Raw genomic sequence first — 144,179 nt, 5'->3', positions numbered from 1 at the left:
CCACAGTAACAAAATACCTAACAACAGCAGGTTGTGGAGGAAAGAGGTTCTTCTTTTAGAACTTTTTCTTCAGGCCATTGGAGCAGAAGAGAAATGGTATGGGCAAGAAACAGAGAGTCCAGAACAGAACCAGAAGGCAGGATAAGCAGGAAAGACCCACCCACTGTGAGTCTCCCAGGCCTGAAGGCTCCATAGGGTTCAAAACAACACCTAGAGCTGAGGTCAAGCGTGTCAAGCCTGTTGGTTCAAACTGTTACAACCCCCAAAGACATCTACTGTGATTACAGTTAGAAACTTCTTAAATTGTGGCTTACAACCCCATGTGGGGGTTCACATAACTGAATTGGGGGGACAAAAGCCTAGCATCAGCAAAAGGCATCTGAACCCAAGACCAAAAATTAATTCAAAAATCAAAAGTATAATGAGCCCAAGGTGTTTGTTTCTGCATCGCTTGCCTGTGTAGTGTCATGATGCATCACTGCAGCCTTGATTCTGAACATACAGCACACTGCACTGCTCATGTGGATGCACCAACATTGCCAGTCAAGGCTGCTTGAAACACATTTGGCTCTGATTAGAGACTACTGTACATTATGGATTGTGGTGCTTTAATATACATGGAGAGTTCTGCTGTTATGAAAACACGGGGTTTTAATTAATAAAACAGACACTGAATATCTTCCTAACACTTTTCTTCAGCCTGGAAGTATAATTAATTTGACCGTGTTATAAAATGTCATTTTATAACATTTCAAGAAGTGAAAAAGTTCAATAGTGTATTGTATTACAACAGGATTATTATTTCTTTTGTAATTGTATGTGTACATGTGCTGGTATGTGTACATGTTTATTCACAAGTGTGTGTATATGTGTGTGTATGTGAGTGTGTATGTTTGTGAATGTGTGTATGTGTGTAGAGGGCTATGTGCATGTAGACTATAAGTCAACATTGGATATTGCTTCTCAGAAACTATCTGCCTTGAGTTTTCAAGACAGGGTCCCCATAAGTATCTGAAGCTTACTAGTGAGCTGGGAGAGTTAGTGAGAGAACTGTAGCAATCTATCCCCCGCCTGGCCTGGAAGCACTCCATACTGTGCCATGCTCAGCACTTTTCCTGTGGGTGTCTGGTGAACTCGGGATTTCATGTTTTTATGGCAAACACTAAACAGACTGAGATATCACTCCGGTTCCTGAACTATTAGTTCTTATAGACACTCTGCAGTGTCCAGGTTCAGACATCCAGGCTCATTCACATCACACTGTAGGAAGAAGTCTGTCATTTAAAGAGCTTCACACGCACCACAGAAATAACATTGGACTGTGGCAGGGACGCTGTGGGTGGGATCTACATTTAGTTGGCAAGGATTTTCTTTCTTGGCTTTTTTTTTTACAATAGTATTATTGCATTAGGATAGTTTTAAAACTTGCTGTTTGAATTGCTGAGTTTCTACTTAAAAAATTAATTATTTTGGCATGAGATTAAGACAAAACTTTCAACAATTTAAAACTGGCCCTAAACTTACATCTGTTGTTTCATATTATGTACTTATTCAAAGAGATTTCTCAGTATTGACAGTTGCAAAATCAAAATATTGATCAACTTTGAAAAAGGCTGAAGATGATCTGTGTCCTGTAGTATCAAGTATCAGTCAAGATTTAATTCTTTATGTGGCTATAAATAAGCAATCTACCTCATTAGTACACAAGTTGACTTTCATCTTTAAAAGCATATAAAATTATGTGTATACCCCAAACTATTTATTATTATTATTATTATTATTATTATTATTCACAGTAGTGCTATTAGGGGGCTCATAAGCATCTGCATATGAAGATCAGAGGACAACTCTGAAGAGTCAGTTCTGGGAGTTGAATTCAGGTCATTAGACCTGTATGACAAATACTTGTAGGCATTAAAAAATCTTGTAGGCATTTAAAGTCCCCAAAGAGGGACTTTAAATATTTTTTATGATTTACTATCAGTTAAAATTTGGTTTATATAACTATTTTATATACTTATATGTAAACATACCTGTAAATATATAAATTTTGTATATGTAAAAAAGTTTCCCAGGCAAACACTCCAGAGAGTGTTCTAGCTGGAGTTTTCATTTCATTTTGCTCTGATTTTCAGTGCTGAGGCTGGAACCTGGGAACCCAGGTGTGCTAAGAAGTAATCTGTCCCTGAGCTACATGTCCAGCCCTCTACTGTGTGTCAATATAGACCACAGACATTATCTCTAGGGATAACATTTGAGAAATAATTTTAAAAAGGAATTAAAATTCTTCTTCTGAAAAGACACTTTGGGATTATTTTATAGTATATTTTATTTTAATTACAGAAATTGGTCTAGTTACTTTTCTATTGCTGTGAAGAGACAGCACAACCAAGAGAACTTAAAAAAGCAAGCACGTAACTGGGGACTTGCTTACAGTTTCAGAGGGTGACTGTATACCTATCATAGCAGGGAGCATGGCAGCGGGCAAGCACGAAGTCGCTGGAGCAGTATCAGAGCCTTTACATCTGATCCAGGAGCACATAGCAGAGAGAGATGGAGACCGGGCTTGGCATTTTCCTTTTAAAGCCTCCAAGCCCATCCCCACTAACACACTCCTCCCATAAGACCACATCTCCTAACCCATCGTAACCAATCCACCATCTGGGAACCAAGTATTGAAATCTACAAGGCCATGAGGGTCATTACCACTCAACTACCACGGAAAATCATCAAGTCTTTTTCTTACAAGATAAATATCCTGCTTGAGAATAGGCAAAGTCTGGATCAATTCCTTGGTTTTTCCTTTCTGGAAAAGGAGAGACAGTAGGCATAAGATGGTTGGGCAGATTGAGAGCACTTCCTGCCAAACCTGATGACCTGAGTTCAAGCTCTGGTGCCCACCCAGTGGAAGGAGAGAAATGACTCCACGTTGTCCTCCATCTCATAAAGAGTGCTAGTGTATAAGTGCATGTGCACATGTGTGTGTACACATACACACACATGCACAGACACTCACATACACACCCGCATACACACAGACACATATGGACACATACACACACACACACACACACACACACACACACACACACACACACACACAAGGTTTTTAAAAAGTTTAAAGCCTCCCCATTCCCACCGTGTCTTCACTGAGTATCGTGTTCCACAGAACTATAGAAAGCTTTTGCTTGTGGCTGAAGCTTGTCTCCCTTCAGTCTATGTGGCGAATAAACTTAGACATCAGACTCTTGATGTTTGGGGGTATCTATAAGAAACGATTTCATAGGAGGCTTCTTACTGTTGCTTAGAAACTAAAGGTACTGAGAAAAAGGAGTGTGGGGGAGGAGGGAGGGAGGGAGGGAGGGAGGAGGAAGAAAGGACAGGGAGAGGAAGGGATGGAGGGAGGAAGGGAGAGGGAGAGGAAGAGAAAGATAATACACATTCGTCAGCTTATACGTTCTGTGACAACTGCTCTGCTGCTCTTTAAAACCCTCTGGGCAAATCTAGAGTTATTTATGCTACTTGCACACACTTCCTGTGATGACACAACAATATTGTTACATACCCTTCTATAACTCCCTGTATGTTGAGTGAGATGCTATTTTGACATGCACACAGAAAAAGAGAGTGTTTTTACTTGAGAAAAATTGGAACACATCAGCTTTGTGCTACATGCCCCTAACTTTCATGAACTAGAATTGCCATTGGAAGCCACTGGGATTTAACCACACCAGTGTGGTTTCCCTTCGGTAGCTAAGATGCCTGGGACTGGGGAGTTGGTTTTACACTAATAGACTCCAGCTGAGTTAGGTGGGAGACTGTTCCGCAACAAAACCCAATGCAGAGACAAAACGTCAGTCTGTCCTCAAGAGTAGTTAGGGTATAGGTCAGTGAGTGTGGTAAAGCCACCCTTCCGTGAAAGATCTGGAAGAGAGACAAATGGTAATCTGCCCCAACTTGCTATTTTCTGCCTGGAGTGGCTATAGCCCAGAAGGCTCAGGTGACTGGCTGGAGCCACACTGTAGTTAGTGGCAGAACCAGGATGTGCCTGGGACCAGTGACTCATGTCAGACTTTCCTGGGCTCTGAATTTAGTAGAGGAAATGCTTTGTTTTCAAAGCTAAGTTCCTTTCCTTCAAAACTTCACTTCCTGCGTCTATAGGGAAAAATAACATTTTTTGGAGAACATGGTCAAAACAACAACAAAATGCGGTGATGTAAACACTGCATCACTGAAGGATTGACGATGGTCTCAGGACAGTAACAGGAACTGAGAAGGAGTAATTTTTAAATGTAGAAAACATTCCAGATGGATGTTAATGTTTGCATATACAGTACTATGCCTTCTCAAGTTCATGTCTAATAGCTATGCCCTCACCATCCTTGTCTCACTCCCTAGCCACTAGTCTCCAAGCCCACATCCCCATTCTCCTGTCAAATCATAGATGCAGGCATGTCAAAAGCATCATGCTCACAAAAATGTGCCACAATTTCAGTCCCCTGCCCCAACACACACATTACACATACAACTGTTGCTTTGTGTTTTCAAGGGATCAGGGGATTGCTTCAGCATTCAAAATAGCCAGATGTGCTTATCCCATACAAAAGCTGTGTCCGTGTCTGCATATGACCCTCCCGTATACCTATATCTTCTCAGTCATTGTGGACGACTCGTAATAACCAACACATTGCGAGTCTATGTAATTAATCCTACCTCATTGCGTAAGGGAAGGTCTGTACATGTTCAGCATCGACGCAGTGTCTGCCTGGGGAATATTTTCCATCCAAATTGGTGCAGACCCAGAGATGTGAAGGACCAGCTTTTCTCCGCTGTTCTTCATTGATTCATCCTACCCTACCCATTAAACATCACTCCAAGCATTATCTCCGGGGTCCATCCGTCCATGACCCACAGGCAGAATTTATGAATCCCTACTGCGTCGTTACTTTGTTGCACTCATGGTGACTTCCCCTATAGTACTTGGAGCCTTTGATTACTGTTATGTAATTACCAAAGCTCACCTTTTTGTATTTGATACAAGGACAGGTTCAAAGCCTGTCTGATAACAAACAAACAAACAAAACCCAAATACATAAAGCTTTAGCTTGGGACAGAACCATTATAGACAGAAATCCCTGTTAAACAAGCAGTACTTGCAAAGGACAAAAGTTCAATTTGAGGGCACTTGACATTTAAAAAGCATTTACTCTGTTCAACCCTGGAGAATGCAGGGCAGTCGAGGAGTCTAAAGGTAACCAAGGACACTGTCACCCTCAGGCATTTTAAACTGGAACTGAAACCCAGTCTGGGGACAATCTCAGGCTTTGTTCTTTCCAGATCTTTCATGTAGCAAAAAAAAAAAAAAAAAAAAGTGCCAGTCATACAAGCTGGGAGCAAAATGGTCTATCAAGGTGTAGGGGGACTGTGCCTGATGGAAGTTTGCTAGAATCCCACAGTGAACTGAAGGCTGACCCATTCCTTGGCTCCATTCGAAGGCATGCAAAATAATATTCCTTAGACATGATCGATCGATAAGAGGCTAAGTGGTTAAGTCCATAGACTCTGATCAAAGACTAACTTGGGTCCCAAGCCCAATACTGCCACCTGCTGATAGGTGACACTGTAAACTTCCATTTCTTCCTCTTACAACCTTCCTTCTCTTCCACCACAAGGAGGAAGAAATGAATGTTAAATGTTCTGCCTGTCACATAGAAATAACCAAATGTTGAAAGCTTGTGAGAGGGCTCTGGTGATGGTCATGGAACTAAATTTTCCTATTTCTAAGAAAGTTGCTGGGTTGACCAGTTATAGACAAATGTAGCATGCATGTGGCACACATACAACCAAGATTATTGAAATATGAAGAGAATCACCCAATTCTTACAAATTCTTACATTTGTCTCAAATAATGTAAACACTGTTTGGAAACCATTTGGCCACTGTCGTTATTGGAATATAAAACATTCCCTAGAGGCTCCTATGTTTGAACACTTGGTCCCTAACTGAGAAAGTCATGGAACCTTTAGGAAGTGGTGTTTTGGTGGAGAAAGTGTATCACTAGAGGCAGGTTTTGAGGTTAGATAGCCTGTCCTCACTTCCTGCCCATTCTCTCTCTCTCCCTCTCTCTCCCACCTCCTCCCCCTCTGCTTCCTGAGTATAGATGAAACTTAATCAGCCAGCTTCCTGAATTCCCTCTCTGCCTAACATTTCTGCTGCCATATCTTCCCCATCGTGATGGACTGTGCCCCTGGGGAACTGTGAGCCACAATAAATCCTTTCTTCCTTGAGTTGCTTTTGTCAGGGTATTTTATCTCATCAGCAGAAAGGAAAATAATACAGCCACCTAAGTGACAGACAATAATTTTCTTATTATATCCAGCATTTGCTGTATAAATGTTACCCCAGACCTCAAACTCATGTTACTTTTGGTGAAAGGCGCAAATCCAAAAATGCTCCACACAGTATGACCCCAACTGTGAAACCCTCTGGAAAATACACACGTATAAAAAAAGCAGAAAAAATGTCAGGGTCGCCAGGGGTTGGGAGGACAGAGGGATGAAGCTACGTACACAGCAGATTTCCAGTAACCCTACGCTGTCAGGCACTTCAAGACAACACACATTTCTCCAAGTCTATACAGTTACACCGTGGAGAATGGACTAAGGTGTGAAATCCGGAGCTCAGTTAACAATGATGTGCCAATACCTGACCCTTGTGTGGCTTTGCATTATTATACCAATAATATAAGAAAAGAGTTCTTTTGGGGTTGGCTTACAGTTTCATTTTTCTGTAACTTTGGGGTCCAAGGCAGGGCAGAATACCATGGTTGGGGGGTGCAGCAGAGCAGTCTGCTTTCCTCACAGCAGCTGGGTAGAAAAGAGAGAAGGAAGAAAACAGAAGAAGCGGTATCCATTGGTATCCATTTTAAGGCACCAGCTTCAGTTACTTAAAGGCCCCCAATTGTCTCTAGCCCTTAAAGGTCCCATAAAGCCCCAGCTGTAAAGGTAGTATTTTTTTTTTCAAACTGCTCCAAATCTAGTCAGATCGCAGAGCAAATAGATTGCTTGCTCTCTGTGGGGTAAAGAGTAGTAGAGTTCATAGCCTTCTTTAGTTGACAATAGTCTGAGAATGATGACTGTTTTAAAAGAGCAAAACTGCAGGACAGAGCATGAAGGTTGGTAGTAAAGCATTTGCCTAGCACATGCAAGGCCCTGAGCTGAGTCCTTAGCACTACACACACACAGACACGCACACATACACACACACACACACACACACACACACACACACACACACACACACACGAGAGAGACAGAGAGAGACAGAGAGAGACAGAGAGACAGAGAGAGAGACAGAGACAGAGACAGAGACACACAGAGACACACACACAGAGAATAAAGCCACAATTCTTAAGTCTAAATGATGAAGATTTCCCAAGATGCTTTATAAAAAAATCTAAAGGAACACCTCAAAGACTCTAATTATAACCCAGCACAGCGTAATATACAAATAAACATTGGTGGATGTGTTCAGAAAAGATAGACAGGCTGTATGGATAGCATTTAGAGGAATTCTAGAAAGTATAGCAACATGACATAGTGACTCCGACACAGGGATTCATTTCCGGAGGCCCTGCATTCCCTAGGACAGTGGGGCAGGAGCATGCGCTTTGTCCTCTGTGTGGTATGCCAGTCTCTACATGACAGTTTTACAAGGGCTTTGCAGACCTTAAATAGTAAGATTTGTCCCTGCAGATCCTGACACCAGTCATCGACAGTAGACTTGGTGCTGGGGCTCTCTGTTGAAGTGGAGAGATGGGAAAGCATGCACAGCCAACCACAGGGCCCTTTTCTGGAGTGTTCACTGCATAGCAGGGGTCAATCCCACTCACAAAAAGCTGCTCTAGAGTCAAGTGGAAGAAGCCCCCTTCTTGGCATGGACGTGGTAAGGAGCCAGCAAAAAGAACTTCATCCACTAAGTAAAAGGTTGATGCTTAGTGCATGAGTAACCTAGAAATGGTTTTTAATCATTCACAGTGTTTTAGACAGAACATTCTGTTGTGTTTTTACAATTAGCACAGCCTTTCTCCTCAGAGAACAAAAACAAACTTTAGTTAATGCTCCTAACCCAAATCACAATTTTGGTAATCGACACACTTCCCTTTCTCTTTGTACTATCCATTAGAAAGATAATTGGCTCTGAGCTATATCTCAGAGCAATCATCAGCAACAGCACCAAGATGTCTGTGTGTGCGTCAGGGGTGAGGGGTGTCAGGCTAAATGGCATTTGAAAGGACCTAGAAAGGGCTCTGCCTCTAGAGCACACTTACTTAAGGTCCACAAATCATTTCCATCTGAGGAAGGGTGGGGGTTGAGTATGACAGGAGGGGAGGGGGTCAGCCAGTAATCTGATCTCAAAGAAAATTGTCACAATTACCACCTGTGCTGGTGGTCTTGGCCCAAGTTCACACTGCCTGGGAAGAGAGACAGACTCTACCGCTCTCCTTCTGGTCCTTGGAGGTGCAGCTATTGTGGCTTCAGGGCTGTCTGCGGTAGCAAAGCATGAAGTCAAGCTCGCCACCCTTGTGGGAAGAGCGAGCACAGGACAGGAGGACCCCAAAGCTGCTCACCCAGGAGCCTCACACACTTCAAAGGCCAGGAGGGCAGGCGGAAGTCTGACACTAATGACGTATGCAGGCTCTACATACATCTCCCTGCCACTTAGTTCAACACGAAATACTCACGTAAAGGATTTTTACAGATGCCATTAAAGTTCAGGATCAATTCACCTTAAAACCAAAAAAATCACCGGTTTACGTGACTGAATTACCTGCATCTTTTGAATCTGGGTAAGAAATCCTTGATGAAGAGACTCAACGATAATGGCACCAGGAGAAAATCGGTCTAATCCTTAGATGGAGGGAAAGCTCAGGAGATGTCCTAGAGGGTGAAGAGGTTGCCATGAAAGCGTAAGGACTAGAGATCAAATCCCTAGAACACATGTAGTAAGCTGGATGGCATGGTGGCCAGATGATAATCTCAGCATATGAAAACAGAGGCTGGTACTCCTCAGAGCGAGCCAGCTGGTTAGGCAGAGTCTGGTGAGCTCCAGGTTCAGGGAGAGGCCCTGCCTCATTGTTCCAGGAGGAGTGTTACAGAAAAGCACGAGCTATTAGCCTCATGTCTTCACTCTTACTTGTACACAAATGCATGCACACATTACACTTGTGCATTTACACTTACACACATGTGAACACACACACACACACACACACACACACACGAGAGGGGGTTAAAAAAAGAGATGAGCAGTCGGTTTGAATCTGAAATGTCTCCTGAGGTTGGGGCTTTAAATGCTTGTTCCCGGCTGGTCATGCTCTTTGGGCAGACTGTGGAACCTACAGGAGGTAGGGGCTGGAGGGTACAAGTAGGTCACTAGGAGTGATCCTTGGAAGATGGTCCCTAGTCCCCAGTCACAAATACTCCATGATTCCTAGCATAGCTTGAAGTGAAGGACCTTTGCTATGTGCTCCCACAACCATGAATGTGCCTTCCCATGTGAGCCCCGGTAAGCTTTCCTCCTGGAAGATGTCAGGAATTCACCACAGTGTCACAAAGGGACTAGTAGAGGCACAGAGGAGCAACATGGCCAAAGACTGGTGGGGAAGTGGGTCCTGCAGTTCTACAACCTCAGGCACTACCCATAGTGGGCACGAGATGGAGAAAAACGCTTCTCCAGATCCTCCAGAGAACTCAGCTCAGTTCATATCTCAATTTCTGTTTTTACTCAAAGCAAAAGCCCAGCGCTGCCATGTTGCAGACTCTGTGAGCTGTGGAAATCCAGTCCTACACACGTGTCGCTTTGAGCTAGTAGGGCTGAGCCATCCATCACTCTGCAATAGATACTCATTAGTTGCTTTGTCTCCCTATACTATTAGCCCTCCTGACCTTCGGGTTCTAAATCCTCCACTTAGACCAACCAGTGTTGCAAAATATTTGAAAAAAAAAATATTTAGCTTTGACCGAAAGTGTGAGGACGGATCTCCATCATTCCTTAAGTAATCCAGTATAACAAGATTAATGCTCCTGCTATTACGGATTGTAAATCAGCTAGATATGATTTAAAGTTCAAAGAAAGCTCCGGGTGGGTTCTAGGCAAACATTACTTTACTTCACACACAGGACTTGGGCCTGTGTGGACTTTGATGTGCTTCTGGGATCCTGGAACCAGTGTCCTTTGGAGACCAGAGCCCATTGTGTTTCTCTCTCTCTCTCTCTCTCTCTCTCTCTCTCTCTCTCTCTGATTCTATTTTTGGTGTACATATGATAAAACGTAGCAAGTCATATAAGAATAGTTTTATTTCTTTAAGTCTAAAAGAAAAGGAGAATACTTAAGGTAAAATAATACTTACTTAACAAGCTTTTGTGATTAAGGCTTTGTGTCTTTAATAGCCAAACAGCTAGGTGTCTGCATATAATACAGATGGTGACTCTCAGAAACATGGGTAGCTCTCCACCATAGCTCGCAGCAGCCTCTGATTCTGAGGCAGAGGAGCAGGACCAGGGCCGGGGCCAGAGGGAGCCAGGTAAGGCATTCATAGAGTTGAAGGGAACATCCAAAATTTAATCACCAAAATAAATAATAGTATTTAATTACAGGGAAATGCACACAGTAGAATGTACTAAGTGCCCAGTTCAGGAGTGGTAAGTACTCTGCACTGTATTTAATTACAGGGAAATGCACACAGTAGAAGGTACTAAGTGCCCAGTTCAGGAGTGGTAAGTACTCTGCACTGTTGCACAGACACCACCTTTATCTCCTCAACCTCTGTGTGCATGAGGAGCAATCCAAGGTTCAAAGCAATATTGAACAGAACATATAAAGGTTTCCCATGCACCCCCTTCCTTGTATTTAGCCACGCCCCTTTCAGCACCCACTTTACAGTGCATTTGTTAAAACGGATGAGTCTGTGTAGACTTATCATCATCACCAAACTCACCAGAGTTTATCTAGGCATTCACTCTGGGTGCTGTAGGTGCCCAGGTTTAGACAGATGCATAATGGCATGTGTCTACCATGACACTACCACACTGAGTGACTTCACTCCGAGTAATTCCTTACGCCTCTCTGTCTCTGTCTCTCTCCCTCTCTCTGTCTCTCCCTCCCCCCTCTCTCCCTGTCTCTCTCTCTATCTCTCTGTCTCCGTCTCTGTCTCTGTTTCACTCTCTCTTTCTCTCTCTCTCTCCCTCTCCCTCTGTCTCTCTCTGTCTTTCTGTCTCTCTCTCTCTTTCTCCCTCTCCCTGTCCCTCTCTCTGTCTCTGTCTCTCTGTCTCTCTGTCTCTCTGTCTCTCTGTCTCTCTGTCTCTCTGTCTCTCTCTCTCTCTCTCCCTCCCCCCTCTCTCCTCTTTTCATTATTTCCTTCATTTTGTCCTTTGCAGGGTGACATTTTGTTGGAATTACATAGTGTGGCTATATTCAGACTGATTTCTTTCTCTTAGCAACATGCACACAAGCTCAGTGAGTGTAATAATTGGGAAATTTTAGATCGATTGATTGACTGATTGATTTAATGTATATGAGCACACTAGCACTCTCTTCAGACAACTAGAAGAGAGCATCAGAGCCCAGTACAGATGTTTGTGAGCTACCAGGTGGTTGCTGGGAATTGAACTGAGGACTCCTAGAAGAGCAGTCAGTGCTCTTAACCACTGAGCCATCTCTCCAGCCCCCAATAATTGTTAAGAATCAGAACAAATACAAACATATCTAAGAAAAATGACCAGAATGTACGTAAGTACTGGATCCCTGTGTGGCCATGCACCTTAATTCATTGTTTTCTCTGATAAAGTCACATGTCTGTCCTCTTATAAAATCGGGGCATCCTTTATTGGTCATTTGTTGCCAACATGTTTTTCTTATTTGAATCAGCTGTGACAGCCTGGGAATACTCTTTAGGCTGCATGAACACTGCCTGAGAGTGGGGTACATTCTTTCTGATTCCCACCCCTCCCCTGCTTGGACACTTCTGGGAAGTTCCTAGGTTGTGGGTGGTGTAGATTACAGCTGAGGAATTAGCTCAGATCATGCAAATAAATAAGAGGACTAGGGAATCAGCATGGGGCTTTGCCCTGCTTCCAGCACAAGCTCCCATCCCTGCTTCCAGAGCTTTCACTGGCATGATTTCAAATACCTTCGCCCTGGATCTCAGCAGTGGAGTGCCTGCAGAGATGAGAGAATGGCTTAGTGACTAGGGGGAAAGGCTGAGCCTGGCGCCTCCACCACCTGGCTCTTCTTTCTGGACTTCTCCCCACCCACAGGGTGCTGTGAGGCTGGGATCAAGTGGCCACAGGCACTGGCAGGTGCTTATTCCCTCCCATAACAAGGAAGGACTCAGATAGGTGACACCTCTAGGAAGGCAGCCAAGGAGCCTCTCCTCTGGGTGCTGGGTGGGCAGTTTGGGTCTCCCATCTCAAAGGAGCTGGTACACTTGAAACTGATTCAAGGAGGGACCTCAGCCCATCTCCCTTCGATGGAAGAAGATCTCTAAAGTCTTCTCTGACCATCAGGAAGTAATCCAGTCACTCTTTTAGAGTTGGTGACTGAAGGAAGAAATGTGTCAGGTCTCTCAATTGTGGAAAGAGAGGGAAAGCTAAGGAGTAAAGGTGATGCAGGACCAGAGAAAGGACAGAGGAACTTGAAAGCCACTTGTAGGCACTGAAGTCGGAAGCTTGGATGTGGCCCGACACTTGGCACTCCTAAGAGATAATAAAGCTTGCTCCCATTCTCTGGGGGAGAGAACGAAATGTCCTGAACAAGATCAAGCATAGATCTGTGAACGATGGTGATAGACAAACACTCCTCCTTTCCTGTGTTGGTCTTCCCACATTTATCCTGGATGGGCCAGTTTAAAGGAGAACGTCACTGATCCTCATCATTGGTCTCCTGGAGACTGCACAGCCGATAGAGCGGGGACTGGACTGTAAGGATCTTAGTGAGGTGATGGATGGGAATCATGTAACCCCCACCACTCACCAATGGTCTATGAGCCTAGGCTGACAGGGAACAGACTTTATGTCTGTTATGGACAGTGAATAACCCTTGAGCTTACTAACGAGAACCCTAGGTTCATCCATCCGAGATCCCCCCATAGTCATAACTAGAGATAGATAGAGCTGTCCAGGCATTTGTCTGGGACAACGCCCTTCACTGACTGACCGAGAACAGATGGGTTTCCCAGAGTAGGCCAGGGTGCAAGGGGTGGGGATCCCAGGGCCTACGTGCTCGATGAATAAAACCCAGTTGAACGGTGCATGCAGCAGTGTTTGAAGGCTTCCTTTTGAGAAACGGAAGATGTGGGGTTGTTGATAGGTCAGTTGTTTATGCCCAGGGCCTCACAGACTGTAAGCAAGTGCTGTACAACTGAGCAATATTCTCAGCCCTGGAATGTTTCCCATTATGGATTTTGAAGCTTTTGTGGGACACAATGAAAAGGAAAAGCTAGGCTTTGGGGTTTTTTTTCCTATAGATGGTTATTATGAAGACTCTTGGGGTCTAACTTCAGCTAGCTCCTCCTTCAAGGACAGTGAGAAACTACAGTTTCACACCCCATGGTGTTCTTTGGCTTTCTCCTGCATATGACCGAGGTCAGGAGGCATGAGAATGAAACCCTATCTCCTTTGAAGCAATGGAAATGCTGTCTGTGGGAGTCATCAGGAACCCTCATTTCCCACTCCAGTCCCCAAACTTTAAACCACGTTTTCTGACTGTCTGATTACAACCCAGAATGTGTCGAATGTCACAGTATTCATTCAGGGCACGGAGTGGGTACTCACTGGGATTCCTGAGTTTCTGCACTCAAGGCCTGGCTCCTGAGAAATCAGAGTGACGCTCCCTTCTTCTTGCCCAAGGGTTTGGATTGAGACTTGGGGATCCAAAGAGGTCTGCATGTAAACCCCACTGACAAGGGAAATTCAATACACCACATCCAGGCCTAAGAAATGCTATACATGTTGGTGTGTCCTACAATGAAAGTGACTCTGCTACCTCTGCTTAATTTACATATATACATTCATACACACCTACATACATACTTAGATAAACACATACATACACACCTATATACATACATACTTACATAAACACATACATACATATATAAATTCATACACACCTGCATACATACTTACATAAATACATACATACATACACACCTACATACATACATACTTACATAAATACATACATACATACACACCTACATACATACATACTTACATAAACACATACATACATATATACATACACACCTACATACATACACTTCCATGAACACATACATACACACACATACATACATACATACATACATACATACATACATACATACATACACACATACACACATACACACATACATATATACATACATACATGCTCACACATACATAAAGCAGGTATATAGCCTGGCTCTACACAATCTGTTTCACTAAGTAGAACGTCTCTGAAACCATCCATGGACTAGTTTATCAGTGTCACCAAGATGAGTTCCGTTCCTGACTGAACTTCCAGAGAAAGGAAGGGAAGCACAGCAGACCCGCAGGTGTCCTCTGTTTCCTCGAATTGCACAGAGTCCACACAAAAACAAACAGCACGAAACACGGACCCTCAGGAGTTGTTTGTCCCCACTTGTCATGGTCTCTGTGGCCCTTTTGCTATGTCTCTGCTGCATCCTAAGTCCTCAGTTGCAAGTTTCCCCTTTCCTTCGATTTTCTGTCCTTTTGAACTTAGGAAGTGTCAGTGGTTTGTCTTAAGTATCTTTGGGCAGGGACAAGACTTTTTTATTTTATTTTTTCTCTTTAGAGTCAGAGCAGGAAAGGGGCATTCAGCTTATCTTGCTCACTTCCTGAAATCCAAACAACTCTCAGAAAACTGCCTCACACCCTATCCATTCAAATACGTCTCTGCCCTTGGAAAGAGACGGAGCCATTTCAACTTGACAAAACTGTTTGGAACTGGTTTGAAAAGCTTCCACAGACTTAGAGGAATAACTTAGAAAGTCTGAGGCAAAATTGGTGTGGTTAGTTTTCTCCTGTGGAAACAATTTAGAAAAACCTTTTCTTTATTCAGAGAATGGGACTCCAATTGGCTGCCCTAAGCTCCCCAGTGGACTGATGGCAGATGTGTTCGAACTCTGCCCCAAAGTCTGTGTGCCCACAGAGCAGGGGACATCTGCTTATTCTCACAGCTCTCCTTGTCCTGGCTGGAAAAAAAATGTGTTTGAGATTTGTGTGTGATGGAAATGACAGGTTTTGAATAAATCTACTTGCCCTCAATCAGATCAAATGTATTTTAAAATCATTAAAGAACATTAGGATTCTCACTTATTAAAAAAAAAAAGGAAGAATTCTAATGCAAACCTTTCTGTCTTTAAAAAACAAAAAAGAAAAACAGTTACCAGGCAGATAAGTCGTTTGTACAAAATCAAGTACATTTCCAAACCCAGTGCACGTCTCCCACAATGATCTATGCCCCCTTCCACAGCTTTCTTCCTGCTTTTATGGGAGCACAGAGCTGTCAGGGCCCAGGTTCAGGAAGTAGCCATGAGCAACTTTTTCACTTGACCTGACTCTGAGATGTACCTGCACACTGGACGGTGTACCTAATGTGGTCTTGGGAACATGACTGTGGAGTGGGGTCATGTGAGTCTGTGCCTAACGTCTGGTTATTATGACTGCTGTGACGTCACTACGGTCATGCCAGAGGCCTGGCCATGGCTGCTTTGCGTAGTTGGTGCCATGCACGAGGAATCTGTTCATTGTTATCAACTGAGACAGTGGATGTATTCATCTGTCAGCCCCTCACTACTCATGTGGAGACCCTTGACCAACACTCATCGGAGGAGCCAGCCTTAGAGTATGGGAAACTTCCATTATCAAACCACTGGATTTGTAGCCATAATTCATTGTCAGAGTTAAAAATAAAACCCAGCCACCCAAAATCATGACATCTCATTCTTTTTACTAGAATATGATTATTTACTGTTTTTGAATAAATTCCAGTGGCATCTTACTTACTCGTTTGCTTTAGTAAAGACTCAATGTGAAAGCCATCAAGGCAATTCTTTTTAACCCTTTAAGCAACTTGTTTATTTATTTACTTACTTTTGCCTTAAGCCATGATGGGTTTTTTTATTAAAAAATAGATTTGTTTCTCATATAATATATCCTGATTATAGTTTTCCCTCACTGTACTCCTCTCAGTCCCTCCCCACATCCCCTCCTATCCAGATCCACTTCCTTTCTGTCTCTCATTAGAGGAAACAGGCTTCTAGAGGATAATAAAAAATATAGCAAAAAATATAGTACAATAAAACAAAAGCCATTATATCAGGGTTGGACAAGACAAAGAGAAGGAAAAGAACATAAGAATCAGAGACAGACTCGTTCACACACTCAGGAATCCCCCAAAACACCAAGCTAGAAGCCATAATATATCTGCCAAGGGCTTGGCACAGACCCATGTAGGCCCCGATCATGATGCCTCAGTCTCTGTGAGTTCCTACGAACTTTGTCCTTGCTGACTTAGAAGGCTTTGTTGTTTTGGTGTCCTCCACCTTCTCTGTGTCTTATAGCCCTTTTGCCTCCTCGCCCTCAGGGTTCCTTGAGCTGTGGAGAAGATTTGATGGAGACATCTCATTTACGGCTGTGTGTTCCAAGGACTTTCCTATCTTTACATCGTCCAGTAGTGGGGTCTCTGTATTTGTTCCCATCTGCAGAAGGTAACACATCCTAGAAGCAGGAGGAAGCTCCTCTGATGATGGTTGAGCAAATCACTAATCTTTGAGTGTAGCACAATGTCACTAGGAGCCATTTTATTGCTAGTTTTCTTAAGGACAGTAATATTAGGTTTTACCCTAAGTCCCTAGACTATTTAGTCTCAAGTTTTTGTTCCCCCAGGCAGTGTAGGGTATGGGTTTCATCTTATGGTGTGGGCTTTATGTCAAATCAAAGTCTGTTTGGTTACTTCCATAAGCCTTGTGTAATCATTGCCGTAGCATATCTTGTAGGTGGGACACCATTGTAGATCAAAGAATTTCTGGCTGCACTGGTGTTTACTTTTCCCCTTTGGTAGTCTGCAGAGGACCTTCCTATACCAAAAATGCTAGAATGCAGGGGTGAAGGCAGCAGCTCGACTTCTCCATGTTCAACTTCTTGTGTAGGTGTTGTCTTCAACCATAGGGACTTGGGGTCAGTTTGTGGAGAGTATCCTATAGTCTTGGCAAGAGCCTTGGGACCTCTTTGGCCATCAATCAGATGTAATCCAAACTTGATACTGGAAACTTCATTTGGTAGGAAGAAGAAGAGAAAGAAGAAGAGGAGGAGGAGGAAGAAGAGGAAGAAAAGCCATTTGGAACTCTGTCTCCCTCATTACTTGGCTATTTCATTTAGATAGCCTTTACATATATATGCATATTTTAGGAAATGTCTATTGTATTACATTTCCATACTACCTTTTAGATAATCTCTAATTTTAGTTGTCTCTCCGCATATTCCACCCCCCTCACCATTGATTCTCCCACACCAGGTCCCCTCCTTCCACTCATAACTACATATTCTATTTTTCTTTCCTAATAAGATATACCTGTAACCTACAGTACCTTATTCAGTACCTAACTGTGATTCTATGGATTGTAGCTTGTTATTCATTGATTTAATCCTTAGATAAGTTTAAATATACTGTATTTGTCTTTCTAGGTCTGGGATACCTCAGTCAAGATGGCTTTATTTTTAGTTCCATCCATTTGCCTGATGGCTCACTGATAAAGGCTCTCATCACAACTTATTATTTGTTTGTTTGTTTGTTTTGTTGGTGCTGGGAATTAAACTCAGTCTCGTCTAAGCACATGCTCTACCGTCAACATACAACAATGTTCAGCACATTTATTTTTTTACCTTAACCATTTGGGTCATATCTTCCCCCCTGAAATACATTGTAAAACCTTCGATTCTCTTAGAAACTAAAGTTTTTAAATGGTGATACAAATTCAAAACATCTGGACAGAGTGATAAATGTCTATAATCCCAGACAGTGGGAAGGCTAAAGTAGGGAGATAAAAATAATTCCAGGCCATAGAAGCTTCATTTCTACTGGCTAATTGACATAGTTCTGGAAAGTACTATGAATGCTATCATAGATGAGTGAACAGCAGTCTGACCCAGCTACAGACAATGTGAACTACAGAAATGATTGTCCTGGCAAGATACGCTCACCGGTGCAACAGTGACACAAATGTGGTTAGAGTAACCAGACTCTTTCTGATTGGTCTTAAGGTCTGCTTTGCAAGATGTAACTCATACCTAGCACTGTTATGGAGGCTAAGAACCTGCGGCTAGACAGTAGTATAGGAGAATCAACTACTATCATTTTGCTACTGGTTATAATAGTAAACTGACTCGTAATGACCTATTGTTACATTCACAGAGTATTATAACTCATCTTCAGAGAAGCTTCTTCATGCAGTAAATGGCAATGAATATGGAGATACACAATTAATTAACATAGAAAGAGTAAGAGGTGGCAGAGTGTTCAACCCAAATTGGAATATCTATATCACACTCCTCTTCCCATGAATCAGAAGTCGTCAAAGAAGAGAAACTGGGAAGATTGTTCGAGCCAGAGGCAGTGGATGACTATAACAAATCTGTTTTCTGAACTTGGAAATTGCACATACGAACTCACTGCAGTTTCAACAACATGAGCAAGACCTACACTAGTTCAAGCCAGGCAAAATCCCAGCATGGAGGAGAGTCAGAATCCCAGCAAGGAGGAGAGGGAGCCCCGGAGTCACACCCTAGCTGAGGGGCTGTTAGCAATTGATATCTGTTGATAGAAGGAGAGTCATGTACTCTAAGGTGTGACTCCTGGGTAGGTCAACCACGCTCCGGGGTAGAGATCACAGCCAGGAGTGTCTGGGCAGCACGAATGGACTCCATGTGTTTAAAAGAAAAAGGAAGACATAGAATTGAGTTGGTGGATTGGAAGTGGGTGTGGGAGAAGGTGGGAAGGGAATGAATGTGAGTAAAATGTACTCATGAACTTTTCAAGTAATTAATTAAAATATTTTTAAAGAAACATTATAAATTACAAAACAAATTAAAGACTCTCAGGTAAGGCTGGGGTATACAGTGAGTTCAAGGTCAACTTAGAAAACTTAGTGAGATCCTGCCCCAAAATAAAAATATTCTCTCTATTCCCTGTTTCCTGAAGTGCTACATGGGCGGCCAATAGCTAACTTTCAAGTCTGGCTATATAAAACTCTCTGTAAAAGAACTGGAAGAGCTTGAAGGGGCTCGAGACCCCATATGTACAACAATGCCAAGCAACCAGAGCTTCCAGGGACTAAGCCACTACCTAAAGACTATACATGGACTGACCCTGGACTCTGACCTCATAGGTAGCAATGAATATCCTAGTAAGAGCACCAGTGGAAGGGGAAGCCCTGGGTCCTGCTAAGACTGAACCCCCAGTGAACTAGACTGTTGGGGGGAGGGGGACAATGGGGGGAGGGTGGGGAAGGGAACACCGATAAGAAAGGGGAGGGGGGAGGGGGATGTTTGCCCGGAAACTGGGAAAGGGAATAACACTCGAAATGTATATAAGAAATACTCAAGTTAATAAAAAAAAAAAATAAAACTCTCTGTAAGCACACTTATAAACTCTCTGTGAACGCACTCCACGGTGTGCATCACGGGAACTGAGGAATAGGCTGCTTTCTTGCAGGATCTTTGCCTTACATCGCAGTGACTGACAGAACCTGACCTGTAAATAAAGGATGACTCTCTTTCTTATTTATCTTGGTTGCCTTAAACTTCCCTTGACATCAAAAGGCAGAGCGCAATAATAACATCTGCTAGCTTAGTCCCCACTGTGAAAGCAAAGGAGAAAATTCAATTAAGGAGACAGAAAATTTAAGCAAAACTCCCTGTTAGGTTACTATCATTTCCTGCCATCAAAATAAAAGACAGATTCTTTCTGTATTTACTCTTCGTTTGTCTTGCTCGTGAAGTTATTATTTCCCTCTATATATCAGGCAGAGAACTCTGGCCAGAACCTAAACCTTTAGATCAACTAGAAGGCAGGCACTGTTGGAGAAGACACCAGGTCTCTCTCTCTCTCTCTCTCTCTCTCTCTCTCTCTCTCTCTCTCTCTCTCTCTCTCTCTCTCTCTCTCTTCTCTCTCTCCATGTCCTAGACAGAGGAAAACTTCCTGGGAACATCTACCACCAGCATTGTATTTTGGAGTTTCCATTAAGTCATTGGTTCTGCTGTGGGTGATTGACAATGTCTGTAGACATATGTGATTTCACACACACACACACACACACACACACACACACACACACACACACACACACACAAGATGCACACTCCCCCATCTATTGAGTAGAGACCATGATGCTGCAAATATCCTACAGTGCATAGGTCAACCTTTTCACAAACCTCCTCTGTTTCCAACTGCCAGGACTGTCCAATGGTAGGATTGCAGAGAACATTGGGAAAAAAGAAATGGAGGTACAGGTAGGTACTGGAGAGAGAGCAAGGGACCAGTCCCTACGAGTGAAAACAGAGATGCGGAAAGGTTCATGAAGTGTCCATGGGTGGCAAGAGTTCCTGAAATGGATTCAGGGGCCCAGAGAGCTATTGTTTATTTGAGTTTGAGCGTACAACATGTGAATGAGGCCGTAGGAAATTGTGGCTACAATGGTAAGCTGACTGAAGCACTTGGGGGTATGTTTTTGTGTCTCCTCTAAGTGTGTGACCAGCTTTCTTCCCCCCTAACAAGGAGCTGAGGGGATGAACTAGTCATAGATCCTTGAAAGAATGTCCAGCTTTGGTTCATGGTTTTGAAACTGCAAAGTCTATTGACCCTACTCCTGCTGCTTTTGGAATTGTGGGAAGTCAGCACACCAGAGTGGGGGAAGAATGGTTAAAGAATAAAAACATAGAAAGGAAGGCATTAGATCCAGTCGTCCCCTTCGGGAGCAAACTCCCAGTAACCTGGGTGCTCTTTTAAAGGCTCCACCACCTTCCAGTAAACACAGGACAGATCCCAGCCTTTAATACATGGGCCCCTGGGAGGATTCCATGTCTAAACTGGGGCAGATTTGTCTCTGACTGGAAAGCAGTTCTCTTTCCTCCTCCTCTAGTTCCTCTCCTCTTTCTTCCCTCCCTCTCCTCTTTTCTTCCTTCTTCTCCCCTCTATTTCTGTCCATTAGCTAGAGGCAGATATCTTCAGTTCTCTATTGAGTCTGTTCCTCTAAAAAGCCCTAATAGAGTCTGTTAGAAAACAACATTGAAGATGATCTATTTTGCTAACATCAATGAATTTCATAAGCAGCACTTAGCATATTCATATGATAGAATTCAGAATAGTCATCTGTATGAATAATTAAGATTGAATTATGAATGAATGAATGAGTAACAAATGAATACATTAAGTTTGTGATTTCCCACTTGAACAGTTCTTGCCAATGAAATGCTGACTACACAATAGTCCTAAATGATTCGTTCAACAAGATTCCCATTATGCAAATATTTAAAAAGAAGAAACATTCCTAAGCTTCAACTATGGAAAATATAAGTTGAGAAGAAAATACAACATCATGTGCTGGAAGGATGCATATCGAACGAAGGAGGGGTTGTGGTCTACTAGGAAGTGTTTAAATAAATGGGACTAAGAAGGGATCCAAGGCATCCAGGATATCAGAAAAGCTTAGTTTTGTTGTGACAAATGTCTGTGACATATGACATGATGGTAACATTTGTTCTTCCCAAGTAGTGTTTGTGTTGAGTAATGCCTCTCCCCTCCCAAAACCTTAGTCTGTGAATAAGGCATTGTTTGGAAGCAGAGTCTGCAGATCTGACTACAGTGCATACTAAGTCCACACTGACGAGCTTTTCCAGTGTAGAATTCAGTTCTGATTCTAAAAGTCCAGAACTAGTACCCCAAATCATACTGATACACCCCAGAGAAAATGCAGACCCCACTTAAAGTATGTACTGGAGTCTGGGTGGTCCAACAGCCCCCACTGACTGCTGCCCTCTAAACTTCTCTTGGTGACCTTGGAGGGCATGTATTCCAGATGTCAAGGCTACAGGTAGATCACAGTTGACCTAGAGAGAGTAGTCTGACCTGGCCATTAATGAGCAAGAAGTACACTTTTAATTTTTAATTTATTTATTTTGACAGTCTCCCGAAGCCTAGATTGGCCTTGAACTTGTTACACACGTAGTTGATGCTGAACTGATCCTTCTGCCTCCACCATGTCCGATTGCAGGAAGAGTAGGTGTGTATCTCCACGCACAGCAAGGACCCCTTTATTGTGTAGGTGATGTGTTTGCTCGGCAGTGAACCCTCTCCCTGACACATTCAATGCCTAGAAATAACTATCTCATCTTTAATCTACCAACCTCCCTGGATATCAACAATTTTCAGATCTTGCAACCCAAAATTCTTCTTCTCTTATCAGGGCTCTGTCAGTTCTGTTCAGGATTATTAAGTCATTAGTCAATGTGCATTAAAATCAAATCACAACCTCTTCCACTGGGACCTCACAAATATTCCATAGCCAAGTAATAGTTCATGTCTCTCCTCTGACTCAGAAAAGGAAATCGTAACACAACACATTTTGCTCAATAGTAAAAACAAAGCCATGTTCGCCGAGGCTCTGGGTGCCAAGTATTGTAAACTCACTCAGCTCTGCCTTCAGCTGCCTGTGGGGTTGTTTACTGACATTTCAGAAAGGAGAAGGGACCTTCAGCATGGCTGCGGGTGTGGAGTTGTTTGTTTCTTGTAACTGATGAAACTTTACCTAGACTTTTTTCTTCTTATATTTGTGTCTTTCTGTCTTTCTTTCTGCCTGCCTGCCTGTCCTTCTGCCCATCCATCCATCCATCCATCCATCCATCCATCCATCCATCCATCTATTTATTTTTGGGGCTGTCTTTGAACTCACAATCTTCTGCCCTAGTCTCCCAAATACTGGAATAACCAGAAGGTGCACACTCATTCTTCATCCCTGAATGCGCACAGAGGATGGCATTTAGGTCGAGTTGTTACTTTATTTTACCGAATCTATGAAGCATTTTTTTTTTAATGAGAGGAAACCATGAAAATAAGAGGGGAGGAACCCAAGGTTCCAAATCTGAAGTCTGACTTCAGATTCCAAAACTATGCCATCAGCTGTGGCCTGCATGAGTCACAGAGCTATCGGGGACCTCAGTTTCTACATCTACAGAATGGGTGCAATAGTACTTATCTCCTCGGATTATCTGAAATGTGTACTCAATGATTTATGTTCCAGACATCTAGACGCAGGCTCAGAAAGTGGTGAAGGTTTTCAACCAACTGCTTTTAAACACTCCCAAGTCATCAGAGAGACTCACTTTCCACACACTTGCTCCTCTCAGGGTAGACAACCCCAGGAAAGTTTGGTGCTACTCTCTAATGCTCTGACATGGGTTGAAAGGGCGTCAGGGAGGCTATGGGCATGGGCGGAGAATGTTCTTGCCACACATCCAGGTTTTAGTATGTGCACCAACCTGAGTCACAAGTGCATACCCCCGCACAGCACTCCAGGCCATCTTCCCCTGCCAATGCCACCCACCGAGGCCCGAGCCAGGTGGCTGTGACTCAAACCTGTCTTCGTTTTGACTTGGCACCACAGAGCTTTTGAATGGAGTCCACGAATGCATGAGACAAAAATAGGCTAGGTAGCCCTCACCAGGCCTTCATTGTTGAGGGATGACGGTTAGCTGGTGGTTACACAACCGAAACCTGGGCCCACCATGGAAACGCCAGCTCAACCATACACAAGGCCGAGCTCTCTGCCCACGGCACACTCCTTTGTTCTCCTTTTTCTCCACCACCCCCCACCTTCCATTCTTCCGAATCCAATTGTTAGAAAGTTGACAGGTGAGCTGGTGACAAATCTCCTTGGAAAGCTTTCCTGTCTTCAGATTAAAGTCCTAAGAAGAATGGGGCGCCTCAGTGAGGTGTCGTCTATATCCAGATCCCAGTGTGGGGGGAGGGGTACGGACATCACACCATTCTACACCCTCCGGCTAATCTTATTTCTCTGGGGCCTCAGTTGTCCTTTCTGTCATCGCACTGCAGGAACCCACTAATTGTTTTTATTGTGCCATCACCTCTTCCTGGTGACTTTTCCCCATCGCCTCTTACAATTTTGTAGTAGAGAGAGATTCCTTTCAATACACTGGCCTTGTTTTTAAATGTTAAAATGCTGGTCTTGTTTAAGTCAGAACATATTTTACATGGCTCACAACAATGTCTTTTTTAATAGCCATAATTTGCCCCTTGCTCTAATCCAATTTTCAGGCTGCCTGCTGGTGCTGGGAGACAGAGGCCTGAAGCATCCTTTGAGGCTTCTTATTCTGACTGGGCTCTAGATGTCCTTCTGGGCTGTGACTTCTCCCTCTTCCCTCTGCTTCATGAGACAGAAGAGGAAGAACAAGAACAGGATAGAACTCGGATCCCCTCAGTGCCCCAGTCCTCAGTCTTTAACCCGTTTCAGCCAGGCCACCTGTCACTCTTGGGCAAGGACAGCAAGAAGTGCACAGAGGCCCCCGTGCTACACATTCGCTCGGCTGGCAGGAACTGTGGAATGAAGGTGGACGTACTCCATGTGTCTCGCCCCTGGCTGCTCATCCGCCCTGCCTTGCTCACAAAGTCGGCAAAGCAATGGCCAGAGACTAATACTTTGGAGCCAGTGGCAGTATACATCCCAGTTCCTATGTTTATATCCTTGGCTACATAGCCTTGAACATCTGACCTACAGTTGTTTTCATCTTGAAAACAATGAAGCTAGTACCCACCTTGGTGGAGGGCCGTCAGAACTGCCCGAGCTTAAATAACGCGGCCTGGTTGTAGAGCTAGGAGGCTTGGGTCAAATAGCTCTGGAGGATCCCTGATCTTTTTGGTCCTGCAGAGCAACCTGCCAGTTCCAGTCTCTTGTTATCTGTTGACTCTAACCTCTCTGCCAGTTTGATCAGGCTTTCCTTTTTATTAGCCCATCAACATAGGCATCTCTGATTTGCACCACTAATGACTAGTGCCCCAGTCCTCAGTCTATAATCCCTTGCATTTATCCTTAAAAAGACTCACTGGTACGCACACCACCCCAGTCTCTCAGCCTTCTTTAGTCTTGCTGTTGTAGGGCTCCCCGAGTTCAATTACATTCTTCCTTAAACCAGGAGGAACACAATAGTTTGAAGCCAGGAGCAGGGCTGGACCGAATGCCAGGGCTGATTCTGGCCCAGAATGTCTTGGCTCCCAGGGAATGCATAGATTGTTAAAGTTCAAAGTCGGTCTTTCCTCTTACGAAAATACATTCGTGCAAGCGCCCCACTGAACATAGTTATTTTTCTTGCTTGATGAGGGAGCCTCCGCACTCTGGCCAGGTCCTGTGCCTCCATTTTCCCCCCTTATACCCATTTGAGCACACCCATCAATCCACCACCCTATCCTTTGAGGAGTTTGTACCTCTTACTTGTGTTTGCTTCTGCGAGGCTCTCTGAAACAACTGGGCACAGGGAGGGGAGAAGGAATCTGCTGAGGAATAGCTCTTTCTAAATCAAAAAAATAATAACACAGAATACTATAAGCGCTAGAGGCTGAACAGAGCTTGTGAGCCCCATCGGGTGGGGCGCAGCGTCCTAGTGAATGACAATATTGCCCTCTCGTGGTCAACTTGAGGAAGACACCCATAGGTTGCAGGCTGCACCAGGGAGGGTCTCTGTAACTAAATTTTCCCACTAATCCCAAAGAAACCATAATTGAACAATGTAAGGAATTCCCCATTAAGCTCTGAGTTTACAAAGACTCAGAGGAGAAAAACGCGTGTAAAAATTCAATTGTTTTAGAATGTGAGCATTTCCTTTCCTTCTATTTTATTTTAGTTTTGCGCTAGACAGAAATGCCACATTCCATTATTGTATGTTTTCATGTTTAGTTTTCACATTTCTACTCTATCTATAAACTTATAATTTAGGTTCTCTATGAACCAGAAGACTGGCTTCGGCACTTTCCCCTGGGCCCAGTGAGAACAGTCCCCGGTAGGCGAATGTGTAAGTGTGAGGAAGCCTCTTTTCCCAGGCTGTCCCTTCAAAGTTTCAATAGCTCAGTGTAGATTTTTCCAGACTAGGGTGGGAGGAAACCTGCAGTGTGCTGGAGAGCTGGGTGGAGGACTAGAGTCCAGAACACCATATTCCTCTTGATATTTTTTCACTCCAGGCAGTATAATCTTAGATACTTAACTCTCTGTTTCTTCCTAAACTAACAGATTTCTGCTTCTCGTGCTACCACAGTTTTGTGTGGGAAAAAAAGGGCAGATTTTTTTTAAAGAATGCTTATAGTTTCTTTCAAAGGAACAGCTTTGTGAAACTCAACTTCTGCAAAGCAGAAAAAAAAATACCGTATGTCAGATATGGTCAGCGGCAAGGGCCTTTCACACCAGCAATCTGGACCTGAACGTCTGAGGATCCAGAGTTCAAGACAACAGCTACATACAGAGTTCAAGGCCAGCCTGGACTCACACAAGGCCTGTCTCAACATAAAACAAAAAACCAGCAAATCTTCATCATGGCTGTGCATTTTCTTGTGTGCGTGATCAGTAGACGATTTGGTCTTGACAACAAGGGATATTTCATTGTTAGCTAACTTTTCAAGATTTGTTTGTATTTTATGGGCACAAGGGTTTTGTCTACGTGTATAACTACATACCACATGTGTTAGCCAGGGAGACAAGGAGTTACAACAACTGAGAGTCACCATGTGGATGCTGGGGACTGAACAGGGCTTTCTGCAAGAGGAGCAAGCTCTCTTAACTACTGAGCCATCCCCTGAGACTCAGACAAGTCATGTTTTGGAATGAAATAATAAATAATACAATTCAGAAAAGGGAAATCTAAAGGATTTCCAAAGGCACTTTCTCATTGCGGTACCTCAGAACAGAACGCAATGCCGTGGTGGACGCAGTTAGTCATGATCTCCGGACAGCTAGGAATGTGTGTGAATGACACACCATGCTTGCTCTGCAATCGCAGCCCCTCCCCACCATGGACCTGGCAAGTAATGGCCCAGAGTAGGGCTCCCTCGGGTGAGGTGGGGGTGTGCCTGGTTCCTCTACCATGGAAACCAGTGTCCACTGCTTTTACAGGCATCTTCTTTTTGTAGTGGTAGCAAAATATACCTAATATAAAGTTGCCAGCCCATTTTTAGAGGCAGTCACCGTCCAGAACATTCCCACTGATGTGCAACCATCGTTGCTATGCAGCCCCTGGAAACAGCACCTAGCATTCTGCATTCTATCCTCGTGAATCTGACCACTCTGACGTGGGATCCTAACACTTACCCTTTTGTGACTGGTGTAATCTGGGTAGCATTAAGTCATCAGCTTCATCCAGATAGCATGTGTCACAGTTTCTTTCCTCCTTGAGACTGAATCATACCCCTGCACAGATGCGTCCTTGCTCACCCACTTGCCTGTCCATAGACACTGATCACTCTCCCTCCTTGAGCTATGGGAATGAGTGTAGACATGTGTTCAAGACCCTACATTCAATTCTGTATCGATTTAGTAGACTCGCCATGCTGTTTCTCATGGCAAACTCTGACAAAGCTCAGAGCTCTGTGTTCTCCTGCCCTTGACCAAACGGGATTTTCTGTTTCTTGGTCACCTTGAGGTGGCTTGGGTGCCTGCTTCTGATTGATGCGACACTCTTCCTGGGAGCTTTACACAAAGGCACTTTCTCATTGCGGTACCTCAGAACAGAGCGCAATGCCGTGGTGGACGCAGTTAGTCATGATCTTCGGAAAGCCAGTTCACGATGAGACACAGGACTACCTATTCTTTTAGCTTCCCTCTACTGCTACACCCCAGTCCTCGCCACCTAAAAGTAGGCTGGGAGCAGAACACTCAGACTTTGGGGAACCTCAGAGTCCTTGTGACCTAGTGTCTGGGTGGCATCTGGAGGGTGAACAGCAGCCAAGCTGGACCACACAACCCCAACATTGTAAAGCCACCCTCCTTGTGGCTAGAGCTGCCCATGGTCTGGTAGCCGTCCTGATTGGGTGGGGCACCACGCCGATGTCCAACCACACAGTGGTTTCCATGGAGCCTGGGAAAAGTGAGAAACCATGGATTATGAGGGAACAAGACCCAAAAGGACAAAAATGACTGAGTGGGAAGCCACCGTAGCCCTGGCCAGGTCTGGGAAGGAGACGGGATGGGAAGTCATCTAAATATAGCCTGTTTACGGCCAATGATGGGCTCTCACAGACACTGTTTGTGTGTGAGTGGGTGACTGCAACTCCAGCAAATGACTAAACCAGCATTTTATCACCGGATCTTACTTGCATCTGAAGTGCTTTTATTGTACGCACCAGAAAATGAAAACCCCAGACTACGACTGTGGCTGGAAGATGGGCAGACATTCCCATGGGAGCTTGCCATCTATGCTTGTTGGGTGTTTGAATATTTAAAGCAAAGTAGCTCTGAAGTAACCACTTGTCTTTCACATCCTCATATTCATCTTACTTCCGGTTTCTGGCTGAAACGTTCCACATCCACTCTTCCTTTATCTAACAAGTTGTAAGTATCAGAATACATATTAGCATTTCAGACACTGGGGGACTGGGGGGAGGGGCAGTCATGCTTGCCATTTTACTTGGGACAATGGAGCTATCCAAATGCCTGAGCTCTTGGCAGAAACCCACCTTGTCATCTTACTCATCGATGGGGGCGTTTCCTCAGATTCTGTGGCCTGTCTCCATCGGTTGTCTTCAGCCTTGGTGACATGGGAAAAATGGCCTGAGCAGATTCTCAAAGCTGCATGCATTCCAGGCTGCACCCTACATGGCTCAGCTCTGAGCTGCTGGGGTGGTATGCTAAACCTAGCTTGTCCAGTCTCAACTGTAATGTGGGTAGAGAGCTGCAGTCCCAGCAATGGTACAAAAGAACTCAGGGGCTGCTCCAACTGAGCATCCTAGTAGCAAAAGTTCACCTTAGTTACTTTTTTCAACTGACACATAACTACACAAATACAGGATCTGGTATGATGTGGTATTTCTAGTTCTTTCCTTGACCCAGGGCACCTCACATAACAGTTAAACTCTTCCTGCTTTACTACTGAGCTATATCCTTTTTGTACTTTTTGTTTTATTATTGTTGTTAAATGGGTCACATTAAGTTTCTTAGGCTGGCCTTGAACTCATTTAAATCCCAGACATACCTTCAAGTTGTCACCTTCCTGCCTCATCAGCCTCCCGGTCAGCTGGTATTACAAGCCTGTGGCACTGAGTTGAGCCAAAGTGGTGTCTCAATGCATGTAAGTATAGAATACAAGGTGTCATGGTCAGATCAAGAGAATGGCAATCCTGGTGTCTTAGGGTTTTACTGCTGTGAACAGACACCATGACCAAGGCAAGTCTTATAAGGACAACACTTAACTGGAGCTGGCTTACAGGTTTGGAGGTTCAGTCCATTATCATCAAGCAGTATCCAGGCAGGCATGGTGCAGGAGGAGCTAAGAGTTCTACATCTTCATCTGAAGGCTGCTAGCAGAATACTGGGTTCCAGGCAGCTAGAATGGGGGTCTTAAGCCCAAGCCTACAATGACACACCTACTCCAACAAGGCCACACCTAATAGTGCCACTCCCTGGGCCCAGCATATACAAACCATCACACCTGGTAACTCAGATTCTGGCTACTATTTCTTGTTGTAACAGGTACTTAAAAGATGACAGAGACCCTGGAGAGATAGGCCTGGGCTCGAGAGAGCTGGCTGCTCTTCCAGAAGTTCAATTCCCAGCACCTGCATGGCAGCTCACAACTGTCTTTGAGTCCAGTTCCAGGGGATCCCATGCCCTCCTCTGTTCCACATGATCCTGTGAACATATGGGGCACATAAGCTCACACACGCTGCCATATAAATATAAAAATAAAGATCAATAAATATTTTTTAAAATGAAAGCCTTCAAAAAGGAGGAGGAAGAGCTTTGGCTGTGGCCTTGGCGGTGAGTGCAGGTCTCTGGATTAGACAGATCATTTTGTGTAGCTCTGAAGAGAAGCACAAAACCAGTTAACACAGATGTCAAGGCCCAAACAGAGCAGAGTCCTGTGCATGCCTCCTCACTCAAAGGCTTATTTCCCAGACACAGTACCCTCTTCAAAAATGGGGCTTGAAGGCAGGTAACCTCCTCAAAGAGGAAAGGACCAATACTACCAAAGAGATGCCTTTTCTTGAATCTTCTCACTGACCTCCTCCTCGCAATCAACACATGTGGTGGTTTGAATGTACTGGGCTTAGGGAATGGCACTATTAGGAGGTATGGAGGAGGTATAGCCTTGTTAGAGAAAGTGTATCACTGAGGAGGCAGGGCTTTGAGATCATATATATGTGTAAGTCTGGCCAGTGTGATCCAGAGTGTTTTTTTTTTCCTGGAAGCCTTTGGATCAAGATGTAGAACTCTCAGATCCTCTCTCACCATGCCTGCCAGGATGTTGCCATGTTCCTGCCTTGATGATAATATACGGAACCTCTGAACGTATAAGCCAACCTCACAGCAATGGAAACCTAGCTAAGACTATACACACACATCTCACCCCCTAGCCCCCACCTCCCGATATCTCTTTCTCTCTCTCTCTCTCTCTCTCTCTCTCTCTCTCTCTCTCTCTCTCTCTCTCTCTCTCACACACACACACACACACACACACACACACACACACACACGGTGCCTTTGCACACATACATGCTCTATGTGCTCATGCACATGAATGCATACACAGCATGTACCTATGGAGGTATTCATTGTGTGTGTGTGCACATGTGAGTGTGCTCATTCATTTAAGTGCATACACATAGAAGTGTGACTAGGATAGAAGCCATTCTCTTCTATCAGACCATTGTTTGAATCACCATCTCCGTTAAAGTCCCAGAAAGTGATGTTTCCCTTTACCATTTGAAAACCTTTTCCCCTAAGACTAGTCAGTCTTCAGGTCCTCTCTTCTAGACTTTTCCCTCTAACTTTTGAGTGTTTCCTTGAAAAAAAATAGAAATAGACAAAATTGCAAAATTGACAAACCTAGATGATAGCAATTCAGAAAGATGGAATTCTTTCCAACATAGTTCTCGTCCCTCATGGGAATTGTACCAGCCTATCTCCTGTTTGTTTCCTGGAGAGCTCAAGAGCTTCTGTATTTGGTTTCATTCCATTACATCGAACTGTCACACGTGCATTCCAACCTTATTCTCACCTCCTGCAGGATTCTGGATCCCTTTTCACATCTCTTCTTTTTTTTTTTTTATTAACTTGAGTATTTCTTTTTTTTTTTTATTAACTTGAGTATTTCTTATATACATTTCGAGTGTTATTCCCTTTCCCGGTTTCCGGGCAAACATCCCCCTCCCTCCTCCCCTTCCTTATGGGTGTTCCCCTCCCAACCCTCCCCCCATTGCTGCCCTCCCCCCAACAATCTAGTTCACTGGGGGTTCAGTCTTAGCAGGACCCAGGGCTTCCCCTTCCACTGGTGCTCTTACTAGGATATTCATTGCTACCTATGGGGTCAGAGTCCAGGGTCAGTCCATGTATAGTCTTTAGGTAGTGGCTTAGTCCCTGGAAGCTCTGGTTGCTTGACATTGTTGTAATTTTGGGGTCTCGAGCCCCTTCAAGCTCTTCCAGTTCTTTCTCTGATTCCTTCAACGGGGGTCCTATTCTCAGTTCAGTGGTTTGCTGCTGGCATTCGCCTCTGTATTTGCTGTATTCTGGCTGTGTCTCTCAGGAGCGATCTACATCTGGCTCCTGTCGGTCTGCACTTCTTTGCTTCATCCATCTTGTCTAATTGGGTGGCTGTATATGTATGGGCCACATGTGGGGCAGGCTCTGAATGGGTGTTCCTTCAGTCTCTGTTTTAATCTTTGCCTCTCCCTTCCCTGCCAAGGGTATTCTTTTTCCTCATTTAAAGAAGGAGTGAAGCATTCACATTTTGATCATCCGTCTTGAGTTTCGTTTGTTCTAGGGATCTAGGGTAATTCAAGCATTTGGGCTAATAGCCACTTATCAATGAGTGCATACCATGTATGTCTTTCTGTGATTGGGTTAGCTCACTCAGGATGATATTTTCCAGTTCCAACCATTTGCCTACGAATTTCATAAACTCGTTGTTTTTGATAGCTGAGTAATATTCCATTGTGTAGATGTACCACATTTTCTGTATCCATTCCTCTGTTGAAGGGCATCTGGGTTGTTTCCAGTTTCTGGCTATTATAAAGAAGGCTGCGATGAACATAGTGGAGCACGTGTCTCTTTTATATGTTGAGGCATCTTTTGGGTATATGCCCAAGAGAGGTATAGCTGGATCCTCAGGCAGTTCAATGTCCAATTTTCTGAGGAACCTCCAGACTGATTTCCAGAATGGTTTTACCAGTCTGCATTCCCACCAACAATGGAGGAGTGTTCCTCTTTCTCCACATCCTCGCCAGCATCTGCTGTCACCTGAGTTTTTGATCTTAGCCATTCTCACTGGTGTGAGGTGAAATCTCAGGGTTGTTTTGATTTGCATTTCCCTTATGACTAAAGATGTTGAACATTTCTTTAGGTGTTTCTCAGCCATTCAGCATTCCTCAGCTGTGAATTCTTTGTTTAGCTCTGAACCCCATTTTTAATAGGGTTATTTGTTTCCCTGCGGTCTAACTTCTTGAGTTCTTTGTATATTTTGGATATAAGGCCTCTATCTGTTGTAGGATTGGTAAAGATCTTTTCCCAATCTGTTGGTTGCCGTTTTGTCCTAACCACAGTGTCCTTTGCCTTACAGAAGCTTTGCAGTTTTATGAGATCCCATTTGTTGATTCTTGATCTTAAAGCGTAAGCCATTGGTGTTTTGTTTAGGAAATTTTTTCCAGTGCCCATGTGTTCCAGATGCTTCCCTAGTTTTTCTTCTATTAGTTTGAGTGTGTCTGGTTTGATGTGGAGGTCCTTGATCCACTTGGACTTAAGTTTTGTACAGGGTGATAAGCATGGATCGATCTGCATTCTTCTACATGTTGACCTCCAGTTGAACCAGCACCATTTGCTGAAAATGCTATCTTTTTTCCATTGGATGGTTTTAGCTCCTTTGTCAAAAATCAAGTGACCATAGGTGTGTGGGTTCATTTCTGGGTCTTCAATTCTATTCCATTGGTCTATCTGTCTGTCTCTGTACCAATACCATGCAGTTTTTATCACTATTGCTCTGTAATACTGCTTGAGTTCAGGGATAGTGATTCCCCCTGAAGTCCTTTTATTGTTGAGGATAGCTTTAGCTATCCTGGGTGTTTTGTTATTCCAGATGAATTTGCAAATTGTTCTGTCTAACTCTTTGAAGAATTGGATTGGTATTTTGATGGGGATTGCATTGAATCTGTAGATTGCTTTTGGTAAAATGGCCATTTTTACTATATTAATCCTGCCAATCCATGAGCATGGGAGATCTTTCCATCTTCTGAGGTCTTCTTCAATTTCTTTCCTCAGTGTCTTGAAGTTCTTATTGTACAGATCTTTTACTTGCTTGGTTAAAGTCACACCGAGGTACTTTATATTATTTGGGTCTATTATGAAGGGTGTCGTTTCCCTAATTTCTTTCTTGGCTTGTTTCTCTTTTGTATAGAGGAAGGCAACTGATTTATTTGAGTTAATTTTATACCCGGCCACTTTGCTGAAGTTGTTTATCAGCTTTAGTAGTTCTCTGGTGGAACTTTTGGGATCACTTAAATATACTATCATGTCATCTGCAAATAGTGATATTTTGACCTCTTCTTTTCCGATCTGTATCCCCTTGATCTCCTTTTGTTGTCTGATTGCTCTGGCTAGAACTTCAAGAACTATATTGAATAAGTAGGGAGAGAGTGGGCAGCCTTGTCTAGTCCCTGATTTTAGTGGGATTGCTTCAAGTTTCTCTCCATTTAGTTTAATGTTAGCAACTGGTTTGCTGTATATGGCTTTTACTATGTTTAGGTATGGGCCTTGAATTCCTATTCTTTCCAGGACTTTTATCACGAAGGGGTGTTGAATTTTGTCAAATGCTTTCTCAGCATCTAATGAAATGATCATGTGGTTCTGTTCTTTCAGTTTGTTTATATAATGGATCACGTTGATGGTTTTCCGTATATTAAACCATCCCTGCATGCCTGGGATGAAGCCTACTTGATCATGGTGGATGATTGTTTTGATGTGCTCTTGGATTCGGTTTGCCAGAATTTTATTGAGTATTTTTGCGTCGATATTCATAAGGGAAATTGGTCTGAAGTTCTCTTTCTTTGTTGTGTCTTTGTGTGGTTTAGGTATAAGAGTAATTGTGGCTTTGTAGAAGGTAATCGGTAGTGATCCATCTGTTTCAATTTTGTGGAATAGTTTGGATAATATTGGTATGAGGTCTTCTATGAAGGTTTGATAGAATTCTGCACTAAACCTGTCTGGACCTGGGCTCTTTTTGGTTGGGAGACCTTTAATGACTGCTTCTATTTCCTTAGGAGTTATGGGGTTGTTTAACTGGTTTATCTGTTCCTGATTTAACTTCGGTACCTGGTATCTGTCTAGGAAATTGTCCATTTCCTGAAGATTTTCAAGTTTTGTTGAATACAGGTTTTTATAGTAAGATCTGATGATTTTTTGAATTTCCTCTGAATCTGTAGTTATGTCTCCCTTTTCATTTCTGATTTTGTTAATTTGGACGCACTCTCTGTGTCCTCTCGTTAGTCTGGCTAAGGGTTTATCTATCTTGTTGATTTTCTCAAAGAACCAACTTTTGGTTCTGTTGATTCTTTCTATGGTCCTTTTTGTTTCTACTTGGTTGATTTCAGCTCTGAGTTTGATTATTTCCTGCCTTCTACTCCTCCTGGGTGTATTTGCTTCTTTTTGTTCTAGAGCTTTTAGGTGTGCTGTCAAGCTGCTGACATATGCTCTTTCCTGTTTCTTTCTGCAGGCACTCAGCGCTATGAGTTTTCCTCTTAGCACAGCTTTCATTGTGTCCCATAAGTTTGGGTATGTTGTACCTTCATTTTCATTAAATTCTAAAAAGTTTTTCATTTCTTTCTTTATTTCTTCCTTGACCAGGTTATCGTTGAGTAGAGCATTGTTCAATTTCCACGTATATGTGGGCATTCTTCCCTTATTGTTATTGAAGACCAGTTTTAGGCCGTGGTGGTCCGATAGCACGCATGGGATTATTTCTATCTTTCTGTACCTGTTGAGGCCCGTTTTTTGACCAATTATATGGTCAATTTTGGAGAAAGTACCATGAGGTGCTGAGAAGAAGGTATATCCTTTTGCTTTAGGATAGAATGTTCTATAAATATCCGTTAAGTCCATTTGGCTCATGACTTCTCTTAGTCTGTCTACATCACTGTTTAATTTCTGTTTCCATGATCTGTCCATTGACGAGAGTGGGGTCTGGGAGCAGAGAGCTGCTGCGGGCCAGGATCCGCGGGTGTGGGACTTCCGGTAAACACAGGCCGTGCCCGGTCCTAGAGGAGTTCTGCCTCTGTGTGTCCCGATTTCACCAGGCAGCTTTCTTGCTACAGACAAGTTGGTCTTACCTGTGGTCCCGAGGCTCAAGTTTGCTCTAGGGGTGCTGCCCACGGGCTCTCTGCGGCGGCAGCAACCAGGAAGACCTGTACCGCCCCTTCCAGGAGCTTCAGTGCACCAGGGTTCCAGATGGCCTTTGGTGTTTTCCTCTGGCGTCCGAGATGTATGTACAGAGAGCAGTCTCTTCTGGTTTCCCAGGCTTGTCTGCCTCTCTGAAGGTTTAGCTCTCCCTCCCACGGGATTTGGTTGCAGAGAACTGTTTATCCGGTCTGTTTCCTTCAGGTTCCGGCGGTGTCTCAGGCAGGGGTCCTGCCGCTCCTGGGCCCTCCCTCACGGGACTTCACATCTCTTCTTACGGGTCTGGGTAGACAGACCTTTACACCCACGGGAGTCTAAGAACAGCCTGACTGGGCAGAAGGAATCTGGGGTCTCAATGGATTGGCAAGGGAGAGTCAAACAACATGGGGCCCTTTCATGTGGTCCCAGGTTCAGGTCAACAAATGAGAGGCTTCCTTCCTACAAATCACAAATGGACCACATCAGTGGAGGGGAATTTTTCACAGCAAAGTAACAGTCAGGCTTGCTAATTAAGCATGTGACAACACCATTGGTTGAGTCTGGTAGAAACAGCTGAGGCCTTAGCAGATTAGAAAGGCATGCCACCAACCTGTCTCAATCCGAGGTCACAGATAGTGTCTATCTCTCAGGCCCTTTAAGAACTTGGGAACAATGTGTTGTCTTAACCCCAGTTCTGCACAAAGCAGTGTGGTTCTGTCCTTTAACCCTACTAAAGAGCTCAGATTCTTATCTGCAAGCGAGGGAATAGTTAGAGCCACCCCAGGGGTGGATGAACTTCATAAGGGTATTTTAGGATATTGCTTAGCAGCAATTTTAGCTGAATAATAAGCATATGTAAAGCCTCTCGGTGCATCAGAGAAAAGTATATGTGAAGCACATGGAGACAACACTGCCTCCCATCACGTAGCTGTGACTTTGAGGGGCTATGGGGGGACTCATAGACTACTGACAGAAAAGCGAATTGGTACAAACACTTTGGAAGAACTCATGGCAGTATGGCCAAAGCACTGACATAAGACACATAGTCCACACACATCTAAGTGATTTCCCAGAAGAAGTGGATTGCATGTCCACACAGACTCAAGTGCCACTGTTCGTGGCCCTATCAGACAGATAACTAGAAATGACTCAGTTGAGCCATTGACCAAAAAACGAATAGGAAATGTAATGAGCAGGGTAAGAATTGAGCACTGCTGAGCAATAAGAGGGCACAGGACGTGCAGAGCTCACTCTGACAGGGTGAGGAAAATCTCGTGAAATAACACCCATTGATGATGCCTTCATGGGAAAGTCTAGGGAAGGCAAAACTTTAGTGGCTCAAGCTCGTCACTGGTTTCTAGAGGCTGACAGATGATCAGGAGAGAGGATCTCCTTCAAAGGGACTTTAGGAAGTTTTAGAGTCACATAAGCATCCCATGTCTTGGATGTGTAGGTGCTTGTGTGAAATTATCAACCTCCATCACACTGTTCCTATGGTATGTGACAAGCACAGAGTGTGTGTGCTACAAATCTCTGGACTTCAGTACATGAAAATAATGACTCAATAAAGCCAGAACAAATACTTCTCCCCATCCAAACTCTTTTTAACATCATCACAGTAGGATTTTTCCTGGTCGCCCAAGTCACAGTCTCTCTTTCCAGAAGAGCCAAACTGTACAATAGTGAACCCCCTCTTTGGGACCTAGCTCAGGAAACGAGGATACAAGGGTGCTTATAAACACTGCTCTCAGGGATCCCTGGCCACCAACTTGGTTAACTGCAGCCTTGAACTAGAGCGTGAATCCTGAATACTGAGATTCCCAAGAAGGTCTTAGATCCTGGGACTCCCGTGTCAGGGAAAACACAGGATCGTTCATCCTAGGAATCCATTAAAAATAAATACCTGTGTGGGTTGTTAGCCAGAGAACTGTGTACCTTTTCTTCTCTGTGTGCACGGCCGAGGATGAGCTGAAACAACCCTACCAGCTGGTCATTTGTACAGCAGTCCCAGCTTCAAGGCCATCAAGTTGACATCTGTTCGAGTTTGAACTGTTCTGGAAGCAGAGTCTGGAGCGTGCATCCGATGCAGGTGGTTTACTGGGGAAGGAATTCCAGAAACAAGGTGGGGCCCTGAGACAGGAGATTGACTGATAGCAAAAGTCAGCAGAGACTGTGGCTGGACTACAGTGGCAACTAGGCTGGCCCTCAAGTGACCTGTGGGGCTCTGGTGCCTGGGGCTCTCCACGGAGATCTCTTGCCTGGCGTGGGTTTGGGCAAGGGGGAGAGAACTCAGGCAGGGAAGGGGGATGGCTTCCACCGCCTCTGCGGCACGTTCTGCTCCTTTCCGCCACTGCCACTTCAGTTGCTCAGGCCGGGCTGAGCCAGCAGAGACTGACTAGCGGGCAAGGGATGCAGGGGAGCTTCTGGCAGCAATTTCAGGAGAGCAGATCTCTTCCCCACGTGGCAGTGTGACAGCTCTTATGACAGAAGCTCTCAGACAATGGGATAATTCCTGCACACCTTTGATTCTGAACATGACCCTTAAATACAGTTTTGGGATGGGTCAGTGTCTGACAGCAGGGACTTCCTATTAGTTTGGCCTGAGAATTTGGGAAGACCTCATCTACATATTCGGGGGCATGGTCCTGTCTCTATGACTGATCTGTCTGAGCCTACCTGACCTGAGGTCACCTCCTCACCTGTGGAGGAGTGGCTCGCTCTAGGTGAGTGGGCTGCCTCAAACCTCTCTACAGGAGTTTGTGGGGGACTTCAGCTAGTGAGGCCTTGATCTGGGAGGCTGGGAATGCACCTGCCATCCCTATTAGGGTTTCAGGGGATCCGACCTGTCTCAATCAGGAACCAGGGTACCTTTCACAGCTCACTACCCCACAACCTTCTAAGGAATGGTGAAGAACACACCTCAGAAACTGTGTCCACTCATGGAATGGACGCCTGAAATAATCATCTTGTGAAGAAAACAGGTGCAGTGTGGCTCGAAGTTTTGGAATGTCAGTTTATGGACAGTTGGCCAGTTGTTCTTGCACAGAGGGAGCAGACAGCAACCATCTCACCTCATTGCAGAAGGGAAGAGAAGTGAAATGAAAAAGAAAGGGGTTGGGTCTGAGCAAACCCTTCAAGGGCACACTTGCAGTGATCAGAAGGCTCTGGAACCCGAGTTCAATTCCCAGCACTCATGTGGCAGGTCCAACTCTCTGCAATTCCAAAATCTGACACATTCACCCAGGCATACATGCGGGCAAAACACCAGTACACTATTTAAAAAAAATGATTAAAGTTCTATCCCCTCATAATGATACCACTCTGAGAGCCCAGCCTCTAACATAGGCCTTTGTGAGTCACTTCAGATCCAAACTGCAGCAATGCTTTTCTCCTAAAAGTCAAGGATTTCGGCATTTCCCATTGGGTCCTAACCCCCATTAATGAAGGGTTCCTACTACTGGGCTATGTGTGCTGGAAAAGGGTACTAGCTAAAATTTAGAAAAAGTCCTGAGACCGAAGAGAGACAGCTAGGGCACCACCTGAGCATGTTAAAAGCTTCTTTCTTCAACTACACAGAAGCCAGGTGGATGGAAAGGTGGGCCATTTCACAGCCTCAGAACCCAGAGTAAGGCAGCCATCAGTGGCAAACTTTCTGACTAAAGATACACTAATACTGGGGGCTGGAGAGATAGCTCAGAGGTTAAGAGCACTGACGGCTCTTCCAGAGGTTCTGAGTTCAATTCCCAGGAACCACATGGTGGCTCACAACCATCTGTAACGAATTTTGGTGTATCTGAAGACAACTGCAGTACACTCATATACATTGAATAAATAAAATATTATTTAAAAAAATACACAAGTATGGGGCTTGAGAGATGGCTCAGTGGTTAAGAACACTGACTGTTCTTTCAGAGGACCTTAGTTCAATTCCCAGCCCCCACATAGTGAGTCACAACCATCTATAGCTCCAGTTCCTGGGAATTGAACATCCTCTTCTGGCCTCTGGTGGCACTTGCACTCACACAGATAAGCACATACACATAAATAAATGATAAAATAAATCTTTTTATAAGTACACAAATATATCAGCCCTAGAGAAGCTACAGGGCAAGACAGTTCATCTTGAGCTACTTTTGAAGCCCCTTCACCACTGCTAGGTGTTGCGCCCAACCTCGACCGGCAAGGAAGACACGACCAGCGAAGATCTTCTTCAAGCAGTTTTACTCAGGAACCTTGATACAATCTTCTGACCCCGGGAAATCCCTGCACCACACTTAAATAGCTAGCACCAGCCAATCCTAGCAAGCCACGTGGGGACAGCGGATAGGTTGTACTTTGTGGAAGCGACCAGGCCAAGCAGGAACAGCCAAATAAGGACTTGCTTTTCTCAATGACTTGTTTTTCTCAATGAGCAGATGGCAGAAACCGGACTTGTTTTTCTTAATGAGGGGAAGGCGGAAACCGGTGCCTTCCCGGGCCCGGGACCTCGCAGCTCTCTACAGCTAGGAGGCAGTAAGATGAGCCTGAAGACTTCCAGGGGTGGCCAGTGGTCCATGGGCTTTGTGACGTTGATCCAGCATCTAGGTTCCTCAACTCTAGGATGAAAGGAGGTATTACCATATGCCTCTCAGCCTGAGGCTCAGACCAAGTCTTGTCCCAAATGAGCAAGCAAGCACAGTTTAGGGACTTAACTTCAACCATGTCTAGCTCCTCCAGAGCACACTTCCTGCCCCTGTGCTGGCACCTGCAATGAAGGCGTCAGGTCTAAGTGGAAGATGAACTGCATTAGGGACAATCCACCACTGTCGTCTTTCCCTGGAGTTGGTCACAGTACACTGGCTCTAACCAGAGCTCCAAGGGTGACAAGACCGTTGCCAAGAGGCCTGAGGGGGAGTCTGTACTCTGTAAATTTTGAGCAAGGAGGGTTCAGCCTATGTCTACCATGTTTGAAAATATCAGCTGAGTGTGCCCTAATGCTCAGGGGAGGTTGCTCCAGCTGGAGTTGGGAGTCAAGGTCTCATTCTTGGAGACGCTTACATCTGGGGGCATACCCTTGCCAACTGGTCCCAGCCGAGGAGACGCAAAACCCAGGCAAGTTCTGGAGATGTGGTAACAAGGCAAAAGGGAGATAGTTAAGCAGGCTCCTAATAGCAAACCCTTTTTCTCAATAGTGATGCTTGTCTGTCTCAAAACTTCCAGGACCTGATTGAGCAACTTGGGTTAAGTGCCTGGCCAGTGTATCGACATATTATTCAGTAAAAAGCTTGTGCTAATTTGAATGGCTGATGAACAGGACTAAAGCTTTTGACAAGGAGTCAAAGTATAGAAATAACAGAACAAATTTTTGTGGTGTGAGCCAACCTGGGAGCTCACTGGAGGAAGGGGCAGTGAGCAGAGTCCTGTGCCCCAGTTGTTTATCCATAACAACCAGTGGCAATTGTTTGTTTGAGGTGGAGTTGCCAGTTGGAGCTAAATAAAAGGCTATCCAAAAATCAGTGAAGAAAAATCTATAGGACTAGGTGTTTATATGGGATTTTGAAAAGTAGCAACATACACTGTGCCCATGTGCAAGCTGTCTGCATCCTTAGGGACTGGCTAAGAAAGGTAACTCTGACTGAGCTTTATGAAAATGTGAAATAAGACTAAGCAGGATTCTAAATTACTGCTGTATTTAAGATGTGGCCCAGGGCTGGAGAGATGGCTCAATGGTAAAGAGCATAGCCTGCTCTTCCTGAGGTCCTGAGTTCAATTCCCAGCAACCACATGGTGGCTCACAGCCATCTGTAATGGGATCTGATACCTTCTTCTGGTGTATCCTAAGAGAGCAACAGTGTACTCACATAAAAAGATAAATCTTAAAAAGAATTAAAATTAAAAATGAAAAAAAAATCCAGAGGAAGGTCTTAGCAAGTAGACTTGCCTAAAAAATTAATTCTCTATCTAGAGATCACTATTTTTTAAGCATATCTTAAATTATTCTTTAAGAAAGAATGCTCAAATTTTAAAATTGACCACCAATTTAAGTGTGAGCAGACACTTAAAACATCACACGTGAAGGGGATTTGAACTTAACACCTACGGGGCACATCTGATTTCAAAGCACCTGACAACATGAGACTGAGGGCAACTTGTGGAGAGTCATTTTAAACATCCTTCAAGCAAAGAGTTGAGAAAGCACCCTGGCTACAGAGGATGACGGTTGAGCATCACAGCTACTCAAATGTGTAAGCTTCAAGCATGTTTCAAAGGGAGGGCCCTTCAGAAACTCCCTTTATGTGACCCATGGCTTCCAGTGGTTATTATTCGATCTATTCTGCAGTAAAGGAAGTTAAAAATAATGAGTAGTTGAGAACCAGTTTAAGAGTTCAGTTCTTTAGGTCAGGTTTATATTGATCAGACCCGGTTCTATTTTGCGTTAATTTCATTTTTTCTCTTGTAGTCTGTTAGAACGGATCATCTGCTCACAGCTCTGAGGATGTGTGTGCTTGCATGTGTTTGTTTTTAAAGTGGAAAAGCCTGTATGTCATATACATTTTGTTTGACTTTTATCTCCTAGCTGGCCCTGTACCGCCATATAGAGTAACTACCAGTAACAAATGAGAAAAGCTGGCCATTATGCTCTACAAATTACTACATACAGGATAAACACTGTCTGCTGCGAGCAGGTGGAAACCTCCATCCTCCAATATGAACATGGAGCCCTCTTCTCCTCTCCTGTAAGGAGCATTGTTTAGAGAATGGCAAGTCCAAACAGATCAGTTCAACAGGAACAAAACCTGGGAGGGAGGAATCTGATCATTATCTAATCTTTCCTTCCTTGTGCCATGACCAAGGCTTCGGTGGTGTCAAGAGCTTCAACCAAGCAATGTGTGATGCTCTGAGACACATGTGGGTGTTAGTCAAGTTTGCACAGCACACTCTGCAGTGAGAGACCATTAACTGAGTAGGCAGAAGGAAAATGAAAACAGTGACCCAAACTGGAACCTGACTGGTGTAAACTTGGCAGAGATGGGCTTGGCATGAATGTTTGTTTCACTACAGAAATTTGTGCACTGTTGCACAAGAGGCCAGGTGCTGAGTTAATGATTGAATGATAAGATTTTGGACAAATACGAAGGTTCGGACTGAAAGGATTTTTTAAAACAAGTTTTTGAAATGTATTCATAAAGGCAGACCATGTGCTATCTTTTGAAACCTTAGAGAAACATTTTTTGAAATATAAAGTTCAATTTTATTAAACATATGGGTAATCTCAAAATTATCCAGAATAGTAAAAGTAATTTGAAAATAATTAAAATTCAGAAAAACGTCAGGTGTGTATCCAAGTTCTGAGCAACTCGAATATGATGTAAAATGGCTGAGGAAATTTACAATGAACAGGTGTGTAAAATAATTGAAGGGGAAAAGTTCAGACATTAATTAGCAAGAATTATGAATATCTTTGTTGGCTTGTTTTTCTCTCAAATTGACATATTTAAGCGAATGTATAACAAAATATTTAAATTATGAACACAGTCCCTAATTCTTACTCATGGAAAGTAAACTTTTTTGTTTATACTTTTGCCATCAGTCACTGGATGAAACAAAGAAAGGAAACAAAATGGGGGTCTAAAGCAAAAGAAAATATGATTTTAGGGATCCCGGCCCGCAGCAGCTCTCTGCTCCCAGACCCGGTGAGAGAGAGACCCAACCGCCTGGTCAGGTGGGCACTCCTGAGGCTGCAGAGCGGAAGAGACCACCAACACTGCTCACCCCTGCCCACATCCCTGGCCCAAGAGGAAACTGTATAAGGCCTCTGAGTTCCCGTGGGGGAGGGCCCAGGAGCGGCAGGACCCCTGCCACAGACACCGCCGGACCCTGAAGGAAACAGACCGGATAAACAGTTCTCTGCACCCAAATCCCGTGGGAGGGAGAGCTAAACCTTCAGAGAGGCAGACAGGCCTGGGAAACCAGAAGAGACTGCTCCCTGCACACACATCTCGGACGCCAGAGGAAAAAGCCAAAGACCATCTGGAACCCTGGTGCACTGAAGCTCCCGGAAGGGGCGGCACAGGTCTTCCTGGTTGCTGCCGCTGCAGAGAGCCCCTGGACAGCACCCCACGAGCAAACCTGAGCCTCGGGACCACAGGTAAGACCAAATTTTCTACTGCAAGAAAGCTGCCTGGTGAACTCAAGACACAGGCCCACAGGAACAGCTGAAGACCTGTAGAGAGGAAAAACTACACGCCCGAAAGCAGAACACTCTGTCCCCATAACTGACTGAAAGAGAGGAAAACAGGTCTACAGCACTCCTGACACACAGGCTTATAGGACAGTCTAGCCACTGTCAGAAATAGCAGAACAAAGTAACACTAGACATAATCTGATGGCGAGAGGCAAGCGCAGGAACCCAAGCAACAGAAACCAAGACTACATGCCATCATCGGAGCCCAATTCTCCCACCAAAACAAACATGGAATATCCAAACACACCAGAAAAGCAAGATCTAGTTTCAAAATCATATTTGATCATGATGCTGGAGGACTTCAGGAAAGACCTGAACACACTTAGGGAAGCACAGGAAAACATTAATAAACAAGTAAAAGCCTACAGAGAGGAATCGCAAAAATCCCTGAAAGAATTCCAGGAAAACACAATCAAACAGTTGAAGGAATTAAAAATGGAAATAGAAGCAATCAAGAAAGAACACATGGAAACAACCCTGGATATAGAAAACCAAAAGAAGAGACAAGGAGCTGTAGATACAAGCTTCACCAACAGAATACAAGAGATGGAAGAGAGAATCTCAGGAGCAGAAGATTCCATAGAAATCATTGACTCAACTGTCAAAGATAATGTAAAGCGGAAAAAGCTACTGGTCCAAAACATACAGGAAATCCAGGACTCAATGAGAAGATCAAACCTAAGGATAATAGGTATAGAAGAGAGTGAAGACTCCCAGCTCAAAGGACCAGTAAATATCTTCAACAAAATCATAGAAGAAAACTTCCCTAACCTAAAAAAAGAGATACCCATAGACATACAGGAAGCCTACAGAACTCCAAATAGATTGGACCAGAAAAGAAACACCTCCCGTCACATAATTGTCAAAACACCAAACGCACAAAATAAAGAAAGAATATTAAAAGCAGTAAGGGAAAAAGGTCAAGTAACATATAAAGGGAGACCTATCAGAATCACACCAGACTTCTCGCCAGAAACTATGAAGGCCAGAAGATCCTGGACTGATGTTATACAGACCCTAAGAGAACACAAATGCCAGCCCAGATTACTGTATCCAGCAAAACTCTCAATTAACATTGATGGAGAAACCAAGATATTCCATGACAAAACCAAATTTACACAATATCTTTCCACAAATCCAGCACTACAAAGGATAATAAATGGTAAAGCCCAACATAAGGAGGCAAGCTATACCCTAGAAGAAGCAAGAAACTAATCGTCTTGGCAACAAAACAAAGAGAATGAAAGCACACAAACATAACCTCACATCAAATATGAATATAACGGGAAGCAATAATCACTATCCCTTAATATCTCTCAATATCAATGGCCTCAACTCCCCAATAAAAAGACATAGATTAACAAACTGGATACGCAACGAGGACCCTGCATTCTGCTGCCTACAGGAAACACACCTCAGAGACAAAGACAGACACTACCTCAGAGTGAAAGGCTGGAAAACAACTTTCCAAGCAAATGGTCAGAAGAAGCAAGCTGGAGTAGCCATTCTAATATCAAATAAAATCAATTTCCAACTAAAAGTCATCAAAAAAGATAAGGAAGGACACTTCATATTCATCAAAGGAAAAATCAACCAAGATGAACTCTCAATCCTAAATATCTATGCCCCAAATACAAGGGCACCTACTTATGTAAAAGAAACCTTACTAAAGCTCAAAACACACATTGCACCTCACACAATAATAGTGGGAGATTTCAACACCCCACTCTCATCAATGGACAGATCATGGAAACAGAAATTAAACAGTGATGTAGACAGACTAAGAGAAGTCATGAGCCAAATGGACTTAACGGATATTTATAGAACATTCTATCCTAAAGCAAAAGGATATACCTTCTTCTCAGCTCCTCATGGTACTTTCTCCAAAATTGACCATATAATTGGTCAAAAAACGGGCCTCAACAGGTACAGAAAGATAGAAATAATCCCATGCGTGCTATCGGACCACCACGGCCTAAAACTGGTCTTCAATAACAATAAGGGAAGAATGCCCACATATACGTGGAAATTGAACAATGCTCTACTCAATGATAACCTGGTCAAGGAAGAAATAAAGAAAGAAATTAAAGACTTTTTAGAATTTAATGAAAATGAAGGTACAACATACCCAAACTTATGGGACACAATGAAAGCTGTGCTAAGAGGAAAACTCATAGCGCTGAGTGCCTGCAGAAAGAAACAGGAAAGAGCATATGTCAGCAGCTTGACAGCACACCTAAAAGCTCTAGAACAAAAAGAAGCAAATACACCCAGGAGGAGTAGAAGGCAGGAAATAATCAAACTCAGAGCTGAAATCAACCAAGTAGAAACAAAAAGGACCATAGAAAGAATCAACAGAACCAAAAGTTGGTTCTTTGAGAAAATCAACAAGATAGATAAACCCTTAGCCAGACTAACGAGAGGACACAGAGAGTGTGTCCAAATTAACAAAATCAGAAATGAAAAGGGAGACATAACTACAGATTCGGAGGAAATTCAAAAAATCATCAGATCTTACTATAAAAACCTATATTCAACAAAATTTGAAAATCTTCAGGAAATGGACAATTTCCTAGACAGATACCAGGTATCGAAGTTAAATCAGGAACAGATAAACCAGTTAAACAACCCCATAACTCCTAAGGAAATAGAAGCAGTCATTAAAGGTCTCCCAACCAAAAAGAGCCCAGGTCCAGACGGGTTTAGTGCAGAATTCTATCAAACCTTCATAGAAGACCTCATACCAATATTATCCAAACTATTCCACAAAATTGAAACAGATGGAGCCCTACCGAATTCCTTCTATGAAGCCACAATTACTCTTATACCTAAACCACACAAAGACACAACAAAGAAAGAGAACTTCAGACCAATTTCCCTTATGAATATCGACGCAAAAATACTCAATAAAATTCTGGCAAACCGAATTCAAGAGCACATCAAAACAATCATCCACCATGATCAAGTAGGCTTCATCCCAGGCATGCAGGGATGGTTTAATATACGGAAAACCATCAACGTGGTCCATTATATAAACAAACTGGAAGAACAGAACCACATGATCATTTCATTAGATGCTGAGAAAGCATTTGACAAAATTCAACACCCCTTCATGATAAAAGTCCTGGAAAGAATAGGAATTCAAGGCCCATACCTAAACATAGTAAAAGCCATATACAGCAAACCAGTTGCTAACATTAAACTAAATGGAGAGAAACTTGAAGCAATCCCACTAAAATCAGGGACTAGACAAGGCTGCCCACTCTCTCCCTACTTATTCAATATAGTTCTTGAAGTTCTAGCCAGAGCAATCAGACAACAAAAGGAGATCAAAGGGATACAGATCGGAAAAGAAGAGGTCAAAATATCACTATTTGCAGATGACATGATAGTATATTTAAGTGATCCCAAAAGTTCCACCAGAGAACTACTAAAGCTGATAAACAACTTCAGCAAAGTGGCTGGGTATAAAATTAACTCAAATAAATCAGTTGCCTTCCTCTATACAAAAGAGAAACAAGCCGAGAAAGAAATTAGGGAAACGACACCCTTCATAATAGACCCAAATAATATAAAGTACCTCGGTGTGACTTTAACCAAGCAAGTAAAAGATCTGTACAATAAGAACTTCAAGACACTGAGGAAAGAAATTGAAGAAGACCTCAGAAGATGGAAAGATCTCCCATGCTCATGGATTGGCAGGATTAATATGGTAAAAATGGCCATTTTACCAAAAGCAATCTACAGATTCAATGCAATCCCCATCAAAATACCAATCCAATTCTTCAAAGAGTTAGACAGAACAATTTGCAAATTCATCTGGAATAACAAAAAACCCAGGATAGCTAAAGCTATCCTCAACAATAAAAGGACTTCAGGGGGAATCACTATCCCTGAACTCAAGCAGTATTACAGAGCAATAGTGATAAAAACTGCATGGTATTGGTACAGAGACAGACAGATAGACCAATGGAATAGAATTGAAGACCCAGAAATGAACCCACACACCTATGGTCACTTGATTTTTGACAAAGGAGCCAAAACCATCCAATGGAAAAAAGATAGCATTTTCAGCAAATGGTGCTGGTTCAACTGGAGGGCAACATGTAGAAGAATGCAGATCGATCCATGCTTGTCACCCTGTACAAAGCTTAAGTCCAAGTGGATCAAGGACCTCCACATCAAACCAGACACACTCAAACTAATAGAAGAAAAACTAGGGAAGCATCTGGAACACATGGGCACTGGAAAAAATTTCCTGAACAAAACACCAATGACTTATGCTCTAAGATCAAGAATCGACAAATGGGATCTCATAAAACTGCAAAGCTTCTGTAAGGCAAAGCACACTGTGGTTAGGACAAAACGGCAACCAACAGATTGGGAAAAGATCTTTACCAATCCTACAACAGATAGAGGCCTTATTTCCAAAATATACAAAGAACTCAAGAAGTTAGACCGCAGGGAAACAAATAACCCTATTAAAAAATGGGGTTCAGAGCTAAACAAAGAATTCACAGCTGAGGAATGCCGAATGGCTGAGAAACACCTAAAGAAATGTTCAACATCTTTAGTCATAAGGGAAATGCAAATCAAAACAACCCTGAGATTTCACCTCACACCAGTGCGATTGGCTAAGATCAAAAACTCAGGTGACAGCAGATGCTGGCGAGGATGTGGAGAAAGAGGAACACTCCTCCATTTTTGGTGGGATTGCAGACTGGTAAAACCATTCTGGAAATCAGTCTGGAGGTTCCTCAGAAAATTGGACCTTGAACTGCCTGATGATCCAGCTATACCTCTCTTGGGCATATACCCAAAAGATGCCTCAACATATAGAGACACGTGCTCCACTATGTTCATCGCAGCCTTATTTATAATAGCCAGAAGCTGGAAAGAACCCAGATGCCCTTCAACAGAGGAATGGATACAGAAAATGTGGTACATCTACACAATGGAATATTACTCAGCTATCAAAAACAACGAGTTTATGAAATTCGTAGGCAAATGGTTGGAACTGGAAAATATCATCCTGAGTGAGCTAACCCAATCACAGAAAGACATACATGGTATGCACTCATTGATAAGTGGCTATTAGCCCAAATGCTTGAATTACCCTAGATCCCTAGAACAAACGAAACTCAAGACGGATGATCAAAATGTGAATGCTTCACTCCTTCTTTAAATGAGGAAAAAGAATACCCTTGGCAGGGAAGGGAGAGGCAAAGATTAAAACAGAGACTGAAGGAACACCCATTCAGAGCCTGCCCCACATGTGGCCCATACATATACAGCCACCCAATTAGACAAGATGGATGAAGCAAAGAAGTGCAGACCGACAGGAGCCGGATGTAGATCGCTCCTGAGAGACACAGCCAGAATACAGCAAATATAGAGGCGAATGCCAGCAGCAAACCACTGAACTGAGAATAGGTCCCCTATTGAAGGAATCAGAGAAAGAACTGGAAGAGCTTGAAGGGGCTCGAGACCCCAAAAGTACAACAATGCCAAGCAACCAGAGCTTCCAGGGACTAAGCCACTACCTAAAGACTATACATGGACTGACCCTGGACTCTGACCCCATAGGTAGCAATGAATATCCTAGTAAGAGCACCAGTGGAAGGGGAAGCCCTGGGTCCTGCTAAGACTGAACCCACAGTGAACTAGTCTATGGGGGGAGGGCGGCAATGGGGGGAGGGTTGGGAGGGGAACACCCATAAGGAAGGGGAGGGGGGAGGGGGATGTTTGCCCGGAAACCGGGAAAGGGAATAACACTCGAAATGTATATAAGAAATACTCAAGTTAATAAAAAAAAAAAAAAGACAAAAAAAAAAGAAAATATGATTTTAGATAATTTTGAAAATTTATCCAGTAAGCCTTACAGTAGTGTCAAATTGTCCTTCATCAAAATCCAGGCAAATAAGAACACACATCCTGAGAGATTTTCTCTGCTGAGAACTGGAGAAAAGGGTCAATAGTGCCAAAAGTCAGCCCCTGATTCCTGTATGCAAAGGTTTTAAGTATTGTGGAGAACTAAAAAGAAGGAAAAATCAATAGCTAGAAAGCAATATAATGACTACACAGGGAGGATGTGACACCATGTCTGTGCCAAGTTGGGACAGGACGGTGGATTTACATGTTTGCGGGTAGACAATACTAGTTTTATTTTCTTTTAAAAAGTTCATAAAGATTATTTAAAGAAAGAAAAGATATATAAAACTTTAGAATTACAAAGAAGCCCACTGCACTAGTGTTGATGGCACAGTACTTCACTTAAGGTGCTGTGCTCAGTAGACCACTGTGCTTAGAGAAGTGAGTACTGTGCACAGCTGAGTACTCTGCATGTTAAGTACTCAGTGACAAATCTCAGAAAGGCCTTGGTACCACAGCCATGTAAAGAAGCTGAAAAGACTTTGGGGAGAGTATTTAGAGTTGGAAGAACCCAAAAGAGCATCTCATGAAATCCTCAAAATGTTTAAGAAGGCTGTGAGTTGAGTATGTTAAGGATGGTGAAGAAAATCCCCTTTGAAACTGGAGACAGAAGATCTTTGCTGTGTTCTGGTAGAAAGATCATCAAGTCTCTTCAGTAATGGGGGGCAGGATGACTATTGAACTATATGATCTAGCTGAGATTCCCAGAAAACACAGAACATTTCCTGATTTCTTCTTGCCTCTTATTAAATGAGGGGAGTGGGTATTTAAGAATTCAACTTTTGAAGGCCTCAAATGATACTAACACCCAGAGAAAGGCACTTCCTTAAGATTTAAAATACTGACATGGAGGATTACTGCATAAGATGACAGGCAAGAAATCTCACCACTGAAACTCAGTAAAAGAGAATAGTAAAGATAGTACGGTCTTATGGTCCTATGCAAGGGACAAGGTCTGTAAACCAATTTATTAAGCTGGAGGGAGATCTCTACAGGAAGCAGGCGATAAAGCTGAGATTGGAGCCCAGGTAGACAGCCTCTCCACACCTGCCTGTGGCTTGCAGAATAAAGTGCAATACCTAAGTGGTAGAAATTACAAGAAAGGGTTGCTTTTCATCTCCACTAGATATGCGGGACTAGGAAAGTTGCAGTGTAGGAGCCCAGGCATTAGTCAGAAAAAGACTTGTGATCTCCATTTCTCCACAGGTCAGAACCCCAAGAACACTGAGGTTGCAGAGGTTAGCGGTTCCCACTCTACCATACCATACCATGAGGAACGTAGGAGAAGCAGAAAGATCTAAGAACTTCACCTTCAACACACAATGCAGCTGGGCCAACAATTCCTCCCATACATGCTCTTTATCTTTGGATTTTCTACAGTTTGATTTCTACTCTGGCATAAGTCTTTTGCTTTTGTTTGGACACTGTTCATTTAGGTTTTAGGCCTTTTCCTGAGTGTTAGGATCATTTGAGGCCTTCAAAAGTTGAATTCTTAAATACCCGCCCCTCCTCATTTAATAAGAGGCAAGAAGAAATCAGGAAATGTTCTCTGTGTTTTCTGGGACTCTCAGCTAGATCATATAGTTTAATAGTCGTCCTGCCCCCCATTACTGAAGAGACTAGATGATCTTTCTACCAGAACACAGCGAAGATCTTCTGTCTCCAGTTTCAAAGGAGATTTTCTTCACCATCCTTAACATACTCAACTCACAGCCTTCTTAAACATTTTGAGGATTTCACGAGATGCTCTTTTGGGTTCTTCTAACTCTAAATACTCTCCCCAAAGTCTTTTCAGCTTTTTTACATGACTGTGGTACCAAGGCTTTTTTTGAGATTTGTCACTGAGTACTTAACATGCAGAGTACTCAGCTGTGCATAGTACTCACTTCTCTGAGCACAGTGTTCTACCGAGCACATCACCTTAAGTGAAGTACTGCGCTTCGCACACGTTTTAGGGCCGTTGTTTGAATCTCTATCCAACTTACCATAAGGCACTCTTTTATACACTTAGGCCTCGCCACATATTTTTTCTGATTTTTTTCTTCTTTCATTTGTATCCCATACTCCACCTGTTACCTCTTAATTACAGCCTTCCATCACTTTAACACGTTCTAAAATCTGTGGACCCTAATAGTGTTTTACATCACCCCCCTAGCTACTTTGCCCACCTTGCATTTTTTTCAAAGCCAATCTAATAATCCTTATCTTTAGGCATACTACCTGCCTCTCAGTCCTAATTTTATTAACTAAAACAAGGCTATACTCCAAACAACTCTTGGTTGTTTACACTGCAATGGTTACTGAAGACGAAGGGTCCATCATTGTCAATTGATTAGTAAAAAAGATTGCATGGTGGTAACATCAAGCAGCCATGGTTGCACTCCCAATTTATATCCTACTCAGGGGATAATATGCAGTTTACAGCAGATACTCAAGGCTTCTAATGTAGACAATTACTTTCTAAACTACAACCAATGCTATCACATCCAAGTTCTACTTGAGTATAACAAACACTTCAATTGAAGGAATAGTTTTAATTATTATTATTATTATTATTATTATTATTATTATTATTATTATTATTATTTGTCCCTAGGTGAAAGGATAGTTTTAAAAATTAATCAAGCAAAGAAGTAATACCAGGTGTGTAAATCCCAATGCAGTAACATAAGAAACACATACAGGAGGAAGAAAAAGAAAAGGAAGAGGAGGAGGAACCCAATTCCTCCAAAAAAATTATTAGCCCTACAACAATGACAACTAGTGAGTGAGTTAGATGAAATCCAAGATAATTCAAAATAATGATTATAAGTATGTTCAAAGACACAAACAGCTGATGAAATAAAAAATATGATGGATAATAGGAACTAGGCATTCAACAAAGGCAGAAATGCTAAAGGCAAACCATTCTAAAATGTGGAAAGTAAAAACATAGTCAAATATACTCTATACAGAGTCTAAGGCAATAGAGTGGATCAAGAAGGGGCAATATATCTGAGCTTGAAGACAAGTTAGAGGAACCTGGACAAACCGACAAGGACAGAGATAAACTAAAGAAGGTAGCAGTGTGAATTCATACACAACACTCTGATATGACTGGATTTATACATTATGTGGATAGAAGAAGAAAGTATAGGAAATATTTTTTAAAAAATCATCACTGAAAAATTTCCAGAGTTAAGATACAAGATGTCAATCTAGTAGGAGATATTTGGTACACTAAATTGTCAAAACCAGGAGGAGGAAAAAAACCTCCCTTGTCATATTACAATTAAATTACTAAATTTACAAAATAGAGGAAGTATATTGGAAGTAGCAAAAGAGAAACACTATGTCATAATAAAGGCAGGCCCATCACAACAATGATCATATTGTTCAACTGAATATTAAAGTTCAATGAACTTGGAATGGCATATATCAAGTTCTGAAAGATTTCAACTGTTAACGCAGAATATATTATACCCAGCAAAGATATCTGTCATAATTGAAAGAATAAAAAAAAACTTTTAATGATAAAAACAAACTAAAGGAATTTATGAGTACTAGCCCAGCTCTGCAGAAGATACTTGCAGGACTGAAGAGAAAAATAATCCATCCATGAGGACACAGGAAAGAATAAACCATGTTAGAATAATACTTAGCAAGAGAAGAAGAGAGAAAGGAAGGAAGGAAGGAAGGGAGAAAGAAGGAAAGGAAGGAAGGAAGGAGAGGAAGGGAGGAAGGAAAGAAAGAAAGAAAGAAAAGAAAGAGAGAAAAACAGATGGACAGAAAGAAAGAAAGGGAAAGAAAGGAACTTTGAGCAAAGATCAAATCCAGGTACTCAGAAACCAGGAATTTAAAACTCTTTCCTAGACCTCAGAAATGCCAAGGACAATGAATCAGAGACCCATTCTAATAAAAGGCTGACCAAAAAGTCTGGAAGGACTTTTAGGCACTGTCTTTATCTAATGGGATCAGTTTCAAAGTTCATATGAAATCTATAAAATTTTTAGAAAATCCATACTGTCGGAAGCATCATCAGCTTGGACTAAAATAGCGGAATAGAATTCAAAAGCAATAAGACCTCTGTACTCTCACAGTGCAGAGGAATGGCAATAGTCTGAGAGACATGCATGGTTGTGCATGCATGCTTGCTTTCCTGGGTGAATGAGAATGATTCAGAGAATGAATCCAAAGCCTAGAAGGCATTGCCAAGATCTACAGCACTCAATTGGGGACTGAGTAACCTCGAAGCCAAAACAACTGCACAGCTGCTTGGACCAGTGAATCACCTGATTCCTTTCCTCCTCTGGCTGTCTTAACCTGTCCACCACTCTGCAACGGGTGTCGATGCTGGGGAGGCATGACTTTGAACTCGGAGAAACTATACTCTGAGAACTAACTCTAGTGAACATTCAAGGAGAAAAAGAGAGGAGCCCAGGAGCCCAGCAATGAAACAAGATCTCTTCAGAATGCTCAAGCTAGTGCTTCCCAATGACACAATTGAGGTGAAAAGATAAGAAGTGCGGATGTGGGGCTGGGATTTAGCTCAGTGGTAGAGCGCTTACCTAGGAAGCGCAAGGCCCTGGGTTCGGTCCCCAGCTCCGAAAAAAAAAAGAACCAAAAAAAAAAAAAAAAAAAAAAAAAAGAAGTGCGGATGTGGCAAAGGGAGGCAGATCATGACTTACAGAGGTAACTTTGCCATTGCTACTTCAACTTGTCACAGAAATTTTAGGAAATTATTCTAAAAGGAAATGAGAGTTAAGAAGGCCGTTCTGCTGGGAGGGCAAAGAGCCCAGTGTGCTTGGGAGTAATCTTTTCCACTTTGTGTCCGCTCTGGGTCATTCCTCATTGGACTTGAGAGAACAAAGTTCTGGTTTAACAGTCCAGTTCCCAGAAGGGATTCCGGGATGCTATGCTGGGCTAGTGGGTGGGCACTTGGAGACATGTGCATTTTAGAGCAGAGGTTGCCTTCAGGAGAACACAGAAAGAAGGTGAGTCACCTCCTAGGGACTTGTGTGTACCTCAACCAACTCAATGAGAAGCTAAAGGGAGATGCTAAAATCACTTTTTTCCAGGAAGAATTATGTGAGATTTTTGTGACCAAGCAGAATGATTTTATCTGTGATTTCTTATAAAAGACCCATACAGAAGTGAGATAAGATCCAGACAGTACTGATTTAAGAGTATATCCCAGAAGCTGGGAGGGCACATTTAAAAATTAGAATCCCTGTCTTCTTTCCCTATATTTATTTGTTCAAGACCAGAAGCTTTTAATTAGCATAAATGATATGAGTTATTTCTACTTGGTAACACGAGTAGTGTCTAAATTATGGGGACTGGCTAGAAAAGCAGCACATACATTGGCACCTTTGCATGAAGAATGAGAATATAATACAGTAAGAATATAATTCATGGTCTTTCTGCTCAACTCCTAGGCTCATGTTCTCATCATCTTGCCTTCTAAGCAGCTGGGATTACAGGCATGTGCCATGCTACTCCATAGCAATCTACTGTTATGTATAAAGAACTCGAAGACCCAGGAGCCTCTGATCTTTAGAGTGGCTCTCAGACCTTCTGATTCCATTGACTATTGTCCAGCCATTAATTAAGGACGCTGTCACCTGATCCAGCTAGACAGTTGAACCAAGGGCCAATCATCTTTGCAAATTCTCCCTCGAGGCAGATACTGTTATATCCATGTTGAGTGAACCTTCCACACAGGACACTTACAAAGGCTCTAAGAACTTAGAGAGTGAGGCCTTTTCTAGACTAACATAGCAGTTTGTCTGTCTGTAAGTGTGCTTGCTATTCACCATCTGCCCGTGCCTCACAATTCAGCCTATGCCTTGTTCTTGTATGGAATTCCACCTAGAAGACAGGTTGTCCGGATCAGGGTGGGATCTATTCATTACCTTCACTGGCTTCTAACTATTGGAAGCTGTTAGTTGGCTCCAGAAAAGATTGCAATGGTTGTAATGTCTTCACTTCCCTGAGTTTTATCTGAGCACAGGAAATGAAGCTAGTGCTGCATGGTGACTGTTCTCAGCTCTTCCGCCCAACTGTGCTCATCACATCAGTGGTCCGGGACTCCTGGAAGATTTCAGCACTGCCTCCTTGGCAGCTCTCCTCTGCTGAAGGGATGCTTGCTGGCAGCACCATTGGCTGATGCAACTCAGGGTTGGAAAGGTTCAGAAGAGCTGCAGGGAGATGATTTACAGTGCTGTCCCACACAGAAGGCCACCCTCCCTGACATGTTGGTTCCTAAACTTGTGTAAGAATATTTTGAAAGTTTCCAGAAATAATGGTGAGTGTTGAGAGACCCATGAGCCAGCTAAACACAAAGGCCACTCTTGTATGAGACTGTATTTATACCTAGTGATGTTCAGAGAAAATTGAAAATAAGTTCTTGAAGAAACCTGAATTAGGAAGTGTGGAAAGGAGTTTCGTGCAGGAAGATCCCACAGAACCATCTTCTTAGGAGCATCATGAGGCTAGAATGGTGATGCACTTTCCTGGTAGGAGCTGGGAAGGGAAGTAGGAAGGGTCTGGTGGCCTCCTTCTGTAGTATATTGAGGGAGACAAACATGTCTACTCCAGTTCATCCCTGGGAGAGGGACAAAAAAGGACAGGAGAGAATTTGACTGCCCCTCAACCCCAAGTGGCAGGTCCTTGAGATTTCGCACTAAGAACTTGTTTCTGATGAAGAGTGGGCCCACTGATAAGGTTGGTGAGTGAATTTGGCCTCCTCCTTGTGAGGAACGAGTCAGATGACTCACCTAAAGGATTAGGCCTGAGAGACTAGGTTCAAGAGGATGTGAGATTACTGTAGTGAAAATACACAAAACTCTACCTCCACTTGTGATAAACAGACCAGAAAATGCATGTCCCTAGGTACGGACTTTGCAGCTCAAGAGCACATTGCTACAGGCCCCAACCAGTTCTGACGTTACCCGAGCTGTGCTTACACATTTGGGAGCTGAACACTCATATCTTTAGAGTAGACACTCAAGCCTGAAAGGCATCACCTATGGCAGGGCAGCCACTCCGTGCTGAGGTTCCATGCTGGGGAGTTGTCCTTGGCCGACAGTAGGGGTCATGAAGCTGTGTTAAAGAGATTAGAAAGCTCTACTCCACTCTCTGACCCTAGACAATTTGCATATCCATAGATGAGTTATTCGATATTTTTGCATCAATGGGAAACAGAGCTGAACTCCTGCATGGGACCAACCATATCTTCAAGTGGAACAGCGACTTTTCTCCTGTGGAATTGTCTGCTAGACTCATAGATAGTTCTAGAACCCTCATAAACATGAAATTCCTTTAAGGTACCTTGGAGATCTTAGTGCCATGTATCATCAGATGGTCAAAAAGAAGGGTATCTGTGTTGTGTCAGCCAAGGCTTCTTTATTGAATAATTTAAATCATTAACAAAGATAAATAAGAACAAAGAAAATAAGATAGTTCTTAAACATAATACACATATATGATTTACACTGCACTTTCATAAGGCAAAAAAGTACATCCAAATGTTCCTATTACATTCAGAAATAAAAATGTACACAACAATCACTACACAATCCAATTTTTATTCTGATCTGCATGAATGAACCTCTTCAGAAGGACACACTGACATCTGTCAGCTAGGGTGACGGCAAAATTCACACATGTCCAACTTCTCCACACAGAGGTTAGGGATCTGCTCTTCTTTTGAACGTACTTAAGCCTTCCATATATAAAGATCACTTATGGAAACACACCTCACCAGAATGGGGCAAGAAGATATGTACAGCACTTCTAGTCTGAGAAACTGCAGACTTCAGGTTGCACAAGGACATGGTGTGAACCTTGAACCATGTACCACCCATCGACTTTCTTGTGTCACTGAAGGCACTCAGCCATTTGGAAAGGACAATTTTATCTTAAAAAGGTCACAGAGGCGTTGATGTGCATCTCAGTGGTAGAGCATGTTCTTAGTGTGTGCAAGGTCCTGGGGTCCATTCCCAGCATGAAAGGAAAGAAGGAAGGAAGGAAAAGAGAAAGGAAGGAAAGAAGGGAGGAAGAAAAGAAGGAAGGAAAAAGGGAGACAGGCTGACTGGCTCTTAGAGGAATATCATAATGAGGAAGATGGACTAAATTCTAACTTAAGAAAAAGAAATAAGTGAAGAAAAATTTAAAAGCAAACACATTGTCTGAGCTCTGGAGATGCTGAACAGTGAGCTTCAGCCAGCGTGGCCCACAGGGATGGCAGATCTGAGCCTACCCACCACAGCCCACAGGCCCTGCCTTTCCTTATTTATACTTTTACAAATAAATTTTCCAAGCGAGCTGGCCTGGAGCCCAAACTAAACAAGAAAATGTATGCACATTGATCGCACCCCTTGTCCAGGCAAGGGGGTGACAGGGAGCAGTCAGAGGAGAAGGAATGAATTAAGAGCGTAACCCTCATTTCCTTAGTATAAAATCCATATTTTGATTCCAAAACAAGAAAATTGACTATGCTAATTTCCATAACTATTCACATGTTCTTCAAAACACTAAAGTACACATGCCTATTTACATTTTAAAGAAAGAAAATAAATTAATATCAGTTGAGCAAAAAGCCGCCAAAAAATAAACTTGTGGGTCTCAACACATGTGTTACCTAATTTAACCTGCAAAGCTTTGCCCTAAGCTATCTTAGAGAATAATTTATTCCAATTTTTTTTAATGGAGCAAAGGAGAATGTGAGCTCTTTCTTCCATGTTCTTAGCTATCAACTGTTCCTGGGTAAGTGTTGGTGTCTTCCAAATTCTGAACATGGACACCCTTCCTTCGCAGCTGTCTTCAGGCTATTTCTTTCTGAACAGCACATGTGCTGTGTGCTCTGTTTCTTAACTAAAGAAAGCAGCAGCTCCAGGCAGCTTTGGTGGAACTAAGAGAAGCCTCCTGTCCATGAAGAGGTGGAGGAGAAAGCAGCATCCCAAATCCTGATGACCTCTTGGAAAAGTGGATGACGGGAGCCACAGCTTAGCCACAGTCACGGAACTGGCTTCCAGTTTGATTCCCCAGCTCTGCAAAGCCCCTTTCCCATCAGAGCTGACATTCAACAACAGAGTTGGCATCCTAGGCTCTTACTGGAGCAGCCTCATGTGGGTGTGGAGCGAGGGGACAGGCAAAGGCACAATGATCATCTCCTGCACTATTGTAACTCAGCCTGTAATCATCAACTTGGCGACTGAACTCACCTTGGCTTGCCTATAAAATGCTTTTGCTGGAGCGGGGTACCCACCTTCCTACTCACAGGCGCAAGCTTAACTGCCCATTGGAAGATCCACTCTCAAAGCAGTCTCCTTTCTAAACCTCAAAAAACACAAACTAAAGCAATCACACCCACTAATTGTGGGGTCATTGTGGAAATTCAGGTGGCCAAAAAATCATGCCTGTATGTGACCTAAGCTGTTCTTTCCACATGAGGCAGGTCCAGGTGTATGGCAATGTGAGTTAGATTAAAAGTTGCATGTCTTGCTGAAGATCTCTTCCCCAGGCTCGGGGAGAGTCCATGCCCAGAAATGAAAATGCCCTTCTATGTGGGGTTTTCAACCAGACCCTTGTGTCCCATTTAGCATTTGAGAGAGTGCCAGCCTGCTGTGGCTAGGGAGGATTAATGCGTGTACTGGCTTGCATTTTTTTCCCCATGCTCACTCAGTGAACAGCATCCGCTAAGCCTAGCACAGTAATAGAACATTGAAGTCAGAGCTTCTCCACCTGTCCCAGCTTTTGTGTGTGTGTGTGTGTGTGTATGTGTGTGTGTGTGTTCTTTTTTTTTAAAGGAGGAGGAGGAAGAGGAGGAGGAAAGAAGAAGAGGAGGAAGAGGAGAGGAAGAGGAGGAGGAGGAAGAAGAAAGAAAGAAAGAAAGAAAGAAAGAAAGAAAGAAAGAAAGAAAGAAAGAAAGAAGAAAGCATTATAATTTTAAAAGGGATATTAAAAACCAATCTTGGATGAATTCATGGGCTAAAGGAAAGGAAACCATGTGTCTGTGTCACAGCCTAAGAACACTGGCTGGAACAAGCAGATTTTCACAGACAGCACAACAATGGAAGTGGATATTGGCCTTTGCTAAGTGGCACCTACTTCCCCTTTATTTCAGGGTCAGATATGAAGAGGCTATGAAGAGGTGTTGGTTATTGGTGGGCATGTTATGGCCATAAGGGTTTGGCCAACAGTCAAGAGCCTCAAGTTGACCCTCAGCGACAGGGCCACTAGGTTATTCTTACCACTGCAATTGTGACATCAATTTATGGCTAAAACTGGGGGCATTGTCTGACTGAACTAAACTCAATGGCCGTTTGGAAATGAGAGACTGAATATCAGTGGAATTTCAGGGAGCTTTGCAAAGTCTTGTCTTCGTACAGAAGTGTTTTTCTTGTTTTGCTTTCTGTAGCCCCAAATGATCCTGTCCCCTAAATGCCACCTGATAACAACTGATAGCAAATAGCCCATGAGCTAGGAAATAAGACATTTGCAACCAATGATAGGCAAGGTATTGTGTGCCTCTAATCCCAGCACTCTGGAACAGGTATAAAAGTATTTCTATGAGTTTGAGGCTAGCATGATCTATATAGCAAGTTTCAGGCCAGCCAAGCTACATAATGAGACCCTGTGTCAAAAAGAAAAATGTTTATAATCAGAAATCAGTTTTGCCTTATCCTTATAACCATTGACCCCTATGAGAATTTGCATAGTTTTGAGTTTGTGTAGCTACAATTAATGATCTTGTAAGTGTTTCAGTTTACCCAGAGGCTGGAGCCACTTTCTAAACACTGACCAGGACATCAAGTATTGTATTTCCCCTGGATACGCAGACCCAGCTCCTACTGGTGACACCTAGGTCTTGAGGAAAACTCTTATGGCTGTCTTTTGAAGGTTGTAATTTTAAAGACTAACTTCAAATATACATCCCCCCAAACCATCATGATTAATGGGGATGAACTTGTACATAAGACCAGAGCAGGGGGCACTCTGTAAAATGGTGGGGCATGAATCTGAACATGGAGTCAGCTACTGGGTGGAAACTGTTGTACTTGAGAGGGAGTTCAGAATACATGGAAGATACCATGTGTCATAGCTGATCTTGCCTTAGAAGTCTTATGTTCCAGCAAGCTAATAATCCATTGAATTCACTCCAATTCAAACCACATAGAAATGTAAATCAAAGGGTCCAAATCTTAGAAATTTCCTGGTGATACAATTGCCCCCTTGAGAAGCACAGTGCAATGACTAGAAGCCTTTCTCTCTCCTCAAATGCATTCTCCACATCTGTACATCTCAAGCATTGCTCTGGTTGTCCAAGAAACAGCATAACATACCCGCTGCCCCACTAACATCCCAAACTAAAAACAAACATTGAAACACAAGAAGCCAAGAAGGCAGAGAAACATCTTCCCCTCTGTACACTAAGTGGGATGTGGGCATCTGCCTGAGCCCCTAGGGAGCGGCCCTGGGTCACCCACTGAGCACAGCAAAGCCTCTCCAAGTTCAAGTTCAAGGCTGCCCATGTTAGGGCTGCCAGTCATCACAGGGGTCAAGGCACCAGAACTGCTGATTTTTCCAAAAGCCTTCTCAAAGCAGCAGCAACCGCAGCAGTTTTCCTGCAAAGCAAACAAAATACCAGTCTTGTTAATTCAGCAGGACTTTAAAATTGTAATTAGCTGGTTGTGCCCCTTAGGAAAACCACAGAGGACTTTTCATAATGTATGTGTGTATGTGTGCGAGACAGAAAGAGACCGTTTGACAGATCCCACTGCACACCAGGGCTGTTTTTTTTTTTAAGTCCCTGTGAGTATTTTAACATTATTTGCAACGCTGAAGGACAAGGCCCTCTTTGTTTCATCTGAAGCACAGCCACTCCTGTGCTGTTGTCATCAGTCCACGGTCAACTCCATTTCAGCATCAAAGTGAGCATTTGGGTTAGGCAGGGAATTTGGTCACCTATCATATAAGGGTTGGGGGTGGGTGTTCCACTGACCCTCCCACAGAGGCCAGAAGCCACAGAAACCAAATTCTGTATATAAAGTGGCCTCCAAAAATTGTGTAAAACCTACATACAAATCCCTACATGTTTAAAATCATCTCTAGGTAGCCCACAGTGCTAGCAATGCAATGGCACATGAATAATCGTACCCGGTGGTTTACGGAGCAGTGGTAAGGAAAGAGTGGGTATATTCAGCACAGACACAGTTCTTCTCTGCAGATATTTTCTCTCTATACTTGAATGGATCCAAAGATAAAAGCCACACAAAAGAATGAGCTGCTATATGCCCACCTCTGACAGAGGCTTGTTGTACACTGCCGCTGCCTGGCCTTACCACCAAGCAACGTCTCCATTTTTATGCCTCATAGATGAGAAAAGACACAAGGTTGGGTATGATTAACAGAAAGCCACCAGGCTTGGTTTAAAGGTGTTTTATTGGGGCATCAAGAAACCTCTAATGGATCGAAGGAGACCTAGGTGTTTCAATTTACATTACAATTGTGCCTTGTTCATAGGACTTACATCTCTTTCTTTTCCAAAAGAATAATCTTTAACCACCAGGTCTTTTAAAATAAATATTTAATTTAAATATTAGCTTCACCTATAACATCTTGCCAGAAACCACATTCATCTTCTCAAGTGGGTTGGCTCAGTGGTGATACCTACCTCCACATACACACTCCTCCTGTTTCTTATGGTGTAGAGAACTGAACTTAGGGCTTTGCATATTCTAGGTAAGCACCAAGCCAATGAGCCATAGCCTCAGCTCGCTTTTATAGTTTTACACTTTGGGACAGGCTTTAATAAGACACCTGGCCTGACCTTGAACTCATTCTACAGACTAAACTGGTCTGGAGTTTGCCCTCTGAGTCAATACTTTAAATTTAATTTTTTAATTTAAAAATAAGAGTTCTTGGATATAGATGTCTCCTGAGAGATACAGCCAGAGCATGTCAAATACAGAGGCAAATGCTAGCAGCAAACCATTGAACTGAGAAAGAGACCTCCACTGGAGGAATTAGAGAAAGGATTGAAAGAGCTTGAAGGGGCTTGAGACCCCATATGAACAACAATACCAACCAACCAGAGCTCCCAGGGACTAAACTACCCAAAGACTGACCGTGGGCTCCAACTGCATAAGTAGCAGAGGATGGCTTTCTTGGGCACCAATGGAAGGAGAAGCCCTTGGTCCTGCCAAGATTAGACCCCCCAGTGTAGGGGAATGTTAGGGAGGGGGGAGTAGAAAAGGGGAGTGGATGGGAAGGGGAACACTCTTATAGAAGAAGGGGAGGGGGATGGGATAGGGGACTTATGTCTGGAAAACCGGGAAAGGGACTACTAACATTTGAAATGTAAATTTAAAAAATCCAAAAAAAAAAAAGGAAAAAAATAGGGGTTCCATAATGTACCCCATGCTCATCAAGCATGAGGCTGGGTTCTACCCCTAGAGCTGAGAATAAAGAGAAAGCAGTTGAATAATGAAGCACATAGATTGTGTAGATTGGCAGATCTGAAACCATTCCGCTTAAACAGCAAGGAGACTCACAGGTCAGGAGAGACTAAAGAAACCCAGGGAAGGGAAGCAGGCAGCCCACAAGACCATCAGGAGGCAAACCTGCCTGATCTCAGTAATTCCAACAGAGAGTGCATGGTGTGACCAGCTCAGTGCTTCCGCTGCTGTCTTCCATCACCCTGGGTTCAAAGTGACAGCTTTGGCATGGAAGGATTTTACCTCCTCCCACCACCATTTCCTCTTCATTCTTTCCCCACAGACCCTGGCAACAGGCCCGCCTTGGAATGCAGCCTCCTGTCACCCAGTACGTTTATTCCCACCAGGCCTCAAAAGTGACTCCAGGACTCTCTGTGGGAAGGTGGTTTGTGGCAAACCCAGGGGGTTTGTGGTGGCTGGGGACAACGCTGCTTCTAAAGGAAAGGTTGGGAGAGAGCAGAGATGAGGACTAGCACTGCCTGGTTGCTCTGAGGCCCTGACTGTTCACAGCTCCTAGTACAAGCCATGGCTAAAGGCTGTCACGTAGGCCTGGGGCTCCTATGGACTTTAAAGTGATACCTTCCTCTGCTTCCTCGCACTTTATTGCCCTACAATTTTTGACAAACAAGAATGTCCTGTATACACAAATCCCAAACCTTCTTGACTGGCCATAGATCCTTACATAAATGACAGCAGGCACTTAAATAACCCTGACACAGAAGGCTATGTGCTTTCCAAACCCTGGTTTGAGCCTTTGACTCTGATATAAGAATATATTCCCTCCCCATCACATTCTCCAAAAGATTCAAGACCATTTAAAAGAATATATCCTGGCAGACAGATAGGCAGAGAACCTGGGCCCAGAAAAATACAGATCAGAATAAAAGATTAAAACCAGTTAGAGTTGGAGTTACGTTACAGCTCAGTGTTAGAGCACTTGCTTAGCATACACATGGCTCTGGATTTGTCCCAGGCACAACAAGATTGGGGGGGGGGGTGCCCATTGCAAACATATAAGCCCTGTGCAGTTGAGATTAGGGTAGCATCTCCTCTCTCAAATGCTGAATTTTGGGATTTTTAAGTCTCTCTTGGTTGGTGTCCTGTTCTTTTAAGTATTCTCTAGAATTTGCCTTGAATTCACTAGTGGTACAAAAGAAAGCATACATAAAACTATCCCCTAACAATTCAACCAAACTGAGCATGGGGCAGAGTTTGTGTGTAGTGTCTATGTGTGCAGTGCCAATGTGTACAGTGGTAATTGGTGCAGTGATGATGTATGCAGTGATGATGTGAGCATGATGTGTGAGCATGATGTGTGTGCAGTGATGATGTGAGCAGTGATGATGTGTGCAGTGATGATGTGAGCAGCGATGTGTGTGCAGTGATGATGTGAGCAGTGATGTGTGAGCAGTGATGATGTGTGCAGTGATGATGTGTGCAGTGATGATGTGTGTGCAGTGATGATGTGTGCAGTGATGATGTGTGTGCAGTGATGATGTGTGCAGTGATGATGTGAGCAGTGATGATGTGTGCAGTGATGATGTGAGCATGATGTGTGAGCATGATGTGTGTGCAGGGATGATGTGAGCAGTGATGTGTGAGCAGTGATGATGTGTGCAGTGATGATGTGAGCAGCGATGATGTGAGCAGCGATGATGTGAGCAGTGATGATGTGAGCAGTGATGTGTGAGCAGTGATGATGTGTGCAGTGATGATGTGTGCAGTGATGATGTGTGCAGTGATGATGTGTGTGCAGTGATGATGTGTGAGCAGTGATGATGTGTGCAGTGATGATGTGAGCAGTGATGATGTGAGCAGTGATGATGTGAGCAGCGATGTGTGTGCAGTGATGTGAGCAGTGATGTGTGTGCAGTGATGATGTGTGCAGTGATGATGTGTGCAGTGATGATGTGAGCAGTGATGTGTGTGCAGTGATGATGTGTGCAGTGATATGTGTGCAGTGATGATGTGAGCAGTGATGATGTGAGCAGTGATGATGTGAGCAGTGATGATGTGTGCAGTGATGATGTGTGCAGTGATGATGTGAGCAGCGATGTGTGTGCAGTGATGATGTGAGCAGTGATGTGTATGCAGTGATGTGTGTGCAATGATGATGTTTCATTCTTGAGGTCAGAGAGCAAAGCCAAGGTGAAAGGCAGATGCTGTGTGGGGGAATGCAGCCTTTAGTTTCTGAAACAGCAGGGTATCTCATGCCACTGTTTTCAGACTAAGCGTACTTAGCCTCAGGTGAGCTATTTTGTTTTCCCAGGCATCACTCACTGCCTCTGATGTTACACAACTGTAAGGGTGACCTGAGATCATTTCTGTGCAAAGTCTGGATCCCACTCTGTTAGGAAGTCTCAGGGCTCTGCCTGTGTTATCTCAGAAGGGCCACTCTGCAAACTGTGGCATAGAACTATCTACAATCCACACAATAGGGAACTGCACTTCCTCCACTGGGACATGGTAAAGCTGAATTGAAGCAAACACAATAATCTGATTGGAGCCTGCCAGCTCAAACACTCCGTTTCCTTCAATGTCCGCACAAGAAATACCCAATTTCTCTTTTACTCCATTCGCTCAAGCGATCCACAGACATCACTCAGGAAACAGTTTCAAGTCCAGAAAAGCACATTGGAACCCGATTTTCCTGGGGTGCAATCTCAGTTATCCCCAAACAAATGCAGTCTTATTTGTTCACAGAGGAGGAGGTGGGGGAGACTTGAGACTGACCTGTTGAATAGGCTCCTTCCATGAATTATTTGGTCGTCAGGTTCAGAACACCAGAGTTGGAGTTCTTCTAAGGAAACAGGAGACATTGGGGAATAAGGATTAGAACATCTTTCATCAGTTTCTCACTTACAATAGGAAAGCATGTGAAGAACTGATAATTTTCCACTGGGTTCATGGTGCTTGTCCAGAGACATCCAAGAGGATAAAATTGCCAGCACCTTTCTGCTAGGAGCACCTGTCTTCATCTACTGTAACATCCTAATGTCACTTCCCTTCCTTCTACTGAAGCCAGGGTCCACCCACCTGTCCCCTTATTGCATTTAATTTGCAAGTGTATGTTTGCTCAAAGTCCACTTTGGCAAAGCAAAAGAGCCAGCACTCATGTCACTGGGGCTGTGACAACTAAAGAGCACAGCTACTTTTGGGTAATATCATGGTAGCAGATTGGAAAATTTAAGACAAGGCCTCAGATGGAGACTCTACAGCCATTGTAAAGGAGGTGGTGTTGAACATTAGCCTCAGTCAACAGGATGCAGAGTGATAAGGAGTGATGAGGACAAGACTGGCATGTAGGGTGTATTAGTACCACTGTGACTGTTTGGTGTGGACAGTGGGAGATGTGAAAACTTTCTGATTACAGATTGTCATGAGACAGTTTGGATCTTAACTACCCCTCCCTCAGGCCCATGTGCTAAACAAAGGCTTAGCCTGCAGCCTGTGGTATGTTACTGGAAGGTGGTAGAACCTCTAAAAAGGGAGGCACATCTCCACTGCGAGACACGACCTTGAGGGGATTATAGAACCCTAACCTGTTCTTTCTGTCTTTCTCTTCCTGGCCACAAAGTCAACTCTCTTGTTCTATATCTCCATGGGTCCAATAGTAATGAGATTATAGTTGTGATGCAAATATTAAAAAAAAAACCTATCACAAGAACTTCTCATATATTTGTTATTGTACTGGAAAGATGACTGATACAGAAGTTGGAAATAAGGAAATCCTTCAGTGAAGTGTGAGTGGCCTATGGTGTTTTACCATACACTAGGAGAAGAGCAGGATCTTTAGTATATCTGAGAACAAGAAGAAAGGGAGAAGGAAGATTTGTTCCAGTAGAAAAGAAGCCACATTATCCTTAGGTACACTTCTTTCTCCTGGCTCCAGAGCTCTAAGGAGTTTCGTAGGAGGTGCCTAGTGAGTCCTGATAGTTGAGAGGGATGTTTCTGATGGGGATGTGTGGCATATGGTTGGGGACATAAGACAGAGCAGAATTACTGTGTGTCATTAGAGCCTAAGCCAGATGGCAGAGAACTTGTAGGCCTCAATTTCTCAGGGAGAAAAACATGCTTCTTAAAAGGAGACAGCATATTCGACTGATCAAAAGCTAGCTAAGACCATACATATACAGCCATCCAATTAGACAAGATGGATGAAGCAAAGAAGTGCAGGCCGACAGGAGCCGGATATAGATCCCTCCTGAGAGACACAGCCAGAATACAGCAAATACAGAGGCGAATGCCAGCAGCAAACCACTGAACTGTGAATGGGACCCCCGTTGAAGGAATCAGAGAAAGAACTCGAAGAGCTTGAAGGAGCTCGAGACCCCTTATGAACAACAATGCCAAGCAACCAGAGCTTCCAGGGACTAAGCCACTACCTAAAGACTATACATGGACTGACCCTGGACTCTGACCCCATAGGTAGCAATGAATATCCTAGTAAGAGCACCAGTGGAAGGGGAAGCCCTGGGTCCTGCTAAGACTGAACCCCCAGTGAATGTGATTGTTGGGGGGAGGGCGGCAATGGGGGGAGGATGGGGAGGGGAACACCCATAAAGAAGGGGAGGGGGAGGGATTAGGGGGATGTTGACCCGGAAACCGGGAAAGGGAATAACACTCGAAATGTAAATGAGAAACACTCAAGTTAATTAAAAAAAAAAAGCTAGCTAAGAGCTTTTGAGCGTAAAACAATTACAAGGGATAACAAGAAAGTACAAAATACCTTAAAATAAATGGTTCAAATGGTAGTTTTGATCAGAATTAAAATTAGATTTTAATACAAATGTAAATTTTTATTTTTATTTTTGAGAACATATAAAAACCAGGTTATTTCAAAAGTAAATCTGTGAAAGTTTAGTCTCCACAGGTTTGGTATCCCTAATTCAAAACCCTGAAATTTGAAATGCTTCAACAACTACAACTTTCTGAGTTCCAACAGCATGGTTCATAAGTAGAAAAGCTCACGTCTGACCTTGTATGCCGCATAATGACCAAAATGGAGGTACACTGAAAACACTGCACACTCTTTCCTGAAGATATAGGTGTAAGGTGTGTATGAGACAAGAGATCCCATGCCAAGATGGGGTCCCTTTCTTAAGGTATCTTATTACGTGTATGTAAATGTTCCAAACTCTGAAGAGATCCAAGATCTGAAACTCTTCTGGCCTCAAGCATTGTAGATAAGAGAGGTTCAGGGTTGGGGATTTAGCTCAGCGGTAGAGCACTTGCCTAGCAAGCACAAGGCCCTGGGTTCGGTCCCCAGCTCCGAAAAAAAAAAAAAAAAGAGAGAGGTTCAACCTGTATTTCTTTGAAAAATAAAATGTACTGGTTGGATCTAGGAACCCAGGAACACTGAATTTCTATAGTACTAGAGTGGGTCTAGAAACATGTTTCAATCCCTTACCCTCCCATCAAAAGAGTGGTAATGCTCTGCCAAGACTCCGACACTTCCCTGCCCCTCCTCAGTGTACTGAATGACAAAAAAGGGACAGTGCTAACGCCAGAGTTCGAGGCCAGCATGAGGGTTACACGTGTTCATCTTTGTGAAGCTGTTAGATTCAGTGGCATGTACATATGACTTTAATAATTAGATATATGCATGGACATGTAAAAAAATTATTTTCCTGTAGCATCTATTTACCTCAGGTGTCACTAGCTGGGTGGCATAACACAAAGGTGATTTTGTAGTTGTCCCACGGTCTAAAATATTTCCAAGCACTTTTTAGCCTGTATAGTGTCATTAATTCCTTGCTGTGGTTTCTATATTGTCCTGACATGTCAATGTGTATTTAGAGTCCTGGTTAAAAATACATTGGTGGAAAAATGGGCTCAAAATAGATTGGTTGCCCTAATAAGCAGTTTATGCAGTCTGGGTGAGGTACTGGCTAGGTAATAAGTCTATTTTTATTTGGCATCAGTACCAATTATCAAGGAAAGGTATATTCAGACACAAATAAAACTTAGTACTGATGCTGAATTTAGATGTAGATTTAATTTCAATAAATGTGGCTGTGGAAAAAGTGAGAGCCTGACACACAGTCCTTCCAAGGTTTGCTGGTCTGAGAGAAGTTCCTTTCCAAACCTCAGGGAGTGTGGACAATGAGGAGGAGAGCAGGAGGAAATGGAAGCGAAGAGAGTGTGTGCTATCCCAGGCATGGCAGCAGCCGCCCAATCAATGCACACACTGGAGACAATCTCACAAGCCAGAAGCCGGAAGGTGGAGCTTGCATACCACCTCCATGCTCATCTAGCCTAGTTCAGCAGCCCACACGTTGAACACAGTTACTCAATGCAGTTACTCAATGCAATGTCTGCTTTGGGGTTATCTCTATGATCCATGGTTATTGAGAAGAGAAAAGCATGTGAGACAGAGAAGCCCAGTGAGGAGGCAACTGAAGCAATTCAGAGAGCAGCTATCCCAGGCCAGGACAACATGGCATAAAGAGAGCCAGAGAGATTCCCAACGCAATTAGAACATACAAGGTACAGAACTTGAAGATTAGTCATTTATGAAATGGAGGATTGGGAGAGGAAGGAAATAGATGCTCATGAGCTGATGGTGCCTCACAATAGACTTTCTTTGCTGGAAGGATGGTTGAAAGTGATACAAGATGGAGGCTGGCTTCTGGCTAAGAGGACCCAAGTGGCAATATGTAGGATACAAGTAGACGTACGATTCTGAAGTTTAGATTCTGTCCCAAAAGGACAGATTAGGGAGTCGGAACACACAGACTAAGGTGATAGGAACAAACTTCCCCTGAAGAGATTAGCATAGTGTGCTCAATTACCCTCAAAAATACTTCAGTCTTTAGTCTCCAATAAAAATCTCTTTCACATATGCTCAAAACATAGGATCATACCAAGCTTAGTATTATAACTAAGATCTGGCGCCCAGAGGAGAATAAAGTATGCAAGGTAGACAGAGAATTTAGAATTGTAAATTTTTTTAGGGAGAGAGTTCTTCTAAATGTACATTAGCATATCTTCTCCAAACTGTGTTTATGTAGCCTAACTATATATCTGTATGCATGTGTGAGTTTGTGGTGTAATATATTTTGCAACCGATACAGCGATTTCATAATACTAAAGATAATCTATGAACCACATATAAAATACGATTAATATCTCAACAAAAAATACTCTGAGCAATATATTTCTAGCAGGAGATTTGAGGCTGTGAGCAAAGACATTAGGAGAAATCTCATTTAAGGCTGAGTTGACTGTTATATCTGATGAGACAGGCAAATGGGTAGCAAAGAGGAAACAGGAAACATGGTCACCTGTGCACTCAGCCTGGAGTGGAGCTTGTGGTCTGACAACCAGGGGTGCTTGAGAGCTTCGCTGGCACTTATTCTCCAACTAAAGGGAAATCAGAAGCATGTCAGAGGAACGCACCGAATGACGCTTGCGTCAGCAGTCTATCTCTGGCTCTCGTCACAGGTTTTGGTACAGTGGCTAACCCACATTCAAACTTGTCTTCTGGAATCGTGTGGTGTGAAAATGTCCAGAGGTGACTACCAGTTCTAACCACAGGAACAACACTGGTAATACAGGCGGGACTATAGTCAAATTCTTATTAACTTATTAACTGTTTTTTTTTTCAAATATAAGCAGCTATTCTGTGATATGATATCTGAGCTTCATAAATTGAATTCTTAACAGACCATTGAGAAATAAATGCACATTTCTTATTTTTTTTTCTTTTTTCTTTTTTTTGGAGCTGAGGACCGAACCCAGGGCCTTGCGCTCACTAGACAAGTGCTCTACCGCTGAGCTAAATCCCCTACCCCACATTTCTTATTTATAATAATAAAATGCTACAAGTAATTCTCAATGAATACAAAAGCAATTTAGGTGGAAAGTCATTTGTCTGCTAACTTTTGAATGAAGGAGTTTTGAAGAGTTTAGAGCAGTTACCATAATCATAATAGAACAGATTAGATCACTTTATAAAGAAACTACATTCTTTTGGAGATGAAAAAAAGGTTTACAAAATTTGAAAAAAAAATATAATGTTAAGAGTAATAAAAGTCCTAGTACATCCTAACTTTAGAACTTATAAACTTACTTGGTTGCTGATAAATACCACATTGTAACAATATGAAATATTCTTCTGCAAAAACAGCAAATAGTTGCAAGCAGTCATGAAGCCTCGATGTGGAGGACTGCTTCAATACAATCGCTTTATTAAATGCTGAATATTAAAGTATAAGTCTTCACTTGCAATAAAGTTATTGAGAAAAATCACCATTATAGGACCCTGAACATGCAGAAATTATTAAAACCTCCTCAGCCCCACCAACCCCACATGGTTTTATTTAGTATATCCTAAGGTTCTGCTGTTGAGTCCTTTGACCACTCCATGGGGATGGTGCTGAAAGATGATTATTCCTACCCTCTAATGAAAAATGTTTAAGATCTACTAAAAAGTTATTAAGATTGTACTTGTAACTGACTTCTAATAATATTTCGGGTTCATTTCTGTACCCCAGATATTTATTTGATGACAGTGATATTTGGCCTGAACCTCGACCAAGTGTTGACTTGAGAGCTAAGTCAGTCGTTCATCTGTCATCTGATATTCCTTGGATACTTAAGAGACCCCAGACTGTAGGAGTGGGCAGGACTCAGATGCCCCAGTCCAGAAAACTCACTTCTGGATCTGTTCTGCACTAGCCATTTGATTCCCTGGCTCTCAGCCTCTCTTTCTTTAATGAAAACCATGATGATTATCTCCACATTTAACAGGAGGAAGCAGAAGTTAAACATACACACATCACACACACAGTTCACAGTAAATACAGAGTTTTTCATCCTCCAAAGTTCAAAGAAGTTGGCTTTTTTCCATCTCTGTATTTATTGTCTAGGATCCACAAATGTAAAACAGTAACAACCTTGGCTGTTATTGTGCTTAGAGGTCAAGGACAAAGGAATTAAGTTTCTAAATTGCTTCTCCCTCAAGACTGATGTTTTTAGTAAGTTAAGTCTCCTCATCCTTTAGAACAGTGGTTCTAACCTGTGGTCATTACCCCTTTGGCAAACATCTATCTCCAAAAATATTTACATTATGATTCACAACAGTAGCCAAATTACAGTGACGAAATAGCAATGAAAATAATTTTATGGTTGTGGTCACCACAACAGGAGAACCTGTATTAAAGGGTTGGGGTCACTGCAAAATGAGGAATTATGTTAAAAAGTTGGGGTCACCACAACATAAAGGACTGTGTTAAAGGCTTAAAGTATTAGGAGGGGTGAGAACCACCACTGTAGAGGTTCAGATCTGGCCCCATTGTCCTATGAACTGCTTTGTGTCATTTATAACTTGCCAGACTGATGGTATCTGCTTTAATCTCAGCACCTGTGAGATAGAGGCAGGCAGATCTCTATAAGTTTGAGGCTACCTTGGTCTACAGACTGAGTTCCAGGCCAGCCCTGACATATTTCCCAGGGACAGATGGCCTGTTAAGTGCTTACATGAAAGAATGCCCCTGCTGGCATCATAACCCATTATCCAGGTTGGGCTCCTACTCTCCCTTACATCCTCCTCCCTCTTCCTTCACAATCATGTTTATTAATGGGCCCAAATGCTGCAGAAACAATGAAGCAACTGTTATTGACTTTGAAGATCTTAAATGTGATCTATTGTCATATACTTTAGATATAAAGCCATCTTAAGTGGCTTGACAGTGTTTATCCCACTCTATGACTCTAAAATCAAGTCCCTAGGTTTCAATATCATGCTTGTTCATCTGCTAAAATTTGAATTAATGTGGTTTTAGCATGAGAAAAGAATATAAGGTTGTATGACAGTCTAGAGTGTGAGCTTGAAGGAAGATCAACTTAAGTTTAGTGTCATTCCCGTCTGTTCCTAGCTATGTGATCATAGGCTAACTGCATACCATCTCATCATAAAGTAGTCACAACAGAAACTTCTCCCTCTGGGAGTTAAGGGCTATGATTAAAAGAAATAATGTCCGAAAGGCAGATGACACTGTCTGGCCCATAAATGTTTATAGACATGGATGGATCGAGGGCAGGTCACCCGAGGCCAACCAGAAGGACTTGATTGCAGGAACTTTATTACAGAAATCAGAAAGAGACAAGTTTTACAGCCCCATCCAGCCTTGTGACTGAAACAGTCCTGGGCTAGAGTAGATTGGGTCACAGAGTCAAGGCTCATTGAGTTCAGATCTACACATGCATTGTAGATGTCACTGAGGGAATGGAATCTAGTAGCTCCATGGTGCACGCTGCACTGAATCACCCCTTCTCCCACAACATGAGATGGACTTGCTTTACCTCTTCTCCTTAATCAGGAGCTTGGAGATGAACTCCTTGGCCTCCTCAGAGATATCTTGAAATTCTTCATCTTCTAAATCCCACCGGCATGCCAGGATGTTGGTCAGCGTCTCAGCATCATTATCGCCCAAAAAGGGGGACAAGCCACTGAGTCTACAAGGCACAGGGTTCATGGTCAGTATTTTTTAAACAGTCACGGATCCTCTATAGACGGGATGCTTGCTGGTTTTGCCACTTAAAAATTAAAGCAGGAAAATAGCCATAAATCGCAAGTACATAATCCATCATTGTAGCCAGGACCCTGCCTATGCATCCCATCCCAACCCCCAATCCAGCAACTGTGGCAAAGAAGGTTATAGTTATACTTGAATAAATCTCAAACAATAAAATAGAATTTCTTTTCATGCATTTTACAGCTGGGAAGACAAGGTACTGTCACATACCCAGAAAGCAAACCCCAGGTCATTACTGAGGTGCCACTAAGCAGATCAATGTCTCCTGATCCAAACAAATCAATACCTAAGGTTCTTTAAAAATCATGTTTAGAGCTCTTAGTGGTATCCTGGGAATCAAGGTGACCCATGGAAAAGACACACAGACACACAGACACACATGCGCGTGCGCACGCGCGCGCGCACACACACACACACACACACACACACACACACACATATATATATATATATATATATATATATATATATATAATACATATATCTTTTTCTCCCCCATAATACAGTGGGGAAAGGAATTCACTCATTTCAATTGTAAGATTCAACAGAACCTAAGCAACAGGAGATGGCATCGTGTTATTCTAGAAGACATAGGTGAAGGCTTTCATTTTAGTGAAACCTCCTGGACCATTCACAGATTAAGGACGAGTATGTGAGAGACTGGGAAGTTGCTTACAGCATGTATGTGATGACACCCACACTCCACATATCTGTAGCAAAGGAAACGAAATCATAGTTCACAACTTCAGGAGCAAGAAATTCTGGGGTTCCAAAGTTCACCTTCAGCTTCTCTCTGGGCTTGTATCTGAAATTGAGGGGACCAAGGTGAGGGTTGGGCGTGTCAATCAAAAATCAAAACTAATGAACAATGAAAACAGGCACCATTTATAAAATAAAATTAACTTCAGTTATACAGCAAACTAAAAAATAATAATAATAATAATAAAGGAAAGGAACTTTCACCAGAAATTGCATAATGCCAAAACCCAGCAAAACATTCTGGGGGGTGTTCAAAAGTAAAAATAAAACCTATTAAGCCTTAATATTCTGAAACAGCTGTGAGAAATCTACTCTTAGTAATTGGAACATCTAAATACAGACTGTGACAGATACCCTGACTCAGTACCTCATGTACATTTGGCCAGAATAATCCTTTCCAATCTGAAAAGATGCTGCCATAACTCACAGTTTCTGCTTTCTGGTCATTAACACACTGAACTGTTAAAATCCCATGTAAATTCTTTGTTCCCCTAAGAAACCAGACCTTCTCCCCACCCCCCATCTTTATTAAATTGGGTATTTCTTATTTACATTTCAAATGTTATTCCCTTTCCCGGTTTCCAGGCCAACATCCCCCTAACCCCTCCGCCTCCCCTTCTATGTGGGTGTTCCCCTCCCCATCCTTCCCCCATTACCGCCCTCCCCCCAACAATCCCGTTCACGGGGGTCCAGCCTTGGCAGGGTCAAGGTCTTCCCCTTTCCACTGGTGCCCCTACTAGGCTATTCATTGCTACCTATGAGGTTGGAGCCCAGGGTCTTTGGGTAGTGGTTTAGTCCTGGAAGCTCTGGTTGGTTGGCATTGTTGTTCATATGGGGTCTCAAGCCCCTTCAAGCTCTTTCAGTCCTTTCTCTAATTCCTTCAACGGGGGTCCCGTTCTCAGTTCAGTGGTTTGCTGCTGGCATTCGCCTCTGTATTTGCTGTATTCTGGCTGTGTCTCTCAAGAGAGATCTACATCCGAAACCAGACCTTCTTATAGTCTTGTTTAAACTACTAACATTTTTAAGTCTTTTCTTTATAAATGGAACAAATACAAAAATTTAGGTAAATACAAATTCTAGATTAATAAACTTCTAAGTTAATAAACTTACTGGACTAGGGTTTCATTTCTCATTTTTTATTAGATGCATTGTGGATATTTCTCAATGCTTGAATCTCAGATCTAACAAGGTTAGGGTAAATGTGATTTTCGTTTAAATTACTTCTAAATGAAGGCACGGGATCAGAGGCTTCTCAGTTATGTCTTCGCAAAGATGAGCGTGCATCCCATCCCCTGCCTCTATCCCTGTACGTACATCCAAACAGACATACCTTCTGGCCAATCCAAAATCAATAATTTTTATTTGCTTAGCATCCCGATTCACACACAGGATGTTCTCAGGCTGCCAGGAGAAAGAGACACATTAGCAATGAAAACAACCATCTTTCACTCAAATTGTCCTTGAACCACAACTAAAAATACAAGATGCTCAGGAAAAACATATCAGGCCTTTCACTCGGGGGCTGGTTTGTCTGTGTGGGTATTTTCTCCTTTAATTATGTGGTGGATGAGGTTGTGGGTAGCCTGCCAACCTTGCATTACCCTGCCTGTCCCTCTTCATGGTTTTACAGATTGCCATAATGCATGAGTTCAGGCAGGGGCCTTCTTGAGGAGAGAAAGAGAAGGAGGCTGCTCCAGCACTTTCCAAACAGGCTGGTGTAGGCCAGTTCAGAACTGACAGAACCCTCCTCCTGTTAAAGTATTAAGTATATTTCCTTCTTGAAGCAATATTTCCCTCAAGACTTACGAGTTCCAAGAGAAATGGCCTGATTCGGTTAAACCACCACACTGAATGTGCAATATAATGTGACCAGCTTTGACCTCCGGTTTTTCCCCTGTGCTTTGTCTATGGGAACGTCGCATGCTAAAGGAAGGCTTTTGTCTCCTGTACATTCTTCATCCTCCAAAATTCCAAGGTTTTGCTGAGCTCTGTCTCAGTGCTTAAAGTCCTTGACTAAGTGTCCCCTTGGAGTTAGATGCTAGTAAAACTTGGCCCTGCTAACCTGACAGGCTTGGGGGAGGGGACGAAAAATCAAGCAGTACTACTCAGTGTCCCTGGAATGTCCTGCAGATGTAGCTATATTTATTGGGATAGAAAACTTTAAGTCTGGGAAAAATAAGTAATTTCATTTAAAGCCAAGGTCATCCATAAAACAAGAAATAGCATTTTCAAAGAAGAGCCAAGAACTCTTAAATCCTAATTTCAGCTCCACTAAGAGCTGGGCATTAGCAAAGTTGCCAGGTGCCCAGGATTCCAGCCCCATCCCTTACGCGGACCACACCCACTTTCACATCCTGTCTGGTGGGAAGGAGGTCCAAGCAAGGCAGAAACCCAGACATGCTTTGTGAAGTGATGCAGTGTCTCCATATCAATATCTAATCACCCATTTGGTTGTGTGTAACGTCTTTAGAAGCCCTTTCCTAAAGTGCCTCTAAAGCAGATGCCGGAGAGTAAAAGCCACTTTACACATCAGTGGGCGCTGTGCTAGAGCAGTTGGCGTTGTGTTTAAATAAGGGACTGAGCAAGTAAAAAAAACGGTCTTATCACAGAATACCATCGCACCCTGAAGATTCTTTTGCAGCATTAAAAAAAAAAATCTTTGCGGGCACTTCAAAAGGATAATTTCTATGATACTAAAACTAAAGAATGTCCATTATCTATGCTCAGATAATATTTACAGAAAATAGGATTACAAAGGAAATTACTTTTAAGTCATCGCCCAGCCCCACCCTGTGATGATGCATACCCAATGTCTTCAGTCTTGTCTTCCAAAAAGCTCTCCAAGAAAAAAAAAAAAAAAAAAACAACAACCAGGTCCTTCCCAACCTATCTAGCTGTCCCCTTTATTATTATCTTTATATATAAACCATAACTAAAACTGCCCATTGCCAGTCTTCGATCAATGTTACAAAGCCACAGATGGAGTCACTTGACTTATGATAAGTCAGCTCCTGGCTCCAGCTGCCAATCAAATCCCTTTAGGGCTATCTGTAGAATATCCACAGTGAACAAAAGTGCTCCTTGAAAATGCACATTATAATAGTCACCGTGGCCAAGGACTTTGCTAATGATTCTTAACCTCTGACTTTGTCATTTTATGTACCACCGCCCCCTCCTATGCAAGTGAATGGGAAAGACAAGGCACATAAATCAAGACAGCAAGCGAAGCCAAGTTCTAGGAAGAGAGGCCCATGGAAACCTATTTAAGGAGGCCAGATTTATTCAGCTGTACCATCCCCGGAGACTTACAATACACGGTATGTTACACAGAATACAAATTTATCTCACTGTCCTGCTGTGCAAACAGGGGAATGAGAAAATGACCAAGCCACACAAGAAGATGCACTTTATGATCCTAACTCCAACAGACTGGATCAGGGTTATTAGGGCTTAGTCTTTTGTTGGCTTATCTAAAGCTGTTTATAGTCCAGTTCTGGAGACTTCGTAATGAGAGAGAGATAAAGAGTGGGAAGGAAGTGGACTGGCTTCCCTCGTGCTTTCTGACTTGTGAATGACTACCCTCTCTGCTTTTGCCATCGAAGCCCCACCTTCTACCAGCCTGCATTCCATTCTTCATGGCTTCTACTCAGTGTTCAGCAAACTCAGAGGAAAGCAAATCCCAAACCAGGGTTTCCTGGAAGAATTCAAGAGACTTCTGGGGATTTTTAAGATCTGGAAAGGGCAGATATGACTTGGGAATTGAAGACTAAAATCCTCCCATCATGAACTCTGATAGTAAGGAGAAGGCAGTATTGTGAGAATGGAGCTGGTTTTAATTCTATACTTTTAGGGAAATGGCCTCCTGTGTTGATTTAATATAGGTAATTATAAGAATCTCAACAAAAAACTCCAAAGACAGACACCCAAATAATAGTCCCTGGAGGTGGTTACAGAAGTTGAGAATGAGATAAAAATCCTGGCTATGCTAGGGGGTATAACATGAGTCTGTCCCAGCATCTGGGGGAGGCTGAACTGAGATGATAGCTTGAGACCAGAAGTTTATGGCTAGGCTAGGGGGAAAAGCAAGATAACTCAGAGAAAGAGACAGAGAGAGAGAGAGAGAGAGACAGAGACAGAGAGACAGAGACAGTGACAGGGAGAGACAGAGAGAGACAGAGACAGAGAGAGAGACAGAGAGAGAGAAGAGAGAGAGACAGAGAGAGAGAAGAGAGAGAGCATCCTGAGTCGTTATTCATTCCTGTAAACATGACCAGAGACAATACAACTTTTCAGAGCCAGTACATAATATTTCAAGGTCCCCCAAACAATGTGAGAGGGGCTAACAAGGCTTTGCATTTCACCAGGTGAAAGACATGCTCTACCTTGAGATCCAAGTGGAGGATGTACATCTGGTGCATGTACCTTATCCCCTCACAGATCTGCTTCACGAACAAGATGGTATCCAGCTCTGTCAAGTTGCAGTTTTCATCAATGATGCGGTCAAAAAGCTCCCCGCCTTCCACACTGCAGAGGGAAGAGTGAAATTCTTAGGCCTGACTCCCCAAACTCCACATGATTTTCTTGGTCTCAATTGCTACCTGAGTTCCTTTAACCTTCCCAGTGTGTGTGCGCATGGGCACGTGTGGACACACACACACACACACACACACACACACACACACACACACCCCTGAGGTTACTTCCTTCCCTTCTTTGCCACATGGGTTACATGAGTCCTGTGTTGGATACCTTCAGTACACCTTATATACATATGACCTCCAGTGTCACATAAGTCTTAAAGTCCCTGTCACTGGTGCCTGCAGCTTTAGGTGAGTCCATATCTATCACTTAACAGATATTGTGGATGAAGAGGACTCAAGGACACACTGAAGTGGGATTCCAGTGTTAACAGAAAGTGAAACATAGTCTTCAAGGTTTGAGTTCTTAGATTAAGTGTAATGGCAAAATGCTTTTATGTAGCAGATGCTGGATACTTAAGTTTTTCAAATGCCTTCTATACCATGGCAAATAAAACTCTGTTTTAAAATTTGAAATAAAAATGAACTGAGTTTTCATGTTTGCTCAGAATTAGGACTACTTGCATTTTGTGGTGGGTGTGCTGGTGGTCACTGGTAGGACTCAGAAACCAGGGCATCAGACATGCCAGGCAGGCACTCTACCTACCACCTGAGCTGGCTGAATCTTTACAAAAGTGGTTCTGAAATGGAGCTGCTTAGCCTAGCATCAGGGGCTTGGCATGTGCTTTGTGTTCACGAAGGCTTAACCACCTCTCAACCACAGCTTCATTTGGTAGGTTTCAGCTACTTATGGTTACCTGTGATTAGTGTAGTACAAGATATTCTGAAACAGAAACTGCACTCACACAACATATATCGTCATAATTTTTTGTTTTATGATGAGCTGCTAACTTACAAGCTAATCTTTACTATGGGTATTTAAGTACCTATAGGCTCAGTACCATTCCCAATCTCGGTTATCCATTAAAGGCTTTAGAACATGTTCTCGAGGATAAGGGAAATCACAGTTGAGGGAAACAAAGCTCACCAAACCACATTGCCCAGGATAAAGTCTGGCCTTGGTTTGTGACATAGCTTAGACACAGGCTGCATCTATTCTGTCTTGTTCTGTCTCATCAGTGAGTCACACTGGAGACTGCACTTAAAAGCAATTTCCTTTCTGACCCTGGCAAGATCCCATGTGTTCGGCAACTCAGATCCAGAGGTGTACTATCTATGGTTCTGGTTGAGTCATGAGTGCTGTGCAGAAGGTGTGAGGTGGATGGACAGGAGAGGACACCTACTACTCCATGACAAGGATGATGTCATGCTTGGACTCAAAGGCATCATAGAGCTGAATGAGGTTCACATGGTCCAACTGGTTCATGACACTAATCTCGTTCTTCACATCCTCCTGAGGAGAAGGAAACAGTCAATTAGTGTGATGGGGTGTGAACTGGTCCAGATCAGAGAGACTAATCTTCCACACCCTTTACCTTGTCCTTTGCACCTCTAATCTTAATGATTTTAGCAGCCAGCTTCAGGCCTGTTGCTTTCTCTTCACACTTATGAACCTGGCCAAAACGCCCCCTGCCAAACAAGAGACAGTTCAGTTAGGCACAGACTACAGTCTGCAGGGCCCTGAATCAGCCGGGTGGACAGTATGAGTTGCCTAGCATGTGTCTCTTGAGTGAGCAAGCCTACAAATACACCTAGCGTATCTAGAAAAGCACCAACCAATGAGAGTTCTATGGATCACTTATATCCCCCTCATAGATGAAGCATTAAGAATGTTGTTTCTAGGGCTCTGTATCTGTCCTGGGCATACAGGAAGACATGGCCCCAGAGTCTGTACTTTCGGCTGATTCATAGGCATACTAAAATTTGAAAACTACTAGTGCAGATAATAAACATTTTTCTGAATACATGTGAATGTAGAAAATTGGAATTTGTAAGCATATGAACAATACAGCCTGTGGGTAAGGGATATCAAAACCATGGTAGAAACTACGTTTAAATAAAATAAAAATCTACATATAGAATCATAAAATTAAAAGTACATATTGTAGTCAGTGAGTCCCCAGTGAAGACTTTTATGTTAGCTTAGATATCAACTTAATATTTATAATACAGCTGCTTCTATAAACATGGTTTAACTGTGTCCCCATAGGTTCAAGTGGTAGAAACTGGGTCCTTAGAACAGAGGTGTTGATAGTTGTGTTGAGACTTTAAGAGCTAGGACCAGTTGGTAAGTAACTGTGTCACTAGAGGTCTTTGGAATGGATTGATACAGTTCTTATTGTGCCCTAGTTAGTTCTCAAGAAAGAGTAGTTACACAGCAAACTCCAATTGCTCTATGGCTTCCAGTTCTATATGAGCCATTCTCTATCTCTGTCCCTGCTCTGTCTCTCTATCTCTCTCTCCCTCCCTCTCTCTCTTCCTTTGTCTTCTCCCTTCCTCTCTCTCTCTCTCTCTCTCTCTCTCTCTCTCTCTCTCTCTCTCTCTTTCTCTCTCTCTCTCCCTCTCTCTCTCTCTCTCCATGATTGACTATGATATTATGCAGGGCCTCTCATGTAGCCAAGTGATACTAGTAACATATTACAAATTCTCCAGAACTGTAGAATAACTAACCTTGTATCATCAAAAAGTACCCAGTCTCAGTATTTGATTATAAAAGAAAACAGAATACTATAGCTTCTCGCTTATGTAACTGTATTGAGAAGTGCATACACATGGGAAAATTGATTTGTTTCCCCTAATACTTATTTAATAAAGTAAGGTAGGACATAAGTCTTTGCTCTGTGCATGGTAGCTTTCATAACAAAAATGGAAAAGGAGTCTTCCATAACAACATAGTGAACCAGAAAAAGACCGTATCCCTGTCACCTACAGAGATCAGTGTGATCATGCTTGACATGTACAGGGTTAACAGTAGCTCCAAATCACTCTGCATTGCTATGCGTGTACATGAGTGGCTACTTTGATTCCAACACTCACTGTAGTGGCCCTCTGTGCTAGTACACATGAACATGGGCCCAAGTACTTCCCATGTAACCATGATTAAGGGAATGTCTTTTTTCCTCATTAGCATTAATATTGTAAGTGCCTGGTCAGCCATGATGTCCCTTCACTGTCTGATTCCAGTGATCTCTCCATGCTAAAGCTCTCACATGGTTTATTCTGGAAGGACATTGATACTGAACCTACCACATAGGATCCATGCCAGAACACTAGACTCAGGCTAGCTGAACACAGACATGAGGTATACACAAGTTAGCCTAAGGGAAGAAGGGTTTGCTTTGACTCCTGGGTTCAGAGGGTTCAGCCTGTGGTCACCCAGCTTTGGGCATGCGGCAGCACAGCACATCATGGCAGTAGAAGAGCTGTGGACTTCACGGCAGCCGGGAAGCAAAGGGTAGAAAAGAATGAGAAGCCAGAGTTTCCACTACTCCCTGCAAGGACATACTCCTAATTGCCTAATTTCATTCAGATTTGCCCCACCTCCTAAAGATGCCACCATCTCCCAATAATGCCACCTAGTAGCCTATAGTCTCTTATATACACTGGGAGAGATGTTTAACCCAAATGACATCATTGACATGTAAGTATCCTAACACCCCAGGGAAGAAGATGAACCCAGGAAAAGTGCTGAGAATCCGGTGGTATTTGACCTGTTTCAATATCTCCTCCACGTAAAAGATAAGCTATTGTGTAATGAACACTTTACTGCTAGCATATCTCCTACTAACACTTTACTACTAACTAATGACCTGTACTTGGTAGAAATAGCAATTAAACCCAAAACAGCAGGAATGGAAAACCAGCAAGAATGAAAGAAAGGTGAAATCCACGCCACTGAGAGTGCATTTCACCTAGGAGTTAAACCTGGCTTCAGACAGATACTGGACCTTCTAGTGACTCACACTGGGTTTTTTTTCTACTCTCAGACTTTATGACACAGCAAATAAAACAGTTGTTAAATGAGAAATATAGTCACCATGCCAACCTTATGGGACTGATGATATTTTTCAAAAAAGTTTTAAAATCCTTTTGAAATGTTTGTTCTTAGTGTTTGTAGTTCTCAAGTCAAGAGTAGCAAACATTTCTGCGTCTTGGGCTCTGCCTCGGGAAGGTTCCCTGCTTTCCCTGAGGGGCAGCTGTTCAAGCAGAGCTTCACTCACCCTCCTAGAATCTCGGATTTGCTCACAGAGTACAGACTGTCGACTGCAGCATGTTTGGCCATTACAATGCGATGATCAAATGGGGCAGCAGGAGCAGGGACATCATCTGTAAGATGAGAAGAGAGGGGTTGTCCATCAAGAAGTCTGACCTCCTTTCAGTACCAAGCAGCATGTCTAAGAGTAAAAATCTACTCATGTAAAACAGAAACACAATTGGCCACCTGTCTTATTCCTAATGACACTAGATATAAATTTCCATTTCATGTATGAATGGACTTGAACTCAAGAATATGTTATCTGATGTCTTTGACAAGAAATGTCATTCACAAACTCTTTATGGTCACTTTTAGACAATGCAAAACAGGAAGAAATCTGAAGTTCCAAGTCCAAGACAGTCATATTTCTGGGGCTGATGCTTATGCATATTTCCTAGTATGGATGAGATTCTTGGTCTGATCCCCAGAACCTCGATTATTTTTTTCTTGTATGCTTCCAAGCCTAGGACCATTTTTCATTTGACTATGAGAAATTAATTGATCCATCTTTTTGGGAAAGGACCCTGTATAATTCATATTTTAATTAAAGCATAGAGGAAAGGGGGAGAAACACGAATTATTTCCTTATGTTGCTGAAATATTTGATATTGTATATTACTCTTTTAAAACATGTTTTAGTCTTTATTTCAGCAGCATTTAAAGTGCAGAGTTGAATTTTCCCTGGCTGAATGGATATAAAACACCCAATAAAACTATGTAAGTCATATTCTACAGCTATCCAATTTCTCCCACTTTTCACCTTCTACCATATATATTTAAGTGATAGTCCACATTGACATGGATCCTAACATAAATAGCTACTTAATAATAGTGCTCAATAATAGTTCTACTAATTGTCTTCATATTTTCCCATGACCATTGCTGTTCATGAATTTGCTCATCCCCATTTAATTAGTAAGACAGCTACTACATACCTTCAGCAAGGGTATAAAGAGAGGAGAGTAGAAACTGTTATGTTCTTCATTTTACTAACTAATTCACTCATTCATTTAATTTTGTTTTTTGTTTTCTTTTAAGACAGGATTTCTCTGTGTAACCTTGGATATCCTTGAACTCAGAGATCCATCTCTGCCTCCTGAGTGCTAGAATTAAAGGCGCAGGCCACCACTGTCTGGCTCCAAACAGCTAAGCTCTTTAAATTTGGCATTTATCCAATACATATTCCCTGAGCACTTATCTTGTTCTAAGTATACTACTAAATAGTAATATTAATTATGTTTAATTAATTTAGCACTTTTATGTTCAGATAACCCAAATCTCTTGGAATCTAATTTGACGTAAACGTTTACTCTCATGCCGTAAACATACTTGGAAAAAATCATGAGAGAATCCTTCAGGAAGCATTCATTACTTCAGATTTTATTCAGTCTGGGATGATATCTCGGTGGGTAAGAGAGCTTTGTGTGCAAACCTAAGGCCTGAGTTTGGATCGCTAGGATCCAAGTAAAAAGTCTAGCAATGTGCCTGGACACCCAATATTATGGCCACAGGCCAAGCTTTGGTCTCAAAGGAATATGGTGGGATAGCTCAGGACACTTGACACCCTTCTCTGGCCTCTACACTGTATAGGTGCATACCCTCAGCACACATATTCATAGACATTATATATACATATATATATGTATATATATGTGTGTGTGTGTATTATATAATACATACCTAAGAGAATATAGATAGATAGATAGATAGATAGATAAGATAGATAATAAATAGATGATAGGCAGATAACAAATCAGTGACAGATATAAATGGATAGACAGACAGACAGACAGACAGATAGGGCTATTTCTCTTGCCTTTGCAAAGAGTGTTTAAGCTAAACATAAAAATGGCATTCATATGACATATGTCTCCTTAAAGCTGTTAGGATAAGAGAAGTTAAGTTGGATCCTTGCTGGGGATAGTTAGAAAGCTTTAAAAGTCCATAACAAAAGGCCATTTCCTACCCAGTTGGACCGCCAGGTCTTGCTCTCTAGAGGTGGTCATTCCATCCTGGAGTCTGTCGTCCAGGCTCCTGGCTTGTCTGTTTTCCTCTGTCCTGGGTATGGACTCTTCCCCTGCACCCACTACATCTATTCTGCTCTTTTTGTTGTCCTCACTCAGGAAGCACTCCTCTGCCACCCTGCGCTTACTGCTGCCCGTAGACTCTGTCTGTTCAGCATTCTGGAGAGTGGGTCCTGATGCTGAATTTCCAAGGATTCCTGGTGTGGAAATGGTCTTTATATTACTGATGGACCTGGAAAATAAAATACATTTGCAGTTTTCAAGGATTCAAGGGAAAATGTTCAGTTCATCAAAACTCTTTGGGAACTGATACTTTCTTATGACAGTGTCTGGGGAAGACAGTGTGCTCGGTGACACAGAGACAGCCAGTCCAGCCGTTGAAGGCATCAAATCTAAGTAGATTGCCAGACACAGAGAGTCCTCCAAAGACCTCACTGTGAGCCCTAAAGTTGTCATTTATGAAACCTAACTAATAGAAGAGAGAAATTATAGAAACGAAGCAATAATCTCTCTAAAGATTGACAGCCACTGAAGAGCCATTATTGGTGGAAGAATAGTCTTAATTAGCGTGTTTTGGCAGGTACAGGTCTTTCTAAGGACATCTTAATAGTGATGGACTTTAATAACAATCCTGATTAACATATTGCAAATTAGATTTGCTCAATATTAATTTCAAATGCTCTATACTAAAACTAAGTAATAATCGTGTCTTAAAGACATCAGAGCTGCTTAAATATTCTGTATTCCAAATACACAGTCATGCTTAGAGCAGCTAAGTTTAATTGGATACAAAAATCCCTGAGTTTGTACTTGATACTTCATAATTTTAATTTTAAGGAAGAAATTCAGTCAATTATCTATTTCCTACAATACTAGAGCCTATTGTCTATCTTAGGTAAGAAACCACCATTGCATAATAGATTAGGCCAAGTCTTTCAGGTTAGATTTTTAATTTACACTCAACATAATCATTACTTGATTCTTAGCCATAGAAAGAATATGCTTTTTAAAAAATGACAAAACTTTTTTACTTGGCCTTTAAAGAGTACTGATTGCTGGAAATATTAAAAATAGTGATCTTGGTGTTGATGTTAAGACTTAGAAACTAGGGGTTGGGGATTTAGCTCAGTGGTAGAGCATTTGCCTAGCAAGCGCAAGGCCCTGGGTTTGGTTCCCCAGCTTCGAAAAAAAAGAAAAGAAAAAAAAAAGACTTAGAAACTATCAGAGGGAGCTCATGGAGGGAGCTCATGGAGGAAGCCAGGCTTAGCTCTACCCCTAATAGAGAGAAGCAAGAAAAGAAGGAAGATAGGGGCTGAGAGATGGAGAGAGGGAGGAAGGAAGGAAGGAGAGGAAGGAAGGGAAGAGAGGAAGAAGGGGAGAAAGAAGAAGAGAAATGACTGAAAATATTGGCAAGAAGAAAGAGAAATAGAATAATAGCAAAATGTAGCCATGAAAACTCAATGTACAATAGAAGTGTGGGTTTTAAACATTGCCTTTAAAACAGTCTTCATTTTTCTTTCAGAATGGCCTCAAATATCACAACACAAAGAGCTGTAAGACACACCAATTGTAGACGTGTAATCCTGCAACAGTACCTTTCATGAGATTGGACACCATTCATGTCCTCAGTGTGCTGGCTTTCAGTCGAGTGTTTGTCCAGCACTGTTCCACTTGCAGCTGTTGAAGCTCTGTTCTCAGCTTCTATTTCTCTGGAATCTTCCTTAGAAGGAATCCCATTTTCCCCTCCATTGTTGTCTTCAGTGTCTTGTTTATAGCCCAGGCTGTTGCTTTCTTGTTTCTCCAGACTTTCCATGCATGACGCATCTTTTGTACCTGCATACTCTCTTAGCTCTGTGGAATTCCTCTGAACAAATTCTATCTTGTCTTGTCGTTCCACATGACATATGACGCAAGTCCTCTGCACTTCTGAGCCACTGGTCTTCTCTGCATTTTTCTTGTTGAGTTTGGTAATCTTTTCTTTCTCAGAAGAGAACTGGTCTTTCTGGTCATGTCTCTCTAGAAGCCACAGAACACAAAACATTTTAATGAAGAGCGTACATGGTGAATTTAATTTCGACTTTATTTAATGGCACCTCTCTTCTGGATCCTTTTTGACAGTAGATTTAGGCTTTTGGAAGCAAAGCAGAATGAAATATGCTCAGCTGACTGAGAACTGCATGTCAAGAGATTTTCTTATTTGTCAGAGGTATGGCCAAGCCCAATCAGATAAAGATATTAATAAAGCAGCACTCCTTTCTACAGGATTCAGGAATGTGTGATTTCACCCGACTAAGAGTAACAACAGAACTTTCTCCATAACTAGCAAATCTCCTAAGGTGTTACCTGTGAGGGCTGATGTCCTTCCTCCTCTGACAATTGTCCTTTCGTTTAGTGTGTGGTTGGACCATACATTTTCCTCAGCCTGTGGGTGCACAATCAAGCAATTGATTACCAACAGTGTACATACTGATTAGCTTCAGCACTATTAACATAGGTTATCCAATTCTTCATGTGAGAAGCATCATAACACAACAAAGGTTCAGCATTACACCTTGGCTCTCCCAACCAAGAGAAACCTGCCTTCCAGAAGTGAGGGCCAAATAAACCGACTTCAGACAATTGAAATTTAACTTCTTAATTATTTTTACAGTGCACAATACATTATTACTGACTATATTTACCTGATGTGCAAAAATATGTCAACTCTATTCTTGTCTTAAATGTCTTTAATTTAAAACAATATTAATAAATCAAAATATCTCCAAAGATTACTACATTTCCTCAGGAATAAGGGGAATTTTTTTCCAAGTTGAAACTAATATAATTCAAACATGGATGGCAAAAGTATCTAAGAAAAAGAAACTAATAGTCATGTAAAGTATAAAATAATCTGAATTAGTGGAACCCTGTCCAAGCAGCAATATCAATGAAAATGAGATCACTGTTTTCAAAGACACTCTGCAGCTCTGTCATGGTGTGGAGAAGGTAACCCAACATCATCACGTCATTATAGGGAATGGATGATGTGTTGGCCAACCTTGACCTCCACTTTAGTTGTCTATGTTTGGCTCACATATAAATGGAATAAAGACCAGAGACTATATGTGAGAGAGACTTCTAAACTACAAAGACATAAAGGCAGTGGGCTTCATAACAATAGGCTTCTCCTTCTCCTAGATGATGCCTTTCTCCCAAGCAACTAAATGTTCTCATAATCCCCAGGTTAGCTTAACAAACCCTTCCACATACCATGTGACAGGTGACATCAGCCTAATGTACACAAATTCTAAGCTATACATTACAAATTGACAAAACCCTATGATGCCACAGGAAATCAGTCCCTCCTCTTTGGAGCAAAAGATTACTTGCCCCAGGATTTCTGCAAATATGAAATGTCACAAAAGTGCAGAGTGTCGGGATTAAGACAAAGGCACCTCACAACACAGAAGCACATTTAGTACATTCATAGAAAGCCAAGGTTGGAGGTCAAAGCTATAGAAAGCCTCTCACTTTTAAGTGCAAACACAGAGAGAGCAGGAAAAAAAAGTAATTTCCTTGAGCGAAGCCAGTTGCTACTTTTGTATGTGGGCACAGAAGTTGGTACTTATACAATAGCAGTGTTCCTTGTAACACTTCACCAAACTGTTTTTGATAATCTATTTCCTACTAGATGGTGGGTTTATTATGACCATGGTGCTTAGACCAGAGACATCACTAAGTGGTGGTGATAGTGGCGGTGGTGGTGGTGGCGGCGGTGGTGGCAGTGGTGGCAGTGGTGATGGTGATGGTGGTGGTGGTGGTGGTGGTGGCAGTGGTGGCAGTGGTGGTGGTGATGGTGGTGGTGGTGGTGGCAGTGGTGGCAGTGGTGGTGGTGATGGTGGTGGTGGTGGTAGTGGTGGCAGTGGTGGCAGTGGTGGTGGTGGCAGTAGTGGTGGTGGTGGTGACAGTGAAATGATGTGGTCATGATGATGGAGACAATGGTGATGAAGAGGATAGTGATAGCTATCATACTGGGCACAGACAGTCTGTGAGAAATTCTTCAATGCACTTTCCATGGCTAACTCACTTGTGGTTCTCAGAAACTCTTTGAGAGAGACTATCAACCATATTTTTATAATGAAGTCAGGATTCTAATTTTTTCTCTGTTTGGTTTGTGCTCTAATGACAGCATATTCTGTACTGTTTTTCTGGTACTGAAAGGGATTTTGTGTAGCTAATACTGTCTGGGGTATCCTGCAGAGTAGGCCCATGGAGTAAAAAGAGTGTAACAGTCGGGGCCATAAAACAAAAGCATTAGCACAGTGAGGAAGATGTATGTGTTCCTTAGTTAAAAGATTAGAATTAACACAGAAGAGGAGAGAAAGAGATAATTTAACTTTAATTCTGAAGGTCAAATAGGGCAGCCTAACAAATTGTGTTGGTGGCATTTTATATTTGTCTCTTGGTAATTTTTCTTCTGAAATGCATATGTCTGGAGTGTTGGTAGGCAACATACTTTATGATTTAACCTCTGGCATAAATGCTACAGTAAGAGCAAAAGTGAGCTTAACGATGAAAACCTAGTGTATTTATTCTAACCCATCAAAATATGGGTAAGTAAGAGTTTGGCTACATAACTGTAAAGCCAGTCGGACCACAGGTATCACTTTTTGGTGGCAAAAGTGAGCCTTGGTCAGACAGTCTGGCCTAGCTAAGGGCAGAAACTGTCGGTGCTGAAGGCACAGGAGCCAGTCACCGAGCAGGACATACTGTAATTACGTGCCACACACGTTTTACCATTTAAATAATGCAAGGCCTCCATTCATTGCCACAGGCTGTTTATGGTTTCCTTTCCCTATGTAATACTGACATCTAGAGGAACTTCGAACTGAAGCATCTCTAATAAGCAGAAGTATCTCTTTTCCTCTCTGCACTTAGCAACCTTGTGGGCCTTCATTCCAAAGCCTTCTCATTTTGCATCTTTATTCCTCCACAGGAGGTCCTAAAATAGGACACAGGTCTACGGATACATTTTGTCATCCAGAAATGACATTTGTTTCTTAGGAATGTCCTAGTCAGGATAAGTGCTGTTAAACCAGACATTCCTAAAACCGTTCCCATCATCCCGCAAGGGAGGAAGCCTCTTCAGGATTCTGCTCCTCTGTTGGGTTCCCGAGAGGAACAAAAGAGCTCATTTCACTCAGCTTCATTTATTCATCATTTAAAAAAACATGTATGAATTTTCATATGGGCACCTTTGTCAGTTTCGACCAATTCCTTTTACAACAACTCTTTTTACATTTATATTTTACATATTTTATAACGTTTATTAACAGAATTGGGCAAACACTTATGAGTCACTATAGTAAATGTCTCTAAGAACAAGCATGCCCACCTTCATTATCAATGCTTATCACGCACGTCACACCATGTCGCCTCTACAGTGACATGGATGTCACTCGCCATAGGAGCCAACCGTGCACTTTGGTGGGCACCCAGTGCCTGGGCATGAGTTCCTTTTTGTCCTGTTCTTCAAACCTGCTTCAGGGCCACACCCAAACTCTCTCAGAAGTGAGGGATGACGTAAGGGAAGTTAACCCCCCAGGGCAACTTGTGCCTGCTCCTCCTTTCATTCCAGTCAATAAACACTATCCTTTTTCTTCTGTTAATTTATTTATTCACTTACTTCCCCATCTCTACTCCCCTCCTCCAGGTCTCCCTCCCCCCACAGTCCCTGCCCTGAACTCCCCTCCCTCTCTCCTCAAATCAATTCTAAAATGGCTTTAACCTTAACCATTACAGTAAAAGTGAAACTACACTAGACCTCCACAATATGGTGTTGGGCTACTGTCCTCCAATTGGGAACATTCCAATGGAATACTCTATTTTTGTTTCTCTAGCACCTGAAGAAGAGATTTTGGAGCTCTAAAAAATTGCCCAGGAAACCAAGGTGCAGTGAAGGAAGGAAGCACTTATGGGAATGGGTCTACCAGAGTGGGAGCGTGCTGCCATTAGACCGTGACATGGGAAAGCAAGGCTTCCCTGGGGACCATCTCGAAGCGTCCCTGACACTCATATCCACTGCTTTACTTCAGAACAAAATGTTACATGACAATTCTACCCCTGCATTTGGGGAGTATAGTTGCTTCAGAACAGAAATTTATAACACAACGCATGGACCATGACCAAGACTGGGCCTCGAATAGTGGCTTTGTATTTTGTTGCTATGGCAATACCATGGAGAGTACTTTGTGGTCATTTTAACCCAATGTCTAGTAATATAAGAACAAAATTATAACGATCTAAAATGACTTTGTTACATTTTAATTAGGCTCTTAATGGGAGAATTGAGAATCAATAATTCCTGAATATAAAGAGGTTTTTTTTTTTTTAGAAAAATAAAGGAACCTACATTTTTCTATTTGAGTATAAAAGATTGATCTTAACACTTTATGTCTATTATTTGTTTGCAGTGAGGGTTTCCCAGCAGAGTGTGGAGGTCGGAGGGCAGCTTGCTGGAGTTGATTCTCTCCTTCAACCACGTGGGCTCTGGAAACTGAGCACAGGAAACCATTCTTGTTAGAGAGTGCTGTTATCTGCTGAGCCATCTCGCCAGCCAGATGAAAGATTAATTTTAGAGATCATTTGTAAGCAAATCTATTTCTCTTGATCTGCAGATGCTCTCAAATTTCTGGTGCACAAAACAAAGAAAATGCCCTGTGTCTCTGTTCAGACGGGAGGACCTCTCTCTCACACAGCACAGCCCATGTTGTTGGCTCTGGCAACCGGCATGAGGTAAGCTAGGACTGGGTCTCACTGATGGAATCTAGGAGCGAAAGCGTTGGTCTTGACCTCAGAAGCAAGGGAGTGGCTCCTCCCTGAGCTGTGGATAACATCAAGCAGAATCAGTCACCTGAGTAAATAACTCCACCCGGAAAACGAAAGCTGGTGGATGTGTCCACAAAGCAGGGAACAGTGCTTCGTTCAGAACCATGAAAACCGGACTTCAGGGGTCTGACGTTAAGGCTGCCGGTTCAGCGAAGTCTAATTATACCATCTGTCAATGAAGATAGATTAAAATACAATGTGGACTGCTGTTTAAGTTCCAATTTTTGAAGAAAAAAAATTTCATTCTTCAGTCTTCTCCAGCAGAAAAAAACAGAGTAGCATAATATTGGTCCAACCATCTTCTTTGGCTGTTCCTTGCTGACAAAGGCCTTTTGTTTTCTTTCTTTCCTTTTCTTCTTGTCTTTTTTCTTTCATTGAAAGTTAAACTTAGGACCTCATGCATGCTAAACAAGCCCAGAGCCCAGAGCCCACATGGATAGGTTGTCTGGAGCAGTTTTGAAAGACCAGTGACTGGGGCTGGCCACAGAAGACAGAGCGTAGACCCCCCAGTATCTACTCTACCTTTACTGGGGTACAGGCTACAGTTACAGCTATAGCCCCTCACACTGTTATCCAGCCTAACTCTGGCAATTTTAGGGGGAAAAAAAGAAAACAGTTTAAAACAAGCAAACTAGCTTTTTCGATCGGCCATTCATTATGCGTGGAGCAACCACCATGATGCAGATTTTTGTGAAGACCCTTACGGGGAAGACCATCACGCTCGAGGGTGAACCCTCGGACACTACAGAACATGTAAAGGCCAAGAATCCAGAATAAGGAAGGAACTCCTCCTGGTGAGCAGAGGTTGGTCTTTGCTGGTAAGCAGCTGGAAGACAGCCGTACTTTGTCTGACTACAACATTCAAAAAGAGTGCACGCTCCATCTCGTGATGAGACGTGGTAGAGCTAAGAAAAGGAAGAAGTCGGGGCTGGGGATTTAGCTCAGTGGTAGAGCGCTTGCGTAGCAAGCGCAAGGCCCTGGGTTCGGTCCCCAGCTCCGAAAAAAAAAAAAAAAAAGAAAGAAAGAAAGAAAAGGAAGAAGTCTTACCCCACCCCCAAGAAGAGGAAGCATGGGAGGAAGAAGGTCAAGTTGGCTGTTCTGAAATACTATAAGGTGGATGAAAATGGCAAAATCAGCTGACTTCGTCGGAAATGTCATTCTGATGAATGTGGTACTTGAGTTTTCATAGGTAGCCGCTTTGACAGGCACTACTGTGGCAAGTGTTGTCTGACTTACTGTTCAACAAACCAGAAGACAAGTAGTTGTGTATGACTTAATAAAAAGAAGGAACTCTGAAAAAATAGAAAAGCAAACTATAAGTTTTTACCCTGATATTTAATCCCACTGGGTACTTATATGCATATCTTGTACCAGATTGATGGGCTGATCAATGATAAGATACATTATAAAAGATCCACATTTCTTTCTAAAATTGTTCTTATTTTTGCTTTATGTGTATGAATATTTTATCTGGGTATATGTGTGTGTACTACATGTGTGCCAGGAACCAAAGAAGGCCAGAAGTGGGTATTAGATCCTTGGGAACTGGAGTTATGTTGTTAAATCTCAGGTGGGTACTAGGAATTGAACCCAGGTCCTCTGGAAGAGAAGCCAGTTCTCTCACGCTCCCATCTATCCCTCACCTACTCACATTTCTTTCTACTTCCCCCCTCCCAAAAGAGAATTTAAGTGGAAACCTAAGGGCTCTTTGGAGAGTCAGTTGTGTTGGATGGTGTTTTGATGGGGCAGACATGTGAAGGAACATTTTCCTGAAGTGGACACAGGTGAAAGACTAAGTCAGGCTCATGAAGGAATGTTTCACTGAAGCAGACACAGGAGAGAGGATGCTCTGCTAAAGCAAGCACGTGAAAGGACATGTGAATTATTTGCTAAGGACACACATGTATCAGTCCACCTTACATTATTTGAGCTCCACTTGTTGGGACTCTGTGGAATCAGGCTGATTGAATGCATATACTGAGGCAAGGCCTGTCATGTTTGAAGGGCATGAATAGGACTTAAAGGAGTGACAGAGACAGAGCTTGGTTCCTGGTACAGCTTGCTGTGCAACACTTGTGGGTCTCTCGTCTTCACTGATCTTTGTTCCCTAAGAGAGGCATAGCCAAGAACTTCTCCTGGTGTCCCTCCTGCTCCTCCTCTTGGTCCCTCCTGCTGACTCCAGCCGAGGCTAAAGCCTGGCTGTCTCTGCTAGGTCCTGTCACCACTGTTGCTATCCCAACTCTACAGAATTAGACTGCTTTTGTACTCATAAAGTATTTGCCAGTGGATCAAGCTGCCACTGCCTGCTAACCTGTGAACTGAACTGCCGATTTCCAGACAACACAGATAGAAGTTGCTCCAAAGAACCTTTCTAAGCAGGTCCACTTCTCCCATGTCCTTTCTTTTCCATTACCTCTGGTTGGTTGTGGGCTACAAGGGAGGTTAAAGCATTTAAAAACCATCATTAAAAATAAAATTTTAAAAAATTAGTTACAGAGAAAACAGAGCCCTTTGCCTTGGTTGCTTTTCTCTCAGAAGATGACATTTCTGCATGCTACCCCACCTCCACATCTGCCTTCTTTTGCTCCAAAAAATCTTGGCTCTGAATGCCAGGTCCCTGTTCTTAACAGTTCTAATAAAAGTAGTAGTAAAGGAGGTGGGTCCCAGACCCTGAAGTCCTCTCATCCCCACTCACAGTGTGTGAATATAACATCCTGCAAACCCTGTAATCCACCAGTCTGTCCTTCCTCTTCCCCAAGCCCATTTTACTTATCAAGCGCTAATCCCTCACTCCCATCCAGGACAGAGTACCTAAAAGCTTCTTCCTGCCTCTTTCTCACCTTGACCCAGGTGTACAATACGTAAGTAGAAATCATCCAAAGCACTACCATGGGGACACCAAATCCCTTTTAAAAGTGGCCTATGGGGTACCCAAGGAGAATTGTAAAATAAAAAAAAGACAATATGGCTAACCATGCTTCTGGTCCTCTGTCTGAAGACCTTCTGGCTGCTCCTTAGTCACAGTATGATAAGTAGCCAGGGGTGAAGCTGATGGGGAGAAACGTCACCGGACAATCGGACCGGGCACAGATTTACAGATCTTTATATAAAGTAAGTCTGAAAAGCATAAGCCATGGTATCCTTTGATCTCCTTGGGATTCTGTGTCAGGACAACCCTTGAGCATGTCAAAACCACCACTGTCACTTCTAAGAAATTATGAACCTAGGCTGGTGCATGAGAAACCAAATTCAAAGGGAATCATCACTGCTTTGCACTCTTTTCCTTAAACCAAATCTTACATGTAAATGTTTTGGTACAGCACAAGACTAAATCGTGGAAGATTTGCACATGAAGTTTACAGTGTATTTTTATCACCCAATAAAGCTTTTGATTTCTTCCACTGCAGACAGTTTTAAGAGTGTTCATTTCACTTGGTGTTCTCAGTGTGCATTTTATTTTAGACTCAATTCTATCCTTCCACCTCCCGTCTCCCACCCGAAGCATTTGTCCTATCAACCCCCATTTCCCCCAGAGCAGCTCTCTGTGGTAGCATATGCTGGCAAAGCCTGGATAAGAACACAGTGTCTTTTAGTGGAGGGGATAGTAGGGACATCAGAGATTTAAACTTAGACTAACTGGGCAAAATGCTTAACCTCTTAATGGCTTGCCTTCTGCATGTTCCCCACAAAGCAGAATGGCTTTTTGAAGGCTACCATTTTAAAGCAATGAGAAGCTACAAAGCTCTTTAAACTGTTGCTAAACTTGGTATATGAAGTAAAAAGCCTAGATAAAAACTAATGGCCAGGGGTAAGGGGGACTGGGTAGCTGGTAAGTGGCTCTGCTGGTGACTTGAACTGAATCCCTGGAATCCACATAGTAGAAGGAGAGAACTGAATCATAGACCATATACTTCCATAGTCTGCACATGGCATTGAGTAAATAAATAAATAGTTTGAAAACCTAGTTGGTTCTAAATATACTAACTCTTTAGTTGTCTGCCCCCTTTTACGCATCATGGGTCTGTGGACCGGCAGCAATAGCATTACTTGAGGCTCTATTAGAAATGCATACAAGGGCTAGGAGAGCAGCTCAGAGGTACATCAGGTAATTGGCATGTGTGCCTCTGGGTCCTGTCACCAGCACAAGGAAGGAAGAAAGGAGGAAGGGAAGGATAGAGGGAGGGAGGGAGAGAGGAAGGAAGGAAGGAAGGAAGGAAGGAAGGAAGAACAAAGGAACAAAGCAAACAGAATAATAGCTCCCACTACCTAAAACCTGCATTTCAACCAGTCCTCTGATAATTTCTATGTACATTAAAATTTGAGAACATGGAACTAGAAAATCCATATAGTGAACTAGTGTGAAAAAATATGCAACTATTTGTGATGGCTTTATGGATCGTTTTTAATGCTGCCTTCATCTTTAAAGATCTCACCAGTTAATCTCTTACCTAGATAAACTCACAGAAGAAACAAGGAGACCGGTCCTGGGATCTCTACTGACACTAAAACCCACAGGTGTTCAAGTTTATTGCACCAAATGGTGTAGCCCTTACGTGGAAACTGTACATGTTCCATATGATTCCAATTATCTATAACTTCCTGATGCTGCTTAGTGCTATGTAATGTTGTGTGAATGAACGGCTGTTATACTCCACCACTTGGGAAATAATGACAGTGTCTGTACATGTTCAAAGCTGACAATTGTCTCCAAAATGTTCAACTAATGAAGCTACAGGTGCAGGAACCCTTGTATGTAGAAAATACGTCTGTACAAACTGATTGGCACCAACCAATACAGTTATAATGAAAACAAGCTCTTTAACTTGGATTCTCCTTATAAATGTGACTACTAGCATAAAGGGATAAAAAGGAAATTTATTTCACTCTATTCCTATGGGAAGATGATGATCAAAGTTTTACTGTTTTAATTCTGCAGAGGACTAGGTTTTAGTAAGCTATTTCTTTGTATGGTGACTAGAGCTAACTCTGGATCGAATATTTCAAAACTGTCAAAAGAATAGATTTTTTAACATTCCCCCATATACACAAAAAAAATGATAAGTTGGTGATACAGTAATGGAGATGCTTTACTGAATCTTCCTATATGAAGATAGATACATAGTATAGACACATAGATGTACATAATTTGTATCCTATAAAAACACATAGTTATTATGTCAAAAATTTTATTAAAAATCAATTAGTAAAAATTGCACACTATACAGAAATATATAACTTTTAATGTTCTGTATGTGTCTATTTTTATTTTTAAGCTTCTATTTATTTATTGGCTGCTGTGTTTGCTTCAGTTTTGAGAAAAAGCCATATAAACCAGGCTGACCTTGAACTCAGGATTGTCCTGTTTCCCTAGTGCTGAGATTACAAGAACACACCACCAGGTTTATCTGTGCTTGGTGTGTCTGAATCCTCAGATTATGGTGATCATAAATACATTATTGCATGCTTCATAATTTTGTCTGATTGGGGACATCAGAGAAATATTCAGCTGGTGCCCTGGTACCTTACTTGTTCTTCAATATTGAAATACCTCCATAGTGACTGCTAAATAGAGGTTGTTCTGAGACTTCCAGGAGCCTCCTTTCCTTGCTCAGACTTTTGTATTATCAGTAATCAGAGGATAAATATCAAGCATATCTGGGCCTCCAGAACTGTGCTATATAATGTGCTATGTTCTGACAGGTGAGTTCTGGTGAATCTCTGTAAAAAAAAAAAAAAGAGCACTGTCCAGTAAAGGCCAATAGAATTTGAAATAATCTGGCCATAACAATCAGCTGATGATCACGTGGTTTCAATAAAAAAAGGCAAGTGATTCTTAATAATCTCTGTGCTATTCCTGTAGGTTAACTGCAGTGGTAAAGTGGACAACTTTGAAAATCAAGAGTGTGATGGATGGTCAGTGAAGTAGAAGATACTACCAATACGTTTGTCAATATCAGAGATTGGGGCAATGGTTCTAAAAGTTATAAATCTCCTTCCTTCTGAGAATCTTAATCTGGCTTAGAGCCCAAGAACATCTCTCATAAATTCTCAAGTGATTCTGATGCAAGTGGTGCAAAAAACCATACTTTGAAAAAAGCATGTGGAGTTCCTATGCACTATTGAAGAGCTAACCATACTTTGAAAAAAGCATGTGGAGTTCCTATGCACTACTGAAGAGCTAACTTGGTAACGTGTTTTTTCGTAGATTCATTCTTGAAAATGCTTCACATGAATCTCACACATGCGCAACATCAGACCAGGTTGGCAGTGCTTGTTTGCATGCTTGATCCTGCCTAGACCTTTCAGCATCTCCAATATCTAATTTAGTGTTCAGCATGGGACAGAAAAGCATTAGTTGGTTCCTCATACATTAGTAAGTTGGTGGGGAAGATGAATTCCAAGCAGTGATCATATCGAACACCTGTATAAATTGTTTTTGTTTCTTGAAGCCTGCAATAGGATACACTTTACTATTCTCCTTCAGCTCCCAGGATCCTCCAGTGCTCAAAAGCACTTTCACGTAGAGAAAATTGCCAATCTGTACCTCCATGAAAAACTATAGTCTTCTCAACCAATGTCTTATTTCTAATGAAAATGAGAACACGAACTGCAGACGCTCATTTATTATTCATAATTCTGCACTGAACGCAGCTTCTCCAACATGTAACCCCTTCAGCACATTAGCACAGAGAGACATTTCATGAGTGCTTTTGGTGAGAAAGAAGAGGTTTCAATTAGCCATGGTTATTGCCGCTGTTCAGTTTACTATAATTATCGAATATTCTTTCCAGAAGGCAAGAGCAAAGACTAGCTATTTCCTTTGAAACAGCTGATGAAACTTCAGTATACATTACCTAGCCTAACACTGAATAGGTGTGAAGAGATTTTACTGTTAAAGTCCTTCACAGCCAGGTATGGTAGCTCTGTATCCACTGAGACTGTACCTACGAGACTGAGGCAGGATCACTTTTGCCCAACAGTTCAGGACTAGTCTAGCCTAGACAACCTAGCAAGACCTGCCTTGGGGAAAATATCATGGGTGTAATTCTACTGTTCCTTCTGTTTTATAAAATCACAGAATGGCCGAGAAATTACATGACACCATCAAGGAGCACACGCTGAAGCTTCTGATACAATAAAGCGCTCCTTGGGTGCTTTGCCATGGACCTTCAGAGGACTTCCCAGTGGAGGAGCTCCTAGTTAAGCATGTCTCTGTAGCTCGTGAAGTAAAAGTCTACTTATTTTCTTGGCGTCTGTAGTTCATGTCTGCTTCTTAGGAAGCAAGAGCTCCACTGGGGCTTAAGATCAGGTTCTCACTGCATCAGCGATGTCAACCAGAATCCTGCTGCAGACTCAGTCAACGAAGTTTCCCAAATGTCCTTATCTCTACATGAGGCTGGAGTACATGAACTCAACACTCCATCTGCTATAAATCCTAAGTTCTATGTTCAGAAGTAGATACCCTGTGTCAGGTGTCAGTGTGCATGTGAGGCTTAATCTATGTTCTGCTCAGATTCCTCTGTGGAGAAGTACATCATGACTTAACTCTGAAGTAACAGGTTTTATTTGAAGGAAAATAACATGCAAACAGAGACAAGGAGATTTTGATGGATAAGTGGTTGATGAAGAAGTTTAGAACCTTGTCCAAGGAGATAGCATCAAGGGTGTTGCCCATGCCTAGACTCAACAAAAAGTACTTTTTCTGTGTGTTATTTATACCTCTGAATAAAGCTTTTTAAATAGGCATAATTGCAGGCAAAATTAGGCCAGATAGTGTACTTGGGAGGAAGAGGCAGACAGATCTCTGTGAGTTCAAGGCTAACCTGGTCTACAGAGTAAGTTCCAGATAGCCAGGGCTATACAGAGAGACCCTGTCTTGAAAAAAAGAGAAAGAAAGAAAAGTAGATTAGTGACTGTGTTAGTAGGTTTTACATTGGTATAACCAATTCCTGAGATAATCAACTTATAAAGAAAAAAGGAATATCTGTTTTTGGAGGTTTCAGTCCAGGATAAGTTAGGCCCGTTCCTCTGGGCTGCCTGGTGACGCTCATAAACTAAACGCTATGTGGAAGAAAAAAGAAAGACCCAGCATCCCATAATGCCTCAATGCTGTTCTCTCAGTAATCTAAAAGCTACTTCCCAACTTCACCACGGTGGGGACCAAGCTTTTAACACATGGGTTTGGAGGTCTAGTTTAGCAATGTCTGTGGTATCTAAAAAGAATCCTTGGACTCAGCCTTTGCCTGTGCAGTGCTTAAAAACTATGAGTGCTACTTTCCTTCTTTGGCAGTGGGACGTCTCCGAATGGAACTCTCCAGAGGGGAAGAAAAGGCGTTCGAAGGCAGATTCGCTCTTCTTCCACTGTGCCGGAGAGCAGCAGTAAATTAATGTTTACAATGAGGTGACAGCTGGCCTCTGCAGCGCACCACAGTCACAGAAGTTCAGTTGCGGGTATCCCGAGAACAGAATTCAAGTCTGTTTCCAGTTAGCATCTCGTATAAAACCATGCTCCATCTGTGTTTTACCACATCCAGCTGTGCCTTCCCAACTGCTTGCCGAACTTTCGCTTCTTTGTGAAGACTGCCCTGCAGGGCTGCACAGACACAGTCCCCGGAAGCACATATTGTGAGTAAATACTGCAAAGACAACACGGGGCCATGTACGTGTGCTCTTTCCAAGTGACTGAAGCCTTGCATGGTCCACATTCACACCCTTAGATAGTTCATCAAGTCACAGAATGGAAATGCAAACTATGAAGTGAGAAACTGATTTAAAACACATGAGGAATTTTTTTCCAACTATTCTGATTCCACCTCATTATTTTTTGTGTATTAAAACTGAGGTGGCAGTCTAAATATACTTTAATTTCATATGTAATTTGATCGGTTCAGTTTATCATTTAATAATCGCCAATAAAATTGTTCCTTTTGATTTGATCCAGATCTATACTGATATGCCTCTCAAATTGATCTCATTATTGGTGGAGCAGAGGTGTGCAAATATGTGACTCACTGTGGCAACATCCATCAAAGTTGAGCATGGAAAGTGCTTGTTGTGCAATTACTTTGCTGGTGTTCATCCTTTATTCACTCGGTCTTGGCATGAAGTTATCCTGCCTAACAGACTTGTAGTGTGATATGAAAAGAAACCTGCCTGGGCTCCAGGAAGATGCCATAAACATGACAAGAATTCTATCATTTTATGAATTCTACTCTTAGTTTGTATCACCTGAAATTTTTCTCTACTGACAATATTATGACAATAAATGTCAAAGTCAAAGTTTCCCTTTTGAGTTAAAATGAAAAACAAATGAGGACTATATTCTTATGAAAATTAACATTATAAAAATGAGGATTCCAGCTGCCAAAAAGCCCACCTCTACCACAAATCCTAAAATCTATATTTTTTTCAAGTGATAAAATAATCAATTTTGGTTTATTACATAAAATGGGTATTTATTTTTAGTGAAATTGCATTCCATTTAAATGCATTATATTTTTATTAAAATATTGTTCAATATTTTAATACTGGTTCAACAAAATTCACATATGATCTTTTCCTTATAAAAAATAAAGTCAATTTATTAAAATTTAAAAATAAGAATTTTGATAGCAATAATCTCAACTTTATTTTGAGAGATACACTCTGTAAAGCATGTTTCACTCAAATAATAAACGATGTTAAAGAAAATTTCTCTGCTAAATTCACAAAAAATAATCAAAGAATCCTAGCTAAAAAAAATAATAATAAAAAACCTGGGCAAGCCAGCAATGAATCTGTAAACATATTTATACTTAAAAAAATATTGTAGGGGTTGGGGATTTAGCTCAGTGGTAAAGCGCTTGCCTAGCAAGTGTAAGGCCCTGGTTTCGGTCCCCAGCTCCGAAGGGGAAAAAAAAATATTGTAAACATCAATGGACCAGAAAGATGGCTCAGTGGGTAAAATTACTTGTCATGCAAACCTGAGGACATGATTTCAATCCCCTGAACCCATCATGGAAGGACAGAATGAACTCCTAAGAGTTGTCCTCTGACCTACACACACACACACACACACACACACACACACACACACACACAAAGAGAGACACACACACACACCTGGGACACATACAGACACACACAAATGCAGAGCACATTTAAATACACACACAGAGGTACACAGACACACTCATTCACACACAGACACTAATACACTCATACAAACATACACACTCACACATGCTCACACACACTCTCATACACACACACAGACTCACAAACGCACACACACATAATGAAAAAATAGATGTGTGCTCATGAGTAGTATGTCTTAATGAAAACCCCACTTTTAAAGAGAGTTACATGTGGTTTCATTCTTTTGCAATGGTTTTGTGAGTTAATTTTAGAATATTCAAGATTTGGTATTTGCATATCAGGGCTTAACATTGCAGGTTTGCCCCATAGAGAACTCTCCTTTGTCATCTTGACTGTGCGAGGGGAGAGAAATGACTTACCTGTTAACAAAACAGAAGAAATTATCCAACACCAAAAGCTCTACATTTGCCTTGCCACAAGCCTTCAGTGTCTTCTCTGACAGCTATGATAATCACCCAGTGCTTAGGGCTCCTGGAAGCTCTCAGCTACTGACAAGGGCTGCTGCTCTGGGTTAGTCAGGACTCTGTGCTAGCCCACTTCTCTTAGCCTATCACTTTGCACTCCGTGTTATCACCACAAGTTCTAGCTACCATAGAGGAAGTGCATACTTCCATGCAGAGTCTTTATATTACAGAAAGAGCTGAGCTCATCTTCTGAGATATATAAATTTCCTGAATGGCTCATATCCCTGACATCATGGGGTTTCATTCTAAATGAGCAACGCTGATATGGAATCTTTTAAAACAAAATCCAGAAAGTTTAACCTCCATTTACATGCCATAGACCTGTTAAAGTAGCTCTTCTCCTAGAAGATGCTTGGACCTGTTCACCATGGCTGCTGTGACCCGCCCCCTGCTTGTGATGCCTGTCATCTCTCCACACTGGCCCTCATAATGCCCTGACGGTCCTCTCCCTCAACAGTCTTCTTGGCCTCTATGAACACTGAGCACATTTATTCTCACTCCTCCTGGTAATCTCCTCCAGCCTTCAATTCTACACCACCAATCATTTCACAGTGTATCTCTATTCCTCTAAAACAATAATTACCAAGTCCTAACATTTGGTTATACTATAGAGAGAGAGAGAGAGAGAGAGAGAGAGAGAGAGAGAGAGAGAGAGAGGGAGAGAGGGAGAGAGAGAGTTATACATATGTGTGTGTACACCTGTATGTACATAGAGGTCAGGAGGTATTGGCTGTCCTGTTATTTCCACCTGATTTCTTTCACACAGGGTCTTTCAATGAACTTGGAGCTAGGCTGGTGACCAGCAGCCCCAGTAATGTTCCTTTCTCCACCTTGCACAACACTTATGTGTGACCACACTTAGCTTTTTACAGGAGTGCTGAAAATTTGAACTCAGGTGTTTATGCTTGCCCAGAAAGTACTTTCGCCTACTGAGTTATATCCCCAAACCCAAGGATTTTGAACTTTATATATCGAAAAGGAAAAAGTCATCTTACATCAACACCTTTACTCTAAATTGGCTTGTTGCTATAGTTTGGATGTGGAATGTTCCTCATAGGCCATGTACAAGTCTTTAACTTGGAACTGCTGGGAGGCAGTGGAAATTCTAAGGGCCAAGGCTTAGTGACGAATCTCAGGTCACTGGGAATATATCTTCAAAGGGATTATGGGATGTCAGCCCTTTCCTGTCTCCCTGTTTCCAGACTTTGTACGATAAACTTCATTCCACTACAGGCTCCTTGCCATGATATGTCGCCCTCACCCACATGATCCCCAAAGCAACATAGCTGCCTGACCATAGATTATAATCCCCCAAACTATGAGCTACATTAAGTCCCCCTTCATTTGTGACTCATTTGTGGAACTATGGAATTTGGAGCAGAAAGCCTGATCTGGGAAGACCTCTAAGAATCCAAGGTCAAGGCTACAGAGATGTCTGTCATGCACACCCAAACACTTGAGTTCAGATCTCCAGCAACCATATAAAGGCCAGACATAGTCGCACATTACCTGTGACCTCAGTCCTGGTGGGAACAGAGACAAGTAGATTGTTGGAAGTACGCTGGCCAACTGAATTGGTGAGATTCAGGTTAGTAAGAGGTCCTTCTTGAAAAATAAGGTAGAGGGTAATCCAGGAAAAAAAGTGATGCCATTGACCTCTATCCTTCACAAATTCTCTCTCTCTCTCTCTCTCTCTCTCTCTCTCTCTCTCTCTCTCTCTCTCTCTCCCTCCCTCCCCCCCCCCCTCTCTCTCTCTCCTTTTCTTTCAACTAATCTTTGGATATGTTATTAATCATAATTCCATGATCATGCGCTTCCATTTCCTGCTACCATTTCCTGTTACAATGTCTTATTCATCTCTGTTGCTTTTGGTGCAGTAAAGATTAAATCAAATGTGGACAAGCCTTTATCTTAGCCTTTATGTTACTTTGATACAGAAGGACAGCTGTTTAGGTGCCTTCCATGAGCTTTTCTCTAGACAGCTAACTTCATAACTGCACATGAACAAGTCTTGTTTGTTTGATTTGTTTGGTTTGTTTGGCATGACCCCAGCCAGTTCTGAGGCTGAGGTGGGTTTATTTTTTCCCCAGTCTTCTTTTACACCATTTTAATTACATGCAAGTACTAAGGTCAGTTCTAGGTTAAGGGAACAAGCGAGACAATAAACACAAATAGTCATGGAACAAGCAAAGCAATAAACAAAGTCCTGTGATCACTGTTTCCAGGGGCTTATCAGGATGACCAAGATATCTGAACCTACTTCCCTGTCCTGGCCCAAAGTCATATCCTTGCCTGAAGCCTACTTCTTTGTTCTAGCCCAAAGTCAGATTCCTGCCTGAGCTTACTTGAACAAGTTTTAATGGGCAGTACTAGTTGAGAATCTAGGAGGTATAAGAATGCTTTGAAAGTGATATTCAAAGCATTTAATGTTTAACATTATGTATTAACTGAAAAGAACTTTTAAGAATGGTGAAGTTGGTTTTAAAGGCAAAAAATTAAGGTATATAATTTTAAAGTAGGTTCTGAGATTCTCATTCCAAACAGCAACATACAGTAATAAATGTTTCCAAAATAACTAAAACTCTTTCTTCCAGCCATAGTATCTATTCATAGCAATGTAGCACTTAGGTTAAAATTTTAAAAAATGAAACACAAGTTATATGTTATTTAAGTAAATGTATATCAGAAGATAGAACAGAGTGGGCCATTTGAAATAGCTTTATCTTATCTTTTGTTTTAAATGCAGAAGAGACAGGCTATTGCTAGCTTATTTATTTAAAGCAACAATCACCACGTCTCCAGTGTTCTGTAAGCCAACGTCCTCAAGCCCTGCTCTTTGGTGTCCTATGACAACAGCTTCATCATGCCTTGGGGTTCATGTTCAGCAGAGGCCACCAGAGTTTATGGATGAGCTCTGTGGAGAATGGATGAGAATCTAAGCTGGTCCCCTTTAGTCTTTCAACAGCTTCACCAGCTGCATTAACAGGTATCCATGTACTCTCTTTGATAAGCAGGGCTAGTTAGCAAATTCTAGAAAGTTGAATGCATGTTAGAAAGCCTGCCCAGGCCTGTGTGCTAACTTCAGACCACTGCAATCCAAGCTGAAAGGCAATGGTAATGCAAAGGACATTGCCAGTGATAAAATCAGCACATGATCAGTGTGGTCTGACTACAGCAGTAACAGTGAATTCATTAATCTATGCCATTGTGTTGCAAGAGGTGATATTTAAATCACCATAGTCATGTGCAATAGTTTCTAAACTTAAGATGGAAATCTCAGAGATAGTTCATTTGATAAAATGTTTATTAGACAACAAGACAATTATTGAAGTAGTAATGCATGACTTTAATCCCTGGTCTGCATAAAGGAGTCCCATGACAGTCAGACCTACATGGTAAGACACTGTCTCAAGGTAAAGAAGGGGTTGGTGTGGGTTGGGATGGGAGTGCTGGTGATGAGCTTGCTCGGCAAGTGAAAATGCTTGCTGTAGAGCCTGACGACCTGAGTCTGACATCTGAAATTCACATGATAAGAGAACAAACTCCTACAAGCTGTCCTCTAACCTCTACATATACACTGTAGACATGCAATTTGACCCCTTAAATAAATAAATAAATAAACAAATTAAAAATTTTCAGAAAGTTGAGTATAGTGGTGTGCAGTTGTAATCCCAGTGTTGTAAAAGCAGAAAAAGAGACCCCAGAGATTGAACTCTAGCCTTTTCATGCACACTTATATATATGTGCACACACACACACACACACACACACACACACACACACACACACACACACACACACAGACAAATAAACAAATTTAAACAAAATACAACAAAACCAGCCAAATTAAACATTAATGGTTTGCTGGGGAATTTGGTAGTTAAAAAGACCCCTTAAGATATACCTGTCTTCACCAAAATGAACTCCTACACTGGACTTCGAAACACCCCAAATAAATAAATAATAATATTTCTGTACACTCAACAGAGGTGAACACTTTCTATAACACTCAACAGAGTAACCTATCTCAAGCTTAGAAAAGTCCTGAAGAAGGCAAGCTATTCAATTCCATCAAATGTTCACTCCAAGGGATTGTCTCTGTCAAAACCAAAGATTGACTTGGAGCGAGATACCAGATATTGTGGTCTGAATAAACATTGTCCAAAGACCCAGGTGTAAAATGTCTGGACACTAGACAATGGCACTGGGAGATGGGCAAACCTTTACGAGGTAAAGGCTAGTGGGAAGAAGTTAGTTCCTTGTGGCTGTGCTCTTAAAGGGGGCATTAGGAACATAGCCTCTTCTCTCTCTCTATTCCTAGTTGAACCATTAGATGAGCAGCTTTTCTAACACATACTTTCCACCTTGACATTCTGCCTTGCCATAGGCCCAGAGACAATAGAGTCAACCATGGACTGAAATCTCTGAAGTCATGAATCAAAGTAAGCTTTTCCTCCTAAAAAGCTAATATCTCCAGTACTTTGTCAAAGTATTGGGAAGCTGAATAACACAGGCTCTGATCCCACGTGTGCTGACCAACCATATGCCCTTGAGGAAGTCGTGGACTAACATCTGCTTCTGTCTGTTGCATATATTCCATAGAACTGCACAGTGACATATGGGAAAATGTTTGTAGTAAAAAACAAAATAATCAAGTGTTAACTCAGTTTAGACTTCCCTTGACCAGGCATTTTTAAGGTTTATGCAAACATAGCAGTGCACTGATACTCTCTCTACTGCTAAAATAGAAGGTTCTCCATATATGAGTCTCAAGGTTGGGTCTTTGTCAGCTCTGCTGAAATTGGAGGAGTGTCCATGCTTGACCCTTACACGTGGAAAAACACTGTCCTTTTTACATAACAGCCACAGAAAGATGCCCCTAGTAATATGTTAGGCAGCACATTCCCCACCCACAGAGTCAGGACAGGATTTCACAGCCCAAACTCTCCTGGGGAGGACACTAAGGGACAGCAAAGGCTGGTGGTGCAGCCAGTACCTGTTAAAGGTCACATCCTACTTTTAGCCCCAAGCAGAGACTGTCGAATGTGTCCTGAGTTGCCATTCAGTAGGGGATCTGGCTTTAAATTTTTTCCTCTTCAAAGTGTAAGTTGTAGCCACCCCATCCAAGCCAAGGTGAAGAACAACTTTTTGCTTGTGTGAAAAATAAGGCATCCTCAACCAGGATGAGATGCAGGCTTCTGTCAAAATTGGGACATTACTAAAGAAGTTGCAAAACTGGAACTTTTTGTGTCCTGTTGATAGGAATATAAAATGATACTGTGCTGTGATAAGGAATGTGGAAGTCCCTCAAAAGAGGGAACCTAACACCTCCATGTGACTTCTGGGTCTATACACAGAAGAATGGAAAACTGGCTGTCGTAGAGTTCTATTGTGATAAAACACCATGGCCAAAAGCAAGTTAGGAAGGAAAGGGTTTGTTTCGCTTATACTTCATCACAGTCCATCATCTAAGGAGAACAGGACAGGAACCTGGAGGCAGGAGTTGAAGCAGAAGCTATGGAGAAATGATGCTTATTGGCTGTCTCTTTATGTCTTGTTCAGCCTGACTTCTTATAGCCCTTGGACCACCAGCTCTGGGGTGGTACTGTCCATAGTGAGTTGGCTCCTCCCACGCAACATATGCACTATGGGCTTGTCCAGAAGCCATTCTGGTGGAAGCATTTTCTCAACGTGTCTGGCGGTTCCCTCTTGCCAAATGACTCTAGACTGAATCAAGTTGACATAAAACTGGCTATCCCATAGGGCTAAGTTCATAATGGTATCCATGACAACACTACTCATAACAGTCAAAAGGAGGAACCCAGGTCTCTAGGGACAGAAAAATGAGTTAACAACATGAGGTGAGCACTTACAATATAATACTCAGCAGATTAAAAAAAGGAAGGACATTCAGACATGCTGCTGTACAGATAAACGTGGAGAACATTATTCTCAGTGAAATCCATCAATTAAAAAAGGATCAATGGTATGTGATTGCACTTATGGGAGAACTTGAAATAGACATAGCTGTAAGATGAGGAACATAGCAAGGTTTGCCAAGAGCCAGGAAGGTGTTTGATGGTTGTGCTTTCAGTCTGTGAGGATAAAGTTCTGGGGATGCTAATGTCAACGTGTCTGGAGAGGGCTGAGATCAGTGGACATATGAATGCACTTAAAGCTTGAACTGTGCCCTGAAATATGCTGAAAAGGGGAGGGCACGGTGAGTCACATCTGTAAACCCAGCATTGGAGGAGCTGAGGTAGCAGCATCACCATGAGTTCAAGGTGAGACCTTCTGAGGGCAGAACCTGGCACATATATTAAAATGTTTGGCATGTGTGCTCTCTAATTGGTTAAGAACCTAGGTTCAAATCCTGACCCGATTATTTCTTAGTCACACAATCTTAGGCAAGCAGTTAAGTCTTTCTGTGCCTCAACTTTCTATGCCTGGCAGTTTTCATACATTGCTTAGTGGGTGACTACAGGGGAAGTGCTCAGAACTGGGTTAGCACATGATAAGCACTCTACAGATCTCTGATGTTAACAATGGTAAGAGACAGGCATCACACCATGAGAGAAAGGAATCTCTCCTGCCAGGTCCAGAACTCCTAAGGCTTGGAGCTGAAATAAGGGTCAGATGGATGGTGAAGACCACTGGGCTATTGCAAAGTGAAGAAAGATGAGCGCAAAGGCAGGTCTATGATGTGTGGCCACTGTGAACTTCTGAACCTTCCTTCCAAGAGCAACGCAAGGAAATGAAAAAGAAAGAAACTTTGTTCATATTTTAAAAGTCCAGCGCTAATTCCTGTAAAGTCTGACCCTCCATAAGGCATTTCAGGCTCACATGTTAAATTTCTTTTTTACAGTCTTCTTGTTAGACTTCACACCTGATCAAACATCTGCAAATGAGCTAGTATAAAAATTGAAACCCCTGAACTATACGGCCAATCCCCAAGCAGACCTCCAGGTACAGACTGCCTCACACCTCTGAAATCTAACTGACACCTGCTGTGGGTATTTGTGGCTAAGATGGGCCTATGACCTTGTATCTCCCCCAGTACCTACTAAGTGAGATTCAGAGGTGAGGATCTTGCATGTCATATGTTGTCTCTACCCTTATATTGGAAGTTAGACTACAGTCTTGGACCATTCAACTTGGAGGTCTTATTGATTGAAGACAGATGTGTTAGAAACTCTGAATTACGAGTTTCTATTCAACAAAACAAAATAAAACAAAGCCAAAAAGCAACCCATAGGCAGGCCTTATTATGAGTCTACATCTGACATCCAAAATGATCCAAAACTTGAAATTTCTGAAATGCCATAGAATACTACAAATAAAAGAACAACACATTCAGCCTCACATGACAAAGATGACATTGTTTAAAATGACAATCAGTGTATGTGTGCAGTTGTATATATAACGTACATGGATTTCATTAGACCTCAGTCCCACCCAAGATATGTTACTATTAAATGCAAATATTTCAAAATATGAAACACTTTCAGCTCAGGCTTTTCAGATAAGGAACACTCAGCTTGTATTTCTCTTCTGGGGTTAGGGGTGGGGGACTGCTAAGGAGCTGAGCAGCTTGCCTGAAGAGTAGCTGGGACTCAGACCCATGTCTTCTGACTTTATATTTAGTGCTTTTCACTGCTATCTTCTGCTGTCTGTTCCAAGAAGTACCTTAAACCCAATACCCCAAGATGTCTCCCAGAGCCATAGAGTATTGTAGATGTGATAAGCTTTGACATCTTCAGCCCACGCACCAAGACTCCACTGGGCACACAGGCTTAAATGCATTTCAGCATTGTCTGTCAATCGGACACGTCAAAGGCTGCTAGGAATCTATTCAATATTCTCTTCCATCTTCCAACCATATAGCTATCTGTGAAGCTATGCCCTTCAGATTCTATTGCAGAAAAGGTAGCCAATAAGACAAGCAGGAAAGAATAAAAATCTTCCACAGAGAACTGACTGCTCTGTTATCCCCTAGTATAGCAACAGTAGCCTGGCCTTGGACCCATAAGGGGGGAAAAAAATCAAAGATTTGGGCTCTAAACTAACATTTTAACCATGGAATTCTTTGTTACAGGGCCTAAATTTTTACACATCTTATCTGACATAGTTAAGGCTCTGCTAGAAGATGCTTACAATCTCCAGCTGATACATGGATGTGTAATTCCTGGTTAGTCCCTTGCTTTTATACTTGTGTGGTTAATAAGAATCACATTTACTTGAAAGAATAACAAGTAAAAATACCCATTTGACACATTTCCTGTTGTCTTCAACATGAAATGACAGATGCATGATGTCATTATGAGGGAGTCTCCGAATGCTTCTTCTTACATTGAGAAGTACTGGAGGGGGGGGAAGGGTGGCACTACTGGTTGGGTCTCTGGACTCACAATAGGGGGCTATTTCATTCTTCTGACACCCTCTCACTGCTGTGGTAAGCTGAATGAAAATAGGGCTGGCTTTGAGCACAAGTCTCCTGGCTTCCCAGGAAAAGCCAACATTCTTCACAAAAAGACTCTTCAAAGGGCAGGATGTGCAGCTAAATCTTGAGCTACATTCTTGAGTTACATCCACCCACACATGGGGAAAAACATCCCCGTCAGCTTCACACGTACAAAAAGCACAATGAATGTTTATCCAGGACAGAGAAGAACGCAGGAAGAGAAGGGAAGTGGGGTCCAGCACTAGGAAGACCAATGGGCATGTGGGAAAAACAAGCATCAACCCTGTGACCTGGAAGGCAGAGATGAAATTTGCCTCCATGTGCTCTAACAGTCCTGAGGGAATTAAAAGAGGTGACAATACCCCAGGAAAACTATCAGTTGAAAAGCAATATGACAACAATACAACAACAATTTGTCCAAGTACAGACTGAGCGAACAGTGCTAATAAGTCACTATTAACTCGCTAAGAGAACATGCAGCTTCTTCTAGCCTTGTGCTACTTGCTTATGCTTTCTAGTTTATTAGGTATAACTGACACTTGACCTTTCACAATTTGTATTACCACAGTTTTCACAAGGATAAGCCAAAGCAATTCCAAGTTCAAGTAGATGGGAAGTCTATTAGAAAATTATCAGACTGTAGGTGGTGTGTGGGGTGTTAGCTTCACATCATCAGGCAGCATTTGTAATCAGAATTAGCTCATTTTTCTACCCACATTTTAATAATTAACTTATAATAACCACTAGTAATTTCTCTTACCTGTGTTAGCAACCTATTTGCATGCTTCTCCATTACTTTCTTTTTCAATGTTGAAGATAAAATCTAAGACCTTTCATATATTAGGCAATGCATTCTATCACTGACCCACACCTACACCTACACCCACACCCTCATCTTCATCCACACCCACACCCACATCCTTACCTATACCCACACCTACAAGGCTCTTTGAAAACTGAATTCTCTTCTTGTCAAATAAGACAGAGATAAATTTTAACCAAGCCCATTATCTTTACCTGTAAATGAGCAGTGTCTGTGTAAAGTGGTCCTGGGTGATGTCAGAGGTCTCACACTAGAGACGGGTTATTTCAGAGCTATTCACTCTGTCCTGAATAGATACTAAGGTCTCAGTGGTGCCAACATGGTACAGGCATGTGAGAAAGACTCCCACTTGAAACTCAGCTCTATACCTTTCCTATCCAGTACTCTTAGAGTTATGTCTACCCATGGACAGGGAAGCTACTCCAGCTAGCTTCACACCCCAGGCCACTACACCAAGTCCATATCAGGGAGCAGGGAGAAAGAAAGAAGTGAGAGAAGAGAGAAGGGAGGCTGGTGTGGAGGGAGGGAGAAGACTATGCTCTGCTGCATTCTTGGGTGGCACTAAAAGAGCAACAAAGAGATTTGAGAATGGCAAACACGTGCATGCAGTCAAAAGACATAAGACAGGAGGCAACACTAGTAGAATTTTGGAACTAAACATCACTAAGAATGCTAAATCTTAAAGAGAGCAGAGAAAAACTTGGGAAGAAACTTGAGTTCCATATCGAAGCTCTGCAAGTCTGCTTCCCAAGCAACTAGCAAAAACAGACAGCCAGAATCATAAGGTCTCAAATAATTACTACCCTCCATCATGCTGCAGGAAGCACATGGAGGTTATAGTCAACTTAAATGAGAAGACTGAAAATTGGAGCAAACAAACAAGCAAAAAGCAAATATCAAAACAGAAGCAATTCAACATGGAAAACAGTTTACCCCACACACCAGTTGTGCTTTGGGTGCAGTGAGATGAAATCAAGACTGACAAGAACTGATTTGGAGAATTTCCTCCAAGAACACAAGGTCTGTAGACTATCTAATACAACCGAATGTGTGTAAAATGATTTAGATAATTAATATATAGTTCATATTTTTTTACTAACAAAAGAAATTAGATTAAGGCAACCAATAACTCTAGAGGCAGAGGACAATTTAGCAAGGAATAAAAGTTATAATAATGTTTCATCTTGCAATCATTCATGAGTAGGATTTTCCAGAAGCAGTTAATCCTTAATGAAAAATAAATTTAGTAATAATTCCATGTTTGGAGAACAGGACCAAGAAGGATAACCTAATAAGTTTGTGTGAATGAGTGAGTGAGTGAGTGTGTGTGTATGTATGTGTGTGTCTATGGTAGTGTAGTATATGTGTGCGTGTGTAGTGTGTTAGAGGTAGAAGGTGGGAGAGATCTAATTCTTAGCTCCTTTTATAAATAAATTTTTTTAAAAAACCTTAAGTATGAAAAGCAAAAGAAACAAACATATACTATTTGGATGTACAGAGGCAAGTACTAAACAAACCAGCTAATTAAATGAAAGTGTCTATCTCTGATGAAGAAGAAATGAGAGGAAGAATATGAATTGCTGTTCTCACAAAAACTTTGTAGAACTTTAAGAGTCTTCAGATCACATGAATATATATAATAAATATATCAAAAATTATATATCATATATAACAATATTAAATATTCAATATTATAGTTATAAGTGAATTGTCCTAATTGTAGCCTAGCATTCACTGCTATATCATCTCAATAATTAGCAGTTTTCAATAAAATGAAAGCTTTTCATGTTTGCACTGCTTTAACCTCATTGTACTTTTTATTCATTTTCTTGTCTGTGTGTGTGTGTGTGTGTGTGTGTGTGTGTGTGTGTGTGTGTGTGTACTGCTTGTACTCCTGGTGCCCATGGAAATTAGAAGAAAGTGATGGATCCCCTAGAATTGAAGTTACAAATGTTTGTGGACCACCTGATCCTGGGTCCTCTGTAAAAGAAACAAATGCTCTTAACCACTGAGCCTCTCCAGACTCTTTCTTTCTTTAGTTTTTAAAAAGTTTTGTGAATGCTGACAATTGTTAAAATGGTTAGGTAGGATTTGAAACATTTCGTCTATTCCCTGTCTTCCCAGAGCACGGGAGAAAGTTGGCTTTAAGCTCTAATTTAAAACAAATCTGCTCAAGAAATCCTGCAATCAGATATTTAGAAATATAGAATATGCAAAGATTTCTCAAAAATAGGAAACTTCCTCTGCCTGAGTCACCACAAGGTTCTCCTACCCTTACTGGTAGTGGTGAGTCTGTATTTGTCTTTCTCTGTTTCTCTTTCATTCATGGTCCTGTCAGAGATTCTCAGAAATTCACAATTTGGCCTTTTGACATTCATTGAGGGCTGAGGAGGAGATGGCCAAGCTGTGCATCTTTCTGGCTTCAGTCATCTCTGGCTAGACAGATACCCTTCAGTAGGTTTCTAACATTCATGGAGGTCTCACCTATGTTCAGTTGCTGCCATTGGCTCTATTGACAGAGTGCTTTGAAGTGGACATTGTCCTCTTCCTGTAACCCAAAATAGCATTTCTTTTTGCTCAGCATCTACCTTAGGTGAACCATCTGCACACAGGACATTCTAGTAAATGCTTAGTCATCCTTAATCTAAGGTGCCATAGGGACTTGGTCTAAGGGTCAGGAATCCTAGAGAGCCCAATGTTTAGAAGCTATAAAACTGTACCTCTGATTTTGATCCCATTAAGGAGAAATCAAGTTGTAACTCATATAAAAAGTAGTTATAAATCTTTTGTCAACCTATGTTTAAGATATGAGCTATGAAATGAAAGCCATGGGAAACCTGTTTAGAAAAGAACATGCTCTAGAGTTGGGATGTGAAGTGTTAATGGTTTGGTTTCCAGTTAGGCACCTCTAGGAGGCTGTAGAGCCCTTAAGAGGGGAGGACTAGTAGGTAGACGCTGAGGGCTGAGGGATATGCCCAGGAAAGGGACTGTGGGACTCTCAGCCCCTCCTCCATCTCTTTTACTTATTACCCATGGGTTGAGTGGCTTGATTTGCTGTCAGTAGATTGTCAGTCTACCAGGGGCCTATCAGGACTGAGTCAGCCCAGTCACAGCTGGAATCTCAAAAAACTCCGGCAACCCTTGCTTCCTGCAGGTTCCTGATTCTCTCACATACATTTGTAGAGGCATCTGGCTAACACACCAAGAAATTCATCCTTTGACTTTCTTCCTTGCTTTCTTTTTAATCAGTTGCTAAAAAGGCCAAGACACTTGAACCAAAGCTTCATTTATTGGGTATCTTGAGGAATCTAATCTGTAATGATAAAGCCTACCTAGTCTAATATTCTAAGCAGGATATAAATCTCACACCACATGAAGAGAGAATTATCAAGTACATTAATGATAAAAAAATATGGGGTGTGGAGAGCCTCATATTCTAATAACGTAAGAAGCACAAAACTCAGGCAGGTTGAAACTCTATTGAAAGTAAATTGTAGGTAAGATGTCAAACTTCTCTTTTAAGTTAAGTCTTGATAGGCAGAGCATTTTAAAAATAACCTTATGTTTGGCAGAGTGTGTCATCAGAATTCAAAGTTTATCTAATTTTGATATTTCAAATCATTCTAAACTTCAGAAGCTCTGTGTGCATATTGAGCATTTGACCTTTTATGATATGCCTAGCAGGTGGTTATCTAGGCACAAATTTCTCACTTCATAAGCCTATTCTGGGATATAATTATCTCAGCATTTTTGGAAAGCCTGTTTTTATATACCATAGTGAGCATTCCTGGTCTCTAATCTTAAACACATCGATTTGAGGGATCTCCCAAGAAGCAGGCTATACCAGAGTACGCTCTCCTTCCCTTGGCTTACTTATTGCTTTATCAGATACACATACTGCCAAATACCTCATATGGGCAGGAGCATCAGAATACCTGTAATAGAGTCTTCTCTACACATACGATGGGTTTAGGAAATATACACTGCATAAGAAAAGTCCAAAAATAGTATTGAGACTCTCTGCTGACAGAATTTCTATAAGTAAAAGGTTTCAGGTTAGACAGATGTAATAAAAAGCAGAGAAGATGGAGTAGGTGTGAGGAGAGGGAGATTTCTAGGCACACAAAGCCATATCCATTTCTCCCAAGAAATTTTTTTAAAGGTTTTTAGAAATCGGGCAAGCAGTTAGCATGAAACCAGATCTTCAGTGTTAGATGTTTGCTTAAGTAGATTTCAACTCTGGCATGCTTTCCTTTCCGCCATGCTCTCCTTTCTTTCCGCCCTTGAGAAAATTACTTAAATGCAGAGGAGACAAAGGCCATGCCCAGAGCTGCTGGGTTCTTACCAGAGAGGAGGAAACAGAGAACAGTTGAAATGCCTCAAGGGAACCACAAACCAAAGTAGCCTCTAATTGTCAGCTCTGCCTACAACTACCTGAAGACAAGACCGGCTTAATAAATTACCAAGTAAATACCTCCACATGGTGTTATTACCTCGCAGCAGGAAGGCTCCATTCTGTGGTAGCTAATGCAGTTAAACATCTCAGAGTGTGATCTAAAAGGTGGTCCTTGCAAAGGCCTCTGTGCAAAGAGCAGAGGTACAGGCAGCTAGGGCAGAACCCAAAAGGCATCTTGGACTAGTTTTCTGTTCTCTTTGTCATCGTCCCAAGTCTTAAAAAATGGGCTCTGTGAAGTAAAACTCAAAGGCTGTTCCCTCCACAACAAAACCAAGCCACTGCCCAGCTTCAAGCACAGGGGATTTCCACTGCTTTAAGGTTTTGCCTTTGAGAAAAGTACAAGACTCTGGAAAGTGCCACAAACATTTAGAATTAAACAGAAGTTGAGAAGAATGGAGAGAACGTGGGCAGTAGTGCTGATACCAACTGCCTACATAGCCTCACTCTCCACACGCGGCACCCTCAGGTGGAGCAATGGAAGCTGCCTCGCCAGGATAGCATTCTTTCATGGAAAAGAAAAATCAGTGATTCTGTGCTCCCTTCTGCAGCACATACATTAAAACCGAAACAATCCAGAGGCAATGAGCAAGCACAACCCATGTGCAAGGATGACACCCGAATTCATGATGAGTACCATATTTTATACAGAGAGAATCTGAAGTTTGGGGATAGGGAGGTGGGAGAGAATCCCGGAGGAATTTGGGAAGGGGAATTAATACGATTTTAAAATGCTGGGTGAAATTCCCAAAGAATAAACAAAAGCATTCTTTTATTTTTCAAAATAGGTAATTTAAACTTTCAAAACATTTAGGAACTAAGAGCTGTTACGTCTGAACATGAGGATCGTAGACTTTTATTATTCCATAGGTCAGGAATGCTTGATGTATTTTGAAAAGTATACAGTTCATATATAATCACTATTAGTATCTAACATTCATGGTGACCTTACTCTGGTCCTGACAGTACTTATTTAATGTCTGCCTCTACCTCATATATGCGAAACACACACACACACACACACACACACACACACACACACACACACACCAGCCATTATATACTCAAAAGGTTAAATAATGTCTCTGAGGCCATACACCACTAAGTAGCAGACTGGGTGAATATGGTTCAGTGGTAAAGAACTAACCTAGCACTTAAAAGCCCTAGGTTTCTTCTCTAGCAGGATAAAAACCACCAACAGAAAAAGTGACCATTTGAACCGAAAATCCCACTGTAGTAGACTTTGCTTTTGAGTATTTTTCATGGCAAGCAGCAGAGTCAAGAAACCTGGCTATTTCCTGCAGAATGGGAGAATGTTAGGTGCCCCCTGGAGGGTCCACTCCACATCTTTTATTTTACTTTTCCTTTATTTGTTATCCGAAGAAAGTGCTTTGAAACAAAACATGTTAGTAATGCCTGGCCTTTGCAAGTTGAAAAGTTCTTTAATCAGTTCCCTGTGGCCTCCCCATGCCTGCCGTCAGCAAGGTCCTGTTTTAGGCCATCTGCATGTGGGCTCTGCATTCTTTCCTATCTGAGACCTCTCTCTTCCGGCTTGCACCACTGGCTACCTAGGCGAGAATACTCCAGAGAAGGCTGAGGCTGAGAGCCAGCTGGGGGGTCCACAGAATGGACGTCTGTTCTGGTTGCCATAGCAACCAAAAATATTCCTGGCACCTGGCAGGCGTCTCCCTGATGTGGAAATCATACAACTTCACATGTGCTTTCTCTTGGTTTTCAAAGCACTTGTGAAATCTTCTCCCAGGCAGTAGACTCCCTGAGACCTCGCTTGGACTGAACCTACCCCCAGTGCTTCGAACCCCAAGAAGCACTAGAAAGGAGCTGGAGAACATGAACTGTTCCCAGTAGCATTGGTTTGAGTCCTTTTATCTTACCTTGCTGCCTCCTCACGTTGCAACCCCAGCCCCCCCACATACCCCGTATGATAACGACGTCTCTGTTGGCTGCCATTCCTATTTGCCATGCAATGGTCCCCAGGATGTCCTCACTTCCTGTGAATGGCTACCATCTGTGCTCACAGAGAACTCAGTTCTTCAAATGTGCTTATGTAAAGCCTGACCTTCATTTTGGAGGAGATAAAGGTCATATTTTCTTTCTTTCTAGTAGACTCCTTTTCAGGGACTTTGTTTAGCATTTACAAATGGACATCATTGGGAGGGGAGTTTTTTACCAAACACCAAGAGTATTGTTAGAAGCAAAGACTTCTACGTTTGGTTTTGTTTTGTTTTTCATTTACATAACCATGGAGGGTCACTTAATCTGTTTTTAACCCCAACAGAACCAATGAGCTCAAGAAATCTGTCAGGCCTCCACCCAGAAACATAGCCTCAGATCTCTAAATGCTGGGTTTTCTCCCTAAAGCACTGCCTTACCCAAGCTCCACTATCCATCCTGCTCACCCAACAGTGGGCAGCTGGCTAAGAGCTACCCATAGCTCACGGTTCACACACTGAACTCAGCTGCTCTTTGGAAGTTGAATTTGCTGGAGGGCCAGCTTGTGCTCCCTTATCTAAGCCCAAGTTGTGCTCCCTTAGCTAAGCCCAAGAAGAGAATGTCAGCTGGCCAAGACATGTGTCTACAGTGCACGTAAAAGGATGTTCTTGTCAATCTAAGGCCCCAGAGGGAGTGTCTTTTTAAATTTTCCAAAACTGCACTTGGCTGGCTTAGAGTGGCTCTCCATTCCAAGAGAGTTTCCTGGTATTGAAGAAGGAGGATGTATAAAGCACAAGGCAGGTACTAAGTCTCAAAAACTCAGTTTTTCTTCATTACCACATTGATTACGGGCAACAAACAGCCATGGAGTAGAGCAGGTCCCTGTGTGGTTAAAGGCTCAGCAGTTCATTTAAGAGGGTAGTTTTCAGGTAATGTTCTCTTACCAGGCATTTTTAATTAAAAAGTTCAATGTCTGAGGAGGAATGCCAAATGAATAGGGCAGTGTAGGAATCCCCTGTTGCTGATAAAGAATTTCAAAACCAGGACAGCAATGGTTTATGCTGTTTCATGCAGAAAAGACCCTTACCGTGGGCTCCCATACCTTGTTTTTCCCTTTATTTGGAAGGAGAAAAGGTAGAATTTATGCACCTTAAGAAAATACAAAGTGAAAAATTGTGCATCAGAACAGCAAAGACCTGTTTCCAGGAAATGGATTTTGAAAGGAAAGCCTCGGTGTCCTAAGGTTGAAACCCGGAGGTCTCCTGACTTTGAATGTGAAGGATGAAAGAAACCCTATGTCCAGGTGCGGGTCAGGCGGGCCTCATTTCAGCTGCTACAGGAGGCTGATTAAAGCCCTGGTTGTGGTCCAAGAATATCCTGGCAGTTAGTATCCTGCATTAAAATTTATAAACCACAAAAGACCTTTTCTCACAGAGAAGTTAATTCAGGCTGCATAGCCTTTGAAAAAAAAAAAAACCCTTTAAAAGAAGGTAGTCATCAGAAGAGGTTGTATGGAAAACTAGAAGTCAGTGATGCTTTTTACTCCCCCCAAAATGTACTAAAAATACAGCAATAGGGATTTCAGAAGGAAGGGAAATGGCACCACGTATAATTTTATTTCAAAGAGGTCCCGGGAATGAGCTATGGGATTGCCAGAATTAACTTTTAACGGTAACCAAAATATGGGAAGAGTATTACAGACTACAGGCCCTGACTGAAGAATGGAAACTGTCTCACCTTGGTGTCTCACTCTCTGGAGACTCAAGGTCTGTAAAAGTCCCCCAATCAGTGGCCGCCCGCTGTGACTGTCCCCAACCACCCTGCTGTCTGCCCTGCCCTCTGTAACTCCCCACTGAGCTTCATGGGCCCCTCCTCTAGAATACCCTGGGTTAACCTGGCCATCCTTCAGTACCAGCTGCAGCTCAGAAAGCCGTTCTAACCCTACAGGTTAGGAAAAGTCTCCCTGCTGTATCAATACCCCTCATGAGCCTGCTCTTACCTTAACCCTTGGCAACCTTCTCCAACGCCCAGGCAGGGTGTGTGTGGTTAGGTTGGTGCTTTTACTCAGCACTGTATCCAACTTGCACTTATCCACCCAACATCCCCAGGAAGTTCTCATGAAGTAAATGAAGCCTCCTCCCTAGGACTCCAGCTTTCTATGTTCTCTTATAGCCCCTCATTACTACACATGCTCAAGACTTGTAAAGAGAAATGCTTGAGTTGGGCTCATTATTTTAAGACATGATAGATTGGTCCTGTTATTTTGGAGTCTGTTGTGAGATAGTACATCACAGTGGAATTGAGTGGCAGTGCAAAATGGCCATAGAAATGAAAACTAGAAATAAGAAGGAATTAGGGTCATTCTATCCCTTCAAAATATGTTTCCAATGTCATGAATGCCATCTAATAGGCCCCATTCCTAAAGATCCATGACCTCCCATAGTACCAAGTTGGCCTCCACCTTCTACAGGCCTACCACCTCTTGTGAGTGTCAGCTTCTCTCTCTCTCTCTCTCTCTCTCTCTCTCTCTCTCTCTCTCTCTCTCTCTCTCTTTCTCTCTCTCTCTGTCTCTCTCTGTCCCTGTCTCTGTCTCTCTGTGTGTGTGTGTGTGTGTGTATGTGTGTGTTTGTGTGTGTGACAGAAACCCACCTGTCTCTGCCTTCTGAGTACTGGGATTAAAAGCATGTACCACCATGCCTAGCCAACACATCAACTTTTGGGGAGAGGGTATTCCAACCAAAATATATGCTTCATGTATTTTTTATTCCAAAAGGACCTGAAGGATTGGCTCTGAAGTTGGTATTCTGAGGATATTGGTAAAGAAAATGAAGTAGCAGCAGCAAGGTAAATCATTAAAAACCAGGTAGTCACAATGCTGTTACGTGGTTAAGCCAAAGACAATCAGGCTGGTGGGCAGTGAAAGCATTTCTCCACAGAAACAGAAGTGAACACAAAAACTATGCTCCTAGCTGTCCCAGAAGTCAACCTGCTCCAGCCTATACTGCACCTGTGGGACACACCTGGAAGATTAAAGGAAACATCTGGAGGGGTACAGGGCAGACTTGGAGGATTATAGGACACACCCAGAGGGTTTCAGATTCAAAACCCAATCTCAGATGTACTCAGTCTTGTTTTCCTCCTGACTTATGTAATCGGTCATTTCACCCACAACAAAATAACTTTCTGGGGCAACATTATTAACAGCATTAGTAGTTATTTTACCTATTTGCCGAGTGCCAACTTTATACAGGACACAAGGATAACCATTCTGTGCAGAGTTTCTGCTTATCTTCCACAGACCTCTAGATGAGAACAAAAGCATTAACCTGTGCTTTGGTATCTACACAGAAAGCTGGAGAAGTGTGCATAGGTTCCACAACTAGACATAGTAGGCACACAACTGTTCTTTTGGCCTCCTCTGCAGATTGTTGTGGCTATCTGGGTGCAGAGGAAGCATTTGAAGTCTTTGAGTCAGCTTGAGCTGAGTAGAACAAGTCTTCATGTTTCAGCTTATAGGAGTTGCAAGATGGGCACCACATACACACATGGGGTCTGCTCAAGACCCTGATCTTCATAGAATCCATCAGTTTGCTCTGAAATGAGGCTATGCTATATGTGCTAAGTGAGACTTGAGGCCAGCAAAGCTGATGGGCCCAGGAAAGCGTTGGATCAACATCTTAGGAAATGGCAGCCTTCTAATGCTAAAACTGAGAATCTAGAGTGTTTTACAAGAGAGGCCAAAGCAACTAGGCTGGTGCCTCAGATCTCCTGGGAGTGACCCATGTTGCATAAAGTTTGGGCTGCCCTCCATCCATGCTTGGCTCTTCCTGCCAGACATGAAGCCTTCCATAACCTCTGTCCCTGTCTGCCCTCTCAATCTATTTTCAGATGTGACTTAAGCTAATGCTGTGGAGTTGAATTCTAGTCAGTTCTCAAGTAGATGTCAGAAAGATATGCTGCTTTATTCAGGACCATGGCTTTTACCTGCTTTCACATAGAGCAAAGGGATTCTCTAGTCTTCGTTCAAGCCTACTCTAACCTATATTCTTCTTAGAATTATTTTTAACCTATTGGTCTTATCTGCACATATCATTTTTGCTACTTCGGCTATCTGTTAATTCCTTTACACCAAACCTTAAAAGAAGCAAGGCTTCTATTAGAAAAAAGCTTTCTCACTGAGTGGGCAATGAGAAACTTTAATCCCATGACCATCTGTTTAGTCCAATGTAGATGTAACTCACACAAAGGTAGAAGACATGGGCTGCAATGTAGGGTCCCACGCCCAGCACCAAATCAGAAAAAGGAGATGTTACACTGGTAATGGGAAAATGTGCACAACAACTACAGTTACCACAAGTTTCCTGTGTTATAGTCCCCATAAACCATGACCACAGTAACCAAGCAAGCAACAGAAGGAAGAAATTCAGTAGTTAGTCAGCCTATAGCATTTACTCCAAACAAAGCTATCTAAGAGCTTCCTGTCCTCCATGTCACTATGCAAAGATCCTAGGAGGTAAGATTAATGGATAATCATCCCAGAAAGAGGTCAGTGTTGTGAAATTTAATATTTTTATAACCTAGAAAACTCCCCAGAGGTATCATGGCATCTTTTTAGTCACCAGACACAAGCAAAAAGGGAAAGAGAGAGAGAGAGATCTGGATAGTGATCTAGTAGCTTCCCAGGAAAAATGAATGCTATCCTTGCTTCTCATCAGAACCTTGGTGTTATTAAAGACAGACTCCCAAGCCCACTTTAATACTTACTGCTAAAGGATCCTTGTGGGCCTAGGAATCTGTATCTTTATCTCAAGGGATGTTTATTTCCAGTGGCTCTCATCCCATAACAAATATCAGAGTGTCTCAAAATGCATAGAAGTCAAGGTTGCTCATCTGACATAAGTTGCAGGACTCAGAGGGGTTGTAAGCTCCAGACCCTACTGACCTTTCCTTGTGACCCTGGGAACTATGAACCTAACATCATCATGGACAGAGTGCAGGGAGATCCAGTGGCTCCCTGCCATGGGCACTAATGTTTATAGGTCCTGCCAGCAAGCACCTGGCAAGAGGAACTTGGTGACAACAGAGAATCTCACAGCCTGTTTTTTAACTCAGCGTATACGTGGCCTTCAATTAAACCACCTGCTGCCTTGCTGACAAGGGCAGACCAAGGAATTTCCATGATGCACATTCTGTTGGTGTCCTGTCACGAAGCGGCCTCCTTTCAAATGGATAAAGAACTAGATGTCCAGACCACCTCCCTGGGGATGAATGTGACCCTTCCAGTGAAGGCAGGGTGTGCTGCCATTTTCATGTCCCCTCACCCCAGCTTATCTGACTGGCTAAGAGACAAATTCTGTGTTTTGTCTGCCTGGGAAATCTGATGGAAACAACTATTAATAGACATATTTATTTTATCAAGGAAAATATGCTCTTAAAATGGTCAAGAAAGGATATTGCCTAGTTCTCAAGGAGTAGCCTGAGAGAGCCTTGAGAATACACACACACACACACACACACACACACACACACACACACAGCGATAAACATACATATAATATATGTATATACATACACATGCATTTATTACCAAACTAAACAAATATGCACAACTGTACTAGTGTCATATTTCAGCAACTTTCATGGAGAAAAATAAATATTCTTTAATTTTTCAATTGCAGGAGGTGATTAATGTTCTAGCACTTTTCGAACGTTAGCATTCACCCAGGTAGCAGCACATGGAGTGGGTCTGAGAGCATATATCTAGAACGAGTCCCTTGGTCACAGCAATGCTGCCTGGCAGGCACGGGCTGCTGTTTGAGGAATAAGATTCCACTATATGGCGAACGGCCATTTCTGTATCGCTGTAAAATAATATCTGACAAAGTAGAACCTATAAAGCAAGCTATTCAAATTGGCTTATTCTTTCTAGGTTGAGTCTAAAAGGGACACCAGAACCTAGGCAATGCCTTATTGCCATTGTTAAAAACAATTTCCAGTGATCTAGTGCCACTGTAGAATAAAAGTTAACAATTTTGACCAAGGAGAATCAGATTGCCTTCTTTTCCCGAGGAGACAAGATGGCATTCGACACAATGAATGCCTTTCTTCTTGCTGATATTGAATGAAGACACTCAGGGTGTGTCAGACCACACTGACCTTGCAAGATTGATCCTATCTGCAGAGAAAGGATTAAAATTCACTCCAGTGTATTCCGTTTGAAGATCTTGGGGAAAAAAAAAAGTAGGCAAACCCAAATTATTCAAATATCCTGACTGGCTATATTCATGACTTCGTCTAAATAGTTGAATAAGTATATTAATTACCGTCCCTTCTAAAACTAAAGAAATTATACCAAACAGCTATAGATAAACAGTACACAAAAGTAAATGGGTTTATCTCATTGAAGGATATGATACAACATAGATAAACAAAACAATCCTTCTGGAGAGAAAGCTCTAGCTTTCTGGACATGGAAGAGTTTGCCTGCAAAACAGTAATGATTATGAAAGACACATAAAGCAGCCACAGCCAGCTCGGGGTACTTGAACATTGTATATGAAAGATCAGATTAGAACCATCTGTGGAGAGATTTGAATCTGGTCTTGAAAGATTACAAAATTAATCTCAAGGAAAGGAAATGATCAAAAGTATGGAGTATAACCAAAAGCAGGACCAGGAGTCAATGTGGAGGTTGAATGTCTGTGCCAGACACCAAGCCACCTGCTTACAGGCACATCATCTTTTGTAATCCTTCCCCCAAATAATTTGACATCATTATAGCTATGTGATGATACAAAAACTGAGACAAAGAAAAATGGAATGAGTAATGGCACACAGCTATTGAGTGGACACCCGGGATATGAATTTGAGTAGAAACAATACTGGGATCAAGAAATGAACCATCCCCCACATCTATCGTAGAGCCCCAGGCTGTTAATTGTGAGTTGGGAAACAATATTGAAGTAGAATACTTAGAAATAAATTTTAATGGAGTTCAGCTGTAACTCTTTATAGACTGTAATGTGACTCAGCATGAATAAAATGTCAGACAATTAAATAATTTAATAACGAGAATGTGCCTTTATACAATCGAAAGTGTGAAGTAAATGCTGTGCAGTGGGACTCTATCATTTGACTTGTGAGAACCAGATAGAACAGGCTTCACAGAACATGAGGGAAGGCAGAGATTTGATACTTTATTGACCGGATTAAGAGCTGTGCCTCTTGACTTGCCAGCCTTCCATTTATTCCCGACAAATCTCATTAGAATACAACACCATGTCAGTAGCTGGACCCCTGAGTTTGGGACTCGTGACGGTTCTCTAGGAAAAAGAGAGAGCATAAAGTAAAGAATAGAGCTTTCTCTGTGTAAGCCGGGAATGGCCCTGTAATTGAGACAGGGTTCTAGACACCAAAAGAATCTCTTTTACTCCTTTTGTTAGGCAGATGATGGTAATTGTTATAATTTCAGAGTTGATGATTTTTAGAAACAATCTATGCCAGGTTTGACCTGGATATGTACTCCTTGTCTCCTAAGGATATTTATTTAGTAGTATGTACCTAGTAAACCAATGGGCTTTGCCTCCTGTCTGTGAAGCCCATGTTGCTTTATTCTTATGCACATCAGATAGCAGGATCCCATCATACAGTGTTTGAATATTCGCATATTGCATATGATCTTGGCTCTGCAGCTCATTCCGGCTGGGAATCCTTTCCCCATCTCCATGGTATCTGATGCCAAGTCTTCTACATACGTCCTTACATGATAGCGACACAAGCCAGCTCATGTTGCCGTCATTCCAGTAGGTATGAAAAGAAAGAGGCCAAATGAAATTCAGATCTGTAGTCACACATATGTCAATGTGTATTGCAGGGGAAAGTGTCTCACACCTCAACCACAGTGAAGTGAAACACAATAGACAAGTTGTGCTATAAGAAGAGAAGCAGTGTGTTTGGGGACTATCTGCCTTCATAAAGCTAGCTATGGTGAAATGCCAGTTGCATATGCTAGTCAAGACTTCTACGGGATGGAAAAAAAATTCATAGGAGCTATTGACAGAACAGTGGGGTATAAAGAGCACAGGGTTTTGTCTAACCTTTGTGTGCTTAAATCAATCAGATCTTGGACAGTGCATCTTGTCTAATGCAGAACTGAGTATAAGTGCTGGCGTTCGTTTGAACAGTGGTGGTAGAGCACTGGCCAAGCCCACAAAAGGTCCTGGGTTCCATACTTGGCACCAGGAATAAAACAAAAAGCTTGAGAGTTCACCTTCCGCCCACAGGAGCTTTTTCAGCTTCTTTCCACTGGAGGGCGATGTTAGTTTGCATTTGCTGACAAGAGCCTGAGTTTACAGGTCGGCAAAGTAGACATTCAAAACCTACCCATTCTTTTTGTGTGAGCTTGAAAAGCAAACAATTCAAACAGTCATTAAATTGGGAAAACTACTCCAGACCATGTGAGGATAAAACAAATTGCCCTTAGAAAAATCTGTTTGTCTATAAATATTTACTGTTTCTGTGGCTTTTTAAATTTAAATTACTATAATGGTATAAACATGAAATTTCAAACCCGCAGAATGTACACCAGGAGTGAGCCTCACTATAAACTACAGAGTCTCCGTGTAGGCTTGTTAAAACAAAAAGACTAGTTAAAACAAAAGCACGGGTCGCCTAGGCAGTCTGTATTGTGGGAGATGCAATTGTGGGCAGAGCTCTGTAACTTTCTCTTGGTTTTGCTATGGACCCAAAACTTCTCTAAGAAACAATTAAAAAAAAAACTCTAACAAAAATTCTGGCAATTAAGTCTTCATATGGGCTTTAAGTGTTAGACAAATGAATCTATTCAGAAAAAAATATCATGATATTCATGCAGTTATATCACTGTGGTGAAATTCTTAGTTCCAGTAAGCCTTAGCTTATTTTTCTGTAGTCAAAGAGCTTTATGGGGCAACTGTGAAAATACACACACACACACACACACACACACACACACACACACACACACACACGGTGTGGGAAGTACTTAGCACAGGGACTGGAACAGGCAGCATAAATGTTAATGCTCTGTCAGGGATGGGTCTGCCTCCTGAGGTTGTCACAGAGTTTTGTTGTTGCACTGCTGGAGACTAGGCCCCAGGCCTTACAGTGCTAGCCAAAGACCCTGAGCTCCATCCCATTTATAAAGTACTTAGAACAAGTTCTGACATGCGGTGGGGATTATTTATGTATCTGTCTTTAAAATAACTGTGTAAATAAAGGAATACAACCAGGTCAAAGGCATAGGTAATCAGCAAACACAGCCCTAAGCACATAAAAATTGAAGTGGGGTGCAGCACATGTGCACAACATGTGAGACACTATGGACTGCACCCCCTCCCTAGGGATGGATAATGTATAAGTGTTATATGCTCATTCTATGAAGAGTGAGACCTAACACCTTCAGTTCTTACATTTCTCAATAACTAAGGCCTGCCGGGTCATCTGAATGGGTCCCCTAACCAACCTCTTTACTAAAAGGAATAGAGACTTCACCTACTGTAACCCTGTTTGACGCCTAAAAGAATAGTCTTTTTTTTTTTTCTTTCCTTTGGCCAGGTTCTGCCTCTTTTGGAGACTACCAGTGACCATAAGCAAATGAAGTAGCTGTTGTCAGTGGGTTTCATGTGTTTTCCCTTCATTGTTTGACAGCTGTTATTGGCATCTGAGCATAGCCAACACAGTACCTTTCTAGCTTAGTGATAGTTGTTTTTTTTAGTTAATGTAAAATCTCTATGTAATGATTTAAATGAATACTTAGATTCTGGTATGGGTGAGTTAGAGATATTTGTGAATGAAAATTTTGTGCTAATATCTCATTTTTATGCCTGACCTTTGTCTTACTTTCATTAATATAAGCATTAGACTATGTAGAAAATGTGGGAAGAGATCTAGCTTGCTCATGTGGAGAATACAAATACTGGAAGCTAACTGTTAGACATGTTGGAATGTGAGCTCACACACTACTGGCTTCTAGCCTAGTTATTTCTCTTTTTATAGAATTTCCTGATGCCTGAGCCACTGACAAGATCATTAACCTCACACCTGTTGCTGTGGAGTCTCTGGGCTCACCCCCTGCTGTGCAGGCTTCCAGCTCTCATGCTGAGATGTTCAGAGAATTTCTGGGTGCAGGGCTGAGCTCCTGGAAATTAAGCACCAGTGACAATCAGTGCAGAGCTAGAAACCATGGGCCCAGGTGTAAGCCCCAGGGCCTGACGGGTGCTTTAACCAGCAGGACAAGAGCCTGCAGGACTCAAGGAAATTGAGCCAGATCTTGATCTGTAGATTCAATGTAGGAAGTAGCCAGTGGGAGAACAACCCTAATAGAGACAAGAACTATGAATAAAAAAGCTGGCTCTGGCAGCACAGAAGATGAGTTGGAAGAAATGCCTGATGTTCAGAAAAGATAGTCCCTCCCTTGTCAGGAATCTTAGATAAATCTGCTTTACTGCTCTTGGGTTTGAGTCCTTCTTTCAAAGATTTGGATAGGGGGCTGGAGAGATGGCTCAGCGGTTAAGAGCGTCCGACCGCTCTTCCAGAGGTCATGAGTTCAATTCCCAGCAACCACATGGTGGCTCACAACCATCTGTAAAGAGATCTGATGCCCTCTTCTGGTGTATCTGAAGACAGCTACAGTGTACTTATATATAATAAATAAATAAATCTTTAAAAAAAAAAAGATTTGGATAAGCTGGCCTCCAAGGTCCTCTCTCTCTCTCTCTCTCTCTCTCTCTCTCTGTCTGTCTGTCTCTGTCTCTCTCTCTCTGTATGTATGTATGTAGTCTGTCTGTCAGAAAGCAAATCTAGAGCCTTGTACATTGTAGGCTGTACCCCAAGTTGACTTACAGCCAACATGCCCAACAACACAAGATATTAACAAAAAGTACCACCATAATCTAAAAACAGCAGAGCCTCCCGCTGGGTGAAGCCATGAGCCATGGACTGATACTAAAGATTTATAAAGGCATTTTAAAAAGCATATATCATCTTCATTCCATAAAATGAACTCATAAATCAAGTGCTTTCCCCTCCCTGAAAAGCATTAGATGAGGTTGAAAGAATTGTTAAAATAAACACTAGGGGGCGGTACACAGACAGAAGCTATCCATGCTCGTGGTCATCTCTGTGTGTAAGGTGACATAGGGCCCGAGACTCAGATGCAGAAGAAAGCAACAGGAGCTGAAACTGATTACAGTTACAGAGCTCCACATTTTACAAAGCCTTTCCACATATACCTGCCACTTAACTTTATCCAAACAGTGCCCCACTATGACAAAAAGCGACAGGCACACACTGCTAGTCAAAGAATGTAAAGAACTCCCATAGGTTTGAAGAGTGGAGAATTGGGGCTGGAAACTATTCTCGAGACCATGCTCAGTGCTGGTTTTGAGAACAAGCACAAGAGTCCTGATGTGGACTGTGGTCAGGCATCCTTCATTTCTGCTGTGGTAAATATATTAACACAGCGAAGGAAGGGGATTACTTTGTTTACAATTCCAGGTCACATCTCTCATCTGGGGGAAGCCAAGGCAAGAACCCAAGCAGCTAGCACATCACCTCTACTGTTAAGAACAAACAAGAAAATATGTGTGTGCTTGGCACTGCTTCTCCTTGGCTAGCGTTATTCAATCTTACATAGTCTAGGGTACAGTCCTTCAATAACCAGTCAAGATAATCCCTCAAAGACATGCCCAAAGGCCATCATGATCTAGATAATCCCTCTTTAAGATTCTCTTCTCTGTTGATTCTAGGTTGTGACATACTGACAGTTAAAACCAACCAGCCATCTAGTGGGTGCCTCTGAGATGGAGCAGGAGGGCTCACCAAAGATTCCTGCTAAACACTGACTGCTTTCAGAAAGTGGTTTCCACCAATGGCCAGTTTCAGAAAGCTCTCTCCCCCACATACAGGGGTAAGGAGCAATAGTAAGCACCTCCATCACTATTTTTGTGAGCCTCATGCAGAAAGACAGCAAGGTTCATGAGCATTAAGTCTGTGTCAAGTGAAAAACCATATGTGGACAGAAAGAACTGACAAGGTGTGCAGGCATCCTGGGATCCTGTGCACCACTGAGAATGTATCAGGTAAGGCCAGGCTGTTTTTTGTATCAACTCTTTACTTTGAGACAGTGTATCTTGGTATGACCTCCAACTCAGAGATCTGCTTGCCTGTACCTCCTGTGTAATGGAGTAGACCTAGTATGACCCACTATGCTACATGTATATGTAAGCATTATTCCTCAAGCCTCAAGGAGCAGTCTGAGACCCCAAGCCATGCCTGCGCTGTCTCCCGTGCACTCAATCACAGTCCCCAAGAAAGGCTTATTGTGACGCCAGTGCTTGTCTCCTCATGACTTTCATCTTAAAGTGTGCAAAAGTTTCCTGGCATAAGCCAGTGATACCAAAAGTAAGCTACAAGCTGGAAACTGGTGAAACCACAGCTGGTAACAACCTTAAAAACCAACCCCAAACTGAGAAAAGAAAAGAACACCCCCCCCTCCAAAACCACTATCTGATTGGCAAGTCCTCAAAGGCAAAACTTTGTAACTTAATGTATTTGAAGGATACTTGATGTGTCCTCTCCACAGTCTGGCCTACCTCTGCTCCAGCTGTTGCTGAAGCAACTATATGGGGACTCTTCCTGGACCCCTCAGAGCTTCTGCATCTGGCATTTCTGAGTGAATACCTGGTGAATCCATGCTTACACAGAGGCTACTGAACATGCCCCAGGGCATGTTAAACTTAGCATTAGAGACAGAGCCTGGTGGACTTCAATCCTACAACAGGGGTCCAACTATGAATCCTCCCGTCCACAGTGGCCAGCTGACCTAGCATCACGCTGGGCTTCCTTCTTTTACAATCTCACACTTCAAGCTTCCATGCCTATTCCTAGGAGCCAATTCCCAAATTAAGGATCCAAACACAAGCTCTGGTTTCAGGTTCTGCTTTCTGGTAGGAATTCAGGAGTGGCAGTTTGGAGACACTAGACATACAGTCTTGGTCACATAAAAATCTTACGCAAACTTTCCAAAGATGAATGTTCTATATAATAAATGTCTCTTATTTTCAATTTTCAATTTTCTCTTTTCCATAGGAAGAAGACTCTGCAGTTGCCTGCTTGCCTTGGTTTCCTTGGACTTTATGATTGCTGTCACACAATAGACAGGAAATAGAAAAACTTAGGGAAAAGGGTCAAATGCCACTGGGCTAAGACCTGGAAACAGTTACTGTTGCAGGTGCTGGAGGCTGATCAGGGAACACCTGGTTGTGTGTGTGTGTGTGTGTGTGTGTGTGTGTGTGTGTAGGGGGGGATTAGGTTCTCTGAGGTCACATACTAACAACTCATTTTAAAATTTATGTTGCATATGCATTGCTGTGCATTTGAAAAATCTGTTCTTAGCATGTCAAAATTGCGATTTTGTTCTATTTTTGCTTTTGCTAAAAATCCTTTAAATAGGTTGGCATTAGAATATTAATAAAAATAAAAGTAACATGAAAGGACCACTATTGGGATGTATACTTGGGAGATCTGTTTCTGGAACCCCTTCCACAGTTTTTAAAAATCTTTTACCTAAACTGTCATAAGGTTTACATATGATGGGGTACCTCCTCTCCTGTGCTTTAAATCATCTCTGACTTACTTATAATACCTAAAGCAGTATATGCTGAGAGCTGTTGTTCTCTATTATTTAGGGAATAATTACAAGGAAAAATGGCTGCAGATGCTCAGTACAGACATAATGTTTTCTCCATGGCTGGCTGAATCCACAGATGTGCAATTCAGGGATATAGAGGGTCAATTGTATAGCAAACGTCAGGAAGATGGTCGCTGAAAAATGGAAGTCTGGGTAATGCTAATAGATAAATGCACATTTTTATGACCATAATGGTTTTGGGAAATGGAGGAACACAGTCTGGTAAATTATATTTAGAAATTTCATTAACACATGTGTTAGGCATTCTCTTACCAAGAAATGTAGACATAACCATCAACAATTATATATTTAACTATGTAGCTCAGTTTTGATAGAGATAGGTGAAATAAATATATTTTCTTCATATTAAAGAACTAACAGAAATTATATAAATTATCAAAATTTTGATTATTCAGAGACACTGGAGCAATGTACATTGTAAAGTTTCTCATCTGTATCCGCATTCAAGGGCACATAGAACTTTACAGGAGACAGAATCTACACATAGTGCATTGCAAAGCCTTTACTCCTTGACTGGAGACAAATGGATTTTCTGACACTTCTATGAAAAAGAATCCATAAACTGTTGTGCTTGGGCAATTTTCTAAGGTAATCAGTTGTCAACATTATAAACAACCATTAATGATGAAAACGGGTAAGAGCTATGTTGTAAATCTGACATTAATGAGCTTTTCTTTATAGGGAAAAAGCTACAAGAGACCTTTGAGAAAATATGTGTGGGACTTCTAAAGGCAGATACCAGAGGTAGAAATACCAGTGGCCCCCATCTCAGAGCTTCAGTGAATGCCATTCTTTTCCACATAGAAGCTGCAGGCCCTTATGGTGTTTCTCACCGAAGAAATGTAGCCCTCCTGATATTCCCCACAAAAGATATATTAAGCAGCCAGATGTGATTAATGCTTGGGCACCAGTCACTAGGTCTGAAGAGCCCCAGAGCAGACAACCGTGAAGTCAGTACTATCCTAAAGGCAGGTTTGCACATGCCTCAGGGTTTTTTCCTCTGCTGTTTTTCTCCATCAACTACCATCTCAAGATTCATCTGTTCTTTTGATTCATTTCGTAATCATAGAAGTGAAGGCTCAGGCATTGGGGAAGCACAGAGTTATGTCTTCTGAACACCACCAAGACACAGAACTTGCAGTTTCTCCCTAGGATAAGACACAAGCAATGTCTGCATGCACACTGCTAGAATATGCTCTGAAACCACCCTCTCAGGAAATAACTTTTAAACTGTAAATAATATATTGCCAGTGGAGCAATAGTACTCCAGCGGGGCATTGGTTCTGTGTGGAGAAAAGGTGAAGAAAACCTTATTGTTTGTACGCATAAAGGGTGTGCATGTATACAATGCATTCGGGTATAAATACTATTTACTGATAGCAGTATCTGTAGAAATAAAGTTTATGGGAAGGTCTGTGATGTGGCTCAGCAGCACAAAATTAGAAATTTCAAGGTCCTGGGTTTGATGCCTAGCACTGTGTGCATACAAGCACTTTTGTGGTAGCAGGGACACGGGGAGGGGGAAATGGGGGTTAGATGTCCTCAGGAACACTACCTACCTCTTTTTGAAACAGGATCTCACTGGAGTTCACTAATTAGGCTAGGTTGGCTGGCCAGTATGCACTGGGATCCAGCATTGAGGTTACAAGATAGGTCACTACGCCTGACATTTTTACGTGGGTTCTGAGGGTCATGCCTTCATTCCTGCAATGCAAGCACTTCACCAACTGAGCTCTAGTCCTTCAGAAAAAAAAAAAAAACCTATTTTTTTAAGGAATTGAAATACAAATTCATGGAAGAGATGAGTGGGGGAGGGGATGCTGGAAGAGGATGGCAGAGAAAGAAAAGGTGCCGAGAAACACTGTTGCAAGCCTGCCTTTCCAATAGATGTGCTGATCCACATGGTCTTCTGCAGCGATTGCTAAACTGTCTTAGCAGATGGTAATTGATAAGGTAATCAATAGGGAGAACTGTTTATCTGGGAATGACCACCTCCTCTCAGAGAGTACTAAGCTCTTTATACTGAGAACAATTTCTCTTCCAGAATTGCATGTTGCCCACAGAAGTCCATCCTAGGAAGAGCTTGTGGAAAGCCACATCAGCGGCACCCCAAAGCATGCAAGGTGACGTCCCCAATACTCAGCACCCCTCAGGGCTGTGCCTACAGGAGATTTCCTACAAGCAGGGTGAATCTTACACTTTTTTCTTTCATAACTAAGACATATATAAAGAAAAAAAAAGAATGAAGTGATGCCAACATTATTTTTAGTTCTCATACCCAAAACAGATCACCAACTTAATGAAGTTAATTCCAGACACAGCTGCTTCAAGATTCCCCGAAAGTTGGTACAATTGCTAGAAATGATGACGTTGCCACATGTCACTATTATTATCCCAGTCCTCCTAAGACTGTAGTCCCGGGCAAAGATCCAGCAAGGCATAGATCAACTGCCTTTGGCAAGCACCACTCCCGGGCTGGAAATGTTCAAAGAGAATTGCAAAATGAATCTGCCCTAGTTCAAGAGGATTTCACTACCTGTGCATTCTCAAGTGCAGGGGCCTGCTTGAGGCCTCCCCATGCCGCCACTGACCGGAACAGGCGCCAGAAGACCGAAGACGACAGAAGGCACACGCTACCCACAATCCAGAGGTCTTTTCTTCGAAGTGAGGACTCCATACTCCGCGAGCAGCAGTGAAGTCTCTGGCTTTGTAGGCACCTTCCCTGCCCTGGTCTGGCACAGCCACTTTCGAAGCTCCCTGTGCTCCCTGCTCTGCTCTGAGGAGTGGGCATTGTGAACCGCAATGGGATTCTTTGTGCAGTCCTACGCTGGGTGTCTCCGGTTACACGATCAACTAATACTCTGTTTCTTTAAAAGGAAACACATGATGACTTTTTGTGACAGATCAGAGACAGGTGCAAGGACAGAGGAAAATCGCCAGTCATAATTTACACTGACACACGTGTGTTCGTCCCCTGGTCAAGGACTAGTAGCTTCATAGTAACTGGCATCAGTTGCCTCTGCTGGGCCAATGACACCTAGGAAACTTTCCCTTGCCATTGTAGGGCAAAGAGCAAAAAAAAAAAAAAAAAAAAAAAAAAAAAAAAAAAAAAAAAAAACAGGGGAGGGTGAAAGAATGTAACTTCAAAAATGAAAAGCCTCCATCTTTACCTATGCTGTTTTGGGATCTAAGAATAGTCATTATGAACATGGCTGGTGGTACCATTTCATCGCAGCTGTCAGAAAATGCCACCTGCTATTAAAACAGCCAACTCAATCAAAATCGGGACACCCATGCTCTACCCAACCAACCTTCTTTAGTCTTTTGCCTATTCAGCTAAGAAATATTTTTGTTTAGTTCAGTCTTTGAATATCTGTGAGAGGTATTTAAACATCCCAGGGTCTATGAGAGATGGTCTCTTTGGACCATCTAAATGGGGCTATGGAAGAACTGAACCTGGTTTTGTTTATAGTAGTGGTATTGTATTTTGAGGGGTTTTTTTCTTTTCCTTTCTTTTTGTCTTTTGTTTTTGGGACAAGGTCCCATGCATCCCAGGCTGGCCTCAGAATGATCTTCAACTTCTGATCCACCTGCCTCTACCTCCTAAGTGCTAGGATTTCAAACACGGAGTAGGTGATCATGCCCAGGTTACGTGGTGCTACTGCTCAAGCTCAGGCCTCATGCATGCCAAGCAAGCATCCCACTCACTGAAGCACATTCCCAGCACTGAAATCTTCTAACTGAGGAAGGCTTTTCCGCTCAAATCACAATTAGTGTAGATTCCCAAGTGATCCACCTTGAATCAGTCCTGGAGGAGTGGCTCCCAGAGATAGATTCTTGTAAATGGACCATCCAAATTCTAATGTCCCTTAGTTTTTGCACCTGGGACCAAGGTGTCAGGGTAAATGACAGGAAATTAGGGATGCACAGAAAGGTGGAGAAAACCAAGGGAAGTGAGCATAAATTGTCTTGACTATAAAATGTAGAACTATGGGTTGGGGGTATAGCATATCCTTGAGAATTTGGTTTGGGTCCCCAGAACAAAAAGTATGGATATAATCATTTAATTAAAGCTCTACATTTGATCATATCAGAGTAGCTATAATTGTAGTTGTGAGGACTATTTTTCATCTACAAGATCACGGTATATACATGCTGGTTACTAAGCTCATCATTCAGATTACTGCTTGTTAAATTCCACCCGATTCCAATAATATACTTTGAATAAGTTCAGATCTAGTATATGGTGGCACATGATTATCTGCGGAATATACTTTATTCAACCATTTATTTAATTTCCATATGTGCATGATCTTTTGATCATGTTGTAGGTGTCCTCATGGGAGGGCTGGGGCAAGGGCCTGGCCTCAGAGTGAATGCAAAATCTAAGCTTTGTACTGAGCATTTCAGGGGGATGGCTGGGAGTTGCGGGGGTGTGGGGGGAGCTTGACTTGTATAAAATCTTGCAGGTAAGACAGTTGTGCTGGTGGGAAGTCCGGTTGGAGATGAACTGGAAGTGATGGATATAGGGTATTGATGATTGCACAGATTTAATGTTTTCTTGAGGTTAAGACTGAGCTGAAGAATTAGAGTTACAGAGCTCATATGTGTGATATAAAGGAAGGAGAGGAAAATATCTGGGACAAGTGGAGCTGTGGCCTTATTCTTGGGGCAGATGACTATCACTTCCGATCTATCGCCAGCTCCTTACTTGGGGAGAAGCCTCTGCTATCCTCTGAGTCTTTAGTTTTGAGATATGGGATGGAAAAGAAGGGGCAGATGAAAGCTTTAAGTCACAAACCTTTTGAAATCTAGCAGCATTGTAACAGAAGAACAAGGGGCAGTAGAGAGTCAAATGGAAAATAAAGACGAATTAAAGAAGCAAAGTTAAAAATCATAAAATAAATTAAATGTTTTGAGTCCAAAGAAGTAGACTATGCAGTATTTAACAATTCATGCAGAAACCGGAGGAAGATAAAGGTAGTTTAAAATAAATCTGGTGAAAGGAAAATAAATGAAACAGAAAATCCTGGTTAAGAGCAGGAAAGGTAAAAAAAGAACCTGAGCTTCACTGGGCTATTTTAACAAATACAGGTTGTTAAATTTATATACAGTTTTTCTGCTCTTGGGACTGAAAGCAGATAAAGTTGCTTTTGGAAACAGTTCTCTGAGCTTCCAGAACAAAGCTGTGTCCCCAGAGAGTCTGAAATCCAGTGAAAACTGCCGTTCAGTGCAGCCAGCAAATGTTTCTGCCATTAGCAGCCCTAATCTTCTCAGAAAGAGAATGGGAGGGGGAAGAAAAGAGGGTGAGAAAGCTGACAGGCCTTTTAAATGGTCCTGGGAGAAAGAGTGGCACAAGAAGAGATCTACTGCAGCCCTGCAGAAGATGGAGACAGCCGTGGTAACCCAGCTGTGTCCACTCACCCAAGCTGCGGAGGTGGCCTCCCTACCTGTCCACTGCTGGGCCTGCTGGCTGTGCTGCACCCACAGATTGGGCTTTAGTCACCACAGGGAGAGCTCCCCCAGCCTCTGACAGCTGTACCTGTCCATCTTTGCATGGCCAGAGAAGGACAGAGGTACTCATGGTGACAGCTCTGGGTCCCCCTCCACTTATAAATAAAAAACTGAACAGGACATATGGTGCTCCTTGTCATTGGTGTCTACCTTTGATGGACTCCACCGTAGCATGAAGCCGAAAGGGACCTGCTCCCAAACATTTGTTTACTTCTTTTAGGGTCGCTACAGACTCTTTCCCCCAAATGCCGAAGCACGTAACTTCCAATTTAGGTTTTGAACTTTCTAGAACAGTTGGTAATCATAAAAACAATTCTTCTGAAGAAAGCTTATAATCCAACGCACCAAAAACTCCCAATTTTAAAACTGTTAGCTTTTTACCACTTTTTAACGTTTTTATCACTTAAACTTGGCACAGTGGCACAGAGCTGTAATCTTAGTTCTTAGAAGGTAGAGGCAGGAGGGTTAGAAATTCAAGGCCATCCTAAGCACACAAGGAGTTCAAGGTCTGCCTGAGCTACCCAAGACCCTGCCTCGAAAGAAAATTATACCACGGATTTATGAGAACAAGTGGACTTGACAAGTAATTAAATCCATATAAACCGTTCGTTGATTTCTGTCTAGCAAAGTGACAAAGGATGAGAGGTTTTCTGTTTCCTAGAGAAATTCATGAGGAGAAAATAAATTCTGTTTACTTGTTTGTGCTATTAGTGGCCCCTATGAGGGGATCTTTCACATCTCCCAAACATTTTGCCTGTGACAATTTCTTCTGTCTCTAAGAAGCTGGATGCTTGTATGCACTTTGGTAGCTCCCCCTATCTGTGGCAGGCAAAATGGCTTGGACTCAGGGGTTTAGGACTAAGGATTTTACCACATTAGTATTTCTCCCACCCCAAATCTATACAATATGCATTGTGAAATAACCTCACAATTTCATGTGTAAAAGGAAATAATTTAAGATAAGAAAAGTAACTAAACCATCTTATTTGTGTGTGTGTGTGTGTGTGTGTGTGTGTGTGTGTGTGTGTGTGTGTGTGTGAGGTAGACAGTCTGTCTGCTGGACTGCTGTTCCCATAGAGGCCAGGAGCTGGAGTCACAGGCTGTAGTGAGTAACTTCTCATGGGGGATGACAATCAAACCCAGGTCCCTTCAAGTCAGTGTATGCTCTTAGCCACAAGCCATCTCTCTAACCCCTATAATTCTTACTTAATTTTCAAATTTTTCTTTAATCTTTACACCTGTTGTAAATTAATCTTTTAATTTTTTTTCTATGTATTATGTGTGTGAGAGAGATGGGGTATGGCGTATGTGCCACCACAGCGTGGGGTTGGAAGACAATTCTGTGGACTCGGTTCTTCCCTTCCACCTTTATGCAGGTTCCTGGATTCTAAGTCAGACCACCACACTTATGTGCATTGTGTGCAGCATCTCTACCTACTTAGCCATCTCCCAGGTGCACATCTTCTAAACAGTGTAACTATTCACAGAATCAGATATGAGTACATGGTACAGACACCTAGATACCCAGGTCTCAATTGTGTACTGTTTTTCCTATGTGACACAAACACGTGTGTGCATGCACAAGCACACACACACACACACACATATACACACACAGAGTGCATCAATGTCCATGCATGCATTAGCATTTTTCCCTCTATTTAATAAGCTCACCAACTTCATTTTACTGTTGACTCATCCTGAAATTCTATTCTTCAGTATAGTCATGGATATGCCTTTACTTGAGTGGAGGTGCCTGGCGTAGTGGTATCTGCAGTATTGTGATAGCAGGCTAGACTGCTTTCCCTACCACTGCTGACACTAACACTTCTCTGACACCCTCATACACACACACTCGAGATGCTTACCATGCTTTAGACATAATATTCAACCTACTTTCATAGTACCTATCATCTCATTGATCAGATTAGCAGCTCCATGTTTGAATCTGATGCATCTCAGACACTTGCTTTGCACAATGGCCTCTACCATCGTGACATCAGCAAGGAATGCTGTCCTTTCTCTTGTCTCTGCTGTCAGGCTCTACTCTTTACAGAGCTCAGGAGTTTCAAGAAATTAGAAGCTGCACAGTTGTGCCCAAATTGGTGTTTTTCTGAGTTTTCAGCCCCAAAATGTATTTTAAATGATCCTTCTATAAAGCATGCTTTCCATAGCATATTCCATATATATATGTATGTATTTATTGGTGTATGTTTGGTTGAGAGGGGCTATGATATGGAACCCAGGGTCTCCAGCGTGTTATGCACAGCTTCTTCGACTGAGCTACCCTCCCAGGTCCTGGGAACCCATTTCAAAACTCCTCAGCACTGCAGGTAAAACGCATGCTCAAAGGCTTCTGAACTATCCCACATTCCTCAGAGAAGTGGAATGGAAATCTATCTGTTTGCAAGCTTCCTTGCTCCTACACACAAGTGACAACACTGACCTTGAAAGGGGTCACACAAACAGCACCATCCACAAGATAAGGTAGAACCTGATTACCTCATTGTCTCCAGACTGCAGATCCAGATTACTTGAATTTTCCTCCAGAAAGCATTTCACCTTCTCCACTTCTTCCATGCACTGAAAAAAGGCCACCTTCTCCAGTGGGTTGCTGCTGTGGCACGAGCTAATTTCCTCCAGCCTCTTTACCTTCAGCATACTGGTGGTGAGCCTGATCAGACTACTGTCAGGAGTGGGGCTTTCATCTCCCTCCGTCTCAGATTTGTAAATCAGGACACAATCGTGACTTTTCAGCACTCCCTTCTCTTGACTATAAAGAAATGAACAAACAAACAAACAAACAAAAACCACTTCAGGTCACTTATTCTCCATCCATTTCCCAAATCAGGAGTAACCCAGATATTCACATTGTGACTTTTTCCACTGCTGGAACCTTTAAAGGGAATAAAATAATTTTTTAAAAACATTTTCCCACAAAATCAAATAGTAAGAAGTACAATACCAGGTGGCCATGTATATCCTTCACTGCATTAAACAAAACATACACTGAGAGAAAGTAAGAAATTCAACTTCAGGGTTGTTTATGCAATATATTTCAAGTTGATTATTCCAAAGAACCACAGACCTTTTACACATAGGAACAACTGGGAAGATCCTTTTGTAAAAGGAAATTTATATCATCTACACTAAGAACTAATAGATGAAGACAGAGGTATTTCTGTCTGGTATATGTCCCTTTCCTAGAATCCAGGAAAGATTGAGTCACCCCAGGAAGAAGAGGCAGTGGGCCTCATACCTGTCCCGAACAGAGATAACCATAGGTGGCTGCCAGCTGAAAGATCTCATTTGTACCCACACTGCTTGTACATTCCTTCTTTGATCTTCCTGAGATATCTCCCTTCCTTTCACTTGAGAAGTCCAAGCTTCAGTACCTTCAGGCTCTCAATAAAAGACCACTATGCTGCCCTGCTCAGCGAGCATGTGTTTTTGCTTTTGTTTTCTAGGTATCTATTCATTGTCATGTTTTTTTCTTAGACTAAATTTAGCCAAGCTGCAGGAGATAAAGGGCAAATTCAAAACTCTGTCACCATGCTAAGTGACCGGTTGAAACACAGTGTGAAGGTTGGGTTTTGTTTTTTTTTTTTTTTTTTTTTTTTTTTTTTTTTTTTTTTTTTACTGCAATGGCATGGCTTTCTCCTCACAGTCCTGCAGGAAAGAAAGGTTTGTCCCAGAAGAGGGAATTCTCCCTCTTCCTTAGGAAATCATGCCTCCTTCTTGGTCAGTGTCTTCACCACAGGGATGTTCTGCCAGTATCCTTCTCTTTAAGTTATTCAGTGCTGGAGATTAAATCCAATAACCCACACAAATTGGGCAAACACCTCTACCTCTGAGCCACACCCCAACTCCTCTTGCCTACATCTTAAGACACTTGGTGTTGATTTTTCAAAAAAAAATTCATTTCAGAGGACGAATGTAGCAAACACCTTTCATCGCCTCTTTGCTAACAGTTGCACACTGAGCGCAGCTTCCCATGCTGAGAGATCTGAAACACTCTCCTTACAAACTAGGTAATGTACATGCTACAAAGTAACACTTAATTCTAGACACACAAATGCATCTATGTATTTCTGTAGTACTTGGCTATATACAAGGAGACAAAGATTAAGGCAAGATTTGAATTTGTGCTTTCCAGTGGCTAGCCCCCGAGGCCCCCTACTGGAAATTCTCTGAAGCTTACTTCATTTTACTTAGTAAGAATCATTCCTAATTCTGCCAGTGAAACTTCATTTTTACCATTCATAGAGTAAAATAACCTACTAGAGTTATAAAGTATGCTCTACAAATTCGTATCTATTACCTAAAGAATTTACATTTTAAAACATGCAAAAAACATTAACCAGAACTCTACAGATTCATTATAGACCATTATTAGTATTTTTTTTTAACATTCTCGGGGGGGGGGACTCTTAAAATAAGAAGACAGATGTGTGTCTGTTTAATGATGAACTGTGGCTAATATATAATGTTGAATTGCAGGCAATACCAAAAGTAGACCAGGAAGCCATAAAATTAGACATATTAAAACAGGTTTAAGTTTAGCACATAATCCTTCAATAAAGAAATACCCAGCATTGAGCTCTGCCTGCAGTTTGGAATGACTTGTTAATTAAAGCAACACCAATAGAAAAATGCAACTGGATCCATTATCACAATAAACAGAAGCGATTACCGTCTGTAGGAGGACATCCTGGAGTCTGAACCACTTTGCAAGTAGAGGATTCTTTCCAGCAGATAATAGGAATCTGTAGAATTCAAGCGGACCACAGAACTCTCCGGTAAGAGACTTCCCTGTCAGTGGGCAGAGGTCATCTGGAAAGACAAGTGTCTACCACCAGAGGAAGTATCTTCCCCCTCAGATGCCGCATCGAGCCCCTGTTTAAACTGTGCTCCTTGATCTCATGTTGCTCAGCTGTTGTTTCCTTAGTCAGATGGGAAAGAATATTAATTTTAGATGCCAGGCCTTTCGAAGCTGATGGCTCCATTTCAAAGGTCAGGTAAGGAGAGGATGAACTGAGAACACTGGATGAAATATCACCTTTACCTTCTTCCCCTCTCAGCCCCTTGTAATTACTGGGCTGGACTTGGTGGTCGAGTACTCCTCTCAGACATGATTTGTAGCTGCCAGGACGAAAGGAATGGGAGCCCAAAGTCCCATGAGCATTTGTTTTGGTGACTACGAAGCGATCGAATGCAGTATAGGGCTTCTGAATGCATTTACTGAGTACCGTTTAATTTACTCAGACATAATAGTATTTGAAAGGTCTCTAGCTCTCCCTAGCTCAGGGGGAAGGTCAAAGACACATATATCCAGATAGGCAAAGAAACTAGAGGTGGATTTCTCACAGTTTCTTATGAGTAACACTGTGACTCTTCCCAAATTATCATGGACACTACCACCTTCTTAGGTCTACGATTCCTAGATGAATATACTTGATATGAAACTTCCATTGCCGACAAACTAAAACTGACATTAAAAACTGCTCTGTAATTATTCACAACCCAGACAATTGTCACCTCTTATTCAGCCTTTAGGAAGCCCTCTGTGTCCTGTTGCCACAGGTCTGTGTGTGTGTGTGTGTGTGTGTGTGTGTGTGTGTGTGTGTGTGTGTATTTAGATCAATGTTCTGCAGTCAAGACAAAAAAATGAGTGTTCTCCATTTTAAGTAATATTTGAAGGATCTAGCAGAATCTTATTTGAAAAGCAGAACTGTTGCTATTTTTCTAGGATTCCAGAACTTGGTTCTTCAGGAAAAAGATACATTATTCCACAAAGCATTCTCAAAAGGTGGAACTGACTTCAGGCTACCAACTTTTATAGGCATAATTAAACTGTGCATGAATGCTGACAAAGACAAATAATTCTCAGAATAAACAAGATGTATGTGGCCATACCCCTAGTCAGACCATAAAAAATGGCGTCATGATTCTTATCTCCTTGGTTCTTAGCCACAAGCATTAGAGATCCATGGCTAGCAGATGTACTACTATTAACAAAACCCAATAGTTAATTTTCTTCATCCCCCCACTCCTTTGGTTCTAGAATCCCATACATGCTTCCACATTTCACTTGGAGCCAACAAGATTTGTGATGGATTAGGTAGAGGGTATAAAGGGAAGACCACAGATGGCTTGATTTACAGACTCCTTCTGCATACCTAAAGGGCAAAGGTGATGTGATATGAGATGGCTGTGGGAAGCCATAGAAACAGCCTCCTGTTGTCATAGAAATAGAGATCTATGGAAAGGGTGTAGGTTGGATATGCAGATTTGTACAGCCATCTACGTATGGATCTTCCCATACATAATATATACTCGGTAAGTATTTGATACATAGTCAGTAGAGAAAAT

The 144,179-nt window shown here is 42.3% G+C and overlaps 2 protein-coding genes, 3 long non-coding RNA genes, 1 other non-coding gene and 1 pseudogene across 8 annotated transcripts; 3 read left to right on the top strand and 4 right to left on the bottom strand.

Moving 5' to 3' along the window:
• Nucleotides 1-24,326: 24,326 nt before the first annotated feature.
• Nucleotides 24,327-28,122, bottom strand: LOC108348555 (uncharacterized). Of its 2 annotated transcripts, none has more exons than XR_015642019.1 (3): nucleotides 27,756-28,122; nucleotides 25,561-25,646; nucleotides 24,327-24,505 (listed from the first exon to the last, which is right to left on the bottom strand). It is a non-coding gene; the product is annotated as an uncharacterized LOC108348555 (long non-coding RNA). The 2 variants fall into 2 exon arrangements; XR_015642018.1 differs by having other exon boundaries at nucleotides 24,336-24,505; nucleotides 27,431-28,122.
• An 11,618-nt stretch (nucleotides 28,123-39,740) lies between these two features.
• Nucleotides 39,741-57,078, bottom strand: LOC148000105 (uncharacterized). Its single transcript, XR_015642017.1, has 2 exons — nucleotides 56,858-57,078; nucleotides 39,741-40,290 (listed from the first exon to the last, which is right to left on the bottom strand). It is a non-coding gene; the product is annotated as an uncharacterized LOC148000105 (long non-coding RNA).
• Nucleotides 57,079-57,216: 138 nt separating this feature from the next.
• Nucleotides 57,217-135,087, bottom strand: Mylk4 (myosin light chain kinase family, member 4). 2 transcript variants are annotated; one of them, XM_087591696.1, is made up of 14 exons: nucleotides 134,830-135,087; nucleotides 87,732-87,810; nucleotides 86,984-87,404; nucleotides 85,331-85,620; nucleotides 83,330-83,435; nucleotides 80,645-80,738; nucleotides 80,453-80,562; nucleotides 79,014-79,155; nucleotides 75,962-76,032; nucleotides 74,549-74,677; nucleotides 73,640-73,792; nucleotides 70,618-70,696; nucleotides 66,065-66,131; nucleotides 57,217-61,459 (listed from the first exon to the last, which is right to left on the bottom strand). In XM_087591696.1, exons 1-13 carry the CDS (start codon nucleotides 135,082-135,084, stop codon nucleotides 66,090-66,092), a joined length of 1,971 nt encoding a protein of 656 aa, XP_087447822.1. In that variant the 5' UTR covers nucleotides 135,085-135,087; the 3' UTR covers nucleotides 57,217-61,459; nucleotides 66,065-66,089. The 2 variants fall into 2 exon arrangements, with proteins under 2 accessions (XP_087447822.1, XP_087447823.1); XM_087591697.1 differs by having other exon boundaries at nucleotides 66,065-66,128.
• Nucleotides 92,891-93,548, top strand: Rps27a-ps20 (ribosomal protein S27a, pseudogene 20; annotated as a pseudogene).
• Nucleotides 108,694-132,661, top strand: LOC134482851 (uncharacterized). Its single transcript, XR_015641264.1, has 3 exons — nucleotides 108,694-108,842; nucleotides 130,330-130,662; nucleotides 131,672-132,661. It is a non-coding gene; the product is annotated as an uncharacterized LOC134482851 (long non-coding RNA).
• LOC120098054 (U6 spliceosomal RNA) lies at nucleotides 117,129-117,239 on the top strand. Its single transcript, XR_015642091.1, has one exon. It is a non-coding gene; the product is annotated as a U6 spliceosomal RNA (small nuclear RNA).
• Nucleotides 125,604-142,679, bottom strand: RGD1565323 (similar to OTTMUSP00000000621). The gene is given in 3 exon segments (NM_001109635.1): nucleotides 125,604-125,865; nucleotides 140,310-140,580; nucleotides 142,501-142,679. Coding segments are annotated over 3 exon segments (366 nt in total). The 5' UTR covers nucleotides 142,518-142,679; the 3' UTR covers nucleotides 125,604-125,787.
• Nucleotides 142,680-144,179: the final 1,500 nt, after the last annotated feature.

Source organism: Rattus norvegicus, chromosome 17 (assembly GCF_021556685.1).
Source record: "Rattus norvegicus strain SHRSP/BbbUtx chromosome 17, alternate assembly SHRSP_T2T, whole genome shotgun sequence".
Taxonomy (NCBI): Eukaryota; Metazoa; Chordata; class Mammalia; order Rodentia; family Muridae; genus Rattus; species Rattus norvegicus.
This window is presented reverse-complemented; position numbering and strand designations above follow the sequence as displayed.

Coding starts and splice junctions, on each gene's coding strand:
- Mylk4 (XM_087591696.1), bottom strand. CDS start 135,084: ATGCCCACTCCTCAGAGCAGAGCAGGGAGCACAGGGAGCTTCGAAAGT. Junction 87,811..134,829: donor CTGCACTTGAGAATGCACAG/GTAGTGAAATCC, acceptor GTGCACCCACAG/GCTGAGGAAAATGTATGGTC. Junction 87,405..87,731: donor AAGGACATCAGCCCTCACAG/GTAACACCTTAG, acceptor TGTGGCTTCTAG/AGAGACATGACCAGAAAGAC.